At 44.1% G+C, this 144,179-nt stretch overlaps 1 protein-coding gene and 1 pseudogene across 2 annotated transcripts; both read right to left on the bottom strand.

Moving 5' to 3' along the window:
* Nucleotides 1-36,541: 36,541 nt before the first annotated feature.
* Nucleotides 36,542-95,801, bottom strand: RNF43 (ring finger protein 43). Of its 2 annotated transcripts, none has more exons than XM_077294571.1 (10): nt 95,099-95,801; nt 51,213-51,335; nt 44,273-44,347; nt 43,288-43,419; nt 43,080-43,181; nt 42,396-42,572; nt 42,027-42,129; nt 40,345-41,427; nt 39,301-39,537; nt 36,542-37,294 (listed from the first exon to the last, which is right to left on the bottom strand). In XM_077294571.1, exons 1-9 carry the CDS (start codon nt 95,324-95,326, stop codon nt 39,491-39,493), a joined length of 2,070 nt encoding a protein of 689 aa, XP_077150686.1. In that variant the 5' UTR covers nt 95,327-95,801; the 3' UTR covers nt 36,542-37,294; nt 39,301-39,490. The 2 variants fall into 2 exon arrangements, with proteins under 2 accessions (XP_077150686.1, XP_077150685.1); XM_077294570.1 differs by having other exon boundaries at nt 40,345-41,424; nt 95,099-95,609.
* On the bottom strand, nt 37,456-38,083 carry LOC143817629 (peroxiredoxin-6 pseudogene; annotated as a pseudogene).
* Nucleotides 95,802-144,179: the final 48,378 nt, after the last annotated feature.

Raw genomic sequence — 144,179 nt, 5'->3', positions numbered from 1 at the left:
GGATAAAAATGAAGGGCAGTACCAGAAAGATGATCCTAGCATGATTGATGATATTCCTTTATGTGTAAATGAGTTTTAGCTTTCATTATGAATTTTCTTTACTCTTCGGCTGCTGTTTATTCATGGAGTTAACGCTTGGGAGAGGTGTTAGACTGTAGGGCATGAAACAATTACTTTGTGTTTAATTCTTGCAGCCATTCATAATAATCTTTGTCATATTCTCATTTTATTTCTGAATTTGGCCCGAGCAAAAAATATATTATGCTCTATGCAATAATGAAGTATGAAGTATGTTTCCTTGACCTTGAAACATAGACCTCTCTCACTCTCTCTCTATACTTAACTCGTAAATAAATATCATAAAATGGTTACAATGCCACGTAAGTAATATGTGTGTACAAATGCATATACACGTGTGAATAACATTCTCATAAAGGAACATCAAAGAAATCAAAGTTGAGACTGCAGGCAATAGTGCAAAGTTTTCTCAGCCTCTGGTGTCACGCTGCTTCTTTGTAGAAATGTGTTTCCAAGCGCAGGTGGGAAGAATGAAACATTGTCTTGTTCCACCCATGTCTGTGGCAGAAAAATGCTACTAGCGTAGAGTGACCTAGTAAAAATAGAATTTTGCCAGAAGCCAAGGCTCATCAGCTCCTGACTGTGACTTATCACAGACCTGTCTGAGTAGTGAATAATAAAGGCAATTTAATCATGGACATCCTCCTAACCTCCATGTACGGTTGTATAATCAATAGAATGATCATCTTATTCAGACACATTCCAACATGTCGCCTCATCAAGCCTTAAAGAGTATTTCCTTATTTTATATTGGAACAATTAAGTGTTTTCAACACACATTGGGTGGTCTTTCTACATGTTTTACAAAGCCATATTGATGATACAAACATAAAAGGTTGCGTGAAGTAGGTTACTTCTTGGACGGGAGACAGGAAAGTGGACGCCATAGGTGAAGTGTAAAGAAAAGTAGCATCCTTTACTACTTTCCTTTCCAAGGTCAGGAATAAATATGGTTTCCCATTATGTAATGGGGATGACATGTATTTTTTTATGCTATTAACGCTTTTCAGTGTATACCACCATCTCAACCTTCGTATAAACTTGACAACTGAGCTTCTGACTACTTTTCAGGTATCAAACTTGTAATCTTTTAGAATGAACAGTTATTTGAACCATTCACTTGATATTCACCTCACTATCATGGAAATCATTCAACACTTGACAGTTCCCCCTCCTATAGATACTATAACTAAATGTATAACTTATAGGGCAACACCATATAGAACAGTGCTGAGAATGGGTGAAGAGTAATGGCCCGTTCACCGTCTCATCTTGTGTTAAAAACACATCTGTTGATACATTTACCATAGGTCATCAAAACTGCTACTGCCAGTCCTGTGAAGGCCATGATGAGCAGGATACTGTCACGACCGTAGGTGGTGTAGGTGGTTGGTGGATCCACTGTGACACAGTGCAGGGTCTGCCTAGGAAGGGGAGTAGATAAGCAGCTACCTGGTGTTCACTAGAGCTGCTGATGGATGGAGACAGGCTGGGATGCAGGTAGCCGCCAGGTACCACTCCTAGGCAGTCCCCAGTACTGCGGCTAAAGAGGTTCACTGACACAGACTTGGGCTACTTTCAGACTGGAATGATTCAGAGACTGGATTTAGTCCAGATGTACGGAATATTCTGAGGCACATGTATAGACACATGGATCTCGGATACTGGTACTGGCACCGGCTGCACACAGACCGGGGACAATGTTCAAGAACTGGCTGCACTAGAACCAGGGACTTCATGTTTAGAACTGGCCGCAATAGGACCAGGGACTTGGGTTCAGGACCCTGGCCACACCGGGACATGGGACTTTGAGTTCGGGACTGGCTGCACTGGGACTAGGGAATCAGGTTCAGGATGCTGGCCACACCGGGACCAGGCATTTGGGTTCAGGACACTGGCCACACAGGACTAGGGGACCTCACAATTGCACTGGTATAACACCACACTACCTAATAATTAAATGTGTTGCTTGGCACCTCCCTATTGGGGTTGGGTGCCTTTTAAGCAAGATGCCTCCCAGCAATTGTCTGGGAGCCATTTTGCAGGTCTACTGTTAAAGTAATTGCCTTCCAGCTAATGTTGGAGCATTTTACTATATGCGCGCTGCCCTTTTAAGAGCAGGGGAGTGCGCATTAGGCGTGCCCCTTGGAGGTATGGTACGCACACACAGACCAGGGAGCAGGGAACAAGCTGGGGAGTGAAGAGGAGCTATGTGGGGACGCCAGCAGCAGCCATACAGATACACAGAGGTTGTGGAGAGACCACCGTTCAGGACCTGTACCATGGCTGCCCTGTTGTGAAATTAGGTTTTGTTTGCATAAAAATTAAGAATAGAAGCCATTTCATTCAAGATGTCCATTTAGACGCATTTCAGGTTCACATTGAAATTTTATTAGGATAAAATATATCATCAGTTTTATTCAAGCTTTATTCAAGACGTTGACATTGACTGACATATTTCAGGCTTGAACTGACTTACTTCATAAGGATAAAAACATCATTTTTATACAACTTTTCTTCAACATGTCTGCAACACCCCCGGTAGCCGGTTGTTGCAGTGATGTTGCCTTCCTTTCGGGGAGGGTGATATCATGCTCAGAGGCAATGGAATTCCCTTTATCAGGTAGGGCACTCACATGCAACACATTCCAAATCCAGACCAGGAGGGGGAGCTCAGGACCCGGATTCAGGGGAGCTTCCCTGAAATATGGATATATGTCCTGGTCTGGAGGAGGAGTCAGCCAGTCTGGGAGAGACACAGAAGGAGAAGGAAGTCTGAGAGTGCAGACAGAGAAGCCCAGCAGCCACGTGGGAGCTGCAGCCTCTGGAAGGAGAAAGACCCGCAGGGTTGTATGTGGTGGAGCTTCAGAGGAAAAGAGCAGAGGAGAGGAACAGAGGGGAACTGTGACGGGGCACCCTCAGAGCCGAAGCGCAGTTACGGGTACTGGGAGCCGGAGGCTATAGTGGAACTGTAGGACACTTGGCAAAACCGGAGGGCTCAGAACTTTAAGTGAACGACCCGCACCACACCTGAGATGCAGCAGCACCTGAGGAGCCCGGAGCATGATAGAGTGCCTGTAAAACGGCTCAAGCTGCCCAACATGCAGGTACCTGTCCCAGGATAGGGGAAAAGAGGACTTTGCCAGTAAGCTTCAGGCAGCAGGGACCTCACATAGAACGGCGCTAGTTGGAAAGGCTCATGGACCTCTACTGGAAAAGGGATTCTCCCATTGCCTTTGAGCTGGCCGGGCCACGTTACCATCCGTACCTGGACTGTGGCCTGCCAACTACAGTAAACCAGGTAAAGACTTTACAACTGGTGTCCTTTACTTATTGCCTGGCATACACCATCATTGCCTTACACTATAGGACCCCTGGGAACCCGCTTCACCTGTGGGAAGCGTTACCATCTTTGCTGCAACAACATCCCCCAGAGGACCCTTTAAAGCAGCGTCGGTCCTACTATTGACCGAACACCACAGGTGGCGTCATGACAGACTCATTTACAATACCCCTTTAGAGACCGTTCCCTTTTTATTGGGCGCCCAGGGCCATGGAACGGGTCAAAGCCGCTGTGACATCCCCTTTAAGAGAGACCAGACCCCATGCCGAGTACCCCACTGCCCTGGTAGCGACGCTCCATGTCCACATTGGTGCATTTCAGACACAGACTTTTTCTTCATCAGGATTTAAAAAACATTAATTTTTTTAAAAGTGCCCACATCGATGAGTTTCAGGTTTGGACCAAACTCTTCATCAGGTTTATTTAAGTTTTTTTTCAAGATGTCCCCATCTACTTTTTGCAGGGTTGGATGTCTAAGTTCTGGGTCTAAAACATCATCAATTGATGATTTTTATTTTGATGCAAGATTTAAACTGACCCGGATACACATCGACATGAACATACTGAGTAAAACTGATTTAATTCTTCTGCTTTGCCGCAAACAAGTCATTATTTCACATCAGTCTTGCGGTTTGATCTTTCCACAACTTCTGTGAATCCTGCACTTCCCCACCTATGAACTTCTGTTGTTTTCCTTCTCACCTAGAGATGTTGGCCCAATGCTTAGTTACTTAGTAAGTTTTACAATAATATACATAGAAAATTTGGAGACAAATTTAACTATCTAACTTCCAGACAGAGCTGCTAGAAGGTACAGACTAGTGATGAGCGAACGTGCTCGGATAAGGTGTTATCTAAGCATAGTTGGGTGGTAACCGAGTGTCTTCGGTGTGTTCGAATAATATGTTTGAGTCCCCGCACCTGCATGTCTCGCAGATGTTCAACAGCGCCTGCAATACATGCATGGATTGCCTGTTTGTTATGACTCGAAAATGTTATTCGAGCACCCCAAAGACACTCGGTTAGCACCTGAGCATGCTCGGATAACACCTTACCCAAAAACATTCGCTCATCACTACTACAGACCCAACATGTGAGTCTGCACTTCCGAAAGATTCTGATGGTAATGTTTTCAACTTTATAATTTTCAGCTAGTGATTATATCGTCAAAGAATCTTCTCTGTTCTAAATGCTCTTCGTCAGTTCTATCCATTGATGCTGGTAAGGCGATTGTGCATTTTCTAAGTTATCAAGTCCAGGAATACTCACTTATACCTCAAAAACATCTCTAGAATTTGACCTTTCCTTACTCTTGACTCTGCAAAAACTCTTACTGTTGATTTGATTCATTTTCGCCTGAACTATTGAAACTCTCTACTAATTGGTCTCCTTCTTACTAAACTCTCCCCTCTCCAGTCAATGATGCAGCAGCCAGGATCATGTTTATGCCCAACAGCTACAGATGGGCCTCCCTAACTCCCTATGCCTCCACCATGCGCCTGTCTTTGTCCTGGTTGCTCATCCACTACAGAATTCATTATAGACTACCACTCTTACCCGCAAAGGTCTCCACAGTTCTGCTCCGCCGTACATATCCTCCCTCACCTCAGTACACCACCCTACCCGTCCTCTCCATTCCACTACTGATCTAAGACTGTTATCCTTTATGATCCGAACCTCACACTTCCGTCTCCAGGACTTGTCTCGTGCTGCACCAGCTTTTTGGAATGCACTACCCCAGACAAGCCAGGTAATTCCCAGTTTCAAATGTGGCCTAAAAACACCTATCACCTCACCTCACCTTAATCTAACTAACTATTCCCTGTTCTCTCTTCCACGCACTCAGAATCACTTTGTATCTGTAATTCTACACATACTGGCTGCTCACTGGTTCGTGTTGCGTAATTTGAATGCTATTTATTATATTGATGCCTGGACCAGACCGTACAATACAAGCATTTTTTACCATTTATCTTTAGTGTCTCCCCTAGTTCCTCATAGATTGTAAGGGTGCGACCCTCTTCGTTGAACTGTGTATTACCCTGCAATGTCTTACTTTGTTGGTACAAGTACCCTCTGAATTTTAAAGTGTTGCAGAATATAATGGCACTATAGAAATACAATTAATATTATTTGTTGTTATTATTATTATTATACTAGATCGATGCCGCGCTTGAGGATAATTCGAGAAGGAATACTTCAGAGGAGCCAAAAAACAAAGACTCCTAAAGACTCCAATTCCACTCAGGTTAATCAAGTGACCATGTAAATAGCTAAAAGTCCATCTGGCGAACAGAACCACTATAGTGCCCGCGTGGTATACTTATCCACCTGTCAACAAACATGTAGCTGCCAGCTTACCTGTATATACTGGGTGCTGCAGCGTGCGGTGTAATTAAGGATCTGCTTGATCCATAGGCTCACTTGCTTAGTGCAGACGTCCGGGGCTGCGGCGCTGTCTGTATCAGTAGAGCGCGATGTAGAGCCAGGGATGCCCCGGCCGGTAGCGTCCTTGGATATCGCGCGGAGCAAAAAAATAAAAAAATTGATTTTACTTATATTTTTACATTTTTGTGCATCATATAAAAATCCATCAGAACCCAAGAGGAGGTGACTTTATTAGAAGTATGTCCAGGGCTGAGACGCAATAGACATTTACTCTGGACAGTCTGGCCCCAAAGGGCCTAAATCAGGAGTTGGAATTATTTGCATTTTAAATATATTAAGGACCATCAACTAATATATTGTTTGGTAGACATTAGTGAGGAAAAATATTGTTAATATATACATTCAGGATTTTTATATGATGCACAAAAATGTAAAAATATAAGTAAAATCGAATTTTTTATGTACAGGTCCCATCTGGGGCCCCAAATTAATAGGCTGGACACTCAATGTTTTTTATTAAAAATTATTTTTTTATTATTTATTTTTTAAATCCTCAGGGTCAAGGACTTTGCTTGTTCCTTCCCCGCTCTTAAATTTTAAATCTAAGTAATAATAATTATATATACTAAAAAATACTTTTTTTGTACAGTAGTTGTAACTATAATTGATCCCCTCCCCGTTCTTAAATCTTAAATCTGAATAATAATAATTATATATACTAAAAAATACTTTTTTGTAGTTGTAACTATAATTGATCCCCTCCCCGTTCTTAAATCTTAAATCTGAATAATAATAATTATATACAGTATACTGAAAAATATGTTTTTGTAGTTGTAACTATAATTGATCTAGGAGAAGTATTCATGTTTTTAATATTAATGTTATAAATAAACTTTGGTTTTAAAACACATATACGTACTTACTCATATCATAGACCAATGCAATCAATTATTGTATAGTGTGTATGTCCAATACTCATCATTTAAATATTTGGGTAAATGCCCTAGCCTTTTACTAACCATATAGGATTGATATGTCTGGGTGTGAATGCATGGATGCACAGGCACTTGCTGGGCAGTTTGGGGCTAACATGATGGGCGGGCAGGCGGCACACAAATACAGCTAGAGAGTATATATGGAAGGTATATTCTAGGGAGCGGTAACCCTGATGAAGAAGAGCGTGGCTCTTTGAAACGCGTTGGTTAGCTCCCCCTTCTTTTTTGAGCAGCATGGCGCTCCATCCTGAACGTGATGTCACTAGTAGGCGGATATCTTTTTTTTTGCTCCGCGCGATATCCAAGGACGCTACCGGCCGGAGCATCCCTGGCTCTACATCGCGCTCTACTATCTGATACAGACCGCGCCGCAGCCCCGGACGTCTGCACTAAGCAAGTGAGCCTGCATCAAGCAGATCCATAATTACACCGCACGCTGCAGCACCCAGTATATACAGGTAAGCTGGCAGCTACATGTTTGTTGACAGGTGGATAAGTTTACCACGCAGGCACTATAGTGGTTCTGTTCGCCAGATGGACTTTTAGCTATTTACACGGTCACTTGATTAACCTGAGTGGAATTGGAGTCTTTAGGATTTTTGTTTTTTGGCTCCTCTGAAGTATTCCTTCTCGAATTATCCTCAAGCGCGGCATCGATCTAGTATTATATGTTGTAGGTATAGACACAGTTTGGCACTACTCTGTCCGGTTTCCAGCAGCTGAGGATTATTGCTTTTTAGGGTGACCCCTTAATACTATTATTATTATTACATCATCAAACACAAATTTACAAGTAGATTAATATATTAATACATCTGCACCACTGATTTTAGTTCCATTTATTGGCGTGATGTCACATATGTATCACGTTGTAGTGATGACATTGCACCAAGCGGGCGAATCAAAGGTGAAGGCGGAGATGCCATCAGGTACCAGCAGTCCTCACGACACCACATTACAGATGTGACCGATGGACCGAGCCCAGCGAATTGATCCAAAACCACTCTAGTACTTATACTTATGACTTTGACAGAGAATTGTGATTTTTAAACACCAGTTTTCTAAATTTCCACTCAGGCTTCCTGCACATGGAATTATTGTCAGAATTTTGTTTTTGGTTTGAAAAAATAAATACCTTCCATGATTATCTTATTTTTTCACAAACATAATTTTTTGTGTTTTTTTATTATTATTTTATTTAAGGAATGCATATTTGTGAATTGTGTTGCATACACTTGCTTTTCATGCTTTTTTTCCCCCATCATAAACTTATAGGGAAATGCATGCTACAATTGGTCTTCCAATCAAAATCAGTAATTTTTTTTTACAAGTTAAAGAAAGGATCTTTGTCAATGTTGGTGTTTGATTAAACACTTTCACTCAATTGTCTTTAGACCAGACACCCTTTAAAAGGAATCTGTCGCCTTGTTTTTGCCACCTAATCTGAGAGCAGCATGATGTAGGGGCAGAGATCCCGATTCCAGCGATGTGTCATTTACTGGACTGTGTCGTGTAGTTTTGATAAAATCGCTGTTTGATCAGTAGTCTATTATTATTAGAGGACTAGTAAACCTGCTTCTAGGTAGTCCTTCATATTCATGAGCTCTGTATAACTCCGCCCCTAAGACTTATTGACAGATTTCTGTGCAGGGGCCAATCAGTGTTGGGGGCGGGGTTATACAGAGCTCAGCATTCAGAGAACTGCTAGATCAGCAGCAGATAAAATAGTGATTTTACCAAAACTACACCAGGCAAAGTGAAACATCACTGGAATAAGGGTCTCTGCCCCTATATTATGCTGTTCACAGATGTGATAGCAAAAACCTGGTGATCCCCTTTGATCTAAATGGTAGCATAAAAAAAAATTCCATATGGATGTCATCCATATAGCATCCATTTTGTACTCATCCATTGCACTGTTTACATACAAAGCTGTATTTGGCCTTATTTATTTAAAGTGTGGTCATACGGATTTAAAAAACAGACATATATGAAAAATGGACACCATACACATAAAAGAAATCTGTCTTTTTCTCCATACTCTCACCTAAACCAGGGTTTACCAGACACAGAGATTCAGGAATCAGGAGCCCTGCCCAACTACTTTTAACAAACTTGTAATATACACACAAGTATAACTGATACAAATGGAACATATGGGGGGCAATAGAATTCTCCGGGAAGTAAAATTCATGTATAATTGTGGATACAAAGGACATGAACTGGAAGGGCATTATATACTAGGGGGAATGGAGACAGGAGGAAGAAAAGGTGTGAGAAGTGAAAAAGTTAGGGATTCAAAGAAAATAATAAATAAAAAAAATAGCAAAAAAATGTCAACGAGAAATGTTTGTTGCATGAGGGACATAAAAACCATCTCTTTATATTGGGGTCTGTTTAGCTTCCATTGGGGTATCCGCCAATGACTGCACACCTTAACCTCTGGGTTCATCTGAGTAGGGCACCAAAGTACCTTGCCCCGGCCCTGTCTATCATTATTGTAGTGTGCATCAGTGTCCTGATCATAGAAGTATCCACACAACTGTACTACCAGGATCATTGCCAGCAGAGGGCGCTGGATCTCATCATTGTGTCACACTTGCTCTATTCGCTGACGCTCTGGCACACACATCCAGCATTCATTGGGATATACAGGAAATGCACTAATTTCACTTATCTTGTCTATACAAATTTCCAGATACATACTCTACAGTGACTCATTATTATTCACATGGACTCAGATCTACACTCATGACTCAAGGCATAATTATTTCTTTAATTAAACTACTTTGCATGTCCTCAGTAAGATAACTCAGTTATGATAGTTAGTTTGAAGGTCAACACCTATTTTCATAAAATCTACAATTGTAGGCCTCTTTCACACGTAGCGAAGACACTGACACACGTAGACCCATTCAAATGAATGGGTCTGCACATATATCTGTGTTTTTTCACAGACCGTGTGTCAGACTGACCCACACGTAGACATGTCCGTTTCTGTGCAGCTGCACGGATCACACAGACCCATTCAAGTCAATGGGTCTGTGTAAACACGTACCGCACGCGGATGCCGTCTGTGTGATGCATCAGTATCACACGGACGGCCGCCAAGGAAGAAGCGCTATAGTAAGTGCTGTTCCCCAACGGCTGGTGCTGAAGCCAACTCTCATCACTGTCCCCTGCTCTGCCGGCGATCGGCGCGAGCGGAGGAGAATGATGTCCGAACAATGGCAGCAGGTGGGGGCTTTTGGGACTCTTACCCCTATCATCTGACACCTGAGGATCGAGGTATTCCACAGCCATCGCCTGCAATCTAACTAAATAAATGAATGAAAAACCCGTGGGTTCCCCCCTATTTTCTTGAATCAACCAGGCAAAACTCATAGCTGGGAGCTGCAACCCTCTGTTGTCAGCTTCTGCAAGGCTAGTTATCAAGAATAGAGCGGTCCCCAAGCTGTTTTTTTTAATTATTTAAATAAATAATAATAAAAAAAAACGGAGTGGGGTCCCCCCATTTTTAACAACCAGCCTTGCTAAAGCTCGCAGCTGGGGGCTGCTATTCTCAGGCTGGTAAGGGGCCATTGATATAGGCCCCCCAGCATAAAAACAGCAGCCCGCAGCAACCCAGAAAAGGCACATCTATTAGATGCGCCTTTTCTGGCGCTTCGCCCTGCTCTTCCCACTTGCCCTGTAGTGGTGGCAAGTGGGGTTCATATTTGTGGGGTTGATGTCACCTCTGTAATGTCAGGTGACATCAAGCTCACAGCTTGATAATGGAGAGGTGTCTATAAGACACCCATCCATTATTAATCCTATAGTTACAGTATACGTTAAATAAAGACACAGCCAGATTAAAATCCTTTGTTTGAAAAAAATTACACAGACTCCTTTAATATTCTAAATTAAGCCATACTTACCGCAACGCTTAATTCCCCGAAGCCCTCGATCTCCTGTAATAAAAATAAAAAGGCAACAATATATCATGCCTGGCTGTCGTTGTGTCCCATGCTGTAATTCATGTCTGGGGGCTAAATAGTTTTCAACCTGGACGATGCCAAGATGCGACCGTCCCGGCTGAAAACCACTGGTGAATGAGATGCTGAGAGCGCAACATCATTCACCAGCAGTGATATAATCACCAGCATTTTTCCACGGTCCTGAGGTTCAGCCCAGCCTCGATGATGTCACAGCTGGTGAATGAGGGTGCCATGTCACATTGTCGGCGCCCCTGAGGTGCCAGAACAACAATCCCCTTATATGTGAACTCATTTTACAAACTACACTCCCCAAATAATTAATCTAGGGGTGCAGTGATCATATTGACACCACATGTGCCTCACAGAATTTTATACCACTGAACGGTGAAGAAAGAATAAATTACATTTTTTCCATTAAAATGTTGTTTTAGCCCCAAGTTTTTAATTTTTCTAAGGGCTAATAGGAAATTTTTTTTTACAACAAACTGAGGTCCATTTTTTCCTGAGTGCGCCAATACCCTACATGTAAACGGGAAATATTTTTCAGGCACAGTGCAAAGCTCAGAAGGGAAGGAGCGCCATATATTACTGTTATGGTTTGCAGGTGCCATGACCCACTGTAAGAGCCCATAAGGTGCTAGACAGCAGAACTCCCCCATAAGTGACCCCATTTTACAAACTACACCTCTCAATGAATTCATCTAGGGGTGCAGTGATCATATAGACACCACATGTGCCTCACAGAATTTTATACCATTGGTCAGTGAAGACAAAATAACTACATTTTTACCACCAAAATTTAGTTTTATGTCCAGATTTTACATGTTCACACAATAAGTGGGTAAAAATGGCACCAAAATTTGTCCCTCAATTTCTACTGAACGTGGCAATACCCCATATGTGGCTGTACAGTACTACTTACCCACACGGAGAGACTCGGGAGGAACAGAGTGCTATTTGCCTCCTGGAGCGCAGATTTTCCTTGAACAGTTTGCGGACCCAATATACAGAGCCTCTAATTGCTAGAAGAGCAGAATCCCCCTCAAGTAAACCCATTTGGGAAACTCTACCCCTTGGGAAATTTATCTACAGGTGTAGTGACGATTTTGACTCCATGGGTATTTTCTAGAAACAAGCAGCAATGAATGTTGCCGAGTGAAAATTGCAAACTGCTGTTGTAGTGACCAGGATGCTGTAGTGACCAGTACGTTATGCCCAACCCGTGCTTCTGGAGGCTTGCACCCGTAAGTTAGGTGGGCTCTCATCGCTTCAGAAATGCAAAACGTGGACGCAATATGTAGTTTAGGCACACTGTGGAGCTCAGAAGGGAGGGCGCACTTGGATATGGAAGCACAAAATTTGCTGAATTTCTTTTAGCGAATGAGGAGCCATTTTGCTTTTCCATAACCTTTGTGCTACCAATAACGTGGAAGCCCCTATATTTCCGTTAACAGATGACAGACCTGAGTGAGGGCTTGCTTTTTTTGTGGATTGAGTTGAAGCTTTTATTGGTAACATTTTACATAATGTTTAGGATCCTATTTATCCGGTGCTCTAAACTGAGCACTTACTTTGAGGTTTTCCATCTAAATCCATTCACTATAATGAGGCAGCAGGGTTACTCTGGACTCCATCTGGCCTTTGTTCAGCGGTGTCCTTCTTTTCAGAAGTGCACAAAACTGTGGCAGATGGCACTTTTATGCAATCCTTAAAAGACGGACACCGCCGGATCACAGGTCACATGGCGTCCACAATGCCTCCATCTGCCTTATTATAGGGAATCTTCTGCTGGGAGTTACGTCTGATTCACGTATTTCAGAGATTTACATGGTGTAAGCATTCAGCGCAAAGTGCAGGATAAATGTGCTCCGAGCCTTACTGCGATTTTTGGGAGGCAGAATGAAAAAATCAACAGCATGTGAAGGATTGGTTTTATTTATTTATTTTAATATATGATATTGGTATAAATGATTGGTCGACTTTATTCTTCAGGTCGGTGCGATAACAGATTTATATCGGGTTTTTATGTTTGACAGCTGTCACACACTAAAGATGCTTTTTATTGCCAAAAATTGTTTCTGCATCACCACATTTTGAGAGCTATAATTTTTCCATATTTTGGTCCACAGAGTCATGTGAGGTCTTGTTTTCTGCAGGACGAGTTGACATTTTTATTGATACAATTTTCTGGCACATGACATTTTTTTGATCGCTTTCTATTCCGATTTTTGGGAGGCAGAATGAACAATGGCTTTTTTTGCAGGACAAGATGACAATTTCAGCTGTAACATGTTTATTTATATCCGTCTTTTTGATTGTGATTTATTCCACTTTTTGTTCGGCACAAAAAATGGTAAAGCATTGTTTTTTTGCCTTTTTTTATTTTTTTATGGTGTTCACTAAAGGAGTTAACTAGTGGGACATGTTTATAGGTCGGGTCGTTGCGGATGTGGCGATACCAAATATGTGCACTTTTATTGTTTCGATTTTTTTTCATTCAAATATTTATTTAGAGATACAATATCTTTTGTTTTTTAGTATTATTTTTGATTATTTTTTAAAAAAAATATTTAAAAATTGGGTTTTTTTTTACTTTTTTCTAACTTTTTTACTTTGTTCCATTATGGGACTATCATTTTTTGCAGTCTGATAGCTTGTACATACTGTAATTGGGATGCAGCAGCATCCCCATGCTGTAGAAACTGACAGCTCTGCATTGACAAACATTATCATCCTGCACTGGGCATGATCAGCAAGTTTGTTAAGTCTGCTGACCCGGATGTCGTCATGACGACATCGAGTCACCATGGCAACGATCGGGACCCCGCGTCACGCTGCGGGGTCTCTGATCCAAAGGCAGAGGTGCTGTCAGTCCTCTGCTGGCTCCCGGAATGCCGTGATAGTGTTCGATCTCAGCATTTCGGGGGTTAAAGTTTTGGGAGCGCTCTGTGAATCAGCTGACACCGGGCGGAGATTGCCTGCACACCACCCGCGGGCGATTGCACAGACGTAATAATCCATACCTGGTCAAATAGGCCCAGGGCACATGGACAAATTATTATGTCTGATGTCAGAAAGGGGTTAAAGGGAACCTGTCACCATGAAAATTCAGTACAATCTGCAGGCACTATGTTATACAGCAGGCGGAGCTGAACAGATTGATATACAGTTTTATGAGAAATTTTATGAGTATAATCTGTGTTTTAGGCATTTAATCCTTTGATGTTTCTGGTATTTTCGTTCCAGTGGGCGGTCCTATCAGTGACTGACAGCTACCTCTGTATGTACATTAATACACAGAAAGCTGTCAGTCACAGATAGGACCGCCGACTGGACCGAAAATACCAGAAACATCAAAGGATTAAATTATTAATACCAAGGTTTAAATGATTAAAACACGTGTTATACTGTTTATTTTCTCATAAAACTATATACCAATGTGCTTAGTTCCCCCTGCTCTATACCATGGTGCCTACAGATCGGACTGAATTTCCCTGGTGACAGGTTCCTTTAAATTAAATTGACTCCTATCATATTTTAATGCAACCACTAGATATAACTATGTAGAGGTTAATGGGGGTCTGTCAGCCGAAAACTGACAGTACATAGGGGCCAGCATATAGGGGCCGATTCATCAAGAGTGGCATAACACGCGCTTGCCCGTGCCAGTCTTGCTGAAGTAGAAGGTGTTGAATGCATTAAGAGGCGCATGCTGCTTACACCACTTGCGTCATGCAAAAAATACTACTCCAGTTAAAGACTGGACCAGCATTTTTGCTGTAGAAAACACTAGCCCTTTTAAGGAATCTGATGGGTGGGCGCAGCTGCACCTCCATCCCACCCTGACTTCTCCTTATATCAGCACATTTTGGTTGAGAGATTCAAACTGAAAATACCAAAAACCACAAGTTTTAAGACTTTTTAAAGATTTTAAGCCACTTTTCTGGCTTAAAAGCTTTGATGAATCGGCTCCATCGGCTAGTAGGGGATATCCAACTGAAGAGATGAAAACGGTGGCACTCCGTGATCTTGTTAAAACTTCTTAAAGCAGTAACTTAAAATATAGATGCAGGGGAGTGGGTCATACAAAGGACGGTGGCCATTTTGCATGGGTATAACGCTTCAACAGGTCCAGGTACGGCTCAATGTGGGTGGGTGGTCCCTTATTTAAAAAAAAAAAAAAATTGGAAGGATGTGGTAATGCGACAGGCTGACAAGGGGGATAACATAGTTCCACTCACAAGAGAATTTTACAAAAAAGTCCATGAGGCAACTTTCAGATATTACCATGTATACCCCTCATCTCAACATCCCACTAATAAATTCAAATCCAAACTCCAATCTTTTCTTAGAAAACATGTTGATCAGGGTATTTTGCCCTAGAAAATAAGAGGAAAATTATTCCCAAACAAACCGCACTGGTATTATATACCCAGAATTCACAAATCAATCACCTTGCCGCCTGGTCATCCCATAATTTCAGGAGTGGGATTTCTGACAGATGCACTGTCTAAGAGCATTGACTGGCTCTTGTGACACCTCCTAAAAAAATGTTCTATCCTATTTAACGGACAAAGGAGATTTCATAAAAGTGGTAGGAGTGGAAAGATGATTTAAATTTGATGTTAATTGATGTGGAGAGTTTATAAACCAGAATACCACGTTGCTCAAGCATTGAAGCAGTGTGGAATATTCTGGAAAACACAGAAAAAATCCTGATTACATTATCTTCATATGTGTCGCTGGACTTTACATTAACACAATATGGTTTACATTTTTATATAAATGGTATATTCAATGCACAGGTACTGCCATGGGCACGCCCGTAGCTTGTGTTTTAGCAAATTTATACCTAGCTGTTTTTGAAGAGAGATATATTTTTTCCCCTGCTAACCCTTTTTTAAAAACATAAAAGTTTTCACTCGATATGTGGATAATATCTTCATGGTATGGGCAGGCACCAAGCAGCAGTTTGATGATTTTGTGACATACATGAACCAGTCAAATGATATGAACATGCTTTTCACGTCAATTTTTGGTTATCTGGAGTTTAATTTCTTGGATGTTAAAATTGAAAGAAAAAAAGGTATTGTGATAACTGAAGTAAATTTGAAGCCAACCTCCACCAATTCCCTTTTACATTTTGGAAGCGCAAATCCCCCGACAAAAAAATTGCCTTACCTGTTGTGAATTCTGCTCTTGGGCTCCCTCCGGTGGTTATAAGTGGTAGCGCTGCTGTCTTGGGATCGCAGCATTCATCAGGTGCGTCCACTTATTGCAATTCTGACTGGGCTATTTAGTCTTGCTTGACCCTTTAGTTAGTGCCAGTTGTCCATTGTTTCCTGGAGGATTCACTTCCCTGCCTGGTCTCTCTTGCTTGCTGTTCATTTCAACAAAGATAAGTTCTGGCTTTGTTTTTTGCAGTCCACATGCTGTGGGCCTGATCGTTCTAGTTATTTTCCATGTTTTGTCTTGTCCAGCTTGGTCTGTATAAGGATTTGTTTAGCCAAGCTGGTATCTCTGGAGATGCAGTTATACCCTCCATGCCTTTATTTAGATGTGGAGATTTTGTATTTTCTGTGGTGGATATTTTCTAGTGTTTTAATACTGACCGCATAGTACTCTGTCCTATTCTTTCTATTTAGCTAGAAGTGGCCTCCTTTGCTAAATTGTGATTTCAGTATGTTATTTCCCTCTCCTCTCACAGTCAATATTTGTGGGGGGCTGTCTATCCTTTGGGGATTTTCTCTGAGGCAAGATAGTTTTTCCTTTTCTATCTCTAGGGGTAATTAGTCCTCCGGCTGTGTCGAGATGTCTAGGGAGTGATAGGTACATTCCACGGCTACTTCTAGTTGCGGTGTTAAGTTCAGGGTCTGCGGTCAGTACAGGTACCACCTTCTCCAGAGTACGTCTCATGCTGCTCCTAGGCCACCAGATCATAACAGTACAACTGGCCCACAATGAGTTAATTGCATCTCAGAAGAAGGAAAGGAAAGTGCTGAGCCATTTTTTTTTCTGTAGTCTGTTGTGCTTTTTCTTTCCTCTTTACCTCTGGGTGGTTCAGGAGTTTGGCGCTGGTATGGATATTCAGGGATTGGCTTCTCGTGTGGACCAGCTTGCTGCTAGAGTACAGGGTATTTCCGATTATATCGTTCAGACTCCGGTTTTAGAGCCTAGAATTCCAACTCCTGATTTGTTTTTTGGGGACAGGTTCAAATTTTTGAGCTTTAAAAATAACTGTAAACTGTTTTTAGCTCTGAAACCCCATTCCTCTGATGATCCCATCCAACAGGTTAAAATAGTCATCTCTCTGCTGCGCGGTGACCCTCAGGATTGGGCGTTCTCCCTGGAAGCTGGAAATCCTGCTTTGCTTAATGTAGACACCTTTTTTCAAGCGCTAGGGTTATTGTATGATGAACCTAATTCAGTGGATCATGCTGAGAAGACCTTGTTGGCCCTGTCTCAGGGTCAAGAAGCGGCAGAATTATATTGCCAGAAATTTAGAAAATGGTCTGTGCTGACTAGATGGAATGAGGATGACTTGGCTGCAATTTTCAGAAAGGGTCTCTCGGAATCTGTTAAAGATGTTATGGTGGGGTTTACCACGCCTGCTAGTCTGAGTGATTCTATGTCTCTGGCCATTCAGATTGATCTGCGCTTGCGCGAGCGCAGAGTTGTGCGCGCTGTGGCGTTGCCTTCCGAGCGGAGTCCTGAGCCTATGCAGTGTGATAGGATTGTGTCTAGAGCTGAACGACAAGGATTCAGACATCAGAATAGGTTGTGTTTTTACTGCAGCGATTCTGCTCATGTTATTTCTGATTGCCCTAAGCGTACTAAGAGAATCGCTAGTTCTGTTACCATCAGTACTGTACAACCTAAATTTCTGTTGTCTGTGACCCTGATCTGCTCATTATTGTCATTTTCTGTCATGGCATTTGTGGATTCAGGCGCTGCTTTAAACTTAATGGACTTTGAATTTGCCAGACGTTGTGGGTTCCCTTTGCAGCCTTTGCAGAGTCCTATTCCTTTGAGGGGGCCAAGCACCGTATTGTGGTCTTGACTGATCATAAGAATCTGATTTACCTCGAGTCTGCAAAACGGCTGAATCCTAGACAGGCCCGATGGTCCCTCTTTTTCTCCCGTTTTGATTTTGTGGTCTCGTACCTTCCGGGTTCTAAGAATGTTAAGGCGGATACCCTCTCTAGGAGCTTTTTGCCTGATTCTCCTGGGGTCCTTGAGCCGGTCGGCATTCTGAAGGAAGGGGTGATTCTTTCTGCCATCTCCCCTGATTTACGACGGGCTCTTCAGGAGTTTCAGGCTGATAAACCTGATCGCTGTCCAGTGGGGAAACTGTTTGTTCCTGACAGATGGACTAGTAAAGTGATTTCTGAGGTTCATTGTTCTGTGTTGGCTGGCCATCCTGGGATTTTTGGTACCAGAGATTTGGTTGGTAGGTCCTTTTGGTGGCCTTCTTTGTCATGGGATGTGCGTTCTTTTGTGCAGTCCTGTGGGACTTGTGCGCGGGCCAAGCCTTGCTGTTCCCACGCTAGTGGGTTGCTTTTGCCTTTGCCGGTCCCTGAGAGGCCTTGGACGCATATTTCTATGGATTTTATTTCGGATCTTCCGGTTTCCCAGAGGATGTCGGTTATCTGGGTGGTTTGTGACCGGTTTTCTAAGATGGTTCATTTGGTACCTTTGCCTAAATTGCCTTCCTCTTCTGATTTGGTTCCGTTGCTTTTTCAGCATGTGGTTCGTTTGCATGGCATTCCGGAGAATATTGTGTCCGACAGAGGTTCTCAGTTTGTTTCTAGGTTTTGGCGAGCCTTTTGTGTTAGGCTGGGTATTGATTTGTCTTTTTCTTCCGCGTTTCATCCTCAGACAAATGGCCAAACCGAGCGAACTAATCAGACTTTGGAAACTTATTTCAGATGCTTTGTGTCTGCTGATCAGGACGATTGGGTGGCTTTCTTGCCATTGGCCGAGTTTGCCCTTAATAATCGGGCTAGTTCTGCTACCTTGGTTTCGCCCTTCTTTTGGGTTTCATCCTCGTTTTTCTTCAGTGCAGGTTGAGCCTTCTGATTGTCCTGGGGTGGACTCTGTGGTTGACAGGTTGCAGCAGATTTGGGCTCTTGTTGTGGACTATTTGGTGTTGTCTGAGGAGGAGGCTCAGCGTTTTGCTAACCGTCGTCGGTGTGTTGGTTCCCGGCTTCGGGTTGGGGATTTGGTCTGGTTGTCTTCCCGTCATGTTCCTATGAAGGTTTCTTCCCCTAAGTTCAAGCCTCGGTTTATTGGTCCTTATAGGATTTCTGAGATTGTCAATCCGGTGTCTTTTCGTTTGGCCCTTCCGGCCTCTTTTTCCATCCATAATGTTTTTCATAGATCTTTGTTGCGGAAATATGTGGTGCCGGTTGTTCCCTCTGTTGATGCTCCTGCCCCGGTGTTGGTTGATGGGGAGTTGGAGTAAGTTGTTGAGAAGATTTTGGATTCTCGTTTTTCGAGGCGGAGGCTTCAGTATCTTGTCAAATGGAAGGGTTATGGCCAGGAGGATAATTCTTGGGTTGTTGCGTCCGATGTTCATGCTGACGATTTGGTTCGTGCCTTTCATTTGGCTCGTCCTGATCGGCCTGGGGGCTCTGGTGAGGGTTCGGTGACCTTCCTCAAGGGGGGGGTACTGTTGTGAATTCTGCTCTTGGGCTCCCTCCGGTGGTTATAAGTGGTAGCGCTGCTGTCTTTGGATCGCAGCATTCATCAGGTGTGTCCACTTATTGCAATTCTGACTGGGCTATTTAGTCTTGCTTGACCCTTTAGTTAGTGCCAGTTGTCCATTGTTTCCTGGAGGATTCACTTCCCTGCCTGGTCTCTCTTGCTTGCTGTTCATTTCAACAAAGATAAGTTCTGGCTTTGTTTTTTGCAGTCCACATGCTGTGGGCCTGATCGTTCTAGTTATTTTCCATGTTTTGTCTTGTCCAGCTTGGTCTGTATAAGGATTTGTTTAGCCAAGCTGGTATCTCTGGAGATGCAGATATACCCTCCATGCCTTTAGTTAGATGTGGAGATTTTGTATTTTCTGTGGTGGATATTTTCTAGTGTTTTAATACTGACCGCATAGTACTCTGTCCTATCCTTTCTATTTAGCTAGAAGTGGCCTCCTTTGCTAAATTGTGATTTCAGTCTGCGTATGTTATTTCCCTCTCCTCTCACAGTCAATATTTGTGGGGGGCTGTCTATCCTTTGGGGATTTTCTCTGAGGCAAGATAGTTTTCCCTTTTCTATCTCTAGGGGTAATTAGTCCTCCGGCTGTGTCGAGATGTCTAGGGAGTGATAGGTACATTCCACGGCTACTTCTAGTTGCGGTGTTAAGTTCAGGGTCTGCGGTCAGTACAGGTACCACCTTCTCCAGAGTACGTCTCATGCTGCTCCTAGGCCACCAGATCATAATACTTACCTTAGAGTCAGCTTCTTCATTTAAGGAAAATCAATAATACTAAAGTTCAATTTGGAAAAACAAGCAATTGAAATAAAAAATAGGTTTATTTTGAAAGGCTATCCAGAAAGAGTTTTAGATTAGGCTCTGGTAAGGGCCAGTAAATTCAAACTAAAATCTTTGCTACATACACATAGCCGCAATAGACAAAAAAAACAAAAAAGATTTATTTTTAATTTTCAATTTGGTCTCATGGATAGCAATTATCAACAAATGGCATGTGTTGGAAACAGATAAAGACCTGTGTGGAATAACCTTACATAAACCATTGGTTACTTATAGACACTGCCCAAATTTAAAGGATAATTTAGTCAGTAAACGATTGAGAACTACTTCCACGAATTGGTTAAAAAACCTTGATGCCATTGGGAATCATGAATGTGGTTCTTACCATTTCTGTAGGGTTCACCTTAATATGAACCCCATTAAAATTGGTACAACAACGCACCAGGCAACTGAATTTATATCTTGTAAAACACAGTTTGTCGTATACATCTTTTTTGCCTTGTTGAAGGTACTATATAGGCAAAACCGTCAGACCTATGTATGTGCATTTTGGGGAACACTTTAAATCTATTCTTTCAGGAAAAGAAACCACTAGACTAATAGAGCATGTCCGCGATGCACATAATTCAGATCCAGGACCTTTGCTGGACTAGAGAGAGTACATCTTCCCGATCAGGGAGGTAATTTAAATAGATAACTTCTACGTAGAGAGGATAAATGGATTTTAGGCTAGAATGCACAGGGTCCAATTGGTTTTAACAAAGAGAGATATGACTGTGATTTTATAAAAATATGCAGCATTTCTGTGATATGGTGTTTGATTACAGAGATATGGGAAATTAGAGGCGTACCTTTCTATATAAGGGACCGCCCACCCACAATGAGCCGTACCTGGACCCGTTAAAGCGTTATACCCACGCAAAACGTCCGTCGTCCTTTGTATGACCCGCTCCCTTGCATCCATACTTTATCTCACTGCAATAAAGAAGTTATAGCGAGATCCCGGAGTGCCTCCTTTTTCATCTCTTCAGTTGCATTCCATACGATGCATTTAATTTGAGGTGTTGCAGCTGTGATCCACGATGCAGTCAGGCTGGTCAATCACATTAGGCTGTAAAAGGTATGTACGAGTTGTTCTATGTACAACTCCGGAAACTTAGACCCACGCTGATGGTAGGAAATTAACTTTATTCCAGTCAAGAGGGTGGTGCCAGCACGGGTTCAGTCAGCTGTAACTGCGCCCCCGGCACTGACTGAGAGCAGCTCAGCATTAGGGCCGCCTGTCAGTCAGTCAGTCCCGGTGTGATTACAGCTGCCACTCTCTATATGCAAAATGGTGACTGAACCCCTGATGGCGCCCCCCATGACTGTCAATGGAACGCTGCCGAGGGGAATAAAATTAATTTCCTCCCAGCAGCGTGGGTCTAAAGGCTGGCACAGGGCACTTTGACAATGCTATTAATCTGCAGATTAACCCCATATCTGTAGGTTAACATCGTTTTTTTCAGGTGACAGGTTCCCTTTAAGATTCAACTTAAGGTACATTCTTATAAGTATTACAGATCCAGGTACAAATAGATTTTCTTTTATTGTACATTTCTTTTATTTTTTTTATTGCAATGGGGGAAGGGTAAGGAGAATGTCAACAGAAATTGTGAATGAAGTAAGTTATTCAGTAAATCATTTCCCTACAGTTTTCTGCGTCCACAATTCTGCGGCCTGAGGCCACTACCTTTGTTTGCTTTACTGTAAGTATATATCCGATTCTATTGTACTACAGTCTCCAGATCAGATTATGGTAGCATTTATTGGACAAATGTTTCTTTGCAAAATGTCTTTAGTTTAGTTATATGTTAATATTTTCCTTTCTATTAACCTTCTTGAAAAGGTGATCAAAGGACCAGTAAAATTCAATTGAAGGCAAATAAGGTAAAAGGATTAAACAAATTAGACCCCAAAGAAATTACTGCCCCAAAATCTGCATTTACGGGGCCTTCAGATAAATGTTCCCTGGCTGGAACTGGACAGCTCACTTACCACCTATGACTGACCATGAGAATCAGTACCCATGTCCTTTGTTGAGTACTGTATATGAGACCTCTAATCTTCTAGTGTCTGCCCATTCTGAAGCCGAGCTCAGGGAAAACTGACGTATAGTAATAGAATCTAAAGAGAAGAAAACTGCTAAAAAAAACAAACACATAAATGCCGTATATGATTTTATTTTCACTGTATACTCGCAACACCTTATTCTAAAAATTCACTTGAAACAAGTTAAACTTTAAGGCTTATACAGTTATAAGAAAAAGTAAGTACATCTTATTTGGATTCTATTCAGGACATGTTTGGTAACCCTGCCAAACAAGCCGCACTAATTCAGCATTTGTTTAATTGTAATGTCATAAACAGAGGCCTTTAGAGTCTGAACTGTAGCTCTTGGGTTTTTTGCAATTTTTCTGAGCATTACACGGTCTGAACTTGAGTGATTTTTCTGAGCCTTCACTCCTAGGAAGATAGCCAGCTTTCTTAAATGTTTACCACTTGTAAATAGAATGATGAACTCCAAATTGTTTGGAAATGGCCTTAAAATTCTTCCCAGATTGATAGGCAGCAACAATTGCTTATCTAAGATCATTGCTGATGTCTTTCCTCCTTGACATTATGTTAACATTCAGCTGAATGCTCCAGACCAGTATAGCTCTGAAACTTCTGGTTTTATAGAAGAGGTTACAACTAATCAAGAGCATTTGATTAGCAGCGCCGGGCTCCTACCCACCCTCTTAATTCTTATGGAAGCAGTGAGGATGTACTTAATGTTTCACATACTGCTTCTGTACTTTGGCCTAGTTTTTGTCAAATGTATAATAACATGTTGAGTTTTTGTGTTTTTGTGCATGTAAGGTTGAATTTACCTAATTTTTTTACTTTGATGAAAGGTGCATTGTAATTGCTTGCTATTGGCAAAACGATTTTTCTTTTAGTTTTCATGAATCTGCTCTTGAAACTGTAAGTTATACTTAGAGGTAAAAGTCAGTATCTGCCGTCTAGAGCTGCCTTCTTGATAACAAGCTCCTAGAAAATATTTTTGCAAAATCAATTTTACTTTTTGAGAGAACCTTACCTAACATGGTAGGACACTGTACACTTACAGAACAGAATGAATAAACTCCCTACAGTCTTGAAATGTTCTTTACATGATGATCCATATATACAGTATAGTTCGGATAATAATGACAATCATTCTCCTGTTCTCTGTAATAACCGAGGCCATGAAGGTACTACATCCGTGACTGCTATGGGGAACAATGTTATCGTATTGCAAACCGAGTTGTTCTCTGTGCTCTTTTGTTGTTTTTTTTTACAACTCACCAAAGGCAAAGGGAAATTGATACTAAGAAGGAGGCCAAAGCTTTGATGTTCGAGGCATGCAATAATCTAACAAGTCTTAGGCAAAGTATTGCATTCTGAGTGCTGAGGAGGAGGTTTGTTCTGATGTCTAAATTAGAGAGACAGAGAAGAGGTCAATCAGGCTTTATAGGAAGCATAGTAATCTTTAGGTTGGCAAGATAATATAATAACACCTAATTTCATTTCGCTTCATGCCAGTTACAGAAGAGCAAAAAAAATACATAATTCTGTGAAATCTATGTATTCCTCCTTCCATAAGCTGGCTCACCGGACTACATATTTGTTGTTATTATTATTTATTATAGCGCCATTTATTCCATGGTGCTTTACATGTGAGGAGGGGTATACATAAAAACAGGTACAATAATCTTGAACAATACAAGTCACAACTGGTACAGGAGGAGAGAGGACCCTGCCCGCGAGGGCTCACAATCTACAAGGGATGGGTGAGGATACAGTAGGTGAGGATAGAGCTGGTCGTGCAGTGGTTTGGTCGATCAGTGGTTACTGCAGGTTGTAGGCTTGCCGGAAGAGGTAGGTCTTCAGGTTCTTTTTGAAGGTTTCGATGGTAGGTGAGAGTCTAATATGTTGTGGTAGAGAGTTCCAGAGTAGGGGTGATACGCGAGAGAAATCTTGTATGCAATTGTGGGAAGAGGAGATAAGAGGAGAGTAGAGAAGGAGATCTTGTGAGGATCGGAGGTTGCATGCAGGAAAGTACCGGGAGACAAGGTCACAGATGTATGGAGGAGACAGGTTGTCGATGGCTTTGTATGTCATGGTTAGGCTTTTGTACTGGAGTCTCTGGGTAATGGGGAGCCAGTGAAGGGATTGACAGCGGGGAGAGGCCGGGGAATAGCGGGGGGACAGGTGGATTAGTCGGGCAGCAGAGTTTAGAATAGATTGGAGGGGTGCAAGAGTGTTAGAGGGGAGGCCATAGAGCAGGAGGTTACAGTAGTCAAGGCGGGAGATGATGAGGGCATGGACTAGGGTTTTTGCAGATTCTTGGTTTAGGAATGTACGGATCCATGAAATATTTCTGAGTTGAAGGCGGCAGGAAGTGGAAAGGGCTTGGATATGCGGTTTGAAGGAGAGATCAGTGTCAAGGATTACCCCGAGACAGCGAGCTTGTGGGACTGGGGAGAGTGGGCAGCCATTTACTATAATGGATAGGTTCATTGGGGGGGTCGCGTGAGATGGGGGAAAGACAATGAATTCTGTTTTGTCCATGTTAAGTTTTAGAAATCTAGTGGAGAAGAAGGATGAAATAGCAGGTAGACATTGAGGGATTCTGTTTAGTAGGGTGGTGATATCTGGTCCAGAGATGTAGATCTGTGTGTCATCAGCATAGAGATGATACTGAAAACCGTGAGATTCTATGAGCTGTCCCAGGCCAGAAGTGTAAATAGAAAAGAGCAGGGGCCCTAGAACTGAACCTTGCGGGACTCCGACAGATAGGGGGCGAGGTGAGGAGGTGGTGTGGAAATGGGAGACGGTGAATGTTCAGTCAGTTAGGTATGACGAGATCCAGGATAGGGCCAAGTCTGTGATGCCAAGGGATGAAAGGGTCTGTAGTAATAGGGAATGGTCCACTGTGTCAAAGGCAGAGGACAGGTCCAGGAGGAGGAGGATAGAGTAGTGTTGCATGCTCTTGGCGGTTAATAGGTCATTGGTGACCTTAGTTAGGGCAGTTTCAGTGGAGTGGTGTGACCGGAAGCCTGATTGTAAGTGGTCGAAAAGTGAGCAGGAAGATAGATGGGAGCACAGTTCAAGATGGACGTGTTGTTCCAGTAGTTTTGAGGCATAGAGGAGAAGTGATATAGGGCGATAGCTAGATACAGAGGATGGGTCAAGAGAGGGCTTTTTGAGGATAGGTGTGATTGGGCATGTTTAAAGCTTGAGGGGAAAACAGTTGTTAGTGATAGGTTGAAGAGATGGGTTAGAGTTGGGATGAAGACTGTGGTGAGGTTTGGGATGAAGTGGGAAGGGATCGGGTCAAGTGCACAGGTGGTGAGATGGGATCTTGAGAGTAGAGTGGAGAGTCGATCTTCTGTAATGGTGGAGAAGTTGGTTTTCGTTATAAAGGCTACCTGGGAAGATGTGAACCTGTTGGGTTGCTAAAGATTTTGTAACAACTCTGCTGGCATCACGGCATGGCCTCTCATCTCTCACATTATCTTACCCACTGCTCCAGGTCATGATGTGGTTTCTGTTTCTTGCCAGTTCCATATTCTGTGCCTCTGCTCTCTGCATGCTTCTTGGCTGTGTGCATAGGGGGGCGGCGCCTGAACTCTCTGGTTCTTATAGGAATCAGGTACACCTGTCTAAGGCTGGTTTCACACTTGCGTTTTTATCTGCATGCGTTTTTAAAAAAAACGCATGTGTGAAAAACGCATGTAAACGCGGTAAAACGCATGCGTTTTTTAGACGCATGCGTTTTTATAGAAAAACACAAGAAAACACAAGAAAAAACAAGAAAACCCTAACCCTAACCCTACCCCTAACCCTAACCCTAAACATGACTGAAATACGTGGCACTGAAATACGTGCAACTGAAATACGTGGTACTTAAATACGTGGCACTTAAATACGTGGCACGTGGCACTTAAATACGTGGCACGTGGCACTTAAATACGTGGCACGTGGCACTTACATATGTGGCACGTGGCACTTAAATACGTGGCACGTGGCACTTAAATACGTGGCACGTGGCACTTAAATACGTGGCACGTGGCACTTTAATACGTGGCACGTGGCACTTTAATACGTGGCATGTGGCACTTAAATACGTGGCACGTGGCACTTAAATACGTGGCACGTGGCACTTTAATACGTGGCACGTGGCACTTAAATACGTGGCACGTGGCATACGTGGCACTGAAATACGTGATACGTGGCACTTAAATACGTGGCAATATGACTGTCAGAAAATGTTCATTAAACGGTTAGGGGTGAGGTTAGGGGTAGATTAGGGTTAGGGTTTGGATCCCTTTATCACCTTGATGGTGGTGGGTGGCTTTTCAGTGTGTTTTCTGGTTTTTTTCTATAAAAACGCATGCGTTTTTAGCGCAAACAAACGCATGTGCTTAAAAACGCATGCGTTTACATAGACAGCAATGCATTTTTTTGCCGCAAAAAAAGCGCAAGAAAATACTGCAGGTAGCATTTTTGAAAATGAACGCATGCAGACAAAAAACGCATGCGTTTTCAATGTTAAATATAGGGGGGAAAAACGCATGCGTTTTTTGTGCAAAAAACGCTGCAGACAAAAACGCAAGTGTGAAACCAGCCTAATCTGTTTCTGACCAATTACCAAGAGGCCTCCAGTATTTAGTGCAGCTCCACCCAGTGGACTGGGCCTGTGCACTGTGTTAGCTCAGTTTGTGTTTAGCTTCTAAATTTGCCAGGCCTTGCTCTGTGTTACTCCCTCTCTAGAGGCTTTTCTCAGTGTTCTTGCCTTGATCTTGTTGTCCGCCCTCCAGGAGGCAGAATATCCTGGTCCCTGTGTCTTTGTTCTTGTACCTTGTCTTGTTCCATTACCTTGTCTGTACTTAGTCCTATCTCTGTCTCCTTGTCTGTGACTTCCTTCCCTGCTGTGTCTTTCCTTGTGTTCTCAGTCTGCTTATGCTCCAAACTCTTGCGTCTCTGCCTGCTCTGAACCCTTGTGACTTTGCCTGGGCTTCGCTCTCTTGCAGCTTTGCCTCTGCTCCGCACTCCTGCGGTTCTGCTCCGTTCTACTCTGCTCTGCTGCTGCAGAGACCTCTTGCTGCAGCTCCTCTCCGCATTCCTTGCGGTTCGCTCTGCTTAGATTTTGCTGCTGCAGAAACCTCTTGCTGCAGCTCCTCTCCGCATTCCTTGTAGTTCCGCTCTGCTTAGCTTCTGTTGCTGCTCCATCTCCTGCTGCTCTACCATTCCTATCCGCAGCCTTGCAGTTCTCTCCTGTGTGAACAGGTCCCAACCTGTTCCTTCCCACTCCATTCCTTCCTCCTTGTTTCCATACCTGCATCTCCTGTATGAACAGGTCCCAACCTGTTCCTTCATACTTCATTCCTTCCTGCTTGTTTCCTTATCTTCACCTCCTGTGTGAACAGGTCCCAACCTGCTCCTTCATACATCATATTCGTACCTGCACCTCCTGTGTGAACAGGTCCCTACCTGTTCCTTCATACACCACACCAACCTGCCCTGTCTCTGCCGTGCCTGCCAGCCCTGTGTCTCTGCTGTGCCTGCCAGCCCTGTGTCTCTGCCGTGCCTGCCAACCCTGTGTCTCTGCCGGGCCTGCCAGCTGTGTCTCAGTCGTGCCAGCCTACTCATCTGAGTTTCATCCATGCTATTCTGCTAGTCCTGCCTGATGCCCGCACCGCCTGCCGCACAAGCCTGACCTCACTATCAGAGGCTCCAGTGAAGACCAAGGCAGCTGTAATAGTCATGCCCCTTCCAGGGTAGTCTGGTTCGTGGCACAGTGGGGCCACAAACCCCTTTGGCTCACGCCCATCAGTCAGGGCGTGAGCATAACAGATTTAGTATTGGGAGATGAGTATAAAGGATTCCCTGGTTTTCACTATTTAGCATTCATACAAAGATATGGACTTCACAGTCGGGAATCCGCAAGTTGCTACCTCCAGAATAGTCTCCATTAGAAGCAGATGGTCTGTGGATGACTCCAATACACCAGGCATGTCAAACTCAGGGTACCCCGAGGGCCACATGAGTAACAAGAGGTTGTTGCGAGGGCCGCACACAGCAGCTAATGTCACACCCGTATTGTAACAGCAGTCATGAAAACAAGATATGAAGTAGTAATATGTAACAGCAACATATATTTGCACTACATACTTACATTCCGGTGTCTGTAGCGTTCCCCGGCGTCCGCTTCCCTGCACTGTGTAAGCGCCGGCCCTAAAGCAGAGCGGTGACGTCACCGCTGTGCTCTGCTTTACGGCCGGCCGGCGCTGACACAGTGCAGGGAAGCGGACGCCGGGAGACCCGACAGACACTGGAATGTAAGTATGTAGTGTTTGTTTTTTTTTACATTTACAATGGTAACCAGGGTAAATATCGGGTTACTAAGCGCGGCCCTGCGCTTAGTAACCCGATGTTTACCCTGGTTACCAGTGAAGACATCGCTGGATCGGTGTCACACACACCGATCCAGCGATGTCAGCGGGTGATCCAGCGACGAAATAAGGTGCTGGCCTTCTAGCTCCGACCAACGATATTACAGCAGGATCCTGATCGCTGCTGCGTGTCAAACACAATGATATCGCTATCCAGGACGCTGCAACGTCACGGATCGCTATCGTTAAGTTGTTCAGTGTGAAGGTACCTTAACTGCCTAGCAACTGCTAAGCAACTAACTCCTCCTCCTGTCCAGAGAAAGCAGCTCCCCTGAAGTCGGGTGTAGAGCTCCCCCTTCTGGCCTGGAGTCAGAACGATGTTGTATGTGCTAATTACCCGTTAAGAGGAATCCTCCATCGCTTCCAAGCATGACATCACTCTCCCCGTGAGGAAAGCAATGCCACTCTGACAACCAGGACCCTGGGCGTCACACTCCCATATCCTTACTGGAAGATGGACGAACTTTACCAAGCATCTGCTTGCTATGTGAACTTGTTGAGTATTTGGTGAGTTTTTTTACCTCTGTATTTGTAAACCAAAACCACTGAGGTAAAAAACCGTACCAAATAGTCAACGTGTGCACGTGGCCATATAGAGGTGAAGGTAGACTACAAAGTATCTGCCTGCAGACCTAGAGTATTTTATGCCGAACTGTACATAATGGTGGATGGTGGGTGGCATGACTTCCTAGCTTGAATTAAACAGAATATACGTACACTGAACTGTCCATGTAGGTTTGTGTCGCCTAGTGCTAGTCATGAAATAGATGCACTAGGCATTATACACAGCAGTTAATTTCCGTTTATCCAAATCTGTTCATTTTAACAGAATTTCACCTCATGAAAAATCCCATCACTTGACATGATAGATATGTCCCAATATTTTTTTGTCTTTAGTCAATGGTTAACATATGTCTGGATAACGTACAAATGATTGATGATAATTTTGCCCTGCATACATTTTGCAATCTGCTTTTCAGTATGTTTCTATCAACTTTAATGAAGTAAAAAAATCAGAATGGTGATTTAGAAAAAAAACATTCATTACCATTAAATAAGACAAATATTAGATAGGTGGGGTCCAACTAACAAGACTATTTCTAGTAACATATACGGGGATCTCCTACCACCAGCTCCCTTTTAGATGGTTTAAATAATAGAGAAGAAGGTCCCTAGATGCGGTGGGATGGCTTTTACAATTTTTTTTAATCAAAATTATGTTACAGTTGTGCTCAAAAGTTTACATACCCTGGCAGAATTTTTGCTTTCTTGGCCTTTTTTCCAGAGAATATGAAGGATAACACCAAAACTTTTTGTCCAAATTGCCATTTTTTCTCAGTTTTTTTGTGTTGTTCCAATGTATCCAAAGGAAATAAACATGTCTATAACAAAATATGTAATTGCAATAACTTTATGGGAGAAATACTTCATCCTCTGGAACAATTTCAAGGGTGCCAACATTTTTCCCCTTTATAAATACATTTCATATAACAAAAAGATTTGGATGAAGACGTCAAGGTCTCGCAGCAATGACATATGTACATTATAAAGCATCTATAATTTAATTCCTAATGCTGCTGTGTACTTAAAAGCATGGTTTTCTATCTTGATGGAAATTAGAGATAGTCAGTAAATCTACCAGAGAGAAAATCTAAAAGTTAAATAGCAGAATCACACCACCCTGCCCTTGCACTTAAGCCAAAAAAATCTCCTCCAAGCCTCAGGGGTCACACAGCGCACGTGGTGAAAGCCCCCAAGCCAAGATCAAAAGAACACTCTCTACACAGTGTGCCCTGTGCAATGTGTGCTGGAAAACCTAAAGGTACCGTCACATTAAGCGACGCTGCAGCGATAACGACAACGATGCCGATCGCTGCAGCGTCGCTGTTTGATCGCTGGAGAGCTGTCACACAGACCGCTCTCCAGCGATCAACGATGCCGAGGTCCCCTGGTAACCAGGGTAAACATCGGGTAACTAAGCGCAGGGCCGCGCTTAGTAACCCGATGTTTACCCTGGTTACCAGCGTAAAATGTAAAAAAAACAAACAGCACATACTTACATTCACGTCCCCCTGCGTCCACTTCCTGACTGACTGAGCGCCGTACAGTGAGAGCAGAGCGGTGACGTCACCGCTGTGCTGCTTTCACTTTCACTTTGCGGCGCTGAGTCAGAGGAGGAAGCAGACTGCAGGGGGACGCAATGTGAGTATGTGCTGTTTGTTTTTTTTACATTTTACGCTGGTAACCAGGGTAAACATCGGGTTACTAAGCGCGGCCCCGCGCTTAGTTACCCGATGTTTACCCTGGTTACCAGTGTAAAATATCGCTGGTATCGTTGCATTTGGTGTCAAACACAACGATACACAGCGATCAAACGACCAAATAAAGTTCTGGACTTTATTCAGCGACCAGCGACATCACAGCAGGATCCTGATCGCTGCTGCCTGTCAAACTAAACGATATCGCTAGCGAGGACGCTGCAACGTCACGGATCGCTAGCGATATCGTTATAAAGTCGTTTAGTGTGACGGTACCTTTAGTTAAACCATAATCTCCGGTTTAAAGTCCCAAGTTAAAATGAGATAAAAGGAGATAGGCAAACAGTTAATTGTTGGGGATTATGTATTATGATAAGAGCAAGCCAATGGTTCTAAAGAATGAAAAAAAAGATGTGCTAACAATCTGCACATAATTTACACTTCTCAACAGGTGGGGAAGAAAAAGCAGCCCTTTTTACACCAATTATAATTATTATGCAAAGGTTGACTCCATTTTTATTCATTCCCATTTTATACCGTATATCGGGCTATGTAGACGGGCTGTCTGTGGCTATTAAATGACTGCCAATTTGGCTACATGCCTGCCATCCTACCGCTGTTTAATGGCCAGTTTAGGGAAGGACTCGACAGTGTGGCTGAAGTTCAGCTCACCACAATGGCAAATAATGGGCCCTCAGCTTTGGTCGCACTGCCACTGTCCATTAGACAGTTTGACCATATTTCTATGGGCACAGAATTGTTAATACGATCCTTCTGTGCCCACAGACTGTCATTGTTCTCTTTGTTTCTATTTAGCCCATACACCACTGTATGCAATGTAGTTGCGGGGCTGAGCACTTCATTCTCTTGGAGTGCACTTCAGAGCTGTTTTTTTTGAGCGATCGGTGGGGTTCTCAACATGTATATGGGGGCATAGTGTGATATATATATCTATATATATATATATATATATATATATATATATATACACACACGCATAAAATTGGACACACATTTTTTCATCCATGCTCAGCCTGGTTAACGATGCCAAACAGCACAGTGACTACTTTTCACCCCTTAAATAGGCAGACTGACTGATTACAAGTTTGCAGACACCAGTTATGCTAATTACAAGACACTAGCTTATCATGTCCCTATGGTCAAATTATTTTCAATGTTTTGTCCAGGCAATTTTCATTAGCTTGTTTTTTATTTTTCTGTTGAACCAGAATACAAAAGCCATGTCTGATTCTCATTAGTTGATATTTCGTAAATATAAAATTACTTTTGTCAGTTTCAATTTATTTCAGTGACCACTGTGGGATTTTCTTACTTTACATATAAATTGAAACACCCGATTTTCAATAGAAATATTGTTTTCATGAAAAGTAAAAAGATACAGTCCAGCAAGAATAGATAAGAAGAGTAGTTTACCCCCAGACGTTGCACATGCGTGCAGGCGTCTCGTTACTCCTTGCATTGTCTGAGCATGTAGAAATTTCTCCTATGGATTTACAGCATGTCCAACTAAGATAGCAATTTCTACCAAAAGTTAACTATTTTTTGCATATATTCTTGCCAAACTGTATTTTTTTGCACTTCATACGATAAAAATATCTCTACTGAAAAATCCATTTGTTGGGTGATTTAATTTATAGGTGGATTTAGAGAGTGTTAGACTGCTCCGACACACCGAACTGGACTTGCTGCGTTAGTTGCCGATATTTTTATATGAATTCATGAGCGTTTCATGCAACTATTTTTCTTACTTTAACATAAGAAACCAACAATTTTGTCCATGTGTGTATATGTACATACACTGCTCAAAAAAATAAAGGGAACACTTAAACAACAGAATATAACTCCAAGTAAATCAAACTTCCGTGAAATCAAACTGTCCACTTAGGAAGCAACACTGTTTGACAATCAATTTCACATGCTGTTGTGCAAATGGAATAGACAACAGATGGACATTATTGGCAATTATCAAGACACACTCAATAAAGGAGTGGTTCTGCAGGTGGGGACCACAGACCACATCTCAGTACCAATGCGTTCTGGCTGATGTTTTGGTCACTTGTGAATGTTGGTTGTACTTTCACACTCTTGGTAGCATGAGACGGACTCTACAACCCACACAAGTGGCTCAGGTAGTGCAGCTCTTCCAGGATGGCATATCAATGCGAGCTGTGGCAAGAAGGTTTGCTGTGTCTGTCAGCGTAGTGTCCAGAGGCTGCAGGCACTACCAGGAGACAGGCCAGTACACCAGGAGACACAGAGGGGGCCATAGGAGGGCAACAACCCAGCAGCAGGACCGCTACCTCAGCCTTTGTGCAAGGAGGAACAGGAGCCCTGCAAAATGACCTCCAGCAGGCCACAAATGTGCATGTGTCTGCACAAACGGTTAGAAACCAACTCCATGAGGATGGTCTGAGTGCCCGACGTCCACAGATGGGGGTTGTGCTCACAGCTCAACACCGTGCAGGACGCTTGGCATTTGCCACAGAACACCAGGATTGGCAAATTCGCCACTGGCTCCCTGTGCTCTTCACAGCTGAAAGCAGATTCACACTGAGCACGTGACAGAGTCTGGAGATGCCATGGAGAGCGATCTACTGCCTGCAACATCCTTCAGCATGACCAGTTTGGCAGTGGGTCAGTAATGGTGTGGGGTGGCATTTCTTTGGAGGGCCGCACAGCCCTCCATGTGCTCGCCAGAGGTAGCCTGACTGCCATTAGGTACCGAGATTAGGTCCTCAGACTCCTTGTGAGACCATATGCTGGTGCGGTTGACCCTGGGTTCCTCCTAATGCAGGGCAATGCCAGACCTCATGTGGCTGGGGTGTGTCAGCAGTTCCTGCAAGATGAAGGCATTGAAGCTATGGACTGGCCCGCCCGTTCTCCAGACCTGAATCAGATTGAACACATCTGGGACATCATGTCTCGCACCATCCACCAACGTCACATTGCACCACAGATTGTCCAGGAGTTGGCCTCATCAGGAGCATGCCAAGGCATTGTAGAGTAGGGAGGTCATACAGGCACGTGGAGGCCACACACACTACTGAGCATCATTTCCTTATCTTGAAGCATTTCCACTGAAGTTGGATCAGCCTGTAACTTCATTTTCCACTTTGATTTAGAGCATCATTCCAACTCCAGACCTCCGTGGAATATTAGTTGTGATTTACGTTGATAATTTTTAGGTTTTATTGTTCTCAACACATTCCACTATGTAATGAATAAAGATTTACAACTGGAATATTTCATTCAGTGATATCTAGGATGTGGGATTTTAGTGTTCCCTTTATTTTTTTGAGCAGTGTATATTGAAAAAAATGAAATATATATATATATATATATATTTACGTAAAGCTCAGTCATAGGTATTTTGTCTAAAATTGCCCAACATATAATTTAAATATTATATTGATCCATCGGCCATAATATTTCATCATAAGCCTTGTTGACCTCTCTGCAAATGAAATGTTTATGGTTGTGGCCAAAACGTTCAATTTTGGTCTCATCACTCCAAATTACCTTGTTCCAGAAGTTTTGAAGCTTGTCTTTGTGCTGTTTTGCGTATTGTAGGCGAGATACTTTGTGGCGTTTGCGCAGTAATGGTTTTCTTCTGGCGACTCAACCATGCAGCCCATATTTCCTTCAAGTGCCTCCTTTATTGTGCATTGTGAATCAGCCACACCGCTAGTTTTCAGAGAGTCCTGCATTTCAGGTTTTTCTTTGAATATAGAACAATTTTCCTGGCAGTTGTGGACAAAAGTTTTGTTGGTCTACCTGACCATGGTTTTGTTTAACCGAGCCCCTGATTTTCCCTTTGTTAATCACAGTTTGAACGCTGCTGACTGGCATTATCAATTCCCTAGATATCTTTTTGTATCCCTTTCCTGTTTTTTACAGTTCAACTACCTTTTCCCATAGATCAGTTGACAATTCTTTTGTTTTCCCGATGGCTCACAATCCAAAAACGTCAGTGGCTGGATGAAAGATGCAAGATTCTGTCTGGATCCCAGAAACTTACTCAGCTTTTATGCAAACACACTGATTACAAGCAAACAGGTCACAGGTGAGGATGTTACCTTTAGTAGCCATTCAAATCCATTTGTGTCAACTTCTGTGCATGTTATCAGGCCAAAATCACTAGGATATGTTAACTTTTGATCAGGGTCATTTGGATGTTTAGGGTTGTCATTATGATTTAAAAAGAGAAAACACAGTAGTTTGACAATAAATGGCTTCACCCAACTATTAACCATGAGTGGAGAAAAAGTTTTGGTGTTATCATTCATATTCTCTGAAAAAAAGCCAACAAAGCAAAAATTCTGAGCACAACTGTACTTCCCCCTTATGCTGCCAAAACAGCTCTGACCTCTTTAGACATGACCACCACACAGCCACTGAAGGTGTCCTGCGCTGTTTGGCATCTAGACTTTAGCAACCGATCCTTTATGCTGTGAGGTGGGGCGCCCCTACATCAGACTTGGTTTTGCAGGACAGTCCACAGAATCAAAATTGGATTGATAGTTGAAGGTCAGGTCAAGAACGTCATCTCTTTGTCGTATTTCTCAATCTTTTCCCCTTGTGATAGGGGATAACTTTTTGATTGCTAGGTATGTGACCGCTGAAGCCCCCAGTGATCCGGAGAACTGTTCTGGAGAGCCCCAAGTGAATGGAGTGGAGGTCGATCATGTACATTTCCACTCAATCCATTCTAATAGGAGTGCCAAATATCAGACGAGGAATGTGCTCAAGAATCTCCGCTGCCCCCTTTAAACGTGAATGGAGCGGCAGTGCACATAATCGACCACTGCTCCATTCACTGGGCTCATCAAATCACTAGTTCTCAGTATCACCGGGGTCCCAGTGGTCGGACCACAAATGATTGAAAAGTTATCTCCCATCCAATAGATATGGGTAAATATTTAAAACCTGAGAATACCCTTTTAAACGTGTTTTTGGTGGTAGACGGGTCGCCCCTGGCATTCTGACCAGTCTGTCTGTTGCAAGCTTGGATTCTTTGCGAGTTCTCAAACTTTTCTACCATAGCCAGCATTAACTTTCTGCAAATTCTGCCGAAATGGCTCTTTAATGCAACTAATCCATACTGGCTAGTTGTCACTCTTCCTGTGTATTAATGAATTTTGACTACCCATGGCCTTGTAATTGGTTCAATTGTTTCCCTTCATACCACTTCCAGTAGGTACTAACCGCTAGTCTGGGAAAAAACAGTCTTAAAAAATTCCCCCACTGGGTTTTATGCTGTGTCCAAGTAGATTTAAGAGTTAATTTAAAAGTGTAACAGTAAAAGTAAAAAACTTTGGTGGTGGTGCCTAAGTTGCTAAATTAATAAAAATGAAAAGCAAAATTGGGATTGGTAACCATGGAAACATTTTTTTTTTTACTTTGGGGCGAAGTGTCTTACTCTTCTTTTTGAATTACCAGCATGACAACAAATGACAAGTACAACATATATCCATAGGAAAATTAGCTTCATTAGTTCTTCAAAGAACCACATTGTCTCATAAATATAAAACTTTTACAAATATACAATCCATATTTTTTATACAATTTGTACAAGGCATAAAAGAGGCACAAGAGCTTACAATCAGTTCTTTTAGGACTTGAGGCACAGATAGTAGAATTTAACATAAGAAGTTTCTAAGTGTGGACATGTAGAGCTGGGATTCACTGAGAGCACCTGAGATATGTCATTTGTGGGAAATTTACCCAAACAGGTACCCAATTTCTAGAATCTCAGACTACGAACACAACAGCTGCCATATCACAGATTAGATTTCAGCTATGGTTTAAGGCCAAAACCGGCTTTCAGTCTATAATTTAATTTAAAAAAAAAAAGTGAATCATTAAGTGCAAACTAAAATCATTTTTAACACCTTGTGTCCAGTGAATTTGATAAAATACAGTATATATTGCATTGGCGATTAGGCCATCGGCCGCACGTTGTGACATTCTATTCCCAATGGAATGGTTCAGTACTGGAGAAAAACCATCCATGCTGTGCACTGGATGTCTCCAAGGAGGATGTGCTCCTATATGCAGTCACAGAGCAATCCTCGTTAGGTTTTCCTCACAGCTAAATTTTGTGTGAAGAGTGGAGCTTCTGGATCAACGTTATAAAAGTGGCAGACGTGGTCTGTGGGGAGATGCATCCGGCACTCTTCTAGGGTAAGGAACAGAGCCCTGAAGGTCTTATCACATGGAACTCTATAAGGTAAAGAAAAAAAGGGATTATAATAGGCATTAACAATTCCAATGAATGGAACAAAGCTGCAATACCACATACAGCCCCACTTTTTTCCCACTGTCTTGAAAGCAATGCTATGTATTTTCAGTTTATAAGGCATGACAACAAGATATATGGATTTGATGCTGCCAGATGTCACTGCTCCATGAGGTTTTATAGGATATTAAGAGGACAATCTCAGAAGCTCATTAGATTTTAAATGTAAAATTATGGGAAACTTCCTCAGCAGAAGGAATCTTTATTTTGGTTGTGCTGTATATCTCAGGGATTTCTTCCCAGAAGATAGTTCTTTGGTGAAAACTCCACAGGTGAAGATCTTACTAGCTTCTGCCTCAGGAACATTTGGAGGAACCATAACTATGGTCGCCAGGCTTCCAGTCTACCGGAGTTGCAACGTTGTGGTGGGCTGTTTGCTGAAGGGAGTCTACAACCCTCAAGAGCTCATCAAAATTTCTACCAGTGGTTGCTGGATACAAGATTGACAGCTTCATTTTCTTATCTGGACCAATGATGAACACAGATCGGGCTGTCGTGGGCATCCCATTGTTGTCCTTTTCATCAGGATCTAGCATACCCAATTTTATAGCAAGGTCCCGTTTGGGGTCAGCAATTATTGGGAAGGGTAGGGTCTCTGTTGGCTCCTCACAGTTGTAAGAATTTATGTCCTTGCTCTAGCCAAGATGATCTGGCACAGAATCTATGGACAGGGCGATTATACGGACAAGAAACGAAATGTCCGCTTGATCCATTCCCAATAATTGTTGACCCCAAAAGGGACCTTGCTGTAAAATTTGGTATGCTGGATCCTGATGAGAAGGACAACGATGGGATGCCCGTGACAGCCCGATGTGTGTTGATCATTGGTCCAGTTTTTATAGCATGTCCAGTTTCAAACAATTCTTGCCAGTTATTAATATTCTTTGATATTTACTTCTCTTTGCTACATTAGGGCACATATTGTTTAACTTATACAAACATCTATATTACCGGTTTTCTATTTCTATGATGGACAGAGAGTCAAATCACGTCACTACCCTGACAGGCCCTGTTGATTCATAATGGGGTCCTTTGTATCTTTTCATTTTATCAGAAAAAATAATACTACGCTATCTTTTCGTACATAAAAGACGGAAGCAGAGCCTCTTACAGAAATGTGAATCTGGCCTTAGCAGTATTTTCTAAAGTACGGTAAGTCAAAGCTGATAGTTTGAAATCTATTTCTTGTCTTATCCCAAAAGCATGACGCCGATTTGTTCCACCTTTCTCCCTTAAGGCCTCCATACACATTAGACTAATGTTGGCCGAACCTGCCAATATCAGCCAACACATCAATCTGGCATGTCAATTTTGGACTAACAGTTCACTTTTTTCCGTTAGGGAAAGAAACGCCGCCAGACTAGCCTGGTGGCGACTCTTTCATAGAAAAGACAGAAGTGCTCAATCGAACTAATGATCCTGTACATGGGAGAAATGGCCGAGGCGGCTACCATCTGAGTAGCCATCTAGTGGTTATGCGGGGCTCAGTTGGATCAGGTTGGAGGTTGTATTAAAACTCAAGCCTCTATAATTCACTGTGAAGTCTGAAAACTAGTGTATCCCCACTATGGTAATGAGCCGGTGTTAGGTTGATGTGTCTTGGGTTAAATTATTACACATCACCAGCTTCTGTACTAAACATTTCCAAAAAATAACTCGCCCAGCTGAGAGCTGCATCTATTTCTTGGCGGCTGCTCAAATCTGCCAGCTTTCAATCACTAAATCGAAAAATCTATAAGGAGCTTGGACCTTATCTATTAGTCCCCATGTTTCATTTGAGGACCATATGTTTTTCATTTTTACCATTAACATGCTTTTTGTATCTGCTAAACTGTCTTGGTTCTTGGCACAGAATGAATATACTTAGAAAACACTGTGACATGTTTTAGAGATTTCTCATCAGGCTTAAGAAAAGGAAGTGTAAACTCACATGCACAGATGTTCTCCGCTCAGTCAGCAGCTGCACAGATACGATGGAGATGAAACGGGTGTAAAATGACCTCGGAGGCTAAGGGAAAATCTGGAAGCTTGAATATGGAGGCAGCCTGCGGGGACTTTGAGTCCCCATCACTGGAGCCTGTACTGGTGGGTCCTGCCAAATAGTTGTAATGCCTGATGTTTTACACTGCGTGTTCACATACAGCTTCAATCTCTTCAGTACCAGCACCTAGAGGAAAATATATATATAAAAAAAATTAGGAGACAAATCCCAACATGAGGAGCATTTTGCCAAGCTTATTGGCATCGTTTTGTAGTTTACACTGGTGATAATGGAGAGTCAGAACATATAAATTATGTGCGATTGCCTAAGATGCCGTAATTTGGCTGACCGTTCTTCCTTCCGTCTCCCATACACATGCAGAATTCTTGCTCAGACAATTGTGCTTGTGTTTTCACTGTGAAGATCGGAGTAAGCTGCTGCCTGACATCTATGCTGGGGGCTTATCTTCCCCGGGAAACTAAATATTGGGCGTTAAAACTCAACAACCCTGGCCTTCTTTTGCCTGACATTATTGGTCATGGCAGAATCAGGATGCCTCCATATACATAAGATAGCTGGCCAGTTCAGCCAAAAAAACAATGGGTTCAGCTGACATTGCTCTAATATGTATTGCGGTCTTACAAGAAAAAAAGGCACAAGATTTCTCAATACAAACTGCAAACTATTTAATTGCCTAAGACGAGATGAAGATGGCGCTCTTCCTTTGAACGTTTTCTTTAACTCTTTCTATAGTTTTCCTGCTTAATGTTAAAATTAGCTTTTATTTCAGCTCTAGCCCTACTCATAATATGCCCATTTTACTCTCAGTATGAAGTCATTGACATGGATTTTCACCATTTTACGAATATATGCAGTTTGTACTGGGGAATCTGGGGATAGAGCCACTATGTGTATGGGTCTTTAGCAGACACCATATTGCTGTCAGCATAGAGCTCCTGAGCTGAACCTCCTGGTTACCTCCATGGGACGTACCTTGGCTGTGAGGAGAGTGATGCGGAGGGTGATACAAGTGCATCATTGCTGTGTTTTCCCGATGCGTGTTCACATTTGTATGCGGGAGTCTGTCTGCATCTGTCCAGAGTGGATGGTCTCTTTCAGAGTGCTGGACGCCATGGCTTGTATTGCGGGTGCTATATGGGGGAAGATGCACCTGCGCAGATGATCTTTTCTTCCGATGACTTCTAGTTGAAGGTTCACTCCTATGCCCCCTAAAAGACACTGGGGCTTCAGGGTCGTTTGGCTCATGTTCTGGTGGTGGAGATTGCTGTGAGGACTGGCTGTGCCTCACAGCTTCCCTGCTGCTCCTTGAATCAAGGTAGTGCCTACATGACTGAGTCCTTGGCTCTTTTCTAGTCAAAAGAGATCTAGATTCCCCACTATGGCCATTAATTGACCTGTGCTCCCTGTGACTTCCAAGGTCTGTCCTTGTCTCCCCCCTAGAGAGCCTAGATCTCCGTTTGGGTCTGGGCGGGTGAGATGAATTGGTTTGTTGCCGTCTGTAGTGGTGATGTCTGTGTTGGTGGTAGTGAACATGGCTGGCATAGGAACTTTCAGCAGGCACAACAGTGTTAAATCCTGGGAGATCATTATGAGGTAGAAGGATAGAGGCAAGTGCTGGAGGTGGTGAATCTCCTCGGTTGCTCTGAGAGCTGTGGCAAGAAGAAGAGGAGGAAGATCCTTGTAGGCAACGTAGACTGACATCTGTACAATTCTCACTGGAGGAGCCATTAAAAGGACCTGAGCTGCTATCACTGCCCGGGTCATCAGGTAAATATCCACTGGACACGTGGCAGAGCGGAGAAATACCAACTTCTCTGGGTCCTTCTGGTGTACGACGGTGGGAATGGGGCACTGCTGCTTCCCACTGAAGTCCAGTACCAAGAGTATATGGGGAGCGGGACAAAAATATAGTATTGTTCAGTGGAGGATATATTAATGGTGTCGTGTGAGGATGTGTAGGATACTGAAAGTGAGCAGTTCCCGGATATTGTCTCCATAGTTGTGGGTGTGATGCAGGTCTGATTGGTGCAGGATGGGAAGTAGTGCTTGGTTCTGCTGTAAAAAAAAAAAAGACACAACAATAAGTCCTGCAATATATGAAGAAAATCCAAAGCAATCAACCCTCCTATAGGCTAGAGTCACAACAGTAATTTCCTTAATCAGAGAAAATCTGTCCAATTATGCTAATCAAGAGTGTGATCTGATTTTCTAGGACGAGTAGAAACATTTCTTTTCCCATCTTCTCCGTGCTGTCAGTCTGTGAAAATCGGATGGCACTCGGAGGTCATCCAAGTGCAGTCTGTTTTTTTCCCACAGACTCATTGACTTGCGTGATGGAAATCGAGCAATGCTGTGATATTTTCCTCTGAAAGACTCAATCCAAGGAAAATATCAGATTTGTGCACGGCCCCATAGAATAACATTGGCCCGAGTGCGGTCCGATGTTTTGTCAGACCACACTCAGACAGAAAACACAGTCGCCTCCACGAGCCCTTAAGATTACTGTTTTGCGCACAGTTAATTGGAAAATTTGTATATTTTTCTTTAAGCCAAAGCGGATAAAGCTATCACTTACTGATCTATCGATAGCTGCTGACAAATGCGACCTCACCCGCAGAATTGTAGCGTCATCCCCCAGTAACGTGTTCACTTACCTAAGATGTCAAACATGCAGAGGGGACAGGTGTGATTGTCCTTCAGCCAAATGTCCACACAATTCAGATGGTACTCATGGCTACAAGGTAAAATCCGTAAATCCTACAAAAAAAAGTCAGAGAAACGCTTTTACAATACCAACATCTTTGTAATATACAAGTAGTTTCCATTGTATTTGTAGGGATAGTGCACATACGGTATTTAACCCAATGTTTGTTTCACCTGCCATCAGAATTGGTACTTGCCATAAGTGATAAAATCCTTGCACCCTATACTCTCCTGGCCATAAGTGCCCATATCACGGAAACACAGAAGAGTACATTGCTGTATATGTGACACCAGTACAAGAAACGTTTCACAAGGATTACCTGCCCATCGGAAAACTCATCCAGACATATGGCGCACACAGGCACAGAGCTGCTGGTGCTGCCGGTTTCTACATGACAACCATTGGAAGTCCTATGATGATCGCTTGCTACGCGAGACTGATATTTTCTGGAGCCGAGGCGACTTATGGCCAGCGCAGTCTGCTGCTGTACAGTATCCTGGAAGAAAAGCCACAGATGCAATGTAAAATTGATGCTTTGCCTTTCACCCTTATAGTATTACATCTGTAGATGAAGACTTTAGACAATGCCTAATTTTTCCTAAAGTCGAGGGCTGTCATGTTATAGCAGAAATAAATCCCAGTCCTTTTCAAAACTACTCTTAAAGGGTCAGCACAGGATGACTGTTCAAACCAAGGCGCGGCCAGTCATTTACATAGACCTTCCCGCCTGCTTGTTTTCCCTCTTTCTCCACCCCTTATGTGATTGACAGCTCTGGCTTCATAGAGCCAAAGGGTGGAGATAGATGGAAACCAGCAGGAGGGAAGGTGTATATAAATGTTTGGCCCCACCATGGAGCCCCGAGCGCCTGTACTTGGTTTCATCAGTCATTCTGTGCTGACAGCCCCTTTAAATCTGATATTGGAGAAGGTAGTGGGCAACATGGATATTGGGATGCAGGAAAATTTTCAAAAGTGTACAATCCCATATCTTTCTTTCAGTTACCTGTGCTGGGGATGGCTTGCAACGAACCCGAATCACAGAGTATAGGACAATGATGGCCACTGTTCCAACCACTGTGCTCAGAATCCAGATGTCATGGACGAACTAAGAATGGAAACGGTTCATGAGTTTTGGGCACCTTTCTGTAGGCAGAGGACTTCTAACAAATTCCCCCACCCATCATAGTAACACAGTAATCACCGCGCCTCACCAGCTTCGCTGGAGTCTGAACCTCAATCTTCACGTAGGCTTCAGTGTTATTGTGCACCAGGGTCATCAGCCGTTCTGCATCCCGGCCGCGTACTAGGACCACGGGAGTGTTGAGCTCCGCGGGCTGTTGTAACTGCGTAACAAGAAAAGCAATCCTGTAAGCACATTGCTACACGCAACACAATATTTCATTTTGTTGAAGGATACTTATTTAAGATAAATTGTCCAGGATGTAAAAAAATGGCTAAGTTTCAAAACCCGTCAACTTCAGTGGTCTCTGACAGTCCTTGTCTACCGTACATGCATGTTTCGGCTGCAGTCCAGGCAATGGCTGATCTTAAAGGGGCTGTCTGGCCTCAAGCTACAAGTCTGCAGTCACTCTGTCTGGCCTTGCTTCATACACGCGCATTGTGCTACGGTGGGCCCATCTAGTCGGCCCATCTAGTCACACACCTGCGGTCATGAAACCACTGCTGGTGAATCCTCACAGTGCACAATGCATACAGTGTGAGGATTCACAAATCTGCAATCACATAGAGCGACTACAGACTTGAAGCGTAAGGCCGGACAACCCCTTTAATTGTCTTGTGCTGTACATCCAAACCTCACTGCTGAGAAAAATGACTGACTGCAGCGGTCACGTGGTTGTTTTGTTAGCACTTGATCACATTCTGAGACCACTTTTGACCTAGTCTTCTTTAGTCTTACTTTCTGGCTCCTTCCTCCATGCTTTACACTGCAGATCAGTGCACTGAGAGTGGCCGTCAGATAGGAATAAGTAATTATAAGCTACAAGCAACTAAAACACCAGTAGGATAGAAATGATTACATCAAAGGGGCAAATGTATGCTGGGAACTGAGGCTTAATAAAGAAGGGAGTGGGCTGCGTATCTGCTTTACATCTCGCAGAACTGAACACTTTGAAATAGCCCAGAGATACAGAAAAATGGTGTACAGATTTCACAAAGCGGCACGGCTTGAATTACCTGGTGCTCAGCTCCCTGATCGTCAGTAATATCGAAGATTATAGCTCGAGAACCCCTCTCCCCTGCGAGGCGAACCTGAAATAAGAGCCATGAGATTACTGGAGGGCAGATACCACAGTACAAAGGAAAACAAAGGGATCGGGGAGAAAGGAGGGTGAGGAGTCAGAGCGTAGCGGCACACTTACGGATCATATTCTAAAAGGAAATCTGCCGGGGAACCTGGACTAAGCCGGCACCATGTGCGATTATGTTACCTAGCAGAAATCCCGATACACATCACTCCTTCCCCCAGCACTAAATATGTCAGCGCAGTCATAAGCTCAGCCATTGTTACTGGCCAAGCAGGACATCCAGGTTTGCACTCCAACTATGTAATTTTCTCCAGGTGAATTAATAAGTCATTCACCGTATTACCTACATTATTGGGCATGAAAATGTGGCTTTGTTAAAACTATTGCTTCCACAACATGCCTCCTCCATTGTGATGGATCTCATTAAAAGGACATTGTAAAGTGGACTTCTATTGAACTTGTATAAGAGGAGTTTTTTTTGGAACCTTAATGATGACCCAACCTTAGAATAGGTCATCAAAATCAGACTGGTTGGGTATGACTCCGAGCAATCCTACCATTCACCAGATAGAAGGTGCTGTGCACCACCGGGAGTGGCACAGCGCCAGACACCACCAGGAGTGGCACAGCACCAGAAACAACCGGGAGTGACAGCGCCAGACACCACCGGGAGTGGCACAGCGCCAGACACCACCGGGAATGGCACTGTGCCATACACCACCGGGAGTGGCACAGCTCCCTACACCACCGGGAGTGGCACAGTACCATACACCACCAGGAGTGGCACAGCACAATATACCACCAGGAGTGGCACAGTGCCAGACACCACCGGGAGTGTCACAGCTCCATACACCACCGGGAGTGGCACAGCTCCATACACCACCGGAAGTGGCACAGCGCCAGACACCACCGGGAGTGGTACAGCGCCATATTATTATTATACACCACCGGGAGTGGCACAGCGCCAGACACCACCGGGAGTGGCACAGCTCCATACACCACCGGGAGTGGCACAGCTCCATACACCACCGGAAGTGGCACAGTGCAAGACATCACCGGGAGTGGTACAGCGCCATATTATTATTATTATTATACACCACCGGGAGTGGCACAGCGCCAGACACTGTGTAGTGGCTGTGAATGGTACTGCAATCTCTCCTGTTTACTTGTACAGGGGAAAGCTTGCAGTACTACTCACATGTACTACACCATGTACAGAGCTATATCACATCCAGTGCGCAGCAGCACCTTCAATCAGCACATCATGGCTTGGACAGTATTCAGACCCAATTAAGCTGATATTGATGTTGTAAGGGGGTATGCAGGCGGCTGGTTTGAGCCCTGCATTCCTGTGCATGCCTACCTAATGAAACTGGGTACTTTTTGTGTTTGCTGTGTGCCCTGTGTAGTTTATGATAGTTGACACTGTTTAATATGATAATGGCTGACGCTGTTCCGATATCTGTGTGTTAGGGACAGGAATAGGGACAGTCAGTGGCAGTGGTAGGTCAGCACTGGTAAGGGTTATGGCAGTGTAGTTGTGGGTTAGTGTAAGGGGGCGCTGTAGAGTAGGAGATTAGATTGTGTGGAGAACTGGTTTCAGTCAGAGTAGTGACAGTTGAGAAAGGGGTGGAGCCAGTGTAGTGGCAGGGAGAGGCCTTCCTGAGGTAATTTTCAGGTAGTGGGAGGAGCTAAAGCTGTGTGAGGAGGATTGTTCTAGAAGGAGTTGTGACAGAAAGCTGAACAGAACAACAGTGTAGAGTTAAGAGAGCGAGGCAGCCTGGAAGAATCAGTGGCTAGTCTGTGGGTTACCTCCCGTGACGTCCGGGACTTACGGTCCGAACAGGAATTGCGGAGACAACCTGAATTTTCACCCAAGATGAGGAAAGTGGACGGGGAGCACTCAGTATCAGCTAGCTGCATGGTTCAGGAAGCTGCGGGCCTGGGAGCCACGGTGCAGGAAGAAAAGCTGAGGGAGCAGACCAGGGAAAACGCAGGAGATGGATTACTCATGTATTGGGAAAATGGATGGACTGTAACTGTTATGAAGATGCACGAGTTAAGTAAAGTTTTATTGAAAATGAACTGGGACTTTGAGGACATTTGTGTGTGTCTGCGACGGATTGGAGCCCTGTATGCTGTGAAGGATTCTGACCCACAGGTGGGTGAAATATGTGACACACACAGCACACCACAAAATGGACATGATATTTCTGTAACGGAGCGTCGGGGTGTGATGACAAAGCAGCAGCAATCCCTCGGTACGGCGACCACCCTGGCCCCCGTTACAAAGTGGCGTAGTCGGCAGGATCCAGATGCCTTGCATTTGGAAAATGGAGAAACCCTTGAAATGGCAAAGATGGCGGTCATTAAAGACTTTAAAATGGTGGATAATGGTGCAGAAGCAGGAAATAGCTCTGTCCATCGTGGGCATTCTAAACTGAAAATGGCACGAAAATCTGTCGGGCAGAGACTGTGGCCTGAGGCCAGGGTAGATCCCACTGTGGGCGGTGCCCGCCCGCGGTGGGCCCAGCAAAAGAAAAAGAAACCTCATCCCCAGCACCAGATTCCTGGAGAATGGAAGGATGATCCATCAGCTGCAGCTCTGGAGTCACCTGTGAAAGCTGGAGCACAGGCATGGAGCCCTTTAGATGATGTACGGGACTGGAGGGGAAGTGGAGCAGAGGCTAGTGGACGCTCCTCCGGTACCCCCTTTGATGATAAGTGGGGACAGTGACTGTAACTGCACCCCGGATCAGAAAATTGTGCCAGTTGCTCCAGATGTGAAAGAGTGGGACTGTTCTGTATCCCTGAGGGCAAGAGCCCTGTAATGCTGTGAGGGACTGTTCTGCGTCCCATGGGCAGGAGCCCAGAAGACAGTGCGGTGAGAATGGCTGCAGTTAAAGAATTGTTTTGAACTGTTTTCTCCACTCCAAGTTTTGTTGCGCCTGTTGCGCCCCTTCTGCTGGATTGCAGGACACAGACCTTATGAAGAGATGGTGCCCTATGGACTGTTGCTGAACCGTGTGTGACTGCTCTGAAGACTGTGATAAGATCTGTGAAATGGTGTTGTTTAACCTGAATTTTGTTTGCAGGAGGTAAACTGAGCAGCACACATGTTTTAAAGGGACAGTGGTCTGGAAATAGGAGGGAGGGGGAGGAAACATATGCAGGATGACCTGATGAGTGAGCCAGGTCAGAAGAGAATGGACTGCATGCTCCTGAATGGTTGGCGCTGTAGTAATTTGGCCATGTGGGCCATGAAGAAGAGTGTGGACATTCAAGTCAGTTTAGGACTGGTCAGTGGACCTGGAGAGTCCTATAGAGAACTGTCTGTCTGTCCGGGTCTCAGGAAGAGAAGACCGGGGTCAAATGGATCTATATTGGTGTCTGGACAACCCGAGGGTCGAGCCGGGTTACGCCAGGATTGTGCTCACGTGATGGTGAGCTGGTGAGAAAAGAACTGAACTATTTGTTCCAGGGTCCCAACCAAGTGGGACCGGTACCAGTCCTGACCAGAAATGGGTTAAACGTGGTGGACTGGAGCAAAGTTCTTTTGTTATAATGTATAATAATTGTTAAAGTTATTGATGTTTTAATAAGATGCCATTACATTGTGCTTATTGTGATGTGTATATTCTGCCGGTACCGTATGGTCGGGGACGACCATGGTTTTAGGAGGGAGGTATGTAAGGGGGTATGCAGGCGGCTGGTTTGAGCCCTGTATTCCTGTGCATGCCTACCTAATGAAACTGGGTACTTTTTGTGTTTGCTGTGTGCCCTGTGTAGTTTATGATAGTTGACACTGTTTAATATGATAATGGCTGACACTGTTCTTGTATCTGTGTGTTAGGGACAGGAATAGGGACAGTCAGGGGCAGTGGTAGGTCAGCACTGGTAAGGGTTATGGCAGTGTAGTTACAGGTTAGTGTTAAGGGGGCGCTGTAGAGTAGGAGATTAGAGTGTGTGGAGAACTGGTTTCAGTCAGAGTAGTGACAGTTGAGAAAGGGGGCGGAGCCAGTGTAGTGGCAGGGAGAGGGCCTTTCTGAGGTAATTTTCAGGTAGTAGGAGGAGCTAAAGTGGTGTGAGGAGAATTGTTCTAGAAGGAGTTCTGACAGAAAGCTGAACAGAACAACAGTGTAGACTTACGGTCCGAACAGGAATTGCGGAGACAACCTGAATTTTCACCCAAGATGAGGAAAGTGGACAGGGAGCACTCAGTATTAGCTAGCTGGATGGTTCAGGAAGCTGCGGGCCTGGGAGCCACGGTGCAGGAAGAAAAGCTGAGGGAGCAGACCAGGGAAAACGCAGGAGATGGATTACTCACGTATTGGGAAAATGGATGGACTGTAACTGTTATGAAGATGCACGAGTTAAGTAAAGTTTTATTGAAAATGAACTGGGACTTTGAGAACATTTGTGTGTCTGCGACGGATTGGAGCCCTGTATGCTGTGAAGGATTCTGACCCACAGGTGGGTGAAATACGTGACACACACAGCACACCACAAAATGGACATGATATTTCTGTAACGGAGCGTCGGGGTGTGATGAGAAAGCAGCAGCAATCCCTCGGTATGGCGACCACCCTGGCCCCCGTTACAATGTGATCAACAGCATTAAAGTTCAGGAAAACTCCTCTAACCTTAAAACTAGTAGGTCAGATTACGACTGCTACCGGCCTTGATCCACTGACTTTGTCCTACCCTAGTTGGATGTCTTTAGTCCTTTTCATCACAAATCTAAATGTCAGGATGACGGTCATATAGTGATGTCCTTTACAGGACTGATTTCAGATGTGAGGCACTTGTATAAAACAAGGGACCCATATCTATAGACAAGTGCCACTTGTTTGCCCACCAGACTGCCAGCTATGCCCCCAGAACTACCTTGTAATCAAATATTGAAAGTCTATGGCCTCCTTAAGATAACTGATATTGGTTACATGGTGAAAGTCATCATGAATACCTGCACAGGTAAACCAGGAATAGACCTATAAGGAAATTTTATATTTTGGAAGCGCACACAACCTTTTAAAATATTCATAAATTCCAGCACCAAAGGGTTTTTTTTTTCAGGTTAAACTATTCTATATTCGAGGCATAATAATGGAGGAATTTACTTGCAAAGTGCAATCAATTAATGGTCAGGTACGGCACCTATCCTAAATTTCCATCTGTGTGTAGCATAGGGTACTAGAGTACAGAGACCGGTGACAGGGGATAACAGATGGCTTCTAACTACTACTACCCCCCTCTGCATTCCATGGCTTCAGGTGCACGGTCAGAGGTCAGTGGCCAGCTGTTTGATCAAAAGCAGGATGAGAAAAGCACCCAAGGAGACGGAGCTACATACACCATTGTCATTACCAGGACTCTGCTACCAATTCCTCAGGGTGTTTGTATTGGTGGAACTACATACTATAGATCCTAAAATAATGGAGCACAATTTCATTTTCCTTCAGGCTGTCCTATACACAGCTCATAAAGTGGACCCAAAGAAGATGAGCGTGGTCTGTGGTTTTTGATTGTGGCGTGTCTCCATCACTGTTAGCTAGGAAAACAATCTTAGTTCTATGGCTTTTAACAAAGGCTGATGTGAGGGCCCATAGGAGCACAAAAAAAAATCACTGTTAGGCTGCCGTCACACTAGCAGTATTTGGTCAGTATTTTACATCAGTATTTGTAAGCCAAAACCAGGAGTGGGTGATAAATGCAGAAGTGGTGCATATGTTTCTATTATACTTTTCCTCTAATTGTTCCACTCCTGGTTTTGGCTTACAAATACTGATCTGATATAAAATACTGACCAAATACTGCTAGTGTGACGGCAGCCATATACTTACTTTCCATCCATACAAGAATCATAGAATGGCAGAGTTGGAAGGAACCTCCAAGGTCGTCGTGTCCAAACCTCTGCTCAATGCAGGATTCCCTAAACCATCTCAGACAGATGTCTGTCCAGCCTCTATTTGAAGACTTCTATTGAAGAGAACTCACCACCTCTCGTGGCAGCTAGTGATGAGCGAGTATACTTGTTGCTCGGGTTTTCCCCGAGCACGCTTGGGTGTCCTCCGAGTATTTGTTAGTGTTCGGAGATTAAGTTTTCATCGCCGCAGCTGAATAATTTACAGCTATTAGCCAGCTTGATTACATGTGGGGATTACCTAGCAACCAGGCAACCCCCACATGTACTCAGCCTGGCTACTAGCTGTAAATCATTCAGCTGAGGCAATGAAAACTTAGTCTCCGAACACTAACAAATACTCGGAGGTCACCCGAGCGTGCTGGGGAAAACCCGAGCAACAAGTATATTCGCTCATCACTAGTGGCAGCCTGTTCCACTCATTGATCACCCTCACTGTCAAAAAGTTTTTTCGAATAACTAATCTGTATCTTCTCCCTTTCAGTTTCATTCCATTGCTTCTCGTGTTTCCATGTGCAAATGAGAAGGATGATCCCCCCACACTGTGACATCCCTTCAGTTATTTGTAGACAGTATTAAGTTTCCTTAGCCTTCTTTTTTGCTAATCATTCCCAAATCCTGTGACCATTCCTCGTAGGACATACTTTGCAGTCCGCTCACCATCCTGGTAGCTCTTCTCGGAACTTGCTCCAGTTCAGTGAAATTGACAAATAGCTATAGCTGTGAATGGGTGAATGGACCCTATTCTTAGAGCAGTCTATCACACAGCATGTAATTAAGCATTACCAAAAATTAGCCAAAAGTATCAGTCCCGGAGCCCTTGGGAGAGATAATGTTATCATTTGAACCCCCCTTTGATATGTTTTTCGCCAAAGAGAACATCTTTAAACATCCAGACTTATTGAGCATTCATTTATCTATGCTTTTATATAAGGTACTACTTTACCTTGCTTGCCAGGGATAGGCATGGTTGGGGGGAACGTTCTGGGCTCTCCAGTTTCACAATGGAAATGAATACAGGTTTTGGCGGGTCGTCATCACTGGCATTGCAAAGAGACAGTGGGTGAAACTAAAAAGAGAAAAAAAAAACATCAGTAAGTGCTCAGCCATGTGCTGGTTCTTTATGCAAGGAAAGGTCAACTTTTTTGGGGAAATAAAAAGACTCCTGAGAACATGGAAAATGGGAGAAAACAGCAATCCTGCCCATTTTTTCTTGTAGACCACAAGGCTAGAGACATATATTAATATGAGCTGAAGCACTTCCCATCAGGGCTGCCATACAAGAAGTATAAGGGTATGTGCACACGTTGCGGATTTCCTGCGGATCCGCAGCTTTTTTTGCGGTGCAGAAACGCTGCAGATCCACAAGAGATTTACAGTACAATGTAAATCAATGTGACAAAAAAACCTGCTGTGCTAATGGTATGTTGGTATGAACCGTGGCTATCTACAGGATGTCCACAATGACTACAAGTATCCACTCCAACTTGGCCACAAACCAAACTTTGAGTGAGGCCAGCCTTCACTAAACAATTGAACCCTACTTTACCAGGAGGACTACCAGAGGGATAGTAGAGATCGTTATTGGGGTCATAGTTTAGAAATAACTGAAGGCTTGTGATTTCCAGAAGGTGTGGGTGGAATGAAATTTGGTCTCACTCAATGCCCTCTGCTTTACCTCTAACAAAAACTCAGCTAAAAGTCAATACTTGAATGCTGCTCCCAGTGTTTACCAGATCAGGGGTCATTTGGCCCCTGTGGGCGATACCTCTGCTTTTCTTGGCACGGATTAAAAAAAAAAGTACATTTGAAAAAATGTAGCCTCATAGCATGCTGAACAATATCCGTGCAGCCGGAGAGCTGCAAAAAAAGAGTGACAGTGAAATGAGATAGGTGGGCAAACAAGGAGAGAGTGCAAGGTAAATGTTTGCAGATAGATGAACAATATCAGGTATCTAGGTTGAGGGGCTCCATGGAGGAAATGAAGGAGATAGAATGAGATAGGAATGTCCCCAGACGTTCTAAACACGAAGAACCTGCGTATGAGAATATAATAATTGTGCTCCTGGCTCCAGCGCTCGCTCCAATCCAGCCACAAGGAATGCTTGTGCACTCAAAGCTGGATAACAATATTTAGTCTGAAGAGAGAAGGACCCAGATGCACAGATAAACCACAAAACCCTCTCTGTACAGTATGAAGGCAATCCGACCACGTATACACAGACCAGCCCTATTCTACACAGCACATCAGCCTCACAATTAGGACAAGTTTCGATGTATGCCGCCGATACAGCACTCACTGGAGTAAAAGCAAAAAGCAGATGTCAATGATATTACACATACAAGTGAAGATTAAGAATTATTGGAGCTGTCTGCTTCTTTCTTGACAGTTTATGGTAACATTAATGGCCATAAATGGTTATTCCCAACATTTAAAGTTATTACCTATCAAAAGACTAAGGGATACTTTACGGATATCGGAATCGGTGAGAGTCCCAGTCATCGGTCCCCCATTAATCAACAAAACATTCCCTATCCTGTAGATAACTGATGTTGGAAATAACCAATTAAGGTAGCTGTGCACCGTAGATACAATACTTGCTGGGCTGGGACATCGATTTGGTGGAACCTTCCTATGTACGTGTATGCACAGCTGAACATGTGCTCTCTACGGAAGAGGGAAATATCCTCTGACAGCAAATTATTTATCTCTAGGGAGAACAAGGAGTCAGTCATATTAAAATTCAACAACCCGACCATCTTTCCCCAGACATCTGGTGTCATTGTAGAGTCAGGACCACCCTGTACACATTCGGTGGTTGACTGGTCCACTTTTCGTTGAGTTGATGTTCATCTACTGAGTCTGGTCACCTCTAAGCATTAGATAAAAACTGGAAGATTGATTAACGATCGTTGGTTGAGCGACCAACGATCGTTAATTAATTACCCATTTTTATTCATTCAACACTTTTGATTTTATTGGAGGATGATCTGGGAAGCAGCTTGTGAGCCCCAAAACATCAAACATGCCAAACCAGTGTTTTTAATGACTATGAACGTTTGTTAGTCATGAAACAAAATGTTGCTCATTTCACCAATCCAGCAGATCAAGTCTTCCAGTTGAAATCGTCTTTTTCCATCAACTTTAATCTAGTAGGTATGGGCACCCATACTCGCCAAGTACTCATGCGGTAAGGAATTCCTGCTCACTGATGCCACCTATGAGGTTGATCAAGTTGATTCACATTTTCGTTATCTGCATTTCCACTTTGTCTGAACACTAAAGAGAACAAAGAAACCTCTGCACCTAAAAATTAGCTGTAAAAATGAGCAAGTCCGCCAAAATGTCATGTTACAAATTCAGGAAACAATTATTTTAAATTAAAAAGCAGTGACGTATCTGCAGAATCAGGAATAACCTCTAGGGCATTCTCTAACATTAGATGGCAAAATGTACAGACTACGACAAGACCGGGCTGAATTCTTCCTGTCTGACACACAAGATCTATTACTAAAAAGAAGAGATGGATGTAGCACATTCACACTGACAGATCGAGATGTTCATGGATTTCATTTTTATTCCTTAAATACAAACTTTTGAATTCTACAAGGAAAATACTTGAAATGACTAACAAAAAAAAGCTTTTAAAAAACATTGCCGCAGAATATATAGAACATGAAAACGCCAGGTTACCATTTAGGCCTGATTGGAGATAAGATAAGGTCTTTTAGACACCATAAAAAAACTATTGCAAAACAAAACAAAAAAATCAGCGTATAAAAAGTATAGAAATGTTGCGCAATCAAGAACATTAAAAAGGAAGAAAAACATAATGATCTTCAAATCTTGCTCAGGCTTTTCTCTAATTGACCCAGTTCACTTAAGGTATTTAAACGATGTTATGAAATATGTCTCTATATGTGTAAGCTGATAGGTGATTAGAAAGATAAACTACTGAGCATTAGATGTATAAAAGCAAAATGTGCAGGACAGCAACTGTCTGTGTATGGGGCCTCGGCTGTCTGTGCATGGGGCCTCGGCTGTCTGTGCATGGGGCCTCGGCCGTCTGTGTATGGGGCCTCGGCCGTCTGTGTATGGGGCCTCGGCCGTCTGTGTATGGGGCCTCGGCCGTCTGTGTATGGGGCCTCGGCCGTCTGTGTATGGGGCCTCGGCCGTCTGTGTATGGGGCCTCGGCCGTCTGTGTATGGGGCCTCGGCCGTCTGTGTATGGGGCCTCGGCCGTCTGTGTATGGGGCCTCGGCTGTGTATGGGGCCTCGGCCGTCTGTGTATGGGGCCTCGGCTGTCTGTGTATGGGGCCTCGGCCGTCTGTGTATGGGGCCTCGGCCGTCTGTGTATGGGGCCTCAGATGTCTGTGTATGGGGCCTCGGCTGTCTGTGTATGGGGCCTCGGCTGTCTGTGTATGGGGCCTCAGCTGTCTGTGTATGGGGCCTCGGCTGTCTGTGTATGGGGCCTCGGCTGTCTGTGTATGGGGCCTCGGCTGTCTGTGTATGAGGCCTCGGCTGTCTGTGTATGAGGCCTCGGCTGTCTGTGTATGGGGCCTCGACTCTTCTAACAGAGGAAGTCAGTGGTGACAAAGATTTGTTTTTCGTGAGATAAGCCACCACTAGAGGTGTCTGACAGGGGCTTACTGCCTCCCCCCTATCTATGTAAAACACAGGCAAGCTTAGCAGAGCAGGCATGTGATTACTAGGGGGAAGATTAGCTGCTGGACAATTGCTATTGGGCTTCTTTAGGAAAGGTTCACCATACAGCAGTTTTGAAAGGGTCTTTTTTTAAGCCAAAATAAGACTCAGGGTGCATTGACATTGTGTTTTGGCCCTATTGGTGCTTGCGTCCAAAGACCCCCTCCGCAAAACGGGATTCAGGCATATGTGCCGACGTGGCCATAGACAATAATGGTGCAGACAGAGCAAACATGCGCTTTGCTGTGCATAATTTTCGAGCACGTACGCCTACTGGAGGCCACACTCAAGGCATGAGATGGCGCGTGAGTGTCCACCTCCAATAGGTGTATATGCTGAAAATGATGAACGACAGCACGCACGCTGACTCTGTCAGCACTATTATAGTCTGTGGACCTGTCGGCGCATAACTCTGAGTCTCGTTTTGTGGGGGGGTTCGGATGTAAGCCCCGACAGAGCTTACATCCAACCAATGTTGGCAGGAAAAATGCTGCATAAAATTTGTGAGTTTGATGTGCTTTTACTTGCGCTTTTTGTTCCCCATTCATTTGAATGGGTGAAAAACCACACAAAAATGCTGATAAAACTGACACTGCAGATCTGAAAAAAACACTGAAAGTCTAAAATCAACAAGGAAAAAATAAACAGCTGATTTTTAGAAATCTCATTTACCTTTCTGATACTATAAATGGTGTTTTTTTTCCACGACAAAACACAGAACGCAACATGTGAACAAGCCCTTAGGTCTTTCCTTTTTTATGGAGGCATCGGTGACTATAATCTGTGCAAGTGTTTGCCTGTTTCCCAACTCTGAAGAGCCATAGTTTACAGGTGACCACCGACTCTCCAGTGTGTGGACCCCAATCCCGACCGGCTGAGTGTGACGTAAGGTAAGGCTATTGAGACTGAATGTGGTCAAAAACCCAACTTTTAGTTTTGTTTAGAGACAGACAGTCAGGGTTGGGGGGATAATGCCTCTAGCCTTAGACCAACTGCAAAGTTTATTCTGCAGAGATTAAAAAAAATAAATAAAAATGTAGGATTATAAAATGGAAAAGTCAGAGGGATATGTGTGTGACAGGGCAGGCGCTGAGATTTTGCAGCGACCTGCCTCCTCGCTCCCTTTCCATCTTGTATTAACTGTCGGCCCCTTTAGTGCTGTTTGAACTCTTTGCAGAGCAGAGTTAACGATTGCAGGCAGTGTGTGCCTTGGCTGCCAGCCGAAATTCTTACACACCCGTGGCACATTCTCACAGAAGCCAACATGCTGATAAAAGGAGCGAGCAGGGGCAGCCGCAGAAAAGAAGCGAAGGGAGGATTCTTCGCGCTGTAAACATGTGCTGAACTTGGGTATTAATATTTTACTCCTTCTACTAAACAAAGTATAAAAGATAAAGTCATGCCAACATAACAATAAGACAGAAAAGCCGTAAGTACACAAAGTGACCTGTACAAAATGTGCATTAATGATAGGTCAGCCACTTATTAATGAGCCATCCAAACAGTATATAGCAGTGGTAAATGAATATGTAAGGCCCCGTATACACAGAGATAAAAACTATGCTGCCAGCATTAAATTGGCATCGGTATGGCATCTGTAAAGCTTTTTCTGAATGCCTGTGAAGATTATATTGTGATGGTTGAACAATAAGGCTATAGATGCTTCACTCATGAACTTCTGAGGTCAATCAACTGTTACCCGGCTTTTCCAGAAACAGGTATAACTAATATTAAAAACAGCTCCAAAACATTCCCAACAATAAGGCAACTTAAAGGGAATCTGTCACCATGTTTTTGCTATCCATCTGAGAGCAGCATGGTATAGGGACAGAGACCCTGATTCCAGCGATGTATCACTTACTGGGCTGCTTGCTACAGTTTAGATAAAATCACGGTTTTCGCTGCTGCAGATCTAGCAGTTCCCTGAATGCTGAGCTCTGCATAACTCTGCCCACATTTCTGATTGGCAGCTTTGTGTGTACACTGTGCATAGAGAGAAAGCTGCCAATCAGTAGTGAGGGCGGGGTTATACAGAGCTCATGAAAACGCAGAACTACATGGCAGCAAATTTAGTAGTCCTCTAGTGATAATTTCCTGCTGATAAAACTGTCATTTTATCAAAACTACAGCAAGAAACCCAGTGAGTGACACATCGGTGGAATCAGGGTCTCTGTCTCTACATCATGCTGGGCTGACATTAGGTGACAAAAACCTGGTGATGTATTCCCTGTAAAATGTAGCATTTGGGGGTTTCATTTTTAACTTGACATTACACAAGGGTTATGTGGCATGACAACAGAAATATCCCTATTATCCCTTGAACTAGTAGAAAGGCTGGAGAGCTAAAACAACGCTAATTCTGAATCTGTGATGGTCATATTTGCAGCATCATTCCCCTACAGTAAGCCTGACTAACCTATCCCCTTTTTACTGTAGTTTGAGAGTATATGAGGTGTTGTGTGGTGAACAGTGGCGTAACTTGCATGGGCCCCAATGCAAAATCTCCAATGGGGCTCCTAACGACCACAGGATTTAATTAGTGATTATCTTTTCATATGGCACAAAGGGACCTTTGGGGCCCCTCTAGTCTCCAGGGCCCAGGTGCCATTGCAACCCCTGCACCTATTATAGCTACACCCCTGGTGGTGAAAGATTCCTTAGTATAAAACATAAATGCAACTGCGACAAATTACAAGAACAACATTTCTCATCTGTCTGCTTGTCTTTAAAGTGTACATTCTTATAGTTTCTGGGGCAAAATTAAACATTTACTAACACGTTTTCCAAGCAGAAAAACCGCATCACAAAAGTCAAGTGTGAACATACCCGTGCAATGGATACACGAGGTATGACTGATAGAAAAGGTTAGGGTCCCATCAAAGAAAGCTAGCCTTGTTGTGGCTGGTGGGCACACATGAATTTGTAAGTATATTTAATATGGAAGTGTTTGAATACATGATACATTGCAGGCACAGCAGCTTTTGCTCCTGTTCACACTTGTTTCATTCCGTTAGCAGGTGCTGGTCAGATTTTTTTTTTAAGAATACATTTGGAGGTTGTGCCTGCCTCCATGGTGGGCTGAGCCCTCCTCCCATCAGTCTACGGCCTCATTCAGACTGTTTTCATCAGTGTTCTGCATCAGATTTTCAGTGTTGGGTCAGTTTCTCAAATTTTTTTAACATCAGTGTTTCATCAGCGATTTCCTCATATGCCCCCACACCCCCAAATTTGCAAAGCTTCTCCTGCCTTTTGCAATGTTAAAAATAGACAGTATATAGCTGGCATCTGTGATGTCTTGTTTTTTTGTCACAGACTAGTGTGGGTCATTTTGATCTGTGTCTGTATTTTGGTGCAGATCAAAAAAAACCCACATACACGTAAACTGCCCCATAGACTACAATGGGTACACAGATAGAACATGCATGCAAAAAAACAGATGTCTGGATGAGGCTTTAGGCTTTCTTAAATTAGTGCTGGATCCTATTTGCACTTTAAATTTGTAGACTTTTGCCCCAAGGGAGGTATGTCTAATAGAAAAGGTTAGGGTCTCATCAAAGAAAGGTTGTGGCTGGTGGGCACACACGAATTGCCCAATTTGTGGGCCAATTATTTCAATCAAAGGATATGTTTTGCGGCCGTAATGCAGCTTACATGTCATATACTCTTGTATATGCTTGTACCTGTCTTAACGCACCATGTGCTGCTGATATGCACTCAAGAGTATTGAATCATACGTGAGCTCATGGAAGTTTTTATAATTTGGGCAGAAAAATATGATTAAAGTAATTTCCACAAAAAAAAAATTAAAATTCATGAGCAGCGCTCAATGAATCTAAAAGTCTATTAAGAGACATGATGCAATTAGCTGTTAAAAGTCAAAATGTTCAATTTTTTCCCGGCTATAGATAATCTTCCTGGTTCCTGCCTTCTGGGCGAGCCTTGGGGGCTGCAGGGTGCGAGAACATGAAATCACAGATGGTTTGCATGGTACCTGCAGCAGTTTTCAGACGTCCCTGGTTAATAAGTTGTTGCCTCATAAATCAGTAATGTGGTTACTTTGTGTAAGTGTTATTTTTAACAATGCCTTTAATATAGTATTAATTATGATCTGTTCCATTTAATAAGGGCTTGTTCGAAACGTGTGATCTTATGTAACAACTCCCACATATGGAAAATGGAGTTAATTTAATCAAATGTTCCATACTTCTTGGCTCTCAGAGGCCGTGCTGTAGCGTATGAAACTTAGAAAAAAAAAAACAGCCTGCTCTCTGAATGGCTACATGAGCGCTGGCATTGTGTAATGGGGATCCAAGCCGAGTGAGGTTTACTCCTTTGAAAACGGTGCCAACCAAACAGGCACAAATTAGCTCCACCAGTCTGTTCTCACTTCAGTAATTTTCCCAGTATACAGTCATGAAGATCCAGAATAGTCCAGGACTAAAAGCCATTTACCCATTAAAGGGAACGTGTCGTACACCCCAACCCAGCAGCATTCATATATTTATGAGGAAATTCCCTTCCTAACTAGCTCCGTATAACATTTTTCAGTAAAAATGAGGTTTAAAAAAAGGATTTATATTGTCCCTGCCTCCTATGATAATTCAGGCTCTGACTAGTCCATGGGGCGTTAGTTGCCCTAGACTAGTAAGCCCTCTTTCCATGTTATCACACCCCTGTGGGCGAGCTAACATAATTTGCAGGAGCTGTCGTCATCGCCAGATACTGCAAATCTCGCGTACGCCCGCCACACATTTCGGCAGCATCACAGTAGCCAGGTGTACGCACGCTTCCCGACTTCAGAGACGCACTACGCATGACCGGGAGCCATCTTCTGAACTTCCGGTCATGTAAAGTGCGCCTCAGAAGTTGGGTGTACGGTTCTCCGGCTACAGAGGCGCACTTGTGCATGACCGGAAGTTCAGAAGACATAGCAAGCGGCAAGTGAAGCACTGTGTGGATTTTATCATGTGGGTGAAGGGTCTCTTTTCTTCTGACATTTCCAGGACCATAGAACAAAAATCACAACTAAAAACCAAAAATATTAACTCAATGAATGAGCCTTTCATTTTAGACATGGCTAAAATGGATAGAAATTCTGTTCACACAGAGGATTTCTCCTCAAAATTTTAAAAAAATCTTACGTTTTTGCAGCGAATCTGTGATAGGACCCTGACGATGGTCCTTAGATTTCTGCAGTCAGATTGCCGCCATTCATGTGACAAAAATATCAACAACCATGTGAACATTCACACAAGTTTTGAAGCAAAATACTTAACAAAAATTTGTTCAAATGAGCCACTGACACTGAATGTATATGGCTGAAAAATGTTGAGGTCTGTGGAGAATCTGATGTCTGTGTTGGTCACACTCAAGATGAACAGGATCTACCAATCATCTGCAGATAAATATCTCATGTCTATGGACAGCTTACGTAAACTTTTTTATATCAACTGAAATAAATCTTGTTAAAATATTCTAAATTGTTTATCACTATTTTTAGCCTAATAATACAGACCACAGATTTCCTTTTAGAAAGGATTACCGGTATACATAAATCTTTTGGTCGCCAGTTATTCTGCCCACAGCTGTGGAGTCAGAGTCGGAGCCCATTTTGGTAGAGTCGGAGTCATGGAAATTGAGGAGTCGGAGGTTTGGCTTACCAATTCTACAGCCCTGGCAGGGCTGTGGAGTCAGAGTCGTGGAGTCGGAGCCCATTTTGGTGGAGTCAGAGTTGGTGTCATGGAAATTGAGGAGTCGGAGGTTTGGCTTACCGACTCCTCAGCCCTGATTCTGCCAACTTCCCATATACAAGTCAGTAGTAGCCAGCTGCCCAGCGTCTCTAGCAGTGGGCTACCTGACCAAGTTTGGGCAAGTAACACAGCTGATATGGTTGTAAAAAGACTCAGGTCTATTAAATCCAACATACCCGACCCTTCTTTCCCATCACATCTGACGTTGGCTGTCAAGGCACTCCAGTACACATTAGTTGGCCAGCAGGTCCTGGCATAATTGACAGGTTTGGTTGAATTAATCTAATGTGTCTGGGACCTGTAATCTGTTTCTTCAAAGAGAGAGTATCATCAGAAAACAACCTATTGTTTAAATCAGACTTTTCTCTGAATTGTATATATTTCTTTAAAATTTGGATTTTTTCTTTAAATTTTATTTATACCTTATATAAAACATATGTATAAAAATAGAAAACTTGCAAATTTTCACAGTGGCCACAGTGGATTATTAAGACTAATTTCCTGTTTAAGGAAACAACATGTGTACATGAGCGACAATGGTCATATTGGATCTTTTTGTATTGAAGTATATAATGAGCATTGCGCTAAGGCCATTGTGATGGAGGAGGAGCAGCGCCAGGTGTGACATTATTTATTGTGGATCCTGTGTTATCATCTTTGTATAAAGGTGTTAACTGTCATTGTAATCTTGCCTCTGCTGATAAGGAGCCTGCTGCAAACTCTTCTTGAAAGGACAGAAAGTTTAGAAAAAAAAGCCATTGTGAAAATTGTAAGATTACTCATTCTTTTAAAATAAAGATTATGATATGAAAAAAACAATTCCCAATATATTTTTATATGTATAACACAAAATCCTGATTTAACAAATAGGTCATATTCTGATGATAGATTCACTTTCAGAACAAATCATAAGGCTCCGATCACAGCTCCCCAACTTAGGTTGTCACCCAACATCCTAGTGCCTTTGATCATGAACATCCCAGTAAATCATGAACATCCCAGTAAAATTAGGATTTGTTCAGACAAATCGCCCACGCACAGCACACATGTTTATGTCCCGGTTAAAGGGATTATCCCAGATTTTTTAATTTTTTACTATGGCCTACAAAGTAAAAGGCAGTAACTACCTGCCTATTCTGCCCAGGACTGATCTCTGTCGGCACAGAGCGGTCACAAACTTCTCCTGCCAGCGATTCAACTGCTTCCGCTGATGTCACGTCAACAAAATAGAGGCTTCTCTTCCGCTCTGCTGTAACTGCTGTGGTAATGTTGATTGATAGCTGGTTCCCTGCTGCCTACCCGCAGTAACCTGGCTGTCGATCAGCATGATGCCGGCAGTCACACCCCATTGACAGAGCAGTGGGGTAGCAGAAGAGCTGCTCAGTAGACGCAAAGCAGGTTAATAGTCATCAGGAGCAGGCAGTGACCACTCTGAGCCAACGCACGGTGGAACAGGCAGGTAGTTGCTTTTTTTCGCAACTAGCTGCCTGTTAGGCCACGTTCACACTATCAGTATTTGGGTCAGTATTTTACATCGGTATTTCTAAGCCAGGAGTGGGTGATAAATACAGAAGTGGTGACGTGTTTCTATTATACTTTTCCTCTGTTTGTTCCACTCCTGATTTTGGCTTACAAATACTGAGGTAAAATACTGACCAAATACTGAGCGTGTGAACGTGGCCTTAGTTTTTAGGCCCAAAGTAAAAAAAAAATGAAAACGACAGTCTCCAAAATTCGGCTAAGACAGAAACATCATTTTGGAATCTGGAAGAAGATGGATGACAGCATATATGGGAGCTGTAATGGGAACGTTTGGAGTTATTTTATTTGTTTCTTACGGGAAATACTACAGATTCTCTTCTCAATAACAGGCAGCCCTAGTATTAATACTACAAGTATAATAACACCATATTTCATTTTACAACACATTAGACAATGTAATGCCTCCTCACGTCTTTGTGAATACAGGCAAACAGAATTCCTCTGTGGCTACGTATCCCGACACGTCTTCCCACATGTCTACATGGATCCAGCAGACGCAGCTCCAGCATTTCTTCACCTTGGAGTACAGTTCAATGAACAAAGTCCTACAGGTCTCTACTGTGAAGGAAGGAATTATCTCTAGTCTCCCTCACTCTCCCCCAACTCGCTCCCTTTTATCAGTCCTGCCAGCAGCTGCACGTAGCATGGTTATAAAACTATTTCTTTTGTTCCACTTGTAATAAAAAAAAAAAGTTGTTCCCAGGGCGTGTTCTGAAGGCAAAATGAGCGGTGCCTCTGAAGTATATTATCCTTCCATTATAGCAGGAGAGTGATAATGCAGGGAAAGGTCATGTCCTGCCTCGCCGCCTCTAAGTGCTCCTATTTATTAACAGTCCTCCATGCCCAAGTCAAGGAGTAAACAGACTCATTAACAAAAACATCTAGAGGACTTTCCTGCCTTGTAACATTCAGGTGACAGGTCTGCGGAGACTCACCTAATATGAAAGAATAAGTAGATTAAACTTTTTTTTTTTTTTATTAGTCCAAAAGTGTTTTCCCCTTGGACTCGGATCACTAAAAGAGTTTTAGACATCAAAAACATCCATGAAAAACAAAAATAAAGAGAAGGAATGGAAGCTAAAGTTTCAAGAACTTTTATTTCGCCTCTGTAAAAATCCCTGATGCGGCCACACTTACTACTGTGCACAATTTGAGGATTAAAAACGTATCTTTTATAAACAGAATTCTAAAAAAATGTACTAAAGCACCTGGATGTAAGCAAACACTAATAATATATAATGCATAAATACAGCTCTGGCATAAATTATGAGACCACCACATCAGAAACCCTGTCATGGGCAGCCCAATCTCCAGACCTGAACCCCATTGAAAACCTCTGGAATGTAATCAGGAGGATGATGGATAGTCACAAGCCATCAAACAAAGAAGAACTGCTTACATTTTTGCGCCAGAAGCAGTGTGAAAGACTGGTGGAAAGCATGCCAAGACGCATAAAAGCTGTGATTAAAAATCATGGTTATTCCACAAAATATTGATTTCCGAACTCTTCCTGTGTTAAAACATTAGTATTATTGTTTCTAAATGATTATGAACTTGTTTTCTTTGCATTATTTGAGGTCTGAAAGCACTGGTTTTTTTTGTTTGTTTTTTTAAATTTTGACCATTTCTCCTTTTCAGAAAAAAAACAACAAATTTATTGCTTATACATTCGGAGACATACATATACACACAAAGGGTCATGTGGTGGAATAGAGAATTTGGGGAGTAATTTGCCCTATACTCTTCCCTTTCTGTCCTCAGAAATTGGCACCCTATCAATATGATATGGCTCCCCCGCTAAAAGGAGATTATCCCCCTTTGACTCGGTTAAGTAACCCTATAAGTAATATACAAAATGACATTACAATCTTCATCCCTACACACAGGGCGTATGTCCCTGATGATGGACAGCAACCAAAATAATAGACAATATAGATAAGCTGAAATGGAGCCAGTATGGCCTGAATAAGAAGGTTCTTAGAAGAGCCGCCAGCTGATGGACATCATAAAAGGAGGGTCCCGATGCGTTTCCCCCCTCTTCTGGTAATCCAGGGGTTCATCAGTGGAATCGCACAGTGAAGGAAAAAAAGAAAGAGGAAGCGGTGTTATAATGGATGCAAGCATTCCCCAGACCATAAGTAGTGTGTACTTTTATATCACCCCCGCCAAACCAGATCTCACACCTTGCACTGATGAGGGGCAGTATCCTGAAACACAATGTCTGCAAATTCAATTCTGGTTTTGGCTTTTATCCTAAGTCATGTGACAAGACTCGTTAAAGGGTCGACATTGACTTTCAGGATCGCTACTTCCTATAGGTGGCGCTAGAGATCTAGTCCTCTTCCTCTCTGAGGAGACAATTTGCATACAGTATATCAATAGATATAGCTTTGTGTTTGGTTGCTTACATCCAGGTGCTTTACTACCTTTTTTAGAATTATATTAATAAAAGGTACTTTTAAATGGGTTTTGGTTTTAGTTGCCCCTTTATAAAGGTCCCCAAACTACTCATTTCCTGATTGTTTCCTCAATTTTGGGCTCCAGTGTAGAAGAAGGACATAGATGATCTACAGTGGATGCAGAGAAGAGCGACCAAGGTTATTGAACTTGGCGTCATTCAGTTTGGAAAAAGGAAGGCTTAGGGGCGATCTTATTACAATGTACAAACATGAGGGGACAGTACTGAGATCTGTAGAATGATCTTTTCACAATTAGGCCTGCATGGATGACAAGGAGGCATTATCTACGTCCTGTGCAAAGAGGGTTTTATTAATCATCATAGTCATAGATTCTTTACTGCAAAAGCAGTGAGATCATGGAAATGGACAATTCACTAAACAAGTACAAGGAGGCCTGGATGCCTTTCTTGATAAATATAATATTACAGGTTCTGAGTACCGGATTCTGTGATGGGAGGTTGATCCAGGGACGTAGATCGATAGCCGTATATGAAGCTGGGAAGGAACTTTTCCCCTAATGGAACAATTAGCATCGACCTCATGGACATAACGTCTTTCTTTACATCAACATGTTGGGTTATAGGCAAGTACTCGATAACCATATGTCTTCTACTACTATGAATCTATGAAACATTTATTACAACACAATTGTAATATTTTACCTCTATGTATAATCTCTGTTTACCTGTTCCAAATCTTCAATGATCTTTGCTGACAAACCCCATACTTGGAGGTGACAATTTTCCATTGAGATCATGGAATTTTTATTTTATATTCATGCAGGAAAAAATGTCTTATTTATGGTTTTCCTATTATTTTTATTAAACCTACATATAAAATGAAACTGGAATACTGGACCCGCATGAACAAAGGCATACAATGTAAAGTTTATGCACCAAGTCAGAGCTAAGTGTATGGTCCAAGCGTGGTTAACGACTAAGCCTCCATGTTTTGTGCATCCCTTTAAATAATGAAAACTGAGTGCTGTACAAAAGGGTTTTCCCAAAGACAAAGTCCTATGACTTGTCAGTGTGCGTTTGACTTCGGAGACTGTTCGTAATAAGTAAGGTCTCAATCAATAAAATAAATGAAGATAATTAAAAATCTGCTCCTCTATGGCACAAAATCACATTCTACATGTCAAACTCTGACTTGCAGACAAATCTGGCCCACAGGGTGAATGTATTTGGCCCGCAACCACCCCACATGGCATCGCATTTTTGACAGTATTGGCATACTAGATGCCGATGCAATTAAAAGCAATGATGAAAGATGAAGTTGTCAGCTGACGCTCCCTCCGACATCATTCTCTCTTTGCACCTGACGTCTCAGTGAAGCAGGTGCGATGACGTCATTACTACATGCCTGCTGGGCCGCACAGTGCAGAGGTTCAGAGCACTCGATGCTGAGACGGGAGCAGCGAGGGACTGGGGAGACATTCTAGGGACATTATACTGTATGGAAGACTATTTGTGGCTATTATACTGTATGGAAGGCAATGCATGGCCCATTATATTGTATGGAGGACTATGTGGGGCCATTATACTGTAAGGAAGTCAATGCAAGGCCCATTATACTGTATAGAGGACTACGTGAGACATTATTCTGTACGGAGGACTATTTGGGGCCATTATTCTGTATGGAGAACTATGTAGGGCCATTATTCTATATGGAGGACTATGTAGGACCATTATACTGTATGGAAGGAAATGCAGGGCCTATTATAAAGTATTGAGGACTATGTGTGTTCCATCATGCTATATGAAAGGCTATATGGGGCCCAGTATACTGTATTGTGGACTATCTGGGGTCATCATTCTATATAGAAGGCAATGCAGGGCCCATTTTACTGTATGAAAAGCATTGGGGGTCCAATTTTCAGTATGGAGTACTATGTGGGGCAATTATACTGTATGGAAGGCAAGGCAGGGCCCATTATGTTGTATGGAGGACTATGTGGGGCCATTATACTGTATGGAAAGCAATGTAGGGCCATTATTTTTTTATGGAGGACTGTGTTGGGCCATTACACTGTACGGAAGGCAATATAGGGCTCATTACTCTGCATGGAATACTAAGCAGGTCCCATTATACTATATGGAGGACTCTGTGGAGATCACAGTTGAACATACAGTGATGTGGCCACCATACATTGCCATGAGGTTGATGGAGTGTACAGTAGGGTCATTGTACCGTGCTTGTGGAGGATACTATGAAAGATTTCCCTGTGGGTGTATCTTACTTTGTTTGGTGGGCACCTTTGTTGGCATCATATGTTATTATCTGTATTAGGCTACTTTCACACTAGCGTTTGTAGCAGCTGCGGACTTCCTCCGTGAAGCCCTGCCCTCGGCCGCACCTCCGCCGCTAGCTCCGCCTATTTCTGCATGCGGCCGGCATGCGGCCTGTGTACCTATCTTTAACATTAGGTACGCAGGTCGTGCCGCAGTATGCGGATGCTTCCACATGCGTCGTTTTGACGATGCGGAAAAAAAAAGAAATTGCTACAAGCTGCGTCCTACGCTGGTCGCCACATCGTCAAAACGATGCATGCGGAAGCATCCGCATACTGCGGCACGACCTGTGTACCTAATTTAAAGATAGGTACACAGGCCGCATGCTGGCCGCATGCAGAAATAGACGGAGCTAGCGGCCGAGGGCGGGGCTTCACGGAGAAGTCCGCAGCCCTCCGCAGCTGCTGCAAACGCTAATGTGAAACCGGCCTTAGTCAGGTTTTTATCTTTTGTTATCACATATTTAATTTAGACCATTGGGCCATATGGTATTACTGCTCTTACCTAACATATATTATCCCAGCATGCCTCATTTGTGGTTATTTATTTTATTCTAATATTTATTAATTAAAATATACTTTATTCATAGGACAACCCCTTTCAGTTGCTTCCATTTGAAAAGGCTAATTGTTATATTTGATCAGGAAAAACTTTTTTTTTTAATAAATATCAATGTTGGATCTCGTCTTTCTCCAAGTTTTTAATGTTGGTTTGACATCCATGCTCTATTTGAAAAGGGATTAAAAAGTCTTTGTCATTGGGATTGTAAGGCTACGTTCTCAAGATGAGTTTTTGGTGGGGTTTTTTACGCTGCATATTATTGAAAAAATGCAAGTAACCTATTTTAGTCAATGGTTTCAGAAATGGTGCAGAAAATCTGCAACGTCAAAAACTCACCAAAAGCTCATTGTGGCAACGTAGCCTAATGATGAAATGCTAAAGATGGGTCAGGAAACCTTGCCGTTAAAAAAAAAATATGCAGCGTCAAAACAAACCAAAAGCTCATTGGGAGAACATAGCCTATAGGGGTGGTCCTGCTTTCAAAAACAGCACCACACCTGTCCACTGGTTATGTCTGGTATTGCAGCTCAGATTCGTTAAAATTAATTCAGAAAAACAAAGAAAATTCTAAGATCAGAGGTATATTGTATGTGGACAATGTGTAAGGAGTATAGTCTATATGACTGACAATGTGACCGTATACTCTTAGGGACATGAAAAGAATACCACATATTTGTGATATGATTGGCCTTATAGACATCTGAACCAACTCAAGTTAATAAAGACATTTTACACCTTTATTACCCCAGGTCTACTCTTAGATGGCCGTACATCTCGGGTTGTAAGTCAACTTTCTCATGACAACTGTGATAATGCTATCAGTTCTGTCTTTCATAAAAATAAAAAGTGAGGGGCATAAAAAGATTACCTATTAGCTGACACATAAAACTACGGAACGCTCCAAAGATCCGAACAAAAGCACAATTGTACAGTAAGTTCATACACTCATTTATGGCTGCTTTATCGGAGAAAAGCACATTGTGAGCTGTGATTTCAGGTTTACAACCGCAGTGCGCTGTACACACACGAGAAGGAGAAGGTTATGGGCATCAGTTTTACAAGAAGAAGAAAAACATCTAAACTTAGGGTATTGTTCACATGTAGCGGGGTTTTTGCTTGAAAAAGACCAAATTTTGCTGTTCTAGCAAAGTGAATGAGATTTCTGAAGTCTTGTGCACACGTTGCTTTTTTCCTTGAAGATTTGAAGCATTTTCACGTCAATTCTTTCAGAGTTTTTCTCCCATCTTAATGAATGAGAAAAAAAAGCCTGCAGAAAATACTTAAGCTATGTTCACACATTGCGGTTTTTCATGCAAACTTTAAGCTGCATTTTACAGCACCAACAAAGTCTGTAAGATCTCAGAAATCTCATGCGCACACATTGGTTTTGTTTTCCTGACTGAATTGAAAAAATTGCTGCGCTTCTGCAAACTGCAGCAATTCTTTCAGCGAAAACAAAGGGTAAAGTGCAAAAACGCAGCAAAAAACTCGGGTTTCAGTTTTTGAACTTTTTTTGGTGCAAAAATCAGACAAATCGTGCTTTTTGGGGGGCCACTAATGCTACTTTTACACATCAGGTTTTTGCTGTCAGGCTCAATCCGGCTAAATTTAAAAAAAACGGATCCGGCGAATGTTGCAACATTCGCCGGATCCATTTTTTTCCCATAGACTTTTATTAGTGCCGGATGACATTGCGTTTCGTCCGGTTTTCGCCGGATCAGGCAAATCTGCCGTTTCCAGTTTCTGGAAAAAACAACCATAGCAATGTTTTTTGTCTCCCACGAAAAAGCCGGAAGCGCCGGATTCGGCGCTTCCGGCTGTTTGATAGAAATGAAGCCTATGGGAGCCAATCCAATTATCTGGATATGCTAGTCGGATCCGGTTTTTCCAACATTCGCTGGATTATGCCTGATGCAAAAAACCTGATGTGTGAAAGTAGCCTAAACTATATCATCATGCACAAGAGACAACAAAATCACAACAAAAACTCAGCATAATCTGCTTCTTGTAAACCGCTTCTTTACTGCCAAGAGAGCAGGTTTTGACTGTGGGAAAAAAAACGCAGCAAAAACGCAACGTGTGAACATAGCCTGATGTGGGCACAAACCCTTATTTCTGAACATATCTTGTGTGATATGACCGAAATCTCATTTTGGTAGATAAGCAGTTAGTTCAGAAGTCACAGGCTCGTCCCCTACAATCAATGTTATTGGCGAACTCCAGAAAAGCTACGGTATATATGACCTTATTCAGCTCATAGCCTTGATGAAGGTACACGCTGGGGAGAATTTATCAAGATTGGCGTTTCATTCATCAGTCTTGAACCATAAGTAAGGTTTGCTATCTTTAGCAAGAACTACGCAGTATTTGTAAGCCAAAACCAGGAGCGGAACAAACAGAGGGAAAAGCTATAATAGAAACACGTCACCAAGTCGGTATTTTTGATCCTCTCCTGGTTTTGGCTAACAAATGCTGATGTGAAATACTGACCAAATACTGCTAGTGTGACCGTAGCCTTATACTGCGGTCCTAGGTCGCCTGCATGAGAAAAACAAAACTAATCGCACTTTGTTTGAAATGGACAAGTCACTAATCCCGCATGTCATCAATGGGAAAACTCCGAGCCTGGTGCACCCTACACCCTGCTTATCCCCCAATTATCAGTGGTCGAGCCGTGACTGGTTTCTGATGGCCAAGTCTGGGGTCCAAAATGGCCAAAAGAGTTTAGAGCAAAATAAAATATCTCAACTCCATACTCTTTCATTTTTAGTTAAAGAATGGATTACATTTAAAATAAAAATAAAAAAAAAACAGAAAACAAAGGCTATTAAATTCAGACTCCAAAATAAGTTAAACCTTCCTATTGCAATCAAATGACTACTCAGGAGTACACAATATAATGGACGTATCACACAAAATGACAAAACAAACAAGCAAAAATATATTGCTGGCAGAAATGAGTGCAATGAGTACAGGTATATGTACCAACATGTATGGAAACTAGAAGGCCTTATTCAGACATCCGATTTTTTCAAGTATGAGAGTTGAGTTTCACCAGAGTTTGATCAAAGTTTGCTCCGCGTTTCATCAGATTTTCTTGTACGTGGAATAATTTTAAAAACAAACTTTCTCCTCCTTCTCCATTCTGCCAGTCTGCTAGAACAGGACAGCACTCAGATGTCATCCGAGTGCAGTCCGATTTTTTCACGGACTCATTGACTTTCATTGTTGATGTTGATCAGACTCTTGTATCAAAATTGGACATGTCTCTGATATTTTCCGCAGACTGCCTGGTTCGAGGAAAAAATAATCGGATATGTGAATGGCCCCATAGCATATCACAGGCATGAGTGCTATGATATCTGTGAAAAACACAGACACAGACTCTTATGGGAAAACTGAACGTCTGAGTGAGGACTAAAACGAACACACAAGTAGGTCAGGTTCGGAAAAAGACTTTTGCTGCTTTCTGCCCTTCACTGACCCTTATTAGCACTGAACCGAAACACAACCTAATGCAGATGATTAGGCTGCAGGCTGCAGTGGGACACAACCAGTTAATACTCCTGGTGAACCGCCACCACTTCCACCCCCTTTATAATGTATGGCTATGAACACCATAAATCAGCAGAGGCCGGTGTAACACAAGAGAGGATCAATTACAGGTTATTTGATTCACAGGAAACAGTTACCGTATTAATCAGAACGGATTGCCTTTCTCCAGTATCACAGGGTCTATCGCAAAGACTACAACTGGCACCAGAACGCTAAGCAGCGTAGAACATACTCTATAAAACATGTAAAGCCGGCGGAATCCTCGTGCTGCCCAACGGTAAGGCCAACCAAAGAGGTGGCAGAATATGTCATTACTCCTCCGAATGGAACTCATCTCCTCCACAAAGTCACCCTACTGGAGGTCATACACATTAGTGTAAAGTGGATCACAAGGGATTATTTCAACCAAATGATTGGAAATGAAAGAGAGAATGTGTCATCAGAAAATAACCTATTGGGTAAATCAGGTTTTTGTGCAAATGTTTTTTTAACATGTCACAGACTACATTAAAATAAAAAAAGAAATCTTGCAATTTTCACACTGACCACTGTTTTTTTTTTTTAGACCTTAACTTCCTACTGCTTCAGGAAATAACATATGTTCATAGCCACAATTGTCAGATCCTGAGCCGATCTTTTGTATTGAAGTGTAAAAAGTAATTATGAGGGGGGGGGGGGGGACAGGGTCAGGAGTAACATCTTATGACTGGTGGGTCCTGTGCTATCACCGGTGTGTAGAGGTGTCACCTGTCATTGTAATCATGACTCTGCTAATATGGAGCCTTGCTGAAAAGTCTTCCTGAAAAATGGCCACCGGAGGCGGTGCATGAGCACATTGAGATCACGGGAGATCTCATTTCCAGGGATTTTAATCTGCGCATGCACTGCCTTCGGTGGTCATTTTCCCAAAGCTCACCACAGGGACCTGAATGGGAAAGGGGACTCCGCTCACCGGCCCTGACATCTGATGAGCGCCCAGGCATCGCCGCACTCCTGCCTCCTGAAGCAGCGACCCTGCCTGATGTGACCCTGCTCCACCGCCACTTCCCAGGTAAGCTACAATTAAAACGGATTATAAGATGCACCACCATTTGATTTTAAAAACAAAATGTTTTCCTATTTTCCACCCCCAAATTTAGGGTGCGTCTTATAGTCCGATGCGTTTCATAATCCGCAAAATAAGATATATATATATATATATATATATATATATATATATATATATATATATATATATATATATAGTCCAACCCGGAATGTCATAGGGAAACCAAAACCTTTTCTTTTTAAGTTCATATTATAAAATATTGCAATTTTTGTAATACATGTAACACAAAAACCTGATTTAAACAATAGGTCGTTTTATCATGATTCATTCCCTTTTAAGGGGTTTTCCAATAACAAAGTTCATTTTAATTAATAAATCTTGGAATAAAAATAATTTCCACAATTTCCTGTGCTGAGATAATGTTATAAATGTGCCTCTGCTGTGTACTGAGTAATGGCTGTGTCTGAGGGTATGTGTCCACGTTCAGGATTGCATCAGGATTTGGTCAGGATTTTTCATCAGTATTTGTAAGCCAAAACCAGGAGTGGAACAATTAGAGGAAAAGTATAACAGAAACACATGCACCACTTCTGCATTTATCACCCACTCCTGGTTTTGGCTTACAAATACTGATGAAAAATCCTGACCAAATCCTGATGCAATCCTGAACGTGGACACATACCCTGACCGTACACATTTATAAGATTATCTCAGCACAGGAACATTTTTTTAACACATCTAATTGTGGAACTTATTATTATTCCAAGATCTATTAATTTAAAAATGTTGATTAAAATGAACTTTGTTTGTGGAAAAACCCTTTAACAACAAAACTATCATTTTTAACTGATTGTTGACTGACCATCTGTAAAGAAGTTTAATATTTTCAGCCGATAGTCGCTAGTCCACAAAAGATCTATATACAAAGAACATTCCTAGAAAGATTGTTTGTCTTTCTTTGAATTGTTTTTGACAGGTTTACTAGAATGGATATGGTTACATCAGCTTAGTGATGATTCACAAGACGATCATTCCATCAACCATTTGGATGAGGTCAGATGAGAGTATGAAAATTCACCTTTTTTTCATCCAGAAAACATGGGCGAATTTCATCAGTATTGTCATCCGAGTGTCCATGTTGTATTTCCATGTGACATCAGTCTTTCTACATCGACATTTAAAATGTACTTAGTAAAATACAGTTCCCGGTGTTAAAAATGGCAATGGGATCGATCCGATTTGTTTCGAGCACCCATAAACTTCAATGGGCACGTCTCACTGGATATACGGAAGAGATTAGTTCATGCCGCTATTATTTTCACACCTACGCCCAGTCATCTGAACAGCCTTATTCAATTACGTTATACATCTGTATAATACACTCGTATGAATGAGGCCTTAACTTCTTTCTGTATCATGCGTTTGGGCACTTGGCCAAAAAGTAGGTGATAAATATTCGGCAAAAGTAGGCAACATATGGTCACCCAACTGTTGGAGTTACAACGACTTTCATGCTCCAACCAACTGGGAATATAATTCAACGTCTTGATACCATGGGTAATTGTCCACCAAGTAGAATAGTGAAGGTTTGTTTACACGGAATGACCGGGGGCAGTAAACGACTGTTGGCTGATAAACCTTTACCAATCGGCAGTCATATAACAGGCTGATTACTGACTCTGACCACAGTAAACGATGCATAGTGAAGGATCCATAGTAGAATATTCAGTGCGCGAAGGCTGCCATTGTTCTCGGTAGTCTATGTGCACTCGGTGATCGACAGCCTGTTTACAAATAAAGATTATCGTGAAGCGAGCGTTCTTACGAATGATTGTCCACAATACTCTTAGTGTAAATGCACCTTCAGACTGCACAGATGATGATCTATGTCAATGCAGACCTTACATTATCATTTTTTTTCTCCACAGGTCAATTCTAGATAATACAACTGATACGCAAATCGCCTAGTCTTTTATGTCCACATTTTGATGATGAATTGAAGGATTAAGCAACAAAACGACATATTATTTAACATAATTTATTTGCAATGCTAAATGAGCTGATATGATTATTCAGCCAATCATCCAGCCATGTCCAAAACACATTTCACAAGAACATGATAATTATAATCCAGATTTTAGGAAGCATCACAAGGCAGTGTTTTAAGCTTACAAACACTTCAAATACTGAGCTAAGCTTTGAAGGTGGACATATATTTTAGGGTGTGTTTACACTGAGTTTTGGAACAGAGACTGTGTGGAAACTCTCCAAATCCTTCCCAAAAACTTGAGTTTCTGCTTAGTTTCCACTTCATAAACTCAGCACAAAAAATCCACATGCCACTAGAAAGCCAAGGCTGATTTTGACATTTTTCTTCCTACCATAGTCATTATTAGTGACAATGAAAAAAAAAAAAAAAAAAAAGAGTGTGACAGGTGCTGAGCTGATCGATCCCACATTTTTGTTGTTCTGCCATGGTGGATTTTGTTGTAGGCCCCCATACACATCAGACTTGGGGGAGATAAGGATCCATCCTTTTGTCCTCGGCAAGATAAACTGCAGAGGAGTCTGATAGTGGCGCTCTCATGGAGAGCACAGGAATGCTCGGCGGGGAGAGCTCTCCAGTGTATTGAGGAAGTTGGGAGGCATAATTGCTGGACAAACGATAGACCGAACCATTGTTCCTCCGACAGCTATCTATTGTGTATAGATCTGGCGTCACTGTCCCCGCCTTCGTACGAATTGAACATGAGGAATCCAGAGATCAGCTGCAGCCCTGGCTTCCTCTTCATGTTCAGTTCGTCCGAAGGCGGGGACAGTGACGCCAGCGCTGATTGGGCACCGGGCACCACGTGTCACAAAACCTCACGAGAGCCACGGGACTGTGTGTGCCGACACCGCTGGAACAGCGCTGATACGGGAGGGCGAGTATAGGCTTTTTTATTTTATCGGGCCAAACATTTAGATCAAGAAGGGGTTGTCCTAGTAGTTGGCAACCCCTTCAATGTGTGGGGGTGTCTGTACATAAAAAATGTCTACAGGATTTTTCCATCTGATGACTCTCAAGGTCCATTTATTGTTCTGATATAAACTTTGATGCTTCGATGGCCTACGGTCCATACAAGGTGGCATGGTTGTATCGTAATTAGAATCTCCAGGGCCCAAATGTAGAATTTATAACAGAGCCATCACCACGAGATGTTACCATACGGTTGGATGTGGCAGAGGGAACATAACGCGCTGTGGCACGCTCGCCGGTGGGTTTAATAAACTCAAAGCTGCCTTTCCTTTAAGCTCACCACGTTTGAGTTACTGGAGACCAGTAAGAAAAGTACCGTAACTGGAATCCTGTTTACTACAGTCTAGCCCTCCCATGTAGGCTTAGAATTGCTAAGCAATCGCATAGATCAAGGCCAGAAGCAGTGGAAGAGCAAGGACACCAGGCTAGTTGAATGAGAATTCTGTGAAAACATTTCCGTGCTTGTCCATCACCCATAGTTGTAGTTTCAAATGTGTACTGGCACAAGAGAATAACTATAGTCCTTTTCGGCCGACTACAGAAATTGCCATTTACTCGATCGCCAAATTGCAAAGATCCACGATCGTGTCTGGATGAGCCAACCTAAAAAAACGAAATGAACTAATCACAGCATATGAAACTAATAAAATGCTTGGGTGAAAATTTTTCAAAAGAATCTAGAAACTGCTCGCTGGCGTAAGTCCCCCTCCTTAAGTGTTCAGCAGATCATCACAGTGGTCTGTCATGTGCGGGGTCATTCAATAGCTAAATGATGACTAGTTGCTATGGATTTACACATGTGAAATTCTGCCCTTTGTTAGTAATAATCTCTTGCTGGGAAGGAATTGGATATGCTATGCAGGCATTTTCTCCAGCGAGATCAAAGACCTGCCTGGGTTTCCTGCAATGACCCAGGTTTAGTATTTACACTTATTGGTTGTAAAACTTAATGACAGTCTGAAACTAGCAAGAAAGGCAAATAAAAATAGGAGCGGGCCACTAGGACGGCAAAGCCGCGTTTCCAATAATGTAGCATCTGCTTTACGAATATTGTTCACAGAACCGCAGAAGCCCAGTGATTTTACAGGGGTCCTGTCGAAAAGTTTTGCAAGTGACACATGAGTAATTATAGAGTTATAAAATGAACCCACTTAGATCCTGCTAATATCACCATGTCACGTTTAATAGTAGCGGATCAGATCTGGGGGGGTGGAGGATTTAAGCTGAAAAAGGCTTAGATATGGTCACAAAGCCGAATAGTGAGGAACCAGATAGACAGCTTTGTAGTCACTAGACTGAATTCACATGAACATATTTTCGGTTTAAGTGTTGTCCATGGAAAAAACGGAAAGCACTAGGACCAATGTTATTTAATACAGCTGTTCATGTTTTCACATGGATTGAAGGTTTGCATAAAAAACATTGCAGAATGCACCATTTTCTTCCGTATTTCAGGTGAGGCTTACCTATTCCAGTGTATGGGTGAGCAAACAAAATCAAATCCTATACAGATCAACCAGTAAACAGATTATTTTTTTTCCAGATACATTGCCCACCCTATTTAGTGTTGTAGATTTTATTTATTGCTGATGTAAAAAAAATGGATGCCAATAATGATGAAAGATCAACTGTTTCTTCTGGAGGAAAAGAAGAAAAAAAAATTACGACCATGTGGCGTTGTTCACTACTCGGACAGCCCCTTCTCAATCCTCAATACTCACCTCCGCCGTTTCAGCGGTGTTGACACTTGCTTTCCCGGTGATTGCGTAACATTGTCATGTCATGCAATCCCTGTGGCCAATCAGCATTTCCTCCAGATGTATGTGATTCGTCCAAAGGTGGGATAGTGAAGCGGCCACTGATTGGCTGCAAGGACCACATGACATAATGTCACGTGATCTCGTGGAGAGCCAGTGCCACAATGCTGGAATAGCGCTGGCACCAGAGGTGAAAAGAAATGTTATTACATAACAAGGGGGCAACGTAGGGATTGAGAAGGGGACAACCTCTCTAATCTGCAGAAAACCCTCGATTCTGAAGTGTGCCTTTCAAAATCCTTTTGGGGTTTGCCTTTTCTAGAGGAGCACACGGGTGGTTTTTCATGTTTAGCTGTGCGCAGGGATCCTGATTACTAATATTAATCTCTCGACGTGTAGTGACATTTTTATTTACTTTACACTGTGTTTTATAAGATACCAATGCACTGCCCTTACTTTAACCCCGCTCCAGCTCCGTGCTTACAATGCAGCTGTGCCAGAGCGGGGCTGGATTTAATAGTTACAGAACTGTAGAAGCGAGAATAATCAACCATGTTACAGCTTTCTGCAAGCCGTCAACTGTTCCCCAAGTTTCCTGCTTAAGCCACAAAACGAATGACTGTAAAAAGCAGCGGAACATGAGCTCACTTCATTTTCTTCTAACAGATTGGAGAAATCCTATCAATTATTCAAATGTTTTAGCGCTCAAGTTTGGTTCTGTCTTTAAAGAGAACCCATCCGCACATGTTTATGGGAAATAATGAAGCAGAAGGTTAATTCAAACCTGTCACCAGTTTTTTACTATCCCATCTGAGAGTAGCATAATATAGGGGCAGGGACCCGGATTCCAGTGATGTGTCACTTACTGGGCTGCTTGGCCTTTAGTAGTCTGTTTTCTTCTGCAGATCAAGTAGTTCTCTGAATGCTGAGCTCTGTATAAACCCGCCTACACTAATGATTGGCACAGTTCTGTGTACACTGTGCATAGGCAGAAAACTGCCAATCAGTTGTAAATCAGTAATTTTAATCAAAACTACAGCAAGTAGCCAAGAGACACATCACTGGAATTGGGGTCTTTGTCTCTACATTATGCTTCTCTTATATAAGGTGGCAGAAACCTGGTGACAGATTGCGTTTAACTAGGGAGTAATAAAACGAAGGTGCTATTTACAGACAAATGAAACAAGACTATAGCCCGATATACCCATTAGATAACTGTCGGCTGAACAGTGGTTCTGCTGTCTCTCCCATATACATTGGGTGATCCCAGGATTGTTATGACCATACACTTTCCAAATCTGGGGCCATTCTTCAATCAAGAAAAAAAATCAGACAGTAAAATAGCCAAACGTACAGATTTTCCATAACACGGGAAAGTTTCTAAGCACTGAGCCAGCCCCTTCCCAGGAGGAGCAGTGTCCCCCACTCATGTCACGTCTCGATAGTGACACCCAGGATCTGAGGACACGCACGTACACGTCTATCCACCCACTGAAGTGACACCAACCTGTTTACGGCTACACTGACACAAACCCGGAGACACCATTAATAAAACATTTACACATTACTGAGGTAAAAGATTCCACACCTTGACAAAACCTAGGATAATTAATTTATTAACATATACTTGCTGTGCAAATGAGTATGAAATATTGTTCCGAGCCAGGGGTGGACTCCGAACACCCGGGGCGTGGTGACCTGCTCGGAGGCGAGATGCTCAGCCCATTAACTGGGTGAGTGTGGAAAGCAGTCAGCGGAGCGGGAAGTAATGTTACTACTGGGCCCTGTCATCGCAGAAGCACTGGGGTTCTCATAGCTGCTGAGCTATGTAGTACTTTCTGCCCAGATCCTCAATCTGTCCATAGTGAATGCTTCCAGCTATTTCCAGCAGACTGGACTGTCCTTCCATAGCAATAATCAGAGGCCAGTATGTACACACACCAGTATTTCTTCCTACCTAATTCCACCAATTCACACAAGTAAATGTCAATATTCCAAGTTTCTTTCTTGAGCCCAAAGCAGGAAAAGTTCTTGACAGAAGGTGAATGTTACCCAGGAGAGAAAACAATCCAGGAAATATGTATTTCTCAGCAAAAGTTACATGTTGGGTCTTTGGATAAGTGTTATTTTTGGCCTTGGGATTTTAATAGAGTGGCGGACCAGTGGGTAATTGGACATGACACTCCTTCTCAACCAGTATGAATTTTGGGCAAGTCTTCGTGAGATGGTTATTAAGGAATGGACGATTCTCTAATGATACGACCTTTTAAAATACGTAACCGCTGCAGTCAATCACAGGCTTCAGTGGTGCTGCTGACATACCGAGGACGCAGACACGCCGCTTATGAAGGTGATGAAGGTGGTGAAGGAAAATGATTCACACATCAGTACTTTTGATCAGTGTGTCATCACCATGTGTCTCCAAAACAGAGAACGGGCATCAAGTCTTTCAATCAAAGATGTTCTGGGAATGTTCCACTCCTGGTTTTGGTTACAAAGACTGACTTGTTAATGAGGCCTCTAACTCAGGTGAAGCTGTTGGGTTCCTTAATGGATCATGTAGATTTGCAGTTAGTCCCAAGTAGAGGTAAACACTTGGCCACGATGTAGATGCAATTTCAACCTGATCATTATAAATTCAGTGTAAATTGCACCATGACACGGCCATAACAGTAGGCAATCAATTTCCACCGAAGTTATAATAATCCAGCTGAAAACCGCATTGAAGTCCGATACCATTAAATGCCATTTTGTGTGATTTACTGAAAAAACTTGCTGATGTTTAGTTCGTGGGCAGACGTCCCGGGGGATTGTTTTGTTTTCACAATGTAACTTCCTTTGCTGTTCATGAAGAACCTAATTCACCGTGCCAACTATCTATCTCTGAAGATGCCAAACCTGAGGGGTAACGGAATCCCAAGTTGTGACACTCTGGATGCAGCGCTCAGAGGAATACACACAAGCAAAACACATTGCAGCAAAGTAAGAATCTGAATACAGTTATACACATGAAATAGCCTTAATGTAGAATACACATGATTTGTCAGACAAATGATACACATCTTGTAAAAATCAGTGACTCCAACCCATGAAGAAACCTCTGCATTCTCCGCACATCAGCATTTCCAGCCACATTTTAAAAAGGGCACAAATGGCACCATAGAGTATAGACTGACTCATACTGATATATGGGACAATGCTTAGAAAACCAGTGGGATCTGTCACTACCTGGGATCCTGTGTGCAGCTTAACCACTTTATGACTGGAAGCACAAGGCAAACAGAGATTGTCACGTGTCCCTTGTTTTCAACTTTTACATCATTGCACTAAAACCAAAGCTATTCACATGACATCATTGTTTTAAAAATAACTTCTCATCAGGTCAAAAGTGGACAGCTTTTGCTATTATTGTATTCCCTCTGCTACCCTCAGCATTGGTTTTTTTTTTAATCTATCATGTGGTTCCAGATATAGACCTTTTGGTTGAGTGGTAATTTATATGGTCTTTACCAACAAAAGGTGTCTCACAGGATTCTCCTTGGGGGAGTGTCTCACAGCATTCTCCTTGGGGGCGTGTCTCACAGCATTCTCCTTGGGGGAGTGTCTCACAGCATTCTCCTTGGGGGAGTGTCTCACAGCATTCTCCTTGGGGGCGTGTCTCACAGCATTCTCCTTGGGGGCGTGTCTCACAGCATTCTCCTTGGGGGCGTGTCTCACAGCATTCTCCTTGGGGGCGTGTCTCACAGCATTCTCCTTGGGGGAGTGTCTCACAGCATTCTCCTTGGGGGAGTGTCTCACAGCATTCTCCTTGGGGGGAGTGTATCACAGGATTCTCCTTGGGGGCGTGTCTCACAGGATTCTCCTTGGGGGCGTGTCTCACAGGATTCTCCTTGGGGGCGTGTCTCACAGGATTCTCCTTGGGGGCGTGTCTCACAGGATTCTCCTTGGGGGCGTGTCTCACAGGATTCTCCTTGGGGCGTGTCTCACAGGATTCTCCTTGGGGGGAGTGTCTCACAGGACTCTCCTTGGGGGGAGTGTCTCACAGGACTCTCCTTGGGGCGTGTCTCACAGGACTTTCCTTGGGGGCGTCTCACAGCATTCTCCTTGGGGGAGTGTCTCACAGGATTCTCCTTGGGGGAGTGTCTCACAGGATTCTCCTTGGGGGGAGTGTCTCACAGGACTCTCCTTGTGGGTAGTGTCTCACAGGACTCTCCTTGTGGGTAGTGTCTCACAGGACTCTTCTTGGGGGGAGTCTGTCTCACAGGACTCTCCGTGGGGGGAGTGTCTCACAGGACTCTCCGTGGGGGGAGTGTCTCACAGGACTCTCCGTGGGGGGAGTCTCACAGGACTCTCCGTGGGGGGAGTGTCTCACAGGACTCTCCTTGGGGGCGTGTCTCACAGGACTCTCCTTGGGGCGTGTCTCACAGGACTTTCCTTGGGGGCGTCTCACAGCATTCTCCTTGGGGGAGTGTCTCACAGGATTCTCCTTGGGGGAGTGTCTCACAGGACTCTCCTTGGGGGAGTGTCTCACAGGACTCTCCTTGTGGGTAGTGTCTCACAGGACTCTCCTTGTGGGTAGTGTCTCACAGGACTCTTCTTGGGGGGAGTCTGTCTCACAGGACTCTCCGTGGGGGGAGTGTCTCACAGGACTCTCCGTGGGGGGAGTGTCTCACAGGACTCTCCGTGGGGGGAGTGTCTCACAGGACTCTCCGTGGGGGGAGTGTCTCAGGATTCTCCTTGGGGGCGTGTCTCACAGGACTCTCCTTGGGGGCGTGTCTCACAGGACTCTCCTTGGGGGCGTGTCTCACAGGACTCTCCTTGGGGGCGTGTCTCACAGGACTCTCCTTGGGGGCGTGTCTCACAGGACTCTCCTTGGGGGCGTGTCTCACAGGACTCTCCTTGGGGGCGTGTCTCACAGGACTCTCCTTGGGGGCGTGTCTCACAGGACTCTCCTTGGGGGGCGTGTCTCACAGGACTCTCCTTGGGGGCCGTGTCTCACAGGACTCTCCTTGGGGGCCGTGTCTCACAGGACTCTCCTTGGGGGCCGTGTCTCACAGGACTCTCCTTGGGGGCCGTGTCTCACAGGACTCAAACAGATCCAGTTGCAATCAGCTTTTTTAGCCGTACAAAAAAGTTGTGTCTGCACAACTTTTTGTCCTGCTAAGATAACAGATTGCTGCTGGATCTGTTTCAACCGATAATGACTGGACATGTGAACTAGGCTATCTTGGGAGTGCCAGTTATGACTCCCTGGTGGAAAAGATTAAAAGCTTTATTTACATTGCTCATCTACTTTAAACCAAGGAATAAACCTTTTCTTTTGCGGACTTTGTGATTATGACCTGTGAATAACACACAGGATTTTCTAATTTGGACTATTTTTGGTTCCTCTCACCCTACCACACTATAACCATATTGGTTATCTTGTCTGTAGAAAAAAAAAGCAAGTCAGAAAAAAACAGTTACAACATTTAATTGAAAATTGTCCCTACATAAATGCAGAATAAACTCTTTCCTATAACTGCAGAAAATCCTGCTGACCGCAGCTGCCACATATATTAAAACCAGCAGTATAGGAATTTGGCCTCTTTTTGCAGATGCAAGAAGCATTTTATTTGCAGTTTTTACATAAAATGATGAATCAATGAAAAAAAAATAAGCATTTTTGAGAAATCCAATCACTAGAAAGACCTGTCACCAGGTCAAAAGTGCCCAGTTTTTGCTCTGAATTATGCCTGCTCTACATGCCACCTTCAGAATTCAATTTTAGGTTTTTTTATTTTTATTTTAAAACCGCCGTATGGATCCAGAGACATGGGCATTGTTATTAAGTGATGATTTTTATCATCTTTACTGAGGGGGCAGGGCTCATAAGATACGTCCCCAGGGAATCCTAAGGCAACTCTGCATTATTACCCTGCGATAAACACCCCATTGTAAAGACCGTAACAACTAGCACTGAATAAAAAGGACCATATTCCTGGAACTGTATGGTAGATTTAATTTAAAAAAAAAGAAATACTCAGGAGAGCAGTGGGAATAAAAGGTGGAGAGCAACAGGTAACAAAAGTGAAAAAAGTAGTTCCAAGTACAGACCACTGCACAACTACAAAGACCTAAAGACACAAACACGGAATAATTGCTGAGCGCGCTCACGGGCGGCACATTGTGTGTTTAGCATTTCCGCAGAGGACATCTTTTCTTCCGATGATAAAAGATATTTCAATTTCACAGATTTTAAAAAGAAGAAATGAACCATCTACAAAAATTTCAGGCCAATTCTTCATTTTCCATTTGAATAAACTTTCACTTATTACAGTAATTCCCTAAATACTATAACAGGGGCGTCTGGCCGCTCTTCTTTTCAAACCCACAATAATAACCATCTGCTATTCAGGAAACCCCTCAGCAGCACATTTTTCAGCTACAAGTCCACCATAACCCTGCCCAAAACCACGAGTGATCATAGGCTGGAGAGATTACTGTGTTCTCAGCCGAATGCCAAAACTTAGCGATGCAAGTGATACTCCTGCATTGTGCCAGCCACAGTGCCCTGATAATACAGGACATGGCAGCAGCCGATCCGCAGCTGCTCGTGAGGACAATCTCTTGTACGTTCCAGACAGTGCTGGGAACTCATGACGGCTCGACCCCTCTGTCCTCTTCACACAGACAACGTAAAAAGTGATAAGCCAGAGCCTGCACTGACAGCTCTAGATGGTTGGTCCGCTACTGGCCCTGAAAGGACATGGAGATGCCTAGATGGCCTCACCTGTGACCATGACAGAAGGATCTTCTCCTTCTATGGTGGCCAGTCTTCGTTATCAAGTCATTATTACACTTACCCAATGGTGAGATACATTAACATGGTATCCAAATGCACATGGAAAGTAGGATCGCTACTTCCAATAGGTGGCGCTATAGAGTTAAGTCCTCTTTTTTTCAGCAGAGGCAATTTGCATATTTAAATTCCCAGAGGAGCATTGCACGGCGAATAAGCCTCCTTACCTTGACAAGCCAGCTGGTATGTCACTCTCCATAAGGAGAAACGTTACCCCTTAGACCCCAGTCCAGAGCCTCTCACCTAGCCAAATCAGTTCTCATGCTTCGCACTGACGAGGGCCAACAGCCCGAAACACCGTGTCTGCGAATTGAGATACTGATTTGGCTTTTATCCTAAGTCATATTGCACGACTCGTTAAAGGGTTGATTGTGACTTGTAGGATCGCTACTTCCAATAGGTGGCGCTATAGAGTTAAGTCCTCTTTTTTTCAGCAGAGGCAATTTGCACATGGAAAAGTTAAAACTCTTATATTAAATTTTGAACGCGGCCAACATAATACACTTTTTTTCTAGTCTTGCCCTCACTAATTAATGAGTGTTATCCATACAAAAATTGACATAAGTACCATCATTTGGCCTTTAGTTAGCTTCAGAAGTCCACCCACGAATCATGATGTCTGGACCACCCGCGGGTCTCCTGACCAGGGCTGTGGAGTCGGTAAGCCAAAACTCCGACTCCAACTCCTCAATTTCAATGACACAGACTGACTCCACCAAAATGGCCTCCAAATTAACAGCCCTGCTCCTGACCCGAACACAATAACAGCATGTACGCCTACGTGGCTGTTGAATTCAGGTTAGGAGATACGTGGCCGGTCTGGACATCGCAGTCTATACATGAACTGTGACCGTCAGACGCATGAAATTGCTTAGACCCATGTTCACACGTCAGTATTTGTTTGTCATATTCCATTATTAGCATGATGAGCGAATATACTCGTTACTCGAAATTTCTCGAGCATGCTCAGGGGTCCTCCGAGTATTTGTAAGTGCTCGGAGAATTAGTTTTCAGTGCTGCAGCTGAATGATTTACATCTAATAGCCAGCATAAGTACATGTGGGGATTCCATAGCAACCAGGCAACCCCCACATGTACTTATGCTGGATGTCAGATGTAAATCATTCAGCTGCGGCACTGAAAACTAAATCTCCGAGTACTTACAAATACTCGGAGGACCCCCGAGCGTGCTCGGAAAATCTCGAGTACCAAGTATATTCGCTCATCACTAATCATTATTTGTAACCCAAAACCAAAAGAGAAATGGAAACACTTGCACCACTTCTGCATTCCTGATCCACTCCTGGTTTTGGCTTACAGTGATGGGAAAATACTGATGAAAGAACTGGAGTGTGAATGTGGCCTAAGAGTGACCGCTGGGCTTCAGATAGAGATCAAAAGAGAGATCTTTCATCTTCGGACTGGAAAACCTTGATATACCACAAAAAAAAAGGTAGTGGATTCTTTTTAGCATGAGAGCCTTTGTGATATATCTTTAAATTGGCCTCAAAACAAACCGCTGCTCTGCTTTGATCTTGTAATCTGTGTTCCTGGAAGATAAATGGTTATTATCCTTATGCTGAGGGCTACATGGGCGACTTTGTTGTAAAATTAAATGTAATTACCAAAAACCTGGGGTCAATTATCAGGGGCAATCTAATACAAGGGTGATGAAGCTGCACAGGTCATCCCTGGCTGTAAGGGAGAAAGTCTAGTCAATGTAGAGAGCACTTAGAAGAGCCAATAATCGGGAGCTCGCATTAGTAGGAACACTTGTGGGCTGATTACTGGCTTGTGTAAACTTGCTGGCAATCACCATACCTGCGAAAAACCATTATCAGCACATCACCCTGTGTAAACAGGCGATGTGCTCCCAATAACAATGATGTCCTATGCGCGCAAAATGATCAGATTAAGGCCGGCGTCACACAGTGCTCAGATCCTCGCACATGAGAGAATCACAGCACAGGTGTGGAGAAAACGGAAAAAATAATATCTCCATCTTTTCCATTGCTGGCGTCTGCGATACTTGGGACTGCACTCTGATGACATCCAAGTGCAGTCCGTTGTTCCACATGCGCCCACACATCTGCGATTGTTCTCTCATGCCGTGTTATATGCTTGTGTGAGTGAACCCTAATGGTCATTCTGTGCGCAATAAATTCTAGCTATTAAATAACTGCCAATTAGCTTGTATATAGCCGACTGGCGGTCATCTGACAGTTGCAGCTGGCAGGAGTAAATGTATTGTAAGACCACAGAAAAGGGTTATGCAATAATCAAGAAAAAGGGAGTTTTCAAAAATGTTTGCCTATTAATTCGGACTTTTCCACTTTGAACTGGTGTGCTGCCTCCATTTTTTTATCTTCTGTACTGAAGGATTGGTATCTGCTTAGGGGCCTCTGTGTATACACTTGTTGTATGTGGAGGCTACTATTGCACATTATTTTGTATATTACAGTAGAACACTCGTCCCTGGATGCCATTGGGGTTCCCAATGTTCAGACCTCTATTTCTCTATTCCAGAGACTTTTTTAAATCCGTAATGAACCTGTCCAAAAACATAAGTGATGATCCCCATAATGAGGTTTCTGACTCCATGCCCTTCTCCATTATTCCATATCCTGGAGAGTATGACACTTCTAAAATGACACATAAAGAGGGGAAATTGAAAATGTAAACATATGTCCTCACAAAACTTTCCTTTCTTCAATAAGCACTTTAAAAACACCATAAAAATTTATGCCTGAAAAAAACCGTCTTGCTCGGAGCACAGATCTGTTTTCTTTGGCAATGGCGCTGGTCGGAAGCCTTGAGTTGGATAATGAGAAGTTCCCCGGTTCTTGTATGTTGTAACATTAATGACATAATAAAAAGCCTGCATTTCAATAACAGAGCGAGCGCTCTTCCTTACAACCCACCTGCTCCCTCTCCCACAGCCAAGTCCTCATGCCAGGCAGGAATACGCACCCGCTGCTGCCGCCGCACCGATCTCTGCCAGGAACAATGCCTGCGTGTGCGCACAACACAGGGCTGCAAGTCATTAAGGTTCCCACAAACCTCACCAAGTGTGAAATATGGCTGACGAATGCCACCACGGCTAGCTGCCTTATACAAGGTGCCTCCTGATATTACACTAGTTTCTGCTACACGGTTCACTCGCTGTCATTTTTTTGTTCGCCCTGTTCACACATGGGTTGTCAGAGGCATACTAGCCATAAAAAAACCCAACAAATTAAAATTGGTTTGCAATTTTCAAGATGCATTGGCTCCATGACTCCTGGAATTTATCCATCTTGGTCTTATGTCTGAAGTTGTCAGATATCCACTTCCTGTCTTAACAGAGATTCTTCCGCTTTAAATCCATGCTTTACACTTCAGCTCTTCTTACATTTTATGTAACGCTATTTCTTCATTTGGGCCATTTATCTTATGTGCTTGGGATTTTGCAAGTATTGTATTCACAATCTGGATTAAAGGGGTGGTCCTATCATTAAAAGCTATCCCCAGGATAATGTGTGGATCGGTGGGGGATGGAAAGCATAGACCCCCCCAAGGATCCCAAGAATGGGGCTCTGAAATGCCCTGTTGGAATAGAGCAATGGCCTCACATGTGTGCCACCACCGCTCCATTCATTCACTATGGAAGTGCCAGAAAAAGCCAAACCCTGTACTTGGCGCTCACTGGCAGTCCCATGGGATGAATAATGCACTTTTTAAAGTTTTTTTTATTATGGGTTACCATCACCTACATACACCACTGCGAGGAAATAAAAGGGTCTTAAAAGATGGCAGCGATAGAATATATAGATGGAAATTCAGAATAATTCCCCACAATTAAAAAACAATCTATAACTAGAGAGAAGTGGCCAAAGTTCATCCATTTGTATAGACCGCAGCTTCCCACTATTTCTCAATAGGAGGGATATATGTAAAGCTCCTTGCACAATCCTGTATAGCGTTTGCCAGCGACACATTTATCTGAACTTTGTATCATTTGTTATACATAATAGGCTCCCAAATATTAGTAAATGAATCCTAAGTGTTCAGTCCAGGGGTGGACACAATGGTGGAATCTGTACAGTCACACAGGGGTCCAAGAGGTAAGGGGGCCCATTTACAAATTGTGCATCATGATGAGCTATTGGACTGCAAAGGGCCCATATAGAGTTCTTGCACGGGCGCCTCTTCTGTCTGTCCGCCAGTAGCTTAGACAACACCATTAGGATCCTCAGGGATCCCACAAATAGGTCTTCCCACTAATTACATTACTTTGATAGGTGATCAGAGCGTAACTACAGCGTTTGTAGCTCTGGAATCTAGGGAGTCCCATAAGAAGACCAATACTATTAAAGACCTGTGAGAGCTGGGGTCCGCTGTTAGAGGTTTTACATTGGGGGCCATGAGCTTACTTTAAGTGATAAATGTCTGATCGCTGATGGTGCAACCGCTGGGATCCAAAGTCTCCTGTGTGCATGGAGCAGTAGTCTGCATGGTGACCACTACTCCATTCATCTATATGGCAATGAGGACGTAGCTGAGCCATCTGTTTCATAGAAGGGAATGGAGCAGTAGCCACACGTGGCGCTATTGGTCGATTCACACATGGGTTCCCTGTCCTTACAATTGGTGGGGGCCCCAGCAGCTACACCCCAGCTATCCTATATTACCTATCCTGCGTAATGAAAGCACAGGCACCGATGGACCTACCTAACAGTGTTCAGATGAAAACTAGTGATATTTTTCTACTCAAAAGCATCAGCATCTACAATGGAGTCTCTATTAGGAAGCCCCCAGTACAGACACCACCATAGGCTACTGCTCCTCCTTATTGCACCAAGGTGAAAAGGGAGTCGGAAACCTGTATGGACGTACTGGAAAGCGACTGTTTTCTTTATAATAACCTGATGTGAAGCTGGGTACACAACGTTTTCCCTTTATAATAACATTTTCTGAAAGAGAACAACCCCTTTAAGGCTAAACTGGTGTTTAAGTATATACACAACAGTGGCCATCGCATCCGTCCACCATAAAAACCCATAGCACGGCATGCTTTTTTAGCAGCGGTCCTCTGTATGCAGCACTTTCCTATACGGTATAACAGTGTGCCCACATATAACAGCCTGATAGTGTCCTTTTGGCCTCCACTAAGGGAATGGAGCCTATGGCAACGATAACGTACATACGGGGAGCTTTTGTTGGGACTAAGTGTAATATACAAATAGGGCCTGATTCATCATTTGCAGAGGTTTTTTTAAGTCACTTTTCTTTGCCTTATGGTATTTGTTGATTTTTTTGTGCCAAATTCCTTGAAATGGCACATGTGGCTCATGAATTTTGCAGAAAATCAAACATTCTCTTTATTTTTTAATTAAACCCCACTTTGTGACTTTTTAGCGCAGTCACATGTTTCACTTAGGTGTTGCAAAATTTAAGTTAAAACAAAAAGGAGTACATAAAAATCACCCCAGGGGGTGACCGTAGCACAGTACAGTTGCACAAAAATGTTGAGAAGAAAGCATCTTGTAACAGCAAACATGCTCACAATGATAAATATAAGAAAAAAAAAAACACATAAAAACAAATAAAGCACAAATTATTAAAGAGTAATAAGGAGCAAGAAAAAAAACACATTAAAACTAGGCAAAAAATAAGGTTTAAATGCAACAATGAATGGGGCCCGCAGCCTTACATGAGTCTGTGGATTCCAAAATTGCAGGGGGCGGACAGGAGCCTAGGTCATGTACATGCAAAAATAAAAAAAACTCTCCTTTTCATCCCCTTCCCATAGACTTCAATATGCAGCTGTAACCTGATACTGCAGTGAGCTGCCAGCCCGTCTTATTTCAATTGGGATGAATTTTAGCTGTATTTTAGACTGAATGATGAATTAAGAAGAAGAGGTGTAAGGGGGAGAAGTGGCTCATAAGTGGAGAAAGAAGCTCGGAAAATATATATTTCTAATATTTGATTCTACTATTGATTTATGCAAACGGTCTCATTTCTTTGAATACGCAGATATACAGTACTTATGTAAATTGTGATCTGGATGATGGCAGCACACTGAGGTTTATGGGGCTGGACTTGCCAAGGAGATGGAATGTAAGAAATGATAAAAGTGAGCACGCATCCTAATGTTATACATGAAGATATAAAATCACCAAACTGGAACAAAGAGGCACTTGTGTGGCATGATAGCGCTGGCAGTCAGCGGGCAATATTATTATAGTAATCTGTAGAATCAGTTATTCTGTGCCTCATTATAGGAATGCCGGGATTACAGGGGGCTCTGCTGCTTATTACAGGGCGCGCACAAGGTCATGTGTACGGGGAAAACTATACTTACACAATGTAAATGTACCGTATTGTTCTCACAGCGATGGGGCTCATGGGAAACAAAGGGAATGTCCCAATTTAGTCTTTAAAGATTATATATATATATATATATATATATATATATATATATATATATATATATATATACACACATACTGTATATATATATATATATATATATATATTCTACACAAGGACAGATGGAGTGACCTTTCTTTCCGTTAGCCATGATTACCTATGAGAACAGGATAGTGTTCAGGTGCCAGGTTGCCAATGGCAGATGCCACCTAATGTATGCCAGCAGTCGGCAGAACCTAGATGTGTATTCTCTGCAGACCCCTGTGTTCTCACCATCATGTTCACCCTGTATCTCATACATAAAAAATCCTATAATCCGGCATGAATGGTACCTGAGTGATGTTGGGTTATTAAAGGGGTTGTCCATATAATTCAGAAGAGTTAAAGGGGTTGTCCAATGCCCACTACTGGGCAAACTCTTATATATGACTTCCATGTGCTGCATCAATCCTAGCAAAAATCTTTCCTTACCTCCCAGACCAGCGCCGCTCCTCAGATCTCGGTCTCCTGACATAACCTGTCATGTGACTGCGGCAACCAATCGGCGTCCGCTGATCGCCTGTGGCCTTCATATTTCCATCTAGGTGGAAGAACACGGTTCTCCTACTCAGACAGGATTCTGAAGGCTACAGCTGATCCATAGCCGGTGATTGGCTGCTGCGGTCATGTAAAATTGCTTATAACACAACCAGCTCTGCCCTCTCCTAGTGTATCATCACCCATCCCCTGCAGATTGTGAGCCCTCGCGGGCAGGGTCCTCCCTCCTTATGTACCCGTGTGCCTTGTTTTTTTTTTTTTGCTCATGTCTAATGTATTTGTCTATATTTGCTCCGTATTTCACATGTACAGCGCCATGGAATAAATGGCGCTATAAAAATGAATAATAATAATAATAATAATAATAATAAATAACAGACCAGCGGGGGACCCAGAATTCACTGAGAAGTGACGTTAGTCCAGATGGTAAGTATGGATTTGTTTGTTTATGTACCATGTGGCCATTAATAAAAGGTAGTCCAGTAGTAGAGATGGAGAACCCGTTTAAATATTATGAATGAACTGGTAACTAAAGGTAAAGTAAATGGAAATAATTTGAAAGCCACGAGAACCTCCCAAAAGAAATCTTACAATGATATGTGAATAGAAAACAATGTGGAACCAGGAAACATCTCTGAATCCTATCACCCCTGCACTACCATATTCAAACAAGGGTGCTTATAGTCATTCAGCCGGAACAGATAGATAGATAGATAGATAGATAGATAGATAGACAGATGATAGACAGATAATAGATAGATAGATAATAGATAGATAGATAATAGATGATAGATAATAGATAGATAGATGATACATAATAGATGATAGATAGATAATAGATAGATGATAGATAATAGATAGATAATAGATAAATAGATAATAGATAGATGATAGATAATAGATAGATAATAGATAATAGATAGATGATAGATAATAGATAGATAAATAGATGATAGATAGATAATAGATAGATAATAGATGATAGATAAATAGATGATAGATAAATAGATGATAGATAGATAGATAGATGACAGATGCAGTACCAGCAAAGTCTATGAGATTCAGAAATCTCTACACACACCTTTTTTTCCCCGACTTTTGTCAAAGAGCTGAATTTTTGCTAAATCCAGCTTGTCACTTCTTTCAGCGTTTTTCTCCCATTCAATGGGTAGTGCAAAAACCGCAGGTATCAGGTTTTGCTGCGTTTTTGGTGCCAAAACCTGATGAAGTAGGATCAGATTTGTTTTTTATGCACTAAACTTTATCAGTGTGCACAACAGACAAATGTACCCTGACAAAAATGCCGCAAAAACTAAGCAAAACCTGGTTTTTGGAAGCAGCTTAAACTTTGCTTTGAAAAAAACACAACGTGTGAACATAGCCTTACATTGCCATTGTTTGCTAGCGCTGATAGACAGCCAATATATCCAGAAATCTGTAGCTGACGGTTTAGGTCCCTGTAGGTTCCACTTCTGATTTTATGAAAGTGGCCTAACATTTTGCTTTGCTTTTTCTTGCTATCTATGAATATTTTTTTAGATATAGTTTGGCCATTTAAACAATGAATTTGTATTTATTTATCTATCTCACTTATATATCGCCATTTATTCCACAGCCTTTACAGACATCTTCATCACTGTCCCCATCGGAGCTCGCAACCTAGATTCCCTATCAGCCTGTCTTTTGGAGCATTTCAGTATGGCTCTGGTAGTGATCTAACGAGCTCTTGTCCATCCCTGGTACAGTCTAAATAATCAGCATCTAAAAATCAAGGACATTTTCCATATTTAAGTTTTCTTTATGCAGTTTGCACTTGCGCTCTCATGCCGTGTGGTCTTTTTTTGCTGTATTTTTTCAACATTTTGTAAAAATATCTGAGAAATCAGTGTTGTGTCCGCAGTGAAGGCACGACTTGTGAAATCAGATGCAGAAACAAATCCTAGAAGATGATGATTGTGAAGAAAACTCTGAGGGGTGAACTCATTGCGAAGATTTTTACCAGAAAATGACTAGTTTATGCACACATTGCGCAGCGGAAAGATTTCGTGACTTTTGGTGATTTTATGCCAAGTCCATTAATTTTTTGAAAAGTTGTTGTCAGGAGGGAGCGTGGCTTATGGCTGCCCAACACCTTGGCTTTAGTTTACATGATAAATTATAGCAGAAATGCCCTAGATTTCTGGCTGAAAGATGTGGGACATTCATCACCGGCGGCGTGCACCTTGCTGCATATTACAGTGGTGGACCTATCTTCAAGAATTATTTCTTAAGACTTCTTTTTTTGGAATACACTCCCAGGCCTCATTCAGACTTTTGTTTTCACATACTGTATATGTTTTATGTATGGCCGTCACATAAAAAAACCCATACCCATTGTAAACGTCAACTATGTGTCAACTGTGTGTCCGCAAAACATTCATGGAACTGTCCGTTTTAGATGGGAGCCACGGATCAATATCAACCATACAGGTCCATGTGATGGCATCAGTGCGCTGTCCATGACAGATACTGAAATGAATAGGAGAAACTTTCTAAAAAAAAAATGTTTTCATAAAACCATTGATGAAACTCTGATGGTAAAACCTGACACTGACCGAACAGTGATGACAATCTGACGGTCCAAACTGAATCACTGCTACAATTCAGATCATAAACACTGATGAAACGTGGACTGTTTTTTAGCGTCTGAAAAATCGCTGATGTCTGAACGAGGCCTTAGCTTTGGCTTCATAGGCTGCATCCAAAACCTGAACCTGGAAGCAAACGCTACATGGTCTTTAAGATTGGTGACGCTTCACCTTTGGGGTCACTTTCATTTGGCAATTGCATTCCCAGGCCCCTAACTAGCAGAAAACCCCATTATGTTGGAGAGTTGGGCCGGATTCACACCTCCAACATTAATGGTCCAAGTACGGACTGAGATGCACGGACTGGCCGAGGGTCTCCAGACCCAAATACGACAGTCCCATAGGCAGATATGAGGCTGTCGTGTTTGATCAGAAGACCCTCAGCCAGTTTACACATCCCAGTTCATCATTAGACTGAATTTCGCAAGTTTCCCAGTTTTTAAGAAGCTTTCTTAATATTTTCTTCAATGTGGCAGCAAACGTGAAGTATCAGCACTTTACCACTACAGTCTTACAAGCGCACAAACACTACTTGTGGTAGCCCAGAAAATGGTCCCGGTACGTTGTCTGATGCCACTGCTATTGGTGACGATTCCTGAAAGTGACCAGGATCCCAAGATGCGGGGTGATAATAAAGCCGTGTTGTCAGTTCTATGGTAAATATTGGGGATATTAATGTACATAAACATGGAAGCTAAACTCTCAGCAATGAGAACAGATCAGTGGACGGCCTGGACTGGCCGCAATGGCAGACACCCCTATACTGGGGTCTTTATGGGGTTTTCAGACTCTGGAAGTAATCAAGAATGTTTCTATTCACTGACAGCAAGCAGAAACCCTAACACCGGACAAAATGATGTTACACCATTGTAGAACCGGTCACTATGTGATTAAACTATCACTAATCTGGGGGTTATGATGTCGGCAGCTCAGGGGGCTGCACCTGAAATCTAGAAGGGTCTTCGCTGTCTTATGATGGCGGCACAGACTGTAAAAAAACCAGAAACTAATGGAAGGCAAATAGCAGCAGTGTGACCAGGGCCTAAGGATGAGATAACGTGGTGTTTTCGGAGGTGCGATCAGTGCCCCATGTTCAGTGCTGATGTCACACAACTTATTGTGATTATTTGGGTGTTCTTCCCGCACAGAAGTGTCTGACAATCCATGAGGAGCGCGTCACACGAGGCTGTCGTTATCTGGCATGGCAGGTTTCATACCACGCTGCATGAAGGTCATTATTACCCGGCACTGGAAGTCCTTATCTCCACATCACGAGTACTTAGTGCCTGTGCCAGCAGAGCCGCCATAGCCGCGCTGGCGTTTCACCCCGTGTTTATGGCTTATGATAATACCTGGGAATCAGGCGCCGACATTCAGACAAAATCAATTGGAATCTTGTTCTTAGGAAATATTACTAACACATTATTACCTGGATTTCCGGCACATGGTTGCCCGGGTCGCCCATGTGAAGCCATCAGGTGTATGGGCAGCGGGCATGGAATGCCAAGTACCTTTCCGGGTGACCTCGGGAATGATGGGCAGCATGTGCGGAGGCTTTCATGGTATTTCCCTGCACTTCAGAGTTATTCTCGCCTCTGCCAACATGGCAGCACACACCACATCTGTGCCCACGACACGTGGGCACTGCCAGGCCTGGTCACTCAGGACGTCTGCCACAGGCGCGAAATGCCAGGGGCCAGGACAGGTACTCTGGTCACACTCACCTGGAACAGCTTGCCCTCAGCGCCGCTCACATCCGCCACCTTGGCAAACACCCCCTCCACAGTGAAGTTTGGGTGCTCCATCTTCACAGGGTACACCTTGAGCAGGGCTTTCTGCTGGTGGTCCTGCTCCGTCAGTGCCAGCCTCGCCTGTAGAGTTACCAGAAGCAGCAGCCAGAGGGATGCCAGCTGCAGCCGGGCTCTAGTCATACTGCAGCCAGCAGCGGGCATCCATAGCCAGTCCCAGGAACCCTGCGTGCCAGCAGTGCCAGCCGCCGCTACCCCCAGGGCAGGGGCCCCCCATCCATGGCCTGGGCTGTCACGTACTCCTCCTCAGTCGCTGCTCACCGCACAGTCACGGCCATTCATTGGCTCCTCTCAGCAGCAGGAAGCTCAGCCTGGGCCGGCATCATGCCGGCAGCGTGCGGCGCAGAGCCGGCGAGGTGCACAGGTAGATGAGGCCGTGCCGCCGGCCAGTGCCCCCTCCTCCTCCTCAGCGAGCGCAGCGCAGGCCCCTTCTAGCTCCACTCACATCTCCCGGAGCCAATCCCCGCTGAGCAGAAGGTGGATTCCAGCTCCGGCCGCCCTGTGTGCAGCCTGTGTCCGCGGCTCAGGGCTCGCAGTGAGGAGGACGCTGCTTCCCGGGACACTGAGCTCCCTCCCCGGGGACTGTGCTGCTGCTGCTGCTGTGCTCCTACCTGCTGACACAAAGTGAGGGTGGAGCAGCTGCAGGCGATCCCCTCCCCTCCCCCCTCACTGGAGAATGTGGTTCTGCTGGCTCCCAGACTCCCTCTGCAGCCTGGCCGACAGATGGCAGCTCCCTGCCTGCTGCCTCCTCTCTGTCTCTGCATGTGGCGGCACATAATGCGAGCAGGCTGTGTGTCAGGGTGTCACTCAGGCATCACTGTGCTGGACATATATACTGACATGGTGTATGACACCCCCTAGTTCACCACAAAGAGAAAGACCCTCATTATTTCTCTCATTCCAAGAACCATTAAGTTTATCAGCCTAACATGGCGCCCCCAACCTACTGGGCCCCTATGCAGCTGCACACATGGCACCCATGGCATGTCCAGCCCTGCTGTGGTGCATAAGACCAGAGGGAGGATGTACCAGGGCTGCCAATGGGAACAAGCATTGCCCCTGTGCGGCCGACATGCAAGCTGTGCTGTGATCCTGTTCACACTTGTTTTTATTTTGGTGCAGTTTTCAAAGTAATTGCAGCCATAAGCATTTTCATAGTCAGTGGTCACGTGGTGATTAATGTGGGTCTGGATTCGTATCCCACAACAACATTTGCATTCAATCTGCTTTCCTCCATCCATGGATTTTTGTTTACTACAGGTTAATTGTAGTTTTCACTGAAGATTTTTTTTTCACAGGAGAGACCCTTAGTGTCCGGTTTCACATTTGTGGTCGTGTCCGCAGCATCTTGTCCGCAACCACAAACGCCTGCAAAAACGCAGCATTTTTTATCTGCATCAGCTTACGCATGACGGAAAAAAACCCGCTGTGCTTGTCTGCGTTTTTTGCCTGCGTTTGCGCTTTCTATGCGCATGCGTTTGATATTTCCAGGAGGGCGTGTCTCAATGGGCGTGTCTAAATCAGCTACTGGACATGCGCAGTCCGAAGTACGCAAGCGCATTGAACGCATGCATACGCAAAGACATGCGTACGCATGCGTTCCCATAGTAATCAATTTTTTTAACGACCTCATGCACATGCGCATGCCTGCACATATTTGACGAAAATTTGCAGCCTCAAAAATTGCAACATGGTGCGTTAGCCACGCCCCGCAAAAAGACGCATGCGTAAGCAAACGCGGGTGAACACATGCACCTGCGTCCACAATGTAAAAGATATGAAATCAAGACGCACGCGAATGTATGCGTCAGAAACGCTGCGGACACAACCGCAAATGTAAAACCGGCCTTAACGTAGCTTTTAAATGGCATTGTATGAGATTAGAACTATTCTTATTATTTATTAGTATAGCGCCATTTATTCCATGGCGCTTTACATGTGAAAGTACGTGTCCGTTCAGAAACAGCGCCACTTTGGTAGACAGGCCGCGTCTGCTGTTACAACTCAACCACAACGCTAACCGAGCAGGAGTAAGGGGAGGCACGGCTATGAGTCCCCCTTTTACTCCCCACAATGCTTAGAAAATAAGGTTGGGGAGATCGTTGATTTTGTAAAAGGACATCAGGGGCACGTGAGAAAGTAAAAATGGCAAACAGCACAGCTCCCACATTGGCAGTTCTTAACTATTAGTGATGCTCAAATTTAAAGGGAATGATCCTCTTTACATAGACTTCTGGGGATCCCCAGCAGCGGTGCAGAGGAGTGTCGGGGGATCGGTAGCGGTAGTTATGTGTTTTTTATTATTTTTAGAGCCCTTTGATACATTTTAAAAAAAGATGGACAACCCTTCCAGGCTTGTAAAGGGAATCTGCGGAGATATCACCCTGTAAAGACGCCTTTACCTTTAAGTCTCCCTGCAGTTCTAGGTTATGTTTTCTTATAGGAATATGATCTCTCAGGCAATGACTAATGCAGCGTAGGGGTCACTAACTTGTGGCTGTCAGAGCATGCTGGGAGTTGTAGTTTTGCACCAGTTTAAGAGATAGAGATTAGAAGCTTAGTCCAAAAGTTGCTCTCCAGGAAGAAGTACTGGAAGGAGTAGAGAAATTCTGGAAGGGGTTGTAGATCCACATCAGCAGGACGGCCATTGCTTGCCTTGTCCGTGGTGAATCTGCAGGACTAGTTTTAGCTTAGTGACCATAATGATCAACAGTCTGAATCTTGGGTGTCTTCTGCTAATATGGTTCCAAACAGGGGCGTAACTACCGCGGTCGCAGGGGTCGCAATTGCGACGGGGCCCGCAGTGCTTAGGGGCCCCTAAGAACTCTGAGCTACAAAATGGGCCGCCGGCCCTTTATAAACCTTCTTTACAGGCCCTGGTGCGCGTGCACTCTCTCAGTGCATGCGCGATCACGGGTGGGACTGCACTTGTCACGGCAGCAGAGCCCCTCCACCGCAGAGAGCCGCACACCACAACTATGGCTGCAGCTGCTCTGTGCGCACAGGACCTAGTATGAGGTCACAGGAGGGGAGGAGTCGGAGTCACATGATCAAGGGCTTCCGTGTAGTGCAGGACAGTAGTGCAGTGCTGGTTGTCATCATGCTGGAGGAGGGTAAGCTTTTGTGTGAGGTCAGGAGGGGTTTGTGTGGATGTAGCAGAGCAGTGTGTGTATGAGGTGTACAGAGCGGAGCCGTGTGTGTATGAGGTGTACGGAGCGGAGCTGTGTGTGTATGAGGTGTACAAGGCGGAGCCGGGTGTGTATGAGGTGTACAAGGCGGAGCCGGGTGTGTATGAGGTGTACGGAGCGGAGCCGTGTGTGTATGAGGTGTACGGAGCGGAGCCGTGTGTGTATGAGGTGTACAGAGCGGAGCAGTGTGTGTATGAGGTGTACAGAGCGGAGCAGTGTGTGTATGAGGTGTACGGAGCGGAGCCGTGGGTGTATGAGGTGTACAGAGCGGAGCAGTGTGTGTATGAGGTGTACAAGGCGGAGCCGGGTGTGTATGAGGTGTACGGAGCGGAGCCGTGTGTGTATGAGGTGTACAAGGCGGAGCCGGGTGTGTATGAGGTGTACAAGGCAGAGCTGGGTGTGTATGAGGTGTACAAGGCAGAGCTGGGTGTGTATGAGGTGTACGGAGCGGAGCCGTGTGTGTATGAGGTGTACAAGGCGGAGCTGGGTGTGTATGAGGTGTACGGAGCGGAGCCGTGTGTGTATGAAGTGTACAAGGCGGAGCCAGGTGTGTATGAGGTGTACAAGGCAGAGCTGGGTGTGTATGAGGTGTACAAGGCAGAGCTGGGTGTGTATGAGGTGTACGGAGCGGAGCCGTGTGTGTATGAGGTGTACAAGGCGGAGCTGGGTGTGTATGAGGTGTACGGAGCGGAGCCGTGTGTGTATGAGGTGTACAAGGCGGAGCCGGGTGTGTACGAGGTATACGGAGCGGAGCCGTGTGTGCAAGGTGTATGGAGCGGAGCCGTGTGTGTACGAGGTGTACGGAGCGGAGCCATGTGTGTACGAGGTATACGGAGCGGAGCCGTGTGTGCAAGGTGTACGGAGCGGAGCCGTGTGTGTACGAGGTGTACGGAGCGGAGCCGTGTGTGTACGAGGTGTACGGAGCGGAGCCGTGTGTGTACGAGGTGTACGGAGCGGAGCCGTGTGTGTACGAGGTGTACGGAGCGGAGCCGTGTGTACGAGGTGTACGGAGCGTAGCCGTGTGTGTACGAGGTGTACGGAGCGTAGCCGTGTGTGTACGAGGTGTACGGATCGGAGCCATGTGTGTACGAGGTATACGGAGCGGAGCCGTGTGTGCAAGGTGTACGGAGCGGAGCCGGGTGTGTACGAGGTGTACGGAGGGGAGCCGCATGTGTAATGTGTACGGAGCTCAGCCGCGTGTGTAGGAGTAACTATGTGTGGCCATTATACTGTAGGCAATATCATGTGTGGCCAATTGTACAGTATGGAGCATCATGTGTGGCCATTGTACAGTATAGAGCACTATGTGTGGCCATTGTACAGTATGGACAGGGGCGTAACTACCGCGGTTGCAGCGGTCGCCACTGCGACCGGGCCCGGCAGGTCAGGGGCCCGGGGCTGGCAGGTCAGAGCAGGGCCGGACTGGCCATCGGGCACTTCTGGCAAATGCCAGAAGAGCCGGTGCCAGTCATGGGCTGCTCGATCCGCCTCCCCCCGCCACCGACTCACCCCCCCTGCCGTCGCATTCAACTATACCGGCGTCTATGACGCCGGTACAGTTAAATGCAATGACGGAGGAGAGAGCGTCTACAGACGCTCCCTCTCCCATCATTACCCGCTCTGCCTCTGACACTGCAGGTGCGCGATGACGTCATATCATCGCGCACTTGCTGTGTCCCGGGCAGACTGCAGCCGAGCCTGAGATCGGAGCAGGAAGCAACGCTGGCAAGAGGAAAGGTAAGGAGAGTGTTTTTTTGTTTTTTTACTGGACTGTGGGGGCATTCTCGGGGGGGGCGAGAGATGCGGGCTGTGCTGTATAGACCACTGTGCGGGCTGTGCTGGATAGACCACTGTGCGGGCTGTGCTGGATAGACCACTGTGCGGGCTGTGCTGGATAGACCACTGTGCGGGCTGTGCTGGATAGACCACTGTGCGGGCTGTGCTGGCACCCAACACCATATTGCAGTGCAGGGGATTCCTCCTGCACAGCAACAGTCCGAGGCGTATCTAGGGGAAGGGGGCAGCCGGGGCACGTGAGAGACAGGAAGCAGCTCCAGTCATCACGATGAGACAGCTTCTCAATCTGTTTTTTCCCCCTCATACATCTCATGTACCTCTGAATGAGATCGTATTTAAGAGAAAGCCAAAATAACCCCGGGACAGAAGGCGAGAGCAGGGGGGAGGTGCGGGACAGAGCCGCTTTAGTCAGGAGAAGCTGAGGAGCTGCAGCCGGTTTACATCAGCCACCCCTGTACCAGAGAGGAGATTGTGAGTTGTGTATATGAGCTGGTATCTCTGGTGTGTGTGTGTGTGTGTGTGTGTGTGTGTGTGTGTGTGTGTGTGTGTGTGTGTGTGTGTGTGTGTGTGTGTGTGTGTGATATCTGTAGTATGTGTGTGTGTGATATCTGTAGTGTGTGTGTGATAACTGTAGTATGTGTGTGATATCTGTAGTATGTCTGTGTGTGTGTGTGTGTGTGTGTGTGAGATATCTGTAGTGTGTGTTTGATATCTGTAGTGTGTGTGTGATAACTGTAGTATGTGTGTGATATCTGTAATATGATGTGTGTGTGTGTGATATCTGTAGTGTGTGTGTGATATCTGTAGTATGTGTGTATGTGTGATATCTGTAGTGTGTGTGTGATAACTGATGTGTGTGTGTGTGTGTGTGTGATATCTGTAGTATGATGTGTGTGTGTGTGTGTGTGATATCTGTAGTGTGTGTGTGATATCTGTAGTATGTGTGTGTGTGAGGCAGCGGCGTAACTACCACGTCACAGCTGCAAGCGGCTCTGGCAGGTCAGGGGGCCGTGTGTCCCCTTGAGCCTGTCTCCCTTATGCTTGTGTCCCCATGTGCCAGTCTCCCTTGCCCATTAGTCCCTGTGTGTCCCCATGTGCCTGTCTCCTATGTCCCCTTGTGCTTGTGTCAGTCTCCTTTGTCCCCTTGTGCTTGTGTCAGTCTCCTTCGCCCACTAGTCCCTGTGTGTCAGTCTCCCTTTCCCACTTGTCCCTGTGTGTCCCCTTGTGCTTGTATCCCTTGTGTCAGTCTCTTGCCCACTAGTCCCTGTGTGTCCCCTTGTGCCTGTCTCCCTTGTCCCCTTGTGCTTGTCCCTTGTCCCCGTGTGTCCCCGTGTGCCAGTCTCCCTTGTCCACTAGTCCCCATGTGCCCTTTGTGTCAGTCTCCCTTGCCCACTTGTCCCCATGTGCCCCTTGTGTCAGTCTCCATTGTCCCCTTGTGTCAGTCTCCCTTGCCCACTAGTCCCCTTGTAACCTTCTCCCCTGCCTCCTAGCCCCCATGTGTCCCCTTGTGCCTGTCTTCCTTGCCCACTTGTGCCCTCTCCCCTGCCCCCTAGTCACCATTTGCTCGTGTCTTTCTCACTGCCCCTGTATGGAGGGGCTGCATTATACTATGAGGGGGGCTGCATTGTATTCTATGGGGGTTACATTGAATTTTATGGCGGGGGGGGGCCCCATTTGGAAGTTCGCACCGGGGCCCATAACTTTGTAGTTACGCCACTGGTTCCAAAACATCACTGTCTCTCAAAGTTATATACGGTAAGTCCTTTTCACCAAAGAGGAAGATGTATAGGGGCCTCATGTATATGGCCGAACACGGCGCTCATAAAATTCTCTTGCGTTTCACATGGTGGTTTTTCCATTACATTACTAAAAAAAGGACAAATTGCAGAAGTTCTTTTAGAGTAGAACACAGTTCTTTAAGGTAGGACACAGCTCCACATAGAGGCACTGCACCATCTGTACCTTATCAGCATTAATATGTTACACTAGAGGGAATCCGTCAGCTGGTTTCTGCTATGTAATCTGACAGCAGAATGAGGTAGAGACAGAGACCCTAATTACAGCGATGTGTCACTTACTATACTGGGTGCAGCCGTTATGATAGAATCACAGTTTGCTGCAGATCTAGCAGAGCTCAGTTGGTGAGCTGTGTATAATCCCAACCCACACCACAGCTTTATGTACAGTACAGACCAAAAGTTTGGACACACCTTCTCATTTAAAGATTTTTCTGTATTTTCATGACTATGAAAATTGTACATTCACACTGAAGGCATCAAAACTATGAATTCACACATGTGGAATTATATACTTAACAAAAAAGTGTGAAACAACTGAAATTATGTCTTATATTCTAGGTTCTTCAAAGTAGCCACCTTTTGCTTTGATGACTGCTTTGCACATTCTTGGCATTCTCTTGATGAGCTTCAAGAGGTAGTCACCAGGAATGGTCTTCCAACAATCTTGAAGGAGTTCCTCGAGATGCTTAGCACTTGTTGGCCCTTTTGCCTTCACTCTGCGGTCCAGCTCACCCCAAACCATCTCGATTGGGTTCAGGTCTGGTGACTGGAGGCCAGGTCATCTGGCGTAGCACCCCATCACTCTCCTTCTTGGTCAAATAGCCCTTACACAGCCTGGAGGTGTGTTTGGGGTCATTGTCCTGTTGAAAAATAAATTATGGTCCAACTAAACGTAAACTGGATGAAATAGCATGCCGCTGCAAGATGCTGTGGTAGCCATGCTGGTTCAGTATGCCTTCAATTTTGAACAAATTCCCAACAGTGTCACCAGCAAAGCACCCCCACACCATCACACCTCCTCCTCCATGCTTCACGGTGGGAACCATGCATGTAGAGTCCATCCGTTCACCTTTTCTGCGTCGCACAAAGACACAGTGGTTGGAACCAAAGATCTCAAATTTGGACTCATCATCCCAAAGCACAGATTTCCACTGGTCTAATGTCCATTCCTTGTGTTCTTTAGCCCAAACAAGTCTCTTCTGCGTGTTGCCTGTCCTTAGCAGTGGTTTCCTAGCAGCTATTTTACCATGAAGGCCTGCTGCACAAAGTCTCCTCTTAACAGTTGTTGTAGAGATGTGTCTGCTGCTAGAACTCTGTGTGGCATTGACCTGGTCTCTAATCTGAGCTGCTGTTAACCTGCGATTTCTGAGGTTGGTGACTCAGATAAACTTATCCTCAGAAGCAGAGGTGACTCTTGGTCTTCCTTTCCTGGGGTGGTCCTCATGTGAGACAGTTTCTTTGTAGCACTTGATGGGATTTGTGTTGTGAATTCTGTTGTGGGTTCTGCTCTTGGGCTCCCTCCGGTGGTTATAAGTGGTAGTGCTGCTGTTTGTCCTTCACAGCAGTCATCAGGTGCTTCCACTTTGGATGGGGCTATTTAGTCTGGCTTCACCCTTTAGTGAGTGCCAGTTGTCCATTGTTTTTCTGGAGGATTCACATCTCTGCTTGGTTTCTCCTACTGGATTGTCCAAATCATCAAAGATAAGTCCTGGCTTTGTTTTTGCAGTCCACATGCGGTGGACTTTATAGTTCAGTGAATTGCTGTTTTTTCTTGTCCAGCTTTGTCTGTGTAAGGATTTATTCAGCCAAGTTGGAAGCTCTGGAGTCGCAGAGTTACCCTCTATGCCTTTAGTTAGGTGTGGAGATTTTTGTATTCTCTGTGGTGGATTTTTGTAGTAATTTAATACTGACCGCACAGTACTCTGTCCTGTCTTTTCTTTCTAGGTAGCGTGGCCTCCTTTGCTAAATTCTGTTTTCAGTCTGCGTTTGTAATTTCCCTCTCCTCTCACAGTCAATATTTGTGGGTGGCTGTCTTTCCTTTGGGGATTTTCTCTGAGGCAAGATAGTTTTCCTGTTTCTTTCTTTAGGGGTAATTAGTCCTCCGGCTGTGACGAGGTGTCGAGGGAGTGACAGGAACATCCCACGGCTACTTATAGTTGCGGTGTTAAGTTAAGGGTCTGTGGTCAGTATAGAGGCCACCTACTCCAGAGCTCGTCCATGCTGCTCCTAGGCCACCAGATCATAACAGCTTTGCCACTGCACTTGGGGACACTTTCAAAGTTTTCCCAATTTTTCGGACTGACTGACCTTCATTTCTTAAAGTAATGACGGCCACTCGTTTTTCTTTACTTAGCTGCTTTTTTCTTGCCATAATACAAATTCTAACAGTCTATTCAGTAGGACTATCAGCTGTGTATCCACCAGACTTCTGCACAACACAACTGGTGGTCCCAACCCCATTTATAAGGCAAGAAATCCCACTTATTAAACCTGACAGGGCACACCTGTGAAGTGAAAACCATTCCCGGTGACTACCTCCTGAAGCTCATCAAAAGAATGCCAAGAGTGTGCAAAGCAGTCATCAAAGCAAAAGGTGGCTACTTTGAAGAACCTGGAATATAAGACATATTTTCAGTTGTTTCACACTTTTTTGTTAAGTATATAATTCCACATGTGTTAATTCATAGTTTTGATGCCTTCAGTGTGAATGTACAATTTTCATAGTCATGAAAATACAGAAAAATCTTTAAATGAGAAGGTGTGTCCAAACTTTTGGTCTGTACTGTATACATTGCAGAGAGCTGCTGATCAGTGCTGGGGACATAGTTGGACTAGGATGCACAAGGCCAGTTGTCCTGTAGTAATAATCTGCTGATTTTATTGAAACTGCAAAATACAGCCTAGTAAGTGACACATCACAGTAATCGGGGTCTCTGCTCATACATTATGCTGCTCTTAGATTACACAGCTGTCAGATTCCGATGAATGTACACCTTTCTGCTCTTTGTCTTTGTCATGTGACTCATTAGTCCATTTTAGGACTCCAGTGAATATTTGGTGTCAGCCTTACTTTCATGCAAGGGGTATGACCATATTGTATATTCATGGTATTTCCGCAGGATATGACATTTATTTATTATGTTTGCATAATTTACTTAACATTTGAACCCTGGACCCCAGCTCTGCAAAGAAACCATGCCAATGACCAGTGAGCCACCGTTCTGTATGATGGAGGTCCTAGCAGACATTCCCAAGAAGAACTGGCTGCACGACTCCTCCAGCCCCTTCATTCTTAGGATCGGTGCCGGGGTCGGAAGTAGTGCACTTACCGATCAGAAAGTAAAGGAAAATACTAGCGAAAATATACATGTAGGAGTAAAACTCCACCTTATTAAATGCCTTTTTTTTTTTTATATAAGACCAGAAAACTTCTGTATTAAAGAGAACCTGTTATGTCCCCAAACACTATATATAGGGTTAAGTATGAAGGTTAGTAGTGTTCCAATGCTGTCCGGCCACTGAGTTCTCAGTACATGCCCTGACACCTTGATTGACAGCTCGCTCTGTAGCGCATCTGTGCAGAGTAAGCTGTCAATCAAAGTGCCGGGTGTGCTAAGGCGACGTGCACATTTGCGGTCGGTGCCGCAGCGTCGGGCGCTGCAGCGCCGCCGCATGCGTCATGCGCCCTGCGCCCCTATATTTAACATGGGGGCGCATGGACATGCGTCGCACTTGCGTTTTGCGCCGCATGCATCCCTGCGGCGCCCGCGTCCGGGCGCAGAGGACGCAGCAAGTTGCATTTTTGCTGCGTCCAAAATCAATGAAAAAAAGGACGCATGCGGCGCAAAACGCAGCGTTGTGCATGCGTTTTGCTGCGTTTTTGTTTGCGTTGTGCGTTGCGGTGCCGACGCTGCGGCGCACAACGCAAATGTGAACGTAGCCTAAGAGCCGCCACTGTGTACTGAGCGGTGTGCACGCCTCTATAACTAAAAACCGGCAGCCTTCAGTCCATTGGAAGCCATTACCTGCAGATCATATCTTCAGGTTAGTAGTGTTTGGGGACATGACAGGTTCCCTTTAAGTGAAAGTGGTCAGTCCAAGCCTGTTTGTATTTCTGAAACCTGAAACAAGGTCAGCAGAAGGTTTATATGTCGTGCATTGGTCTAATGAGCAGAAATATGTTCCTGCAATGTCTCTTAAGGGTAATTATCGCCTTGCTACATCTTATGTTAATCAAAGAACTACACCCAAAAAGTAATTTACGCTGACATGTAAATCATGTCGTTCTCATGCACTGTGGAATGCTTTTGATGTGCACGGTTTCACTGTCACTCCTCAGACTTGTCAGACAGAAGTAATATAAACTTCATTTCTCATTTTATAAACATAAATATTAATTATATCAACGGGGTTTTCCCGATAGAGCCGTGTAAGTGTTTAAAGAAGGGGGTCCCACTGAGACCCCCAGCTCTATTAACCAGAATGTGAAGACACTACCACATATTGACTTTTGCTCGGCCACACTTGACCAAGCCACCTATTACACGCCCTGCCATTTATGTGCATGCAGGTATCTATTGTTTTTCACTTATAATATCTTTAGTAGCTATCAGCTGTCAAACACAAGCATACAATATACTGCGACGCAGCGTACAATGAATAATACCGTTTACCGACTATAGCATGAGAGTGGCACACACGCTACAGGCTATCATACACTATACATCAAATTAGTACGGCAAGTAACCCAACAAAGCATTACAAGGTGTGATAGGGGAAAAGGGATGGGAAAAAGGGGACAGGGAGGGGAAATCACAGGTCCGAAGCTTTATTGAGAGACAAAGAGAGGAGAAGGGGGATTAGTCCTCTTCTTCATCGACACATGTACTGTTAAAGATGCCTAAGGATATAGATCAAACTTTGGAAGTCCTGGATGGACATGCTCCTCCCTACGCAAATGAGCCAGTTCCTGGCGACTCACACAGTGTCCTTAGTGTCCTCCTTTTTGAAGCGTTTACAAAAGCACAGTCTCCCATTCTATTGTGCCTGCCTCAAAAAGGTGGACACTGATGAAAATTATGTCAGACAGAAAAAAAGTGACTCCGAAAACTTCATTAAAGTCAATGGTTCTGTTGGCAGGTCCGCCTTAATCCCATTCTTCAGGGCTTCAGTTGCCCCGATGGAGCCAGTGGCCAAAATATGATGTTGAAAACAGCCTAAGAATCCAGGCCTCTTTGATGGATCCAACAGAATGAAATCCTAGGGAATAGTCCTTAAAGTACCGAGTGGTACATTAGACTTCTTCTGAGTCTTTGAGTTTTTATTCCATGATGTCCAACAGGCCCTCTACAAAGTGGCAGTCCCACAAGACGTACAAAGATGTGTCTTCCACAAAGTGGCATCTTGGGCAGTATTGGGTTATGTAAATGTTCCCTGGTGTGCAAAATCCAGTACTCAGACACCATAACTGCTAGAAACGTTATTTCTAGTTTTATAATAAACTAGCTGAAGAGCCCGGCGTGACCTGGGCATAGTAACTAACTGTGGTTAGTTATAACAAATTTTAATGATTATATTGCACATAACTCTTTGTTGAAGCAAAAGGTTTTTTTTTAACACAATGTTAACCCCTTAACGACTGCCGATACGACTTTTAATGGCAGCAGTTAAGGGGTCTTATTCCTCCTGCACCTCATGCTCCTCCTTTATACACAACACTTTTCTGCAGCACAGCTTTTCTCTTTTATAGTCGCCTCCTCTGGCAGCACCTCACACTCCTCTTCCATGTACAATTGGAAACACTTCATCCCGAGAGAAATTGCACTATTTGCAATAAAGCGTATCGTATACACAGCCTACTTCTGCAGCACCACACTTTTCTCCTTTAGACCTCGTTCACACGTTATTTGGTCAGTTTTGTTACCTCCGTATTTGTAAGCTAAATCTTGGAGTAAAACAATCAGAGGAAAAGTATATTAGAAACACGTCACCACTTCAGTATTTTTCTCCCACTCGTGGTTTTGGCTTATAAATACTGAGGTAAAATACTGACCAAATACTGAACGTGTGAATGTGGCCTTATACACAGCCTCCACCTGCAGTGCCTCACTCTTCTCTATACACAGCCTCATACTGCAGCAGCACCACACTTTTCTCATTTTCCCCTGACATCTCTCATTTTCTCCTTCACATCTCTAATTTTCCCCCTCAAATCTGTTATTTTCCCCTTACTCCTCTAATTTTCCCCCTCACTCCTCTCATTTCCCCCTCACACCAGTCTTTTTGACTTCATACCTGTCATTTTCCGATCACTCCACTATTTTCCCCTCACTCCTCTCATTTTCCACTCACACCTCTTCATTTTCACCTCACACCTCTCATTTTCCCCTCACTCCACTAGTTTTCCTCCACTCCTCTCACTTTCCCCTCACTCCAATATTTTCTGCTCACTCCTCTCACTTTCCCCTCACTCCTCATTTTCACCTCACTCCTCTCTTCCCCTCACATGTGCACAGCAACTTCCTGTTATTAGCACAGCGGTGTAATCCATGAGGCTCCTCCCTTTCCCTTGACGTCGTGCCTCACAGGAGCAACTCCATTCTAGACATGACGGAGCTAGATGTGGCCTGTGCCTGCTGTGCACTGATACGCTGAAGGCGGTGGCCCCAGTTGTAGCTCGCAGCGGCTGGGACGTGACAGCCGGTGATTTTTACAGGGTGGCTTTCGAGGTGAATGTGTCTCTGCCCGTGTGCGCCAACAATGTGGGCCATGTGGACGGGGCTTTGCGTGTGGAGTGAGTGTTGCTATGTGGAGTGGGTGGGGCTATGTGGAGTGGGCGTGGTTTGATACATACACACACACACATACACTCAGCTTTATATATATATAGACTAGCTGAAGAGCCCAGCATTGCCTGGGCATAGTAACTAACTGTGGTTAGTTATGACAAATAATGGCGGCAGTTAAGGGGCCTTATTCCTCCTGCACCTCATGCTCCTTCTTTTTACACAGCATTTTTATACACACAGGGGCAGGCAGTGTCACCAGGCAGACAGCGCTGCCCCGTCCCCTCCATGCCAGCACTGCCCCGTCCCCTCCATGCCAGCACTGCCCCGTCCCCTCCATGGCAGCACTACTACCCGTCTCCTCCATGGCAGCACTGCCCTGTCCCCTCCATGGCAGCACTGCCCCACCCTCTCCATGCCAGCATTGCACTGTCCCCTCCATGCCAGCACTGCCCCGTCCCCTCCATGGCAGCACTACTACCCATCTCCTCCATGGCAGCACTGCCCTGTCCCCTCAATGCCAGTACTGCCACGTCCCCTCCATGCCAGCAGTGGGCCTCTGCCGACCTCAGGTCGTTCCCGTTAAGCCCTATTAGGCCTGCGGGGACCCATAGCGGGTCACAGGTGGGACTTACGCCTTTTGCACGGGTTTGCGCTTCTTCCTCCTGGCGTACATGATGTTGGTGTTCATGTCGCTGCTCTTCTCCGGCGCAGAATGACAACGGGGGCTCTGCCTGTGTGTGGGGGGGGTTTCTTCTTTCCTCCTTCCTGCCAGGCCAGCAGCTGGTGCACAGATCGAATCCCGGGTCTGGAGAGTTTCTGGGCTTTATGTCCAAATCAGCACATTGCTGGTAGCGAGCAGTGCAGACATAGTGAAACTCCGGAGAGGGGCCGTCACTACTGCCAGAGAGGATGGTACCGCCCCGTGCCACCTGCTGCTTTTTTCCTCTCTTCCCTGGCTGAACTGTCAGTAAATGAGAGATCCTGGGCAGCTAAAGGACCTGTGATGATGTCACGACTAGGGTTGAGCGAAACGGGTCGGCCATTTTCAGAAGTCGCCGACTTTTGGCAAAGTCGGGTTTCATGAAACCCGACCCCTGTGTGGGGTCGGCCATGAGGTCGGTGATCTTCTGAATCTGGTATCGGAATTCCGATACCGAGTTCCGATATGTTTGCGATATCAGAAATCGGTATCGGAATCCATATTTAAGTGTAAAATAAAGAATCAAAATAAAAAATATTGATATACTCACCCTCGGACGCGCCCTGGTACTAACTGGCAGCCTTCCTTCCTAAGAATGAGCGCGTGAATGACCTGCGGTGACGTCGCGGCTTGTGATTGGTCGCGTGAGCGGTCACATGGGCGGCCGCGACCAATCACAAGCCGTGACGTCATCTAAGGCCCTTCACGCGCTCATTCTTAAGAAGGAAGGCTGCCGGAAAGAAGCAGGGCGCGTCCGAGGGTGAGTATATACCTAATAGGAATATACTCACCCTCGGCTTCTTTCCGGCAGCCTTCCTTCCTAAGAATGAGCGCGTGAAGGGCCTTAGATGACGTCACGGCTTGTGATTGGTCGCGGCCGCCCATGTGACCGCTCACGCGACCAATCACAAGCCGCGACGTCACCGCAGGTCATTCACGCGCTCATTCTTAGGAAGGAAGGCTGCCAGTTAGTACCAGGGCGCGTCCGAGGGTGAGTATATCAATATTTTTTATTTTGATTCTTTATTTTACACTAAAATATGGATCCCAGGGCCTGAAGGAGAGTTTCCTCTCCTTCAGACCCTGGGAACTATAGTATCCCATTGCACTGCATTGGGTTTCGTGTTTCGGCCGACCCCGACTTTTTTATAGGATCGGCCGATTTCACTCGATCCGACTTTTGAGAAAGTCGGGTTTCGTGAAACCCGACCCGATCCTATAAAAATAAAAGTCGCTCAACCCTAGTCACGACCATGTGACCAGTCACGTGCTGGGCGGAGGAGACATGCAGGGCTGTGCTGGTGCTGGAGTAGAAGTGTCAGCTCGTGTCACAGAGCAAGGTCTTATATCACATCCCTGGGGGAAATATAGTAACCCCGTATACATGAGGTCAGAGGGTCCCTGCAGCAGAGCTGTGTGTGCAATGTATGTGAGGCCAAACTGTGTGTCACAACTGTTGTCCGGTGTCCCTGGACCAGGGGCTATTTCCCTGTGGCTATGCGGAGTGGGCGTGGCTCTGTGGAGTGGGCGTGGCTTGATACATACACACACTCATACATACACTCAGCTTTATGAACAGTGGGTTCGGAAAGTATTCAGACCCCTTTAAATTTTTCACTCTTTGTTTCCTTGCAGTCATTTGGTAAATTCAAAAAAGTTCATTTTTTTCACATTAATGTACACCCCATCTTGACTGAGAAAAAACAGAAATGTAGAAATTTTTGCAAATTTAATCAAAAAGAAAAACTGAAATATCACATGGTCATAGATATTCAAACCCTTTGCTCAGACACTCATATTTAAGTCACATGCTGTCCATTTCCTTGTGATCCTCCTTGAGATGGTTCTACTCCTTCACTGGAGTCCAGCTGTGTTTCATTAAACTCATAGGACTTGATTTGGAAAGGCACACACCTGTCTATATAAGACCTCACAGCTCACAGTGCATGTCAGACCAAATGAGTATCATGAGGTCAAAGGAACTGGCCAAGGCGCTCAGAGACAGAATTGTGGCAAGGAACAGATCTGGCCAAGGTTACAACAGAATTTCTGCAGTACTCAAAGTTCCTAAGAGCACAGTGGCCTCCATAATCCTTAAATGAAAGAAGTATGAGACCACCAGAAGTCTTCCTAGACCTGGCCGTCCAGCCAAACTCAGCAATTGTGGGAGAAGAGCCTTGGTGAAAAAGGTGAGGAAGAACCCCAAGATCACTGTGGCTGAGCTCAATAAATGCAGTAGGGAGATGGGAGAAAGTTCCACAAAGTCAACTATCACTAAAGCCCTCCACCAGTCGGGCCTTTATGGCAGAGAGGTCCGATGGAATCCTCTCCTCACTGCAAGACATATGAAAGCCTGCATAGAGTTTGCTAAAAAAAACACATGAAGGACACCCTGAGAAATAAGATTTAGTGGTCTGATGAGACGAAGATAGACCTTTTTGGTGATAATTCTAAGCGGTATGTGTGGAGAAAACCAGGTTCTACTCATCACCTGCCCAATACAATCCCAACAGTGAAACATGGTGGTGGCAGCATCATGCTATGGGGGTGTTTTTCAGCTGCAGAGACAGAACAATTGGTTGTCATTGAAGGAAACATGAATGCGGCCAAGTACAGAGATATCCTGGATGAAAACCTCTTCCGGAGTCCTCTGGACCTCAGACTTGGCTGAAGGTTCACCTTCCAACAAGACAATGACCCTAAATACACAGCTAAAATAACAAAGGAGTGGCTTCAGAACAACTCTGTGACCATTCTTGACTGGCCCAGCCAGAGCCTTGACCTAAACCCAAGTGAGTATCTCTGAAGAGACCTGAAAATGGCTGTCCACCAATGTTCACCATCCAACCTGATGGAACTGGAGAGGATCTGCAAGGAAGAATGGCAGAGGATCCCAAAATTCATGTGTGAAAAACATGTTGCATCATTCCCAAGAAGACATGGCTGTACTAGTTCAAAAGGGTGCATCTACTCAATACTGAACAAAGGGTCTGAATACTTATGACCATGTGATATTTCAGTTTTTCTTTTTTAATAAATTTTCAAAAATGACTACATTTCTATTTTTTTTAGTCAATATGGGGTGCAGAGTGTACATTAATGAGAAAAAATGAACTTTATTGAGTTTACCAAATGGTTGCAAAGAAACAAAGAGTGAAAAATTTAAAGTGGTCTGAATCCTTTCCGTACCCACTGTATATAAATTATATCAATGGGGTTTTCGCAAAAGGGCCATGTGAGTGTCATAAAGGAGGGGGCTCACTGAGACCTCCAGCTCTATTAGCCAGAGTTGAGAAACACTACCAAATATTGATGCTTGCTCTTCCATCCTAGACCAAGCTACTTATTACATGGTTAGCCATTCACGTGAAAGGCAGGTAAGTAATACTTCAGTAACAGCTGAGGTTTCCAGAAGTTGGAACGGGGGTTATTGGCTAATTGCCAGGTCGGCTTCATTGTAAAATGAGCTCGCCTTGATGAGACAACCCCTGAAAATGGACTAATGTGTATGGCAGCAACATGATAATGGGAAAGAAGGCTTGGGCATATTGGATTTCAGCATGCCACATTCATTCTGTCTGTGGGAAAAAAACCTGCTGGCAAAAATGTCTGACAGTGGCCTATTTTATCTCACCACTGAAATAAACATGATTCAGTCCATCCAAGCGTGTGTGTTCATGGGGTGTGAGGAGAGATCCATATTGGCCATATGATTGTTGGGCTAAAATCGCTAGTCTATGGCCGGATTTATAAAAGCTAGAACGTGTTTATTAAAGAATGGACATTCTCATGTGACAGTGAAATGAAAATAGTTCTTCTATCCTTGTATTCTACAATCCTATTTCTCCTTCTGTTGTGCTTTAGAACTATGAAATGGACATTTGACAAATTACCCACCATAATACAAACTTACAGCATTTGTAGTAATAAACTCAGCACGTAGTATACGCAGTAGATTTACACATGGATACTAATTGCAAATTCATGCAAATCCTGTACAATTATTTGGTGTTAGGGACATAAACTAAATTGATGCTGTACCCTTTTAACTGATTAACTTTTTAAAGATCATGGTCATAATATATAGAAAAATGTAAAACCAAACATGGAGGATGGCCAGATTAATATAAGTATTCAAGTGCTCCATGTCTATAATTGCCATTCAGATAAGGTGCCCATACAGTACACCTTCAATAGCTCTCATGCCCACACTATTGTGCCTGTGTTTGGAATGGGCAGAGGGGCAAAGCAGGTGCCCGTACCTTTGGCAGTGGCTTATCTTCCGCAGAACAAAAAAAAATCAGAGTTGAAATTCCGATCTTTCTTTTCTTGACGTCATCAAGTCAAGAGGTCCTCATAGGATGCCCACATGAGATAGGTGGTCAAAATTGGTGGTTTGGTCACCCATGTGTATGGATGTGTATGGATCCACTTGTCCAATGGATCCTTAAAGGAGTTGTCAGGGACTATAGTATAGGTTATCATAATCAGATCAGTTGAGGTCTTACACTCGGCACCTCCACCTGTCAACGGTCGCTTGTATGCAATGTATGGAGCAGAATACCGATTACATTTGGCCACTGTCAGAGCAGATTTAGGCTAGTGGCTGGAGGTGCCCAGTTTTAGACCCCCACTGATCTCATATTGATCAATATGTTAGTCTCATCCTGCAAGGCTAGTCTAGTGTGGAAAACATAAAAAGGAAACATTGGCCTTTGTGGATGATGGACCATGAACGGTAAAAGCAAGCTGGTTTGTGTCCCCAGGTAAACTATAGTTCACTTCCTTGCAAATGCCAGCTTATAAAGATAACGTAAAAGACCAAAATCCCTGAGCCATGCTCTTTATTATTAGAATCACAATAACACATTTTATATCAATTCTCATTACTATGCCTTAAAAATGAACCATATCTATAGGACAAAAGAAGCCTATCATTCATCATTCATATGCTTTGTTCCACCCTGGGACAAAATTATGTTTCTATCCCTTTCTCTATGTTAACTTTAATCAGGATAGGGATCAAGCAGATGTCAAGGGTCAGGAATTCAGCTGTTCCAATCCTTTGACATAGCTAAGATGATGGGGCTAATGCTTTGCAAGTGACCTCTGACCTCACAGTGAGTCTGCAAAGGTCAGTGTTTGTCTTCAGCAGCACAGGGAGCCACCCAATAAACCACACACTATCCCTTTCAACCTCACTAAAGTGGTTCAACACTTCACAACTGCATGTCTGGAAAGAAAAGTAGCCCATCCATGACACGACTACATAAACAAGTGCACTGTGGCATGATAGCTCCACTCGATCGGAACCATCGAGAATTTGCCTTGAAATACCTGGGTAAAGCTATAGCATATGAAGACAGCAAGCATTAAAGTAGTAAAAATGATTTGTATTCATCAATATTGGCCATCAAAACATTTTAATTCCCCCACAAATTAGTAGCCAACTGTTCCTAGTTATTCAATTTTTGGCTTACAAATACTGATGTAAAAAACTGACCAAATACTGATAGTGTGACAGTGGCCTAACAGCGACAGACTGGTACAGGGGGGAGAGGATCCTATCGTCACAGACTTACAATCTACGGGGAATTGGGGAAGAGACAGTTGGTCGGAGGGTGGAGAGGTTATAACATCGCAATCATGCAAATTTAAAGGAGCACTCCCCCACTTGATTGAGTACAGGCTTCTAGGGTCCGAACATGACACAAGGATTCATAAACATATACATTAGTCACAAACAGCCGTCGCCAGACCTGTACTAGTCTTAAAGATAAACTGTAAGCCCTCGCGGGCAGGGTCCTCTCTATTTCTGTACTTGTGTGTGCCTTGTTTTGCTCATGTTTATTGTACTTGTCTAAATTTGCCCCTTTCACGTGTAAAGCACCATGGAATAAATGGCCCTATAAAAATGTATAATAATAATAAAGGAGTTTTCTCTTATTGCATCTCCAAGAGGAGAAGTGTTCTGTGCTATTGTGTTTCGCGCTGGTCAGGGTGGCATCACGTTATCCTTGATTGGCTGCAGCCTTTACATTCTTACCTAGCCGGTTTCCTCTGCTTGGATGGAATGTTAAGGTTTCAGCCTTTCAGCTGCCCCTTACGGATGCAAATGCTTTGATATTGGCAAAAAAAACAAAGTAACAAGTTCGGAGGAGCAGCACCGGTCCGGGAGGTGAATACATTATTTTTTATTATTTCCCCACCTTGGACCCATTGACAGTAAATTTAAAAGTAGGGAAGACCCCTTTTACTTACCTCACTGTATAAGAGTCAAGGTGGCCAGGCATCTTAGATTGTTGTCAGCAGATTGCATCAATTTCTTGAGGACTGGTCAACAATTATAAATGTATAAGGGGCCTACCGACTCCTCACTAACAGGTAATATTGGGAGAGAGACATATCAGGCGTATATTATTATTATTATTTATTTATATAGCACCATTGATTCCATGGTGCTGTACATGAGAAGGAGTTACATACAAATTACAGATATCACTTACAGTAAGCAAACTAACAATTACAGACTGATACAGATGGGTGACGACTAGTGTTGAGCATTCCGATGCTGCAAGTATCGGGTATCGGCCGATACTTGCTGTATCGGAATTTCCGATACCGAGATCCGATATTTTTGTGATATCGGGTATCGGTATCGAAACAACATTAATGTAAAAATGTGTAAAAGAAAGAATTAAAATAAAAAATATCGCTATACTCACCTGTCCGACGCAGCCTGGACCTCAGCGAAGGAACCGGCAGCGTTGTTTGTTTAAAATTCGCGCTTTTACTTGGTTACGTGAATTCCCGGCTTGTGATTGGTCAGGGCGGCCATGTTGCCGGGACGCGGACCAATCACAGCAAGCCGTGACGAAATTACGTCACGGCTTGCTGTGATTGGTCCGCGTCCCGGCAACATGGCCGCCATTAACCAATCACAAGCCGTGACGTCACGGGAGGCTGGACTTGCGCACTTTTTAAAAAACGCGCGTGTCCAGCCTCCAGTGACGTCCCGGCTTATGATTGGTCACGACGCCATGTTGCCGGGACGCGGACCAATCACAGTAAGCCGTGACGAAATTACGTCACGGCTTGCTGTGATTGGTCCGCGTCCCGGCAACATGGACGCCATTAACCAATCACAAGCCGTGACGTCACGGGAGGCTGGACACGCGCGTTTTTTAAAAAGTGCGCAAGTCCAGCCTCCCGTGACGTCACGGCTTGTGATTGGTTAATGGCGGCCATGTTGCCGGGACACGGACCAATCACAGCAAGCCGTGACGTAATTTCATCACGGCTTGCTGTGATTGGTCCGCGTCCCGGCAACATGGCCGCCCTGACCAATCACAAGCCGGGAATTCACGTAACCAAGTAAAAGCGCAAATTTTAAACAAACAACGCTGCCGGTTCCCTCGCTGAGGTCCCGGCTGCGTCGGACAGGTGAGTATAGCGATATTTTTTATTTTAATTCTTTCTTTTACACATTTATATGGTTCCCAGGGCCTGAAGGAGAGTTTCCTCTCCTTCAGACCCTGGGAACCATCAGGAATACCATCCGATACTTGAGTCCCATTGACTTGTATTGGTATCGGGTATCGGTATCGGATTGGATCCGATACTTTGCCGGTATCGGCCGATACTTTCCGATACCGATACTTTCAAGTATCGGACGGTATCGCTCAACACTAGTGACGACCCTGCCCTTGCGGGCTTACATTCTACAGGATGGTGGGGATGGAAACAATAGGTTGAGGGTTGTAGGAGCTCCGGTGTTGGTGAGGCGGTAGCTTCAGTAGTGGTGAGGAAGCAGCGGGGTCAGTGCAGGCTGTAGGCTTTCCTGAAGAGATGAGTTTTCAGGTTCCGTCTGAAGGATCCGAATGTGGTTGATAGTCGGATGTGTTGGGGCAAAGAATTCCAGAGGATGGGGGATATTCTGGAGAAGTCTTGGAGGTGGTTGGGTGAGGAGCGGATAAGTGTGGAGGAGAGAAGGAGGTCTTGGGAGGACCGGAGACTACGTGAGGGAAGATATGAGGAGATTAGTTCAGAGATATATGGAGGAGACAGGTTATGGATGGCTCTGTAGGTCAGTATTAGTAATTTGAACTGGATACGCTGAGAGAATGGGAGCCAGTGAAGAGATTTGCCGAGAGGGGAAGCAGAGGATTAGCAAGGAGAGAGATGAATTAGTCAGGCAGCAGAGTTAAGGATGGACTGGAGGGGTGCAAGGGTGTTAGCAGGGAGGCCACAGAAAAGGATGTTGCAGTAGTCAAGGCGGGTGATGATGAGGGCATGCACAAGCATTTTAGTAGATTGACGATTGAGGAAAGGATGAATTCTGGAGATATTTTTGAGCTGGAGGTGACAGGAGGTGGAAAGAGCTTGGATGTGCGGTTTGAAGGACAGGGCAGAGTCAATGGTTACTCCGAGGCAGCAGACTTCCAGTAAGGGGGAAAGCGTGATGTCGTTAATTGCTATAGATAGGTCAGGTATGGAAGATCTATGAGATGGAGGAAAGATGATGAGTTCAGATTTGTCCACATTGAGTTTGAGGAAGCGAGAGGAGAAGAAGGAGGATATGGCTGATAGACACTCTGGGATTCTGGACAGCAGAGAGGTGACGTCTGGGCCAGAAAAGTAGATCTGAGTATCATCAGCATAAAGGTGGTACTGGAATCCATGGGACTTTATGAGTTGTCCCAGGCCAAGAGTGTAGATTGAGAAGAGTAGGGGTCCTAGAATAGAGCCTTGGGGACTCCAACAGAGAGAGGGTGGGATGAGGAGGTAGTGTGGGAGTGGGAGACGCTGAATGTGCGGTTGGAAAGGTATGAGGAGATCCTGGATAGGGCGAGGTCTTTGATGCCAAAGGAGGAGAGGATCTGTAGTAGGAGGCAGTGGTCAAATGTGTCAAAAGCACAAAAGCAGAGGACAGGTCTAGAAGGAGGAGTACAGAGTATTGTCCATTAGCTTTGGCTGTAAGTAGGTCAATAGTGATTTTGGTCAGGGCTGTCTCAGTTGAGTGATGGGGCGGAAACCAGATTGTAGATTGTCAAAGAGCAAGTTAGATGAGAGGTGGGAGGAAAGTACAGCATGGACGTGCTGCTCCAGGAGTTTGGAAGCGAATGGAAGCAGCGATATTGGGCGATAGCTGGACATAGCTGTTGGGTCGAGGGTTGGCTTTTTAAGGATAAGCGTGATTGTGGTATGTTTGAAAGCAGAAGGGAAGGTGCCAGACGTTAGTGATAGGTTGAAGAGGTGGGTTAGGGATGGAATATGTGTGGTGGTGAGGTTGGGGAGATGGGATAGGGTCAAGCGCACAGGTGGTGAGGTGCGATTTGGAGAGGAGACAATTAAGCCCCCTTCAGTGATCTGGGAGAGGGAGGTTATGGGGTTTTGGCATTGGTCTGGTATACAAAGGGGTTGTGGTGGTTGAACAATGAAGACTTGTCTTGTTTGGTCGATTTTATTTTTAAAGTGTGTGGCAAAGTCCTCAGCAGAGATGAGGGAGGTTAGAGGGGGCAGAGGAGGGAGTTAAAGGTTTTGAATAACTGTTTGGGGTTGTAGGATAGGGAGGATACGAGGGTTGTGAAGTAGGCCTGTTTAGCAGAGGCGAGAGCAGATTTAAAAGCAAGTGTTGCCTGTTTGAATGCAGTGAAGTCGTCTTGCGAATGTGTTTTCTTCCAATTCCGCTCTGCAACCCTGGACAGTTGCCGGAGCTTTTTAGTGGTGTTATTGTGCCAGGGTTGTCTATTGATATGTCGCACTCTACCATGAACAAGCGACCGTGTCAATAGCTGATGCGAGAGTGGCATTGTAGAAAGCAGTGGCAGTGTCTGTCGTGGAGTGAGGATATGGATGCCAGTGGTAGGGTAGAGTCAGAGAGCGTGTGGGAGTCTGGGTGTGCAAGGTTTCTGCGGGGGTGCGCATGTTGCTGGACATGGGTGACCGGTGAGGAGGACAGGGATGAGAAAGTGAGCAGATTGTAGTTGGATAGAGGGAGAGGGGAGGTGGTGAAATTAGATAGAGAGCAGAGACGGGTGAAGACCAGGTCTAGGGTATCTCCATCTGTGTGGGTGGCTGCAGAGGACCACTGAGTAAGGCTACTTTCACACTAGCGTTAACTGCAATCCGCCACAATGCGTCGTTTTGCCGAAAAAAATGCATCCTGCAAAAGTGCTTGCAGGATGCGTTTATTCCCCATAGACTTACATTAAGCAACGTATTGCGACGGATTGACACACGTCGCAACCGTCGTGCGACGGTTGCGCCGTGTTGTGGCGGACCGTCGGGACCAAAAACCGCTACATGTAACGTTTTTTGCTCACGACGGTCCGCTTTTTCCGACCGCGCATGCGCGGCCGGAACTCCGCCCCCACCTCCCCGCACTTCCCCTCACAATGGGGCAGCGGATGCGCTGGAAAAATGCATCCGCTGCCCCCGTTGTGCGGCGGAGACAACGCTAGCGTCGGGAACCTTGGCCCGACGCACCGCGACGGGCCGAGCCCGACGCTAGTGTGAAAGTAGCCTAAGTCCAAAAGATGCAATAAGGAACAGAAGTTTGGAGGCTGTTGACTGAGGGATATCAGTGGGGATGTTGTAGTCACCCATGAGGATGGTGGGAATGTCAGCAGAGAGAAAGTGAAGAAGCCAGGTGGAGAATTGGCAGTGGCTGGGCCTGGAGGTCGGTATATGACGGCCACTTGGAGGTTGGAGGGAGAGTAGATGCGGACAGAGTGGACTTCAAAAGAGGGAAGGATAAGGGAGGGTAGAGGTGGGATTGGGTTAAAGGTGCAGTTGGAAGAAAGGAGAAGACCCACTCCTTCACCATGTCTGTTGCTGGGACGGGGGGTGCGGGCGAAGTGGAGGTGCCATAACACAGCGCAGCAGGGGAGGCGGTGTCAGAGGGTGTTAGCCATGTTTCTGTGAGGCCAAGGAAGGCAAGCTGGTATAAAGTATTAATGGCCAATTCTTTGTTTTTATAGTAAATAAGCTGCTGCCAGAAATGCATGGCAGCAGCTTTATCTTCCTTACCCCATTTAGATCACATAAACATGCACCCAAGCAGCATGTATACTGGGGGAATGTGACAAAAAGCTATTGGCAGAATGAGCATTTAGCCCATTAATTTAAAGGATATCCATATTTTCAGGTAACTATTCAGAATAAGCAGTCCCGTGTGTGTACATGAGGAATAACACTAACTCTGGCCATTATATGACTTATATCCTGCATTATCACCAGTTTTACTCTCTGTAGGCTCTAGCTCTTAAATTGCATTCTACTCTGAGCTGATGGGAAGAGACAAGCTGCTGTGATCTCTCCCATAAACAGCACACAGAAAGAGATTACCGCTCTCCATTCCTGTTTTAGCATACATAAATGTGAAGAAGAGTTATGAATGACATAATACAGCAGTACTGAGCTATATGGTTGTGAATCAAGCTCTTATGTGAGGCAAAAGGCTTGTAAGAGAGCTCAGCATCTTCTTTATGTGTCTCCCTCTGCTTGTTTCCTAACTGTGCTCCTAAATCCTCCTCCCCTCTCCATTGAGTAAAATCGGCCGTGAGACATGACACCCCAGTGTGCTGTCAGTCTCATTTCTCTGAGGAGACCGATTTGAGCTGCCTGTTCAGAGTGGAGAATGACGGGGAGAGGAAAAATGGCTGATAAGTGAAGAAAGCTTATTTCTTTGATACGATATATACCGTATTTTTCGGCGTATAAGATGACTTTTTAACCCCTGAAAATCTTCTCAAAAGTCGGGGGTCGTCTTATACGCCAGGTACGGCATGTGCGGAGCTCTGAAGTCGCCGCATATGGTGCAGGGAGCGATCCCAGATGGTTCCCAGGGTCTGGAGGAGAGGAGACTCTCCTTCAGGCCCTGGGATCCATATTTGTGTAAAAAAAAAGAATTAAAATAAAAAATATGGATATACTTATCTTCCGACGGCCCCCAGAGTTCTCCCGGCTCTCCGCGATGCATGCAGCGGCTTCCGTTCCCAAGGATGCATTGCACGCCACGAAGGACCTTTGTGACGTCGCGGTCACCGGGGGCCGTCGGAAGGTAGGTATATCCATATTTTTTATTTTTATTCTTTTTTTTACACGAATATGGATCCCAGGGCCTGAAGGAGAGTCTCCTCTCCTCTAGACCCTGGGAACCATCCGGGACCGCTCCCTGCATACGCCGTATAAGACGACACCCGGTGTATAAGATGAGCCCCGAAAAGTTGGGACACAATTCCTGCAGGCCATGACAGCATGTTTAGTATAAGTAGGTTGCTCACTGTAGCACGAGCCATTGCCATTTTGCTCTGATACCCTTTCAATACAATGGCGTGAGGTCAATTGAACATCTTACCTATACCTAATAAAGGTTAAGTTTTAATATATCCACTTGCTATTCACATCAGTTGCACATTTGTATGCACCATTTGATGCTGAAGTGTTCCAGAAGTTGTTCTACAACACAACGACTCCAGGCCGCATATTTTGTTTTCATTTTTTCGCCATTTGCATATCATTATCACTTGTATAGATCCTGTAATTTCCAAAACTACATGATTTTTTTGGTGTTGCAGTTTCAGTGTTAAGGGGTGCATGACAAAGTTCATGATATTCACTTGTACCATTGATTTATGCAATGTTTGTTGAAAGTACAGTTGGATTTTATGCTTCTAATCGGTGACCATTTCTGCTTTCACTCCAATCACAACTCTGATATAGAGGTTGGTTGTGTGATAGGGTATTCAGTTGGGGACCATACAGCATATTTTGGGGGCATTAATCGGGTGAATAGTTTATATATAAAATGTAACGCTCGCGCCCAGACTGGTTGGCGCGAGTGTGGAGGTGTGGCCCCACTGTGCCACAAACCAGACTACCCTGGAAGGGGCGTGACTAAGCAGCTACCTTGGTGTTCACTGGAGCTTCTGATGGTGAGGTCAGGCTTGTGCGGTAGGAAGCTACCAGGTACCACTCCAGGGTGGTGTCTGGCTGTGACTGCTGATCCCACTGGGGGGATCCCACAGGCTGAGGCTGAGACACTGGCAGGCGGACATGGCTGAGACACTGGCAGGCAAGCGGACATGACTGAGACACTGGCAGGCAGGCGGACACAGTTGAGACACTGGCAGGCAGGCGGACACAGCTGAGACACTTGCAGGCAGGCGGCACGGCTGAGACACTGGGAGGCGGGCACGGCTGGCACTCTGGCAGGACAGGCGGATACGGCTGGTACTCTGGCAGAACAGGTACTGACTAGGTAGGGACCGGAATCCAGGCAGATAAATGGAAATAGGTAGGGACCTGTTCAAACAGGAGGGTAAATGGGAACAGGTAGGAACCTGACCCGTAGGTTGCAGAACGGAAGTAGAGCAGGACCACAAGGAGGGGATGCAAAGCAGAACCACAAGAGGCTGAGCTAAGAGCAGAACCGCTGGAGGCAGAGCTAAGAGCAGAACCTCTGGAGGCTGAGCCAAGGGAAGAACCACTGGAGGCGGAGCCAAGAGCAGAACCGCTGGAGGCAGAGCCAAGAGCAAAACCGCTGGAGGCGGAGAGCCAAGAGCAGAACCGCTGAAGGAGGAGCCAAGAGCAGAAAGGCGCAGAGCAACAGGTTGCAGCAGAGAGAGGCAGAGCCACAGGTTGCGTCAGGCAGAACAAAGCTGCAAAGTGCACAGCAGAGCAGAACAGAGCAGAGCTACAGGTTTGTGGCGAGCAGAGCAGAGAGACGCAGAGCCACAGGTAACGGTGGGCAGATCAGAGCCGTAAAGTACACAGCAGAGCAGAGCCGTAGGTTTGCGGCGAACAGAGCATAAAGGCGCTGAGCCACAGGTTGTGGCATGCGGAACAGGAAGGAATGGACACAAGGGTATGCACAGCAGAGTGGGAAAGACAAACAGGCAAGGAAAGATATTGACCAGAGTACAGACAGGATCAGGAATGGGACAAGGCACAGAGACAAGGATTCAGACCAGGGTACAAAGCCCCACTAGGTGGCTGAAACAAGAGACACAGGTTCAGACCAGGGTACAAAGCCCCACCGGGTGGCTGAGACTAGAGACACAGGTTCAGGCCAGGTTACAAAGCCCCACTGGGTGGCTGAGACAGGACCTGGCAGCTCAGTAGCAAGACACTATCTGAGGGAGAAAGTTGCTCAGGCATCCTCCAATGGGTGGGGATGCTGTTATGACCCCAATGGCGAGGGTCTCAGAGGAACAAGTAAGTCTGCGAAGTACAAAAATCCAGCTCATAGGGCAGTGGTAACTGGGTTGACCATATATCTACTCCTAACGCCAACACTAGAAGTAGCTGGGGAACATGCCTACGTTGGTCGCTAGATGTCTCGCGCCAGCCGGAGGACTAACTACCCCTAGAAGAGGAAAACAAAGACCTCTCTTGCCTCCAGATAATAGACCCCAAAAGTTGGATACAAGCCCCCCACAAATAATAACGGTGAGGTAAGAGGAAATGACAAACACAGAGATGAACTAGGTTTAGCAAAGAGAGGCCCACTTACTAATAGCAGAATGTAGTAAGATAACTTATATGGTCAACAAAAACCCTATCAAAATTCCACACAGGAAATTCAAGAACCCCCGAACCGTCTAACGGCCCGGGGGGAGAACTCCAGCCTCCCTAGAGCTTCCAGCAAGGTTAGGATACAGATATGTACAAGCTGGACAAAAATGCAAACAAAAACAAATAGCAAAAAGCAAGAAAGCAGACTTAGCTTAATCTAGCAGGAACCAGGATCAGTAGACAAGAGCACAACAGATTAGCTCTGATTACAACGTTGCCAGGCATTGAACTGAAGGTCCAGGGAGCTTATATAGCAACACCCCTGAACTAACGGCCCAGGTGAGCATACAAGGGATGACTGACATACCCAGAGTCAAATCACCAGCAACCACTAGAGGGAGCCAAAAAGCAAATTCACAACAGGATGCCTTAAGTATCTGAGGCATCTTGGCAATTGGCAGGGGACCAGTGCTGCCCCTCTATGCACACAGCCAGGAAGCATGCACAGAGAAGGCAGGAGACATGAGACACACAGCATGGAGCCGGCAGAAGACAGAACTCACAGCATGGCCAGGACTAGTGAGTAAGTTGATGTGTAAGGCAGGTGGGGGTTGGGAGGCCATGCAGTGATGCCAGCAGGGTTGTTACATAAAATATACAAAAACCCCCCTAGAAACTCTGAATTCTAATTTGCTTAGTTCCGTTACCCATTGGGGTTTTACTGTGTTTATCACATAGATTTATTGTATTTTTGGTGGTTATTTTCTGCAATGATTTCAAATGAGAAAGAAACAGAGACAACTATTCCAGAATAAAGATCCCATATACATTTACACTTAAAATGCGCTTTAAAGCCGCTCTGAGACCAAAGGAAATAGTCATTTTAAATGACTTGGTATTGTGTTAATATTATGACACAAATAAAGGACAAGTCATAGGCTTAGACAAAGGGCAATAATCTTAAAGGAATGGGAATTTCTCAAGCAGTTTTCCTTGGCTCAATAAAATTCATCAAAATGCCAGTGTGAATGGGCTTTAATGCTGTATCATGAACATCAAAAGACCGGGGCATCAATCCTGTGGCTTTTTGCAGCTGTTCTGAAGCTTTTGTGCCACACACAAACACTGGGCCTTTGTACAATTCCTGCAATCCCAAAGAATTAGTATTATTTATAAGAATGGGATGGATGGAAGCTTCTCTAAATAGCCGCCGCTTTGCTTTAGCTGTGTTCTGATACCGAACAGTTAACAGACCTGAACTGAAGGTAGAGATAGTTTAATGATGGAACTGTATCCAATAATTTCACAGCAAGACTCTGAGGAATGTTAAGATTCCTGCAATTACATCAGGAGAAGCCTCAACAATAGGATCACTATGACTTACAATGCTGCACCAGTTCAAATAGAAGAAAAAAGCGTGTGCGGGCTAGAAGACTGTTCAAACATCAGCAGCTTCTGATTTTTCCTAAAAGATGTTTCGTTCTTATGTAAACAGCATAGCTGTTCATCAAAACCTGAGTTAAGTCACATACCTGCAAAAATAATTTTTTTCTGGTGGTGTAAGCTTAAGATGATGTTTGAAATTGGTTTTGATCTTTTAATAAAGTAAAACCAAAGTAAAGCCCCTGGTAAGAAGCCACATTACCTTCACACAAGTGATGGCTAACCACTCAGGCACTCAGGTGGTCCAGGCAAGCATCTTGAGATTTCTGGGTGCAGGTTCTCATCACCACCATCTTCACAGATAAATTTACCTAAGGCCGGCGTCACACTCAGCGTATGAAAATACAGTCCGTTTTTTACGGCCGTAATATGCAGAAATGTTCCCAAAATAGTGGTCCGTATGTCATCCGTAAGCAGGGTGTGGCAGCGTATTTTGCGCATGTCATCCTCCGTATGTAATCCGTATGGCATCCGTACTGCGATATTTTCTCGCAGGCTTGCAAAACCGACATCTAATGGATTTATAGGCTCAAATGTTCGTTAAAACATATATACAGTATCTATATATATATCTATATATATATACATATATATATATATGTATGTCAGTGAGACACACATATATATATATATATATATATATATATATATATATATATATGTTTATATTTAATTCAGCGCTAGATATCAGAGAAGCTGGTAATTCAATTGCCGGCTTTTTCTTTCTCCTTCACAAACCCGACAGGATATGAGACATGGTTTACATACAGTAAACCATCTCATATCCCTTTTTTTTTTGCATATTCCACACTACTAATGTTAGTAGTGTGTATGTGCAAAATTTGGGCGCTGTAGCTGCTAAAATAAAGGGTTAAATCGCGGAAAAAATTGGCGTAGGCTCCCGTGCAATTTTCTCCGCCAGAGTGGTAAAGCCAGTGACTGAGGGCAGATATTAATAGCCTAGAGAGGGACCATGGTTATTGGCCCCCCTGGCTAAAAACATATGCCCCCCAGCCACCCCAGAAAAGGCATATCTGGAGGATGCGCCTATTCTGGCACTTGGCCTCTCTCTTCCCACTCCCGTGTAGCGGTGGGATATGGGGTAATGAAGGGTTAATGTCACCTTGCTATTGTAAGGTGACATTAAGCCAGATTAATAATGGAGAGGCGTCAATTATGACAACTATCCATTATTAATCCAATCATATGAAATGGTTAATAAAACACACACACATTATTTGAAAGTATTTTAATGAAATAACGACACAGGGTGTTTTAATATTTTATTATACTGGTAATCCACCTGAAGACCCTTGTCACCTGAAATAAATTAAAAAAAAAACAAACAACAATATCCCATACCTTCCGTCGTTCCGTCAGTCCCACGATGTAAATCCATCTGGAGGGGTTAAATCAATTTACAGCCAGGAGCTCTACTAATGCACTACTACTAGTCGCAGTGATGCGCCCTCTGCTGGATGTCCTCATATGAACTCGAGCCTGGGAAAAGTTCCCACGCTCGAGTTCATATGAGGACATCCAGCAGGGGGCGCATCACCGCGACTCAAGGTAACTACAGGACATTCCCCTGCATTACATTCATTCACAACATTTTACAGACAGGAGCGACTGCATTAGCACAGCTCCTGGCTGTAAAATGATTTAACCCCTTCAGATGGATTTACATCGTGGGACTGACGGAACGACGGAAGGTATGGGATATTATTGTTTGTTTTTTTTTTTTACTTTATTTCAGGTGACAAGGGTCTTCAGGTGGATTACCAGTATAATAAAATATTAAAACACCCTGTGTCTTTATTTCATTAAAATACTTTTAAATAATGTGTGTGTGTTTTAATAACCATTTCGTACGATTGGATTAATAATGGATAGGTGTCATAATTGACGCCTCTCCATTTTTAATCTGGCTTAATGTCACCTTACAATAGCAAGGTGACATTAACCCTTCATTACCCCATATCCCACCGCTACACGGGAGTGGGAAGAGAGTGGCCAAGTGCCAGAATAGGCGCATCTTCCAGATGTGCCTTTTCTGGGGTGGCTGGGGGCAGATGTTTTTAGCCAGGGGGGCCAATAACCATGGACCCTCTCTGGGCTACTAATATCTGCCCTCAGTCACTGGCTTTACCACTCTGGCAGAGAAAATTGGGCGGGAGCCCACGCCAATTTTTTCCGTGATTTAACCCTTTATTTTAGCAGCTACAGCGCCCAAATTTTGCACATACACACTACTAACATTAGTAGTGTGGAATATGCAAAAAAAAAAGGGATATGAGATGGTTTACTGTATGTAAACCATGTCTCATATCATGTCGGGTTTGTGAAGGAGAAAGAAAAAGCCGGCAATTGAATTACCGGCTTTTATTATATCTAGCGCTGTATGAAATATAAATACATATGTGTCTCACTGACATATATATATATATATATATATATATATATATATATACCTATTCTATGTGTAGACATTTATTCTACCTACTCTATTCTATTCTGTCAGTGTGATTTTACTGTACACCGCATTGAATTGCCGGCTTTTCTAGAGAACACCGGTGCGTATTTCTCGCAAGTCACACTGCTGGTCCGTGTGTAATCCGTATTTTTCTCGCCCCCATAGACTTTCATTGGCGGATTTTTTGCGGAATACGGTGACAAACGCAGCATGCTGTGATTTTCTACGGCCGTACAAGACCGTATAATACGGATCAGTAAAATACGGCAGATAGTAACTGGGCCATAGAGAATCATTGTACCGTATGCAATCCGTATTTTCTGCACCTCTCATACGTCCGTAAAACTCGCTAGTGTGACGCCGGCCTAAAGTTGGGTTATATTCTCTGCTGCTACCTGGGACATTAGCTGTGTCCATTTTCTGCATGTAAAAACTCCTGAGGAAGGATGTAATGTGCTCGAAACGTTGTATTTCATGTTCTAGCACTGTGTATTGGTGTCTAGATGTTCTTTTCTATTGTTCTTCTTCGGTAAAAGCACAGGTGTTGGTGTAATATCATTCGGATCAGGGGTGGACATACATTTGGTGCAGCCACACAGGGGTCCAAGAGGAAAAGAGCCCCATTTCCATCTCTGTGCAGGTGTAAATGGGCGCATTGCATTGGTCCAATATAGTGTTCTCCCACAGGGGCCATCTTCTGTCTATGTCCGACCCTGATGACAATCAGCATAACCCAACATTTTTCTGTACCTGGACAAAATGCTAAAAAGAAACAGGCATAAATCTTAGCAGCCCAGGTCTCACCCAAAATGTGAAACAGCCAAAACCTCCGCACCAATGCAAAGCAGCTAAGACTTCTGCAGACAGAAGCGGAGGCTAAAATAAGTAACCAAGACCCCATATAAAATGCTAAGGCTACTTTCACATTTCCGCCGGGCACTCCCCGTCACAATGCGTCGTTTTGGTAAAAAAAAACACATCCTGCAAATTTGATCGCAGGATGCGTTTTTTCCCATAGACTCATATTGCCGACAGATCGCAACGTATGGCCACATGTTGCGTCCGTTGTGCACTGGTTGCGTCAGGTTTTGGCGGCCCGTCGTCTGGGAAAAACGTTCAAGGGAACGTTTTTCTGTGCGTTGTATCCAGTTTTTCCGTCTGCTCATGCCCAGCAGGAAATCTCTCTCTCTGTCTCTTTCCTGGCCGACGCTTTGTGACAGTAGCCTAAGAAACCCGATGGAAATGCTAAGCAGTCAAAACACTGACCAAAATGCTAAGACGGCAGGACCTAAGGACAAAACGAAATTATGATCTCAGTCTAAAAGCTAACCGGCCCAGGACCTTGTCTGAGATAACAGGCGCTGGAGAACAGCGGTGGATAACAACTCTTAATACCCTTAATACCCTAGGCAAGGATCTATGATAACGTCTTCCACCCCCTAGTCCCCGAAATTCAGCAATATAGTTATCAGAAGTGCAAATCTGACAATTGCCCCGGCCAAGCAGATACAACAGCCAGCAAAAACAATTGGTATTCAGCTGCGGGCCTAGTGGGAATCTGCAGGTAATTACAGTGTTAAACACAGGCAGCACTCTGAATGTTCAACTGCAGGGAGTAAATGAAGTTGTATTCTCTCTGCAGTCACTCAGCCACTACTTACTATATAGTGCTGCAATCACGCCCACTGATCCTTGATAGCCATCCTGCTCTGCAGTGTACAGTGTATGTCCGTCAAGGTGCAGGGGGAGTGATCACATCACGCTCACTCTGTAGTGACCAGGGACTGTTTACAGCCCCCAGCGCTGACACGATGATTGGAAGTGAGCGGCTGTAGGGACAATATAACTTCATTTACTCCCTCCAGCTAAACTTTCAACTAGACACCTGCATATGTTTAAAACGGTGTATACCCTCAGATCATGCAGATTATCACTTTTACTGCAGGTAAATACAGATGCTGTCAGATAATAATTTAGTACCCCACTCTCAATTCATAATTATCATTTACTGTCCCCCACCCTCAATTAATTTGCTGTCTCCAACCAACCCTCCTCTCAATTATCATTTGCTCTCCCCTACTACAATAATGATCATTAATTAAAAAAAAAACACAATACTGATATTTTAATTCTATAACGATAACTAGCCTAAACAAAGTAAGTGTGATTTGTAAATTAAAAGTATTTAAATATGTATTTAAATTCACATTTTCTTTTCTTTTTTTATTGCTGGGAAACCCCTTGAGGCCACATTCACACTAGCAGTATTTGGTCATTTTTTTATCTCAGTATTTGTAAGCCAAAACCAGGAGTGGGTGATAAATACAGAAGTGGTGACGTGTTTCTATTATACTTTTCCTCTGATTGCTCCACACCTGATTTTGGCTTGCAAACAGGGCTGCCACCAGGAATTTCAGTACCCTGTGCTCGCAAAATTTTCGGGCCCCCTTGGGACTCAACCCTTAGCTCCATCTCCACCCCGCCTCCACCTCTCGAATGTTCCACAGTTCTACTGCCCACTCTTGAAAAAAATCCACTTCTGCACCACATCCTCACCAATCACACATCAACAGTTCCCATCGAACACCATATCATATATATGACCATCAGCTTTTGTTTTGGCCAAAAGTTTTTTTAAGCCGTCACCATGACAATGCAGACTGTTTTGACTGTGACCTACTCTATTCTAACCTATTAAACACTTCTTAAAATATCAAATACTTTTTTTAGGTATATTTTTCTTTATTGTTCTTTAAGGGAATGTGTCACATGTATTTTTTAAATTGACTAATAATACCACATACAAGGAACAAATACCGCCACACCATGGTCAGACCACATATTACCACCATATATTGACTGAATAATACCACATACAGTACATGGGACAAATACCGCCACACCATGACCAGATCACATATCATCACCACAGTGACCGAATAATAACACATACAAGGAACAAATACCATCACACCATGACCAAATAACATATTACCACCACATAGTGTCCGAATAATACCACATAGAAGGAACAAATACCACCACACTGTCACCAGATCACATATTACCACCACATAGTGACTGAATAATACCACATAGAAGTAACAAATACTGACACAACATGACCAGATCACATATTACCACCACATAGTGACCGAATAATACCACATACAGGGAACAGTACCGCCACACCATGAACAGACCACATATTACCATCACATAGTTACCGAATACTACAATAATGATCATTAATAAAAAAACCACAATACTGATATTACCATAAGTGCCATTATACACATACTATACAGTGTATAGTGTCAACGCACAGGTAATGCCGTGATCACCAGTGACATTATTCACAGCTCTGTTTATAGTGTATAGTGTACAAGTAATACAGGGATCACCAGTGCCATTATACACATGATCTCTGTCTATATAGTGTATAGTGCACAAATAATACAGGGATCACCAGTGCTATTACACACATGATCTCTGTGTATAGTGTATAGTGCACAAGTAATACAGGGATACAGTAATACAATGAACACCAGTGACATTATACACAGAAGCTTTGTATATAGTGTCATTGTACAGATAATACAGTGATCACCAGTGACATTATACACAGGAGTTCTGTATATAGTATATAGCATAAGTGTACAGGTAACACACTGACACACTGGTGATGTCTCTAGTTGAAGTCCTTCTTCTTCGCTTCTCTTCTTCATACAGTATAGACTGCCATCACTTCTTCCAACCAGGACCCATCTCTGCAGAAAATATCACTCAGTTATCTAGAGCACCGCTTCACGAGAACATTCCCCACTTTTTCCCCACCTTCTACACTATGCTCCGGAATATAGATGTACACCCACCATTAATCTATAATTAATTATTATGCACCCACCGTTCCAAAAATAAATTGCAATCCACCACCGTGCCCCCACTAACGATAATTATCCACTTTCCCCACCCAATAAATGTATAAATTATTTAGCACCTGTACTGTTTCCACCAATTCATTACCAGTCACACTCCTGCATCCTCAATGCCCACACTCTGTATCTCCTGCTCTCCCAATTCATTATATTTATATGCCCCCTCCACCGCAACTCATTGTTATGTCCTCTCCCACCACAACCCTATATTTACTATCAACTGCTCTACCCCACCCTGAATTCATCATTTGCTCTCCCTCACATGCAATACAATTTATCATTATTTGCTGCCCCCCACTCCAATCATCATCTTTTGTTGTCCCCCATCCTTCATCCTCAATTCATCATCATTTACTGTCCCCCATCCACCAGTCTCAATACATCACAATTTAGTACCCCACCCTCAATTCATACTTATCATTTACTGTCCCCCACCCTCAATTAATTTGCTGTCTCCAACCCACCCTCCTCTCAATTAATTATCATTTGCTCTCCCCACCCTTGGCTGTGTGAGAGGCGTCTGATAGATGGGACAAGAGTTTTAGTCCTCTTCCTCTCTGAAGAGACAATATGCATATTTCCCAGAGGAGCATTGCACAACTTAAAAGTCTCCTCACCTCGGCATGTCAGGCTTGACATGTCACTCTCCACAAGGAGAACCGTTACCCCTTGGATCCCGGTCAGAAGCCTCTCACCCAGCCAAACCAGGTCTCACACTTTGCACTGACGAGGGGCAGAACTCTGAAACACATTGTCTTTGAATTGTGATTTTGGTCTTGGCTAAGTCATGTGACAAGGCTCCTTAGAGGGCTGATAGTAACTTTTAGGATCGCTACATGTTTCAATTTTTTTCCTATTTTGTGAGGCGTGTTTAATTTTAGTGATAGGACTCGCAAGTATGAGGACCCTTGATGTGGGTTGTGAGCTTGCGTATTATGGAGAAAATATTAACCACTACTTAATCTAATGTATTTATTTTATAAACTATTTTTCATCTTTTTATTGTACTTTGTTTCCATTTCCTGCAGGATGCAGCCAGGCCCTTTAGTGTTGGTTGGGAGATTCAGGGCGTCTGTCTTGTGTGGTGCACTTATATAGTGCTGTTTTTTTTTTTTTTTAATCTTCTGTGATGTTTTTCGTATTTTTGTTCCGAGAGCTGTTTTATACCTTGATATGCAATAAGGTGATCACTGATCCGACATGGGAAAATGTAGTATTGGACCTGAGCAAGTAAAGGCCCCGTCTCACATAGCGAGATCGCTAGCGAGATCGCTGCTGAGTCACAAGTTTTGTGACGCAACAGCGACCTCCATAGCGATCTCGCTATGTGTGACACGTACCAGCGATCAGGCCCCTGCTGCGAGATCGCTGGTCGTGTCGGAATGGCCTGGACCTTTTTTTGGTCGTTGAGGCCCCGCTGACATCACTGAATCGGTGTGTGTGACACCGATCCAGCGATGTCTTCACTGGTAACCAGGGTAAACATCGGGTTACTAAGCGCAGGGCCGCGCTTAGTAACCCGATGTTTACCCTGGTTACCAAAAAAAACAAACAGTACATACTCGCCTTTCGGTGTCCCTTGCCGTCTGCTTCCTGCTCTCACTGACTCCCGGCCGTACAGTGAGAAGTGAGAGCACAGCAGTGACGTCACCGCTGCGCTCTGCTCTCACTGTACGGCGGCTCAGTCAGAGCAGGAAGCAGACGGCAAGGGACCTGGACACCGAAAGGCGAGTATGTAGTGTTTGTTTTTTTTGGTAACCAGGGTAAACATCGGGTTACTAAGCGCGGCCCTGCGCTTAGTAACCCGATGTTTACCCTGGTTACCCGGGTGCTGCAGGGGGACTTCGGCATCGTTGAAGACAGTTTCAACGATGCCGAAGTCGTTCCCCTGATCGTTGGTCGCTGGGGAGAGCGGTCTGTGTGACAGCTCCCCAGCGACCACACAGCGACTTACCAACGATCACGGCCAGGTCATATCGCTGGTCGTGATCGTTGGTAAATCGCTTAGTGAGACGGGGCCTTAAGAGAGGAACAAGCGAGATCTGCCTTGATTACCAATAACAAGGAGACTGGGATTGGATCGGAGTGGGCTACCGTAGAATGGACAGGTAGGGTTTGCATTGATGTCCAACGGTGACCACTAATGCGATAAGTGGAGCCTGGGATTGGATCTAGGCAGGTAAGGGGGCACGATTAGGAGAATGGAGGAAGATTCAGGTTCAGATGAAAGTTAATTAAAATAGAATATTCTTTATTCAATAATTGAAATATAAACTCCGTCTTTCATTCAGACAGAGTCTAAGAATGCCCCAAGGGTTTGAAATGCATTAGGTTTCTTTTTATTCTCCTCATGTACCCCTTATCCCCAATTACACCTATGCCCAGGTGCAGTACAGTGTTGCCTTATATTTTAATCATTGAAAAAAGAATTTTCTTTTTTATTACTGTATCTTTCATCTAAAGCTGGATCTTCTTTCCTCCATACCTACCTGACGTTCAGCAGCAACATGATCCCATGCTTCTCTTTTGCGGAACTCATCTGAGCTGATTTTGTCATCCTCATTGCATGCTTAGGGGAAGACTTGTTTTACAATCCATCTTTGTATGCTAATTCCAGTGGAATAGTCAGGAATTCAATCTGGAAGAAGGGATAATCTTCTTAGACACAGATCAGTGGCCGATAAACCCACAAGGGGAGCCTGAGACCAAACCTGCACATTGGGGAGGAATGAGTAGGGCGTGCCTTGTACAACATGTGTGTCCTATCAGCAATAGCAATCAGAAAATTAGGCAGGGTTTTTCCAAATTCCCTGCAGTTCACCTGTGTTTTTGACATCAAGCTATAGTCCATCATTTATGACCGTCTTTGTTCTGCAGATTGGACACAAGCTATAAACTGCCATCATGCTGTCCATAGTTTGAGGATGGGCTGCTAGAGAAGCCTCGGGCAATGTAGAACCTCTTCAGCTGCCTTGTCCTAGTTTCATGCTTCTTGCCAATATGATCGGCTATGCGCAATATGACGATTGTGGAATTACCTTCTATGACATATTCTGTGTATTACGTATTCAATTAAATTAATAAAAGTTACAGGTAGTAAACATCCCGTGATGACACGCCAAGCGGGAGAGTTATTTACTGAGCCGATAATAAAATACAGGAAAAGATAACAACAAATACATCTTCAAAGCATTTTGTTACCATGGACAATTTACCAAACCTGTTTGTTGTGCTGCACTCCCCTCTGGCAATGTGACAGTCATAATTTACACAACATAAAAAAAAAACACTTGCTGCTCCAAAGAAACTTTGTATCTGAAGAAAAATGATCAATATTCATCAAGGACCACTTCCGGCGTTGTCGGAGGAGACGTCCATACTGTCCTCTAGGACCTTAGGGGGTCAGCGAAATCTAAACCAGGTATAACACAAACGGCAAACACAACAAAATACACAATACAAATTTCTGTTTGCTCAGGAGCCTGTGCCCAAGGGCATCTGTTCAGCAGCAATTGCTGGTTTCTGAAGATCAAAGGTATTTACAGTCCAATGTGTTGCATTCTGTATTTCCCCAAACTGCAAACCATCTGAGCCTCTCCTGTAACTACCTGTCATTAAATGCAGCCATAGCCAATAATGAACCTATAAATCTAAGTCTTTCTGTATGTTTATATAAATCTGTATTAAGTATTATATTCTATAATCAGGTTCTTTTTAGATGTGACAGTGATTAACCTCAGTATTGTGCCCCTCTTCACCCCAACATGCCATTCACTAGGATCCAGCAGGATTTATTTAATAGGGCCTCGAACAGGAGGGCTAAGATTTTCCTACAATGGCTAGCTATGTGGCACTTTTGTGTTAAAGAGACTTTTTCACCAAATTTTTGCTATTTCATATGAGAGCAGCATAATGTAGCAACAGAGACCCTGATTCCAGGGATGTGTCACTTAATGTACAGCTTGCTGTTTGGATAAAATACAACATAGGACTAGTAAACCTGCTGCCTTGTAGACCTCCATATTCATGAGCTCTGCGTATCCTGGCCCACCGCCACTGACTGGCCGCTATCTGTGTATGCAGAGTGCAGAAAGGTTTATACCAGGTTTCTACTTCTTCTTCTGAGAACAGCATAATGTAGTTGCAGAGACCTTGTTTCCAGGGATGTGTCACTTACTGCGCTGCTTGCTGTAGTTTTGATAACACAATGTTTTATCAGCAAGAGATTATCATTGAGTTGACAAGCAAACCTGCTGCCACGTAGTCCGCCATATTCATGAGCTCTGTATAACCACACCTCCACCACTGATTGGCAGCTTTCTGCCTATGCACAGTGCACACAGAAAGCTGTCAATCACTGATGTTGGCGGGGCTATGAAGAGCTCAGCATTCAGAGAACTGGTAGATGTGCAGCAGATAAAACAGTAATTAATCAGAACTACGGCAAGCAGCCCATTAAGTGACCGAGTGCTACAATCAGTGTCTCTGCCCCTACTTTATGCTACTCTCAGACGCGGTAGCAAAAACCTGCTGACAGATTCCCTGTAAGGTCAGTTTCACATGTCCGTATAAAACACGTACGTGAAAAAACGGGACCAGTGAAATGACAAAGCTTCTCTTATACTTTGCACGTACAGATGGCACACAAATGGTACCCAGATGCCATCTGCGTGCTGTATGTGTATTTCAAGAACCCATAGACTTGTATTGGCCCTTCTCATCCGTGCTGCCGAAAATAAATGACATGTCTTGTGTGGTTCACAAGGACACACGGTCCCTGTGAAAACATGGACATGAGAAGATCTCCATAAGTTATAATAGGGCAGCATGGTATCCATGAAGAAAACGGATGCCACACGCAGCGGAAACACGGACATGTGAAGGAGACCTAAGGTATTACAAGAAAAGCATTTATTTGCTGGTGGGTGTGGAGGCCTCACAAGTCTCTCCACAACAGGCTTCGTTTGCTGTCCTCCAGGTAAGTGTGGGATTGCCGCCCAGCCAAGTTTTCATAAGAAAGGTTGAGCTGCAATGTCAGACATAACCTGTGGAATGGTGTGGCGCTGTCTTTGTAAGAAAGCAGCTATATTTTTCAAATTTCCCTTTAAAGGGGTTTCTTGCCTAAAAAACCTTCTAGCAGCAAACTATGATCCTATTAAACATGCAAATACTTTTCAAATCCGGGCCGCTCCTGCACCAAGGGAAATGTACTTTCCTGCCGGTCTCTGAATTGCTGCAGCAGTGGGTGCCATACTGACACGTGTCCCCAGCAGTGCTATTACTACGTTGTGCATGTGAAGCCTTAAGGTACCTTCACACTCAGCAACTTTACAACGAGAACAACAACGTTCCGTGACGTTGCAGCATCCTGGATAGCAATCTCGTTGTGTTTGACACACAGCAGCGATCAGGATCCCGCTGTGATATCGCTGGTCGGAGCTAGAAGTCCAGAACTTTATTTAGTCGCTGATCACCCGCTGTCCATCGCTGGATCGGTGTGTGTGACACCGATACAGCGATGTGTTCACTTGAAACCAAGGTGACGTCACCGCTGTGCTCTGCTTTACGGCCGGCCGGCGCTGACACATTCAGTGCAGGGAAGCCGCCGGCGGGGGACGTGACAGACATCAGAAGGTGAGTATGTAGTGTTTTTTTTTTTACTTTTACAATGGTAACCAGGGTAAATATCGGGTTACTAAGCGCGGCCCTGCGCTTAGTAACCCGATGTTTACCCTGGTTACCCGGATGCTGCAGGGGGACTTCGGCATCGTTGAAGACAGTTTCAACGATGCCGAAGTCGTTCCCCTGATCGTTGGTCGCTGGAGAGAGCTGTCTGTGTGACAGCTCCCCAGCGACCACATAACGACTTACCAACGATCGCATTGCTGGTCGTGATCGTTGGTAAGTCGTTTAGTGTAACGGTACCTTTAGGCCTGCGAATGGCTTCAGCCATCAAGAATCTGTGAAAAAATACTTGAAATGTAATTCTATTTTTTAAGGGGTATTCCAACAGCAAGCATTTGTCAGGGTCCCGAGTGCCATGTTTCCCCCAGCTACAAGCTGGGAGTGTCATTAATTTAGTGGTGGTCTAGCATATGCATTCTGTCTATGGCACTTACAGGAACTGTTGAGCACATTATTCGGCTGTTTCCATGACAGCCACAGACCATGGGGTCTAAGGTTAATGTTTCTCCTTGTGGAGAGAGATATGCCTGACATGCCAATGTAAGGAGACTTATAGGCCACGCAGTGCTCTTCTGGGAAATTAGATGTGCAAATTTCATCATAGAGGAAGAGGACTTAAACTCTAATGCCATTTATTGGAAGTAGAAATCCTAAAAGTCAGTATCGACCCTTTAATGAGCCTTCCCACATGACTTAGGATAAGAGTCAAACCATAATCTAAATTGGCAGACACGTGTTTTGGGGTTGTTGCCCCTCATCAGTGCAAAACATGATCCATAGACCTTGAATGGAGTGGCATTCCATGGCAGTCATTAAGTATCCCAACATTTGATGATAGCATTTTTTTAACCTATCCATAGGATAGTTGGTAAATGTGTCCGGCTGCACTGCCCCTTTATAGAATTGCGTGGAATTAGGTTTAAAAAGGAAACAGCTATGGTAATTATTACGTTTAATGACATACTAACATTACATACAATCCCTATGAGTGTAATATGTGGGAGGTGGGATATTTGGGTTTTCTACAGTTCGAAACTGGCAGACAGACTTTTTAATATGAGTTTATGCGGAACAATAAATATACATCTTGGCACATCTTCTGTCCTATTTAAGGTTTGTACGAGCAGGATCTCGGTTTAATTATGTAACTGCGTGATTCACAATGCCTATTGTAAAACAGTTTATGATGACATGAAAGTGCTGTATGACTAGTTTTTTTTTTTAATGTATTTTTTTAATTAAATTTTTGAGTCCACTGTCACTGCTTTCAAGGAGGTGATGATTAATAAAATGATAAAACATAGGATGAAATGATTATTAAAGAGAATTAATGTATGTATAGTAATAGGAAGGTACAGTGTCATAATATCTAACCCAATGTTTGTATTGAATTCAGCAATATATTCTTCAGGCCTAGTGAAGACCCCGGACACGCTGCCCCCGCTGCTATGAGCCATCATATAATGCTGCATACCTTTTAATAATATGGATAGAAGTAACGCAAGTGACTTAATATGGCCGCACTACAAGGGATAGCGCCATCACGATCTGGGCAATGTCTGCTACAATTGGGGCAGCAAAAAAGCCCGTCTTGTGAGAAATGTCACAATTACCCCACGTATGCGAAAAGTGTCCTTTTGGCCAGAATGTATAGCCATATTTTTTTTTTCATCATATAGGATAATGTAATACAACATGGTACAAATGAAAATAAGGATAAAAGTAACAACTGAAGTCTCAATTAATATGTAATCCAGAAAAAAAGCGATGGTTAGCACTCAACAAAAGTGGAGATGACGGTGCTAGTGAAGGGAACCAATTGCTCCAAAGTCACTGAGTTATAGAGATCACTGCACACGTACAAGAAAAATTTATGTTTGCAGGTGAAAGTTTATTTCTAGTGGTTGTGAAATCAAGCGACTGGTCAATAACGTTTCGGCTAATACATAGCCTTGGTCACAACGTCGCTGCAAAAAACATAAAGATACAGCTATTTACAATCTAATATTTACAATAACAAATAAAATCATATAATACACATCATATGCATGGTTACTTGGTGCAATTCATGTACAGAGATATGGCTCTGTAGGACTGTGTAACGAAGTATACTAAAGTTGAAGTCATTTAAAACCGAGGGTTATCTATAGAGCAAGGGAATGAAAGAAGGGGTTCCATGATGGGATGACATAGGTTGACATCGAATAGTATATGACAGCCTGGTATTAGATGTATACTACAATCCAAGAGTGGTAATGGATGCTATCCGAATCTAAAGGTGCATGCAAGAAAGAAGGAGAGGGGAAGCCCACCTAGTATGTAGAATAAAGTCTCAATTCAGGGTTGAACAGGTACTGATGAGGGATTATGTCCTGTGGGAATGAAGAGTCAAGGCAATGGGGTGAATGTGACTGCTAATGTTAGGCTCTGCTGAATAGTGCTATAGATTATTACCATGTAGTTTCCATGGAAACCCCAGTGGTTGAGGCTGAAGGATTGCTCCTTAGGAAAATCCAGTGGATGGCAGTCACGTACCCAAAGCCTGTGGAAAATTATCATAATGAGGACATGTCTTGTAGATGCCATGCTCAAGTAAGGCTTGGATAGCATCTGACCTGTGCAAATATGGAGTCCAGGATTGACAATGCTTTAGAAGGTACTCCAAAGGTTGCGACGCCCCTGCGTATTTAATTATCAGACAAGGTGGCAATATAAGATATATGTTGTGAACAGCTGATATGAGATAGATAGAATCTAAGAATACTCATCTGTTGAAGACGATATGTGTCCACGAGAGGCCTGTCAGTATGTTACTGACATAGTGAAAGAGCCCTCTGGGGTCTGCTCAGCGTCTGGCGGTGATGTGTAGAGATCCTGACACAGTCCGTGTCTAGGTATGTACTGGCGCTGGCGTCTGGGCTCCCCAATAGGTCCGGTGCTGACACTCCTGTGTCCTAGCGGTATGGACCATGTGGTGCTGTCTCCATGGTCGGCGCTTAGTTATAAAGCGCCAGAGGGACATGGGACCGGAAGTGTTAGTGAACGCCGGCGCCTGCGCACTGGGATGGAGTCCATTCTCAGTAAGAGAGGTGCCGGTGACATCTGCGCGTGCGCACATCCGGTTTGCAGAGCCGGAGTGTACGAGAAGTATTAGAAGACATGGCGCATGCGTGTGTAAGGGCAGGAGGCTGAGCGGGACCATATCATGTTATATTAATGCGGGGGTGCCATGTACGGATGTTGCACAGGTTGGAAAGATAGGTGTCTTTATGTGGTGGCAACGAGTCCTACAGTGAAGCCTGTATAGTATTTAGATAAGTCATGTTCCATCCGGAACATGGTGAATGATACAATACGTACGTAGGTAGGTAAACGAGATGGTTAAATGGAACCAAACCCAGCTGAATGGCATGACACAGATTGGTGTAGTTAAACATTTACAACGGTAACTGAATCATCATTATAATATAATAGAAACCTATGAGTACCACTTTTTCTGGGGAGGCAAGCTGGAAGAATACAATAACTGTAAATGTGGTACATAGTGGTATAAAATAAACTGAGTAGGAGTCCAAACCATAGGAGCAAAAGGAAACTTAGAAGGGAATAAGCATAACTGAAGGAAACTTAGAAAAACTGAAGGAAACTTAGAAAAATTCTGCACTAAGGTGGGGAATCTTACCAACTCCACAAAGAGGATTGCTGAGTGGTTGCGTGCAACTATTCAGTGGGTCTATGGAAGAAAAAGGTATCATGTTAGCCAGTCAATTTCACGATTAAGTCCGTTAGGGCTGAGTGTGTCCAACGTATAAATCCAGTATGTTTCGCGTTGTCTCAACATCTGGATGTGGTTACCACCCCGTCTTGGTCTGTGTACTTTTTCTAACACCTGGAAACGGAGTTGCGATATGTTGTGCCTGGCCTCTTTAAAGTGTGCTGGTAGTGGTAACCAGGTTTTTCCACATCTAATTGTAGATTTGTGGCTTATGATCCTATCTCTGATGGTTTGAATTGTTTCGCCTACATACAGTAAGCCACACGGGCATTTAATGATATATACCACATAGTTTGACTCACACGTATGGTAATCCCTGATTGGATACGATTTACCCGTCCGGGGATGGACCACCTCACTCCCTTTGATGATGTTTGAACAACATGTGCAGCTCAGGCATGGGAATGTGCCCCTTCTGGTTTGTCCACTAAGTGTGCGGGTCATGGTTTGTTTAGAGGAGCCTAAGTCGGCCCTGACCAGTTTGTCCTTTAAATTGGGTGGTCTACGTAAGCACATCAGGGGGGGATTTTTGAAAATCGCTATTTTGGGGTATGCCCTAGCAAGAAGTGGCCACTGTTTGTGGATCAAGTTGTGGACTCTCTGCATGGATGGATGGTGCCCATGGACGAAAGGAAGCCTAGATGGTTTGGGAACCGGGGTCAAAGGGGAGTTGGTTACCGATAGAGCTTTGGTCATCTCTGTAGTGAGAAGTGTGCCCGGATAATTCCTGTCCTCAAATTTTTTGGACATCTCATGTAGTCTGGATTGTCTGATGGTGGGGTCAGATACTATTCTGGAGACCCTTTTGAACTGAGATCGAGGGAGACTGTTTCTGGTGGATTTTGGGTGGCAGCTGTTATATAATAAAAGATTATTTCGGTCCGTGGGTTTAGTATAGATGTCAGTGGTGAGGGTGCCACTGGCATCTTTGCAAACTTTGGTGTCTAGGAACGTGATTGCCTCCATATCATGAGAGATAGAGAATTTGAGTTCCGGTCGGACTTCATTAATGGTGTTGTAAAATGCTGTTAGGGAACTATGGTCCCCCAGCCATATGCAAAAAATATCGTCTATGTAACGATACCATTGACGGGCGAACTGTTGGAATAATGTGTTGGTATAGATGAAGTCCTTTTCGAACCGGTCCATATACAGGTTAGCATAGGCGGGCGCCATGTTGGAGCCCATGGCGGTGCCACATGTTTGAACGTAGAAGTCGTCACCAAAGAGAAAGTAGTTTTCCCTGAGGACCAAATTGAGTAATTCAAGACAGAGTTCTTGTGAACGTGTGTCCATTCCTGCTTCAGATAATGTAAGGGAAACCGCCTCTATGCCTGTGTTGTGTTTGATAGAGGTATATAGACTGTTGACATCGAAAGTGCATAAAATGCTGTCAATCGGGACAGAGTTGATGTCCTGAATCTTTTTAAGAAAGTCACTCGTGTCGAGGATGAAGGATTTGGTTTTGTGGGTATGCGGCGTGAGTATTTTCTCCAAGTAGATGGATATGGGATTAAGAATTGAGTCAGTGGATGCCACAATAGGGCGTCCAGGAGGATTGGATTTTTTTATATGTGGTGGTATCTGCTAGTTGTTTCTCGATCTCAGCTGTGTAGTTGCTTTTGTTCATCACTACCGTGGCCCCACCCTTATCTGCCGGTTTGATAACAATATGTTTGTTTTCCTTGAGTGCAGTCAGTGCTTGTTTTTCAAGGGGTGTCAGGTTATGTCGAATTGGAAGAAAACCTAGGCGTTGGTCACGGATTGTTTCCTTAATGTCTCTGTCTAAGAGAGTTATGAAGGTCTCGACCAACCACGCGGTCGAGACCTTCATAACTCTCTTAGACAGAGAGCAACTACACAGCTGAGATCGAGAAACAACTAGCAGATACCACCACATATAAAAAAATCCAATCAGACCCAGTTTACAACATTCGACGAAAGATTGACAGTATCCTAACGAAACACTCACATACTATTGACGCTAAAACTAAAACATTCCTGATCAATAACCATCCGATAACACCAGTAATTTACATTCTCCCAAAAATTCATAAAAATTTACAAAATCCTCCTTCATCCTCGACACGAGTGACTTTCTTAAAAAGATTCAGGACATCAACTCTGTCCCGATTGACAGCATTTTATGCACTTTCGATGTCAACAGTCTATATACCTCTATCAAACACAACACAGGCATAGAGGCGGTTTCCCTTACATTATCTGAAGCAGGAATGGACACACGTTCACAAGAACTCTGTCTTGAATTACTCAATTTGGTCCTCAGGGAAAACTACTTTCTCTTTGGTGACGACTTCTACGTTCAAACATGCGGCACCGCCATGGGCTCCAACATGGCGCCCGCCTATGCTAACCTGTATATGGACCGGTTCGAAAAGGACTTCATCTATACCAACACATTATTCCAACAGTTCGCCCGTCAATGGTATCGTTACATAGACGATATTTTTTGCATATGGCTGGGGGACCATAGTTCCCTAACAGCATTTTACAACACCATTAATGAAGTCCGACCGGAACTCAAATTCTCTATCTCTCATGATATGGAGGCAATCACGTTCCTAGACACCAAAGTTTGCAAAGATGCCAGTGGCACCCTCACCACTGACATCTATACTAAACCCACGGACCGAAATAATCTTTTATTATATAACAGCTGCCACCCAAAATCCACCAGAAACAGTCTCCCTCGATCTCAGTTCAAAAGGGTCTCCAGAATAGTATCTGACCCCACCATCAGACAATCCAGACTACATGAGATGTCCAAAAAATTTGAGGACAGGAATTATCCGGGCACACTTCTCACTACAGAGATGACCAAAGCTCTATCGGTAACCAACTCCCCTTTGACCCCGGTTCCCAAACCATCT

Source organism: Ranitomeya variabilis, chromosome 3, assembly GCF_051348905.1.
Source record: "Ranitomeya variabilis isolate aRanVar5 chromosome 3, aRanVar5.hap1, whole genome shotgun sequence".
NCBI classification, from domain to species: domain Eukaryota; kingdom Metazoa; phylum Chordata; class Amphibia; order Anura; family Dendrobatidae; genus Ranitomeya; species Ranitomeya variabilis.
The sequence above is the reverse complement of the archived record's forward strand: the minus strand, read 5'-3'. Positions and strand labels throughout refer to the sequence as shown.

Excerpts from the sequence above, each read along its gene's own strand:
- RNF43 (XM_077294571.1), bottom strand. The coding sequence starts at position 95,326 with ATGCCCGCTGCTGGCTGCAGTATGACTAGAGCCCGGCTGCAGCTGGCA. Across the intron at positions 43,420-44,272 it reads ATCAGGGAGCTGAGCACCAG|TTACAACAGCCCGCGGAGCT; the intron begins GTAATTCAAGCC and ends CTTGTTACGCAG. Across the intron at positions 43,182-43,287 it reads TTCAGACTCCAGCGAAGCTG|TTCGTCCATGACATCTGGAT; the intron begins GTGAGGCGCGGT and ends TTCCATTCTTAG.